The following is a 144179-nucleotide window of genomic DNA, read 5'->3' on the forward strand; positions in this document are numbered from 1 at the left end:
GTCCGTGGGCCCCACAGCCACTAATGGAAATCTATCAGCACAGTTTATGTCAGCCATCTAAGTTCTTATCCCTAATCATCAGTGCTGGTACGTTTTGCTGGAGCAGTTGGCACAATGCCCTGGCTTGGTGCTCATTCTCTGCTCTAAGTCCTGGTGACTGTGGGGGCAGTGGTGGTGGGGTGTCTACACATCTTTTCTCCTGGATTGTGATCAGGTGCCTCTGGCCCCAAGATGAGCTTTAACTGTTCCCTCCACCGAGGAAAACTGCAAATGGAGGCCTGCAACATCCCACCCTGGGTCTGAGGGCATTATCCATCACCCCAAAACCAGAACACTCACTCCTGCCCCAGCCTGTCCTCATGTGTGTGCTGCAAACTCACTCCAAAGAGGGAGAGTCCAGAAAGACCCATCAGGTAACTCGCTCAGCCTGGTCAAAATAACAGACCAGCTCTGCTGCAAAGGCATGGGATTAGGCAACCTTCAGAGAGCTATTTTGGGATGGGTGGTTTCTTTTTTTTCCCTCTGATGGTTTGTTTTCAGACTCATTCACAGAATGCCACAGAGGTCACGGGAGCCGAGGACTGAGTGGCACTTTCTCCACAGTGCCTCTGGTGGGGTGGGGAGGGGGGTACAGGGCTCAGCATGCCTCCACCACTTCTCAGGAAAGAACTGCTGGTTGTTTGCAACTTCTCAGAAACCCCATAATGTGCCCAATCACCTCTCTGGTGGCCCAGTGCTTGGGAGACTCAGGCTGGAATAAGGAAAAGGCCAGGGTGGGGCCTGGATGAGCCTGGACAGAGTCAAGAAAGCTGGAAGGGAACTCCAGAGGGTGTGCAGCCACCCTATTGCCCAGATAAGGAACCCAGTGCTGGGTCCCAGGGGTCAGTTAGTTCAGTTCAGTCGCTCAGTCATGTCTGACTCTTTGCAACCCCATGGACTTCAGCCAGGCTTCCCTGTCCATCACCAACTCCCAGAGCTTGCTCAAACTCATGTCCATCACGTCAGTCATGCCATCCAACCATCTCATCCTCTGTCATCCCCTTCTCCTGCCTTCAATCTTTCCTAGCATTGGGGTCTTTTCCAATGAGTCAGTTCTTCACATCAGGTGGCCAAAGTATTGGAATTTCAGCTTCAGCATCAGTCCTTCCAATGAATTTTCAGGACTGATTTCCTTTAGGATTGACAGATTGGATCTCCTTGCAGTCCAAGGGACTCTCAAGAGTCTTCTCCAACACCACAGTTCAAAAGCATCAATTCTTCGGTGCTCAGCTTTCTTTACAGTCCAACTCTCACATCCATACATGACTACTTGAAAAACCATAGCTTTGACTAGATGGACCTTTGTTAGCAAAGTAATGTCTCTACATTTTAATATGCTGTCTAGGTTTGTCATAGTTTTTCTTCCAAGGAGCAAGTGTCTTTTGATTTCATGGCTGCAATCACTATGTGCAGTAATTTTGGAGCCTAGGAGTCAGGGGCTGAGACAACAAGAGCAGCTCTCATCCTCTTTCCTTGGGCCCGACCTGGTCTGAGCCTCATGTGGATCTTGCCCTTGAGGTCTCAGCGACCCCAGCTGTGCAGTAGCTCCTGCCACAGAGTCTCTAAACATTGGGGCCAGAGACCTCCTGCCTGCAGGCTCCCCTGCCGAGTTAGAGTGATGCTGCTTCCTGCCTTGGTGCTGGAGGTGCGCCCCATCCCTGCCCCAGCACCACCCAGAGCTGGTGGCACTTCCAGTGGTGACTTTGCCCTGGGGCTCCGTGGGTTGGCGTGTGCTGAATGGACCAGCATGGGCCCCTCCAGCTTTGTTTTCCATACCTGAACAGATCATACAGATCCTTGCTTCAGTCTCTCGTATGAGATGACCCCTTCAACCCTCTGCTGTGGGCCACCTGCAGATGTCTGCATATCTGCTCTCTGCTTCTTGCTTGAGTGAGTGAATGAGTGAGTGAGTAAGTGAAAGTCGGTCAGTTGTGTCTGACACTTTGCCACCATGGAATTCTCCAGGCCAGAATACTGGAGTGGGTGGCCTTTCCCTTCTCCAGGGGATCCTCCCAACCCAGGGATCGAACCCAGGTTTCCCTCACTGCAGGTGGATTCTTTACCAGCTGAGCCACAGGAGAAGCCCACTTCTTCCTTGAAGACACAGACAAACGGCTCATCCTGACCCAGCCTGGCAGGTACCTCCTTCTCCCCAGCCCTTTCCAGGCTCCTTCAGATTCTGCATGTTCTTGTTGACCTGGGATAAACAGTAAGGAAAATTTCTCTCAATTTCCCCCAGCCTCTAGGACAAGGCCAACTCTGATGACCAATGCCAGCGCACACCCTCCCATGGTGAGGCCTAAAACCTCCAGCCTGGACCACGCACACAAGTTCTGCAGGCCCACAGCCATGTGGTGCACAAGGGGGGATGGTGTGGGGGTTCTTGACTCCCTGTCTGTGGCAGCCCCAAACCCCACCTCCAGGGCTTTGGAGGCTTCACACCTTTCCTCCCCTGGCCTATGATATTCTTTCCCATGAAAGGATTGAAGCTCCTTCATCCTTCATCCAAGGCAGACTTGACCAGCTCAGCTGGAGCCCTCACTGCTCTGGAAGATGCCCAGAGATCTGAACCTGAAGCTAGAAGAGGCCAGCCCCCACCTCAAGGAGTGGGGAGGAAGTTCAGAGCCACAGACTCACTGGATGATACAGGAGGGGTGCTGGCCCCCAAAGTAAGGCCTCCCACACTGAGCCATGAGGGCAGCTGGTTGGTGCCCCATACTCAAGCCTTGTGTAGCCCCTTGTTCAAACCAGGAAGCCCAGTGGCTTCACAGGGCAGTTAGTGAAAGCTTTGTGGGGTGGTGGGACAACGGGTGAATGAAACCTGGATGATCAGACCCTCTGACTGTGGCCCGGGCCTACTGCTTCCTTCACCCTGGAGAGGTGGAGGCCCAAGAGAGCCCCTCTGTTTTTATGCAGTTTGAGGTGCCTCCTTCCCAGCCCTCTGGTCCCTTTTGTCCCCTTGTGCTGAAGATGCAGGGAGCAAAGAGCACTCCAAGTGGGCCTGAGATGGGAGAGCCACACAGGCATGGCTGTCCACACACTCTCCCCACCTGGAATCTTCATCACTCACCTCCTGCCCAGCGCCCACCTTCTCTCTCACCATTCCCTCCCATCCCCTCCTGAGTTCCAGCCAGAACCGCCCAGTGACCACATCTGAACATGCCAGGCTCCTGCAGACCTCACAGATGTGGCCTAGCCACCCCAGGCCCAGGTGAGACACCTGGTCTACAGAGCTCCCTCTGTGAGGGCGGGACCACATCTTGCTCTTTGAACCCCCTCAGTGCCGGCCACAAAGTTCTGGGTTCAGAGTACATGTTCACAAAATACGGAACAACTTTATTAGCACCAGCTGTGTAACCCGCAGTCTGCACCGTCCAAGGCACAATGCTGTTAGTCTTTGGCAACTTAACAAGCCAGGAGGAGAAACTCAGAGACCAACCCCACCGGACAAGAGAGGAGCTCACTGAATTGGACACACAAATAAACAAGATTTAAGAAAATAGAAGAGTAACAAAATGCAACTAGAGTTTCTACTACCTCCAGAGTGAGGCATGCCCACCGATTTATTTGTCTGAATGCAGGATAAAAATGTTCTGTTTATATATATTTTTAGCTTTTAACTATGCTATGCTTATATTTCTGAAAGTTCTAATGAGCATGATATATTTGGGTAGCAATTCATGCCACATAATTTAAAATATGTATTTATTGGAGGGCGTGCTGAAAGACATTTTACTAATCAGAATATTGGATTAAAATGGGCTTAAACTGTGTTGGGTGAGAGCCTGCTGGTGGAGGGAGGATCAGGAGGGCTTTCTAGGGGTCTGGACCCCCTATCCCCTGCCCTCCATAAAGGACACAACCCCCCAGAGCTCTCATTCCTTCCCAGAAGATGGGGCCTGCCTGTCTGCTCCGACTAGCCACCTGCTGCTCCAGCTCCTGTGATCCAGAGCCATGACCCCCCGGGCCTAGGCAGTGAGCATGGACCTGGCTCTCAGAGTGTCCTGCCCCCTTTGCTGAGGGCTTCACCCCTGACTCTAGGAAGATGTGCTCCATTACTGGAAGGGGCCTCAGCCCCGCCCACCTGGGAGAGTAGTTCCAGTGTGGGGAATGCAGATGGAATGGTTTTCTGTTCTGCTTTCCTAACAAAAACCCCTTGGAATTTATGTCCCTGCACATACCGTTCCACGTTTCTGCTCACATTCTTCCTCCTGCTGCCTAGAAACCTTTAAATTTGCAAACAGCCCTGCCACGGCATTTGGGAGGTCAGAGCCATTCATCACCCCCATGTTTTATTTCCACAGGGATTCTTAAAGTCCCCACGGAGAGTCAGCCTGGGGACAGGCACCTTAGATTCCAGAGAAATATGATGGGGTGGGGGCAAAGAGTGCTTTTTCAGGACCTCATTTTAAACTTTGTGCCAGGTACAAGGCAGAGTATTTTGTAATGTAACTGGTCCTCCCAGCAGACTTGGGAGGTGCAGATTAGCATCCTCAGTTTACAAATGAGGAAAGTGAGGTGTGGTAGGCTGAGTAATGTTCCCCATCCCTGCCTGAGATGGCCATGCCCTAATCCACAAAACCTGTGACTAGGTTCCCATAAATGGCAAAGGGGCTTGGCATGTGATTAAGGATTCGGGGATGGGGAGACTGCCCTGGATTATCTAAAGGGACACTCTGTTATCACAAGGATCCTTGTAAGAGTGAAGGAGGAGGGTTAGAGTCAGAGAGCGATGTAGTGATGGATGCAGTGGTCCAAGTGATGCAGGGCCATGAGCCAAGGAATGCAGGAAACTTCTAGAAGCTGGTAAAGGCAAGGAATTGGATTCTCCCTCGGAGCCAGAAGGAGAACAGCCCTGCAGACACCTTGATTTTAACCCAGTGAGACTGATTTTGGCACCTTTCTTCAGAACTGTAAGATTGTTTAAGGCATTAAGTTTGTGGACTTTTGTTTCAGCAGCAATAAGAAACTAATAAATAAGGCATTACTTTTCCCAAGGCCACAGAGCTGGGGAGTGGCAGAGGGGGGATTTCAATCCAGGTTGGTCTGACTCCACAGGTCCAAAAGATGTTAAGAAACTTTTTTACTGGAGCTCAGAGCTGGCCTAAGGTGCTGTTGGTTGGCCAGGTAAGAGAGGTGTCCCAGGCCTACGGCAGAGGTAGACCAACAGATACTTGAGGCACTGGACAGTGAGGGGTCCAGGCTGAGGAGGAGGTGAGGGGAGTGTTAGGTAGTGAGAAGCTCACAACTGCAAAATGGCTCTATCCTTCCTCCTCGAAGACCCACGACAACCCTCTGTTCCCACAGGGCTTAGGATGCTGGTGCAGCCCCTTCAGTGACCCAACTGCTGAGGCTTCTGCTGATGGGCCAGGCTGATGGCCTGGGGGCCAGTAGAGCTTCTACCCTTCAGTACATGGTGGCAGGGTGGCCTCCCTGACACTCTCAGAAGAGATGGTGCCCAGCTGTGCCATGACCTGCCACAGGACCCTGGATCAATCACTGAATCACTCCTGTCCTCAGTCTCCCCATCTGAAAAATGGGATGATGATGCCTCCTTCATAGGGCTGCTGGAAGGACTGATTCCCTGTGCCCCTAAGAGGGGCTGATTCTCAGCTGGCATGCAATGCTAGGATGACTGTACCTCCCCTCTGGCAATGTCCATTCTGGCCGGTAGGTGTCTCTGCTTTGCTGGTGGCCAAATGGTTCTAATGGTGCCCTTGAGTCCAAGTCACAGGTCCTTAGTTCCAGCCACCATGCTTGGTAAATACGTCTTTGTGGGGCTGCCCTCCTATTCTGTCACGGGGAGAAGTGGTCTCTCAAACTCTTCCCCATGGTGGTAAGGAGACATCTGGTGACCGAACCCCTCTGACCAGCAGCCCCTGAAGGAGCATCATTGCTCCTGCTACCCCTCCCCGTGGCCAGAATGCTGGGGGGAACCAGGCACAGACCTCCCTCCTCGCTCTCCCTCCTGATTGCTGTGGGGAGTGTGGGGTCGGGAGATGGGGGACAGAGGAACCGCAGGACAGAGCCAGCAGTGGCAGCCTCTTCAAGTGATTCTTCCCGGATTTGTTTTGAGAGTTTTATTCGGTGACACATCTACCCATGTCGCTATATTTATCTGTGAGAGAGGCAGGATATTTTTGAACGGATGTAATTTCTGGCTCTTTCCCTCCAGGGGAAAAAATAAAGAGTTTCTCATTCCTATTCATTTCTTCCTGCCTCTTCCACACTTCTGTATAAACACACCCATGCACACACACACACGCACACACACAGAAACATCCACACACATGCACGCACACACAGAAAGGCAGACCCTTGGTTCAACAACTACAATTCTGAGACTCTGTGGTTAACTCAGGCCTAATTAACATGATGGATAAACAGACAGACAGACAGAGGGAATAAACAGAAACTGAATAAATGACCAAACCCACAGTGAAGAAATTGTGGGTTTGGGCGTTTATTATTTTTTCTCTTCCAACTTCACTGAGCACATACTGAGTAGGAAGAAAATTGACTGAGGGCAGGAGAAAAGGCCCAAGGGACACCTGCTAGGGTGGGGGGCTGGAATGAGCAGTTTGCTCTCTGGCTTCAGTGGAGTTGGCGAACCAGGCTCACAGCTGACCCAAGCTGAGTGGGTGGTGAGAAAGCTGAAGCCAGGTTCAGGATGGCAGGGCAAGTTAGAGAACGGTGAGATGAACTGTTCCAAGGATGAACACCCACCTTTAGTTCTGCATTTACTTGGAAATAACCAACAACCTGCAAACGTCTCTAGGAAGTGAATGTCGCCAGGAAAATCAGGAAGGTAGGAGATGGGGAAACACAACTTAGGCCTCTGCAGCTGTGTCATGCACAGATTCCAGGTGTAAGGTCCAGGTGGCTGAAGTCACAGAGTTTTCCTTCTACTTTCCTTCCAGAAGTTTTACAATCTTAGGTACTACGTTTACGTACATTTAGATCCACTTTGAGGACTTCCCAGGTGGTGCAGTGGTAAAGAATCCACCTGCCAATACAGGAGACAAGAGATGTGGATTCGGTCCCTGGGTCAGGAAGATCCCCTGGAGGAGGAAATGGCAACCCATCCCAGTATTCTCGCCTGGGAAATTCCATGGACACAGGAGCTTGGTGGGCTGCAGTCCTTGGGGTCGCCAAGAGTCCAGCATGACTGAGCACATGCACAGATTCACCTTGAGGTAATTTTCATATAGGGTGGGACATGTGGCTTAAAGTTTGTTTCTTAATTTTTTGTGTGTTTTGGATATTTAATTCTTTTCTAATCATTTATTAAAAAGAGCATTCTTTCTCCAGTGAAGTGCCTTTGTACTTTTGCAAAAAATCAGTTGACTAAATATGTGGATCTATTTTTGGGTTATTTCTTCTGTACCATTGATGGATATTTATTTATAAAACATATAAAATATATTTTCATATTACATAAATATACATTACATAAAATACATTTCTACAGAAGTAAACATATATATAAAATATATACCATATATTTGTTTGCATATATTATATATACACTTATATACATTAATATAAATATATTGTTATTATATAGTAGTATTATTAATATTTATTTGTATATATTTCCCTCTAAAACCATACCACCTTCATGACTGTAGCTTTATAGAAAGTCTAGTAAGTCTTGAAGTCAGATACTGTGGTTCCTCCAATTTTGCTCTTCTTTGAAATTGGTTTGGCTCTTCAAGGTCCTTTGCCTTTGCATATAAATGTTGCCTTTAGTGTATCAATTTCTATTAACAACTTTTGCCTAGAGTTTTCTTGAAATGGTACTAAAGATACAGATCAACATGGGCTTACCCTCCCTTTAAGGCTTCCCTTTGCATCTATCTCTTAGGGAAAATTTCCCTTCACCCTCTTGATCCTCCCCCGCAATGTATTGCTGTTGTTACTCAATATTTGTTAGGATAGGGTGGGGGTCGGGGGGCAGCCTCTGCTGTTCTCCTTTGGTTTCGGCTTGGGCAGGTGCTATGTCTGGGAGGGGGGACAGTTCAGTGATTCTGTCCCTTCCCCATCGGTAGGGGACTTCTGGTCTGCATGTAGTTTTACCCCTCTCCCCCAGGACTGAGCGTTTTACTCTTCTCCCAACTGCCATGGATCCTGTGCCTTAAGGACTATGCGGTTTGCTCTCCTTTCCCCAATGGTTATATATGTATTTTTCCATAAAGGATATACGGAGAAGGGTCTGCATGGAACTTTGTGCTTCTCTGAAAGCACTGTTCCCTTTCCCCAGACCTGAAGCAAGAGATAGGTCTGCCCAGGTCACTCATCCTCTCGCCATCTTTCTTGCGAGCATCCAGTGTTTCCCATGGAGAAGGGCCTGTAAGCGGGTGTGGATTTCCCTGAAGTCTGCAGCTCTCAAGGGGGCTATACATCCACACAGGCCCCACACGTAGCTTTTAACATCTCATTAAAAAGTTTGGTTGGATTCTTCCTTCCAGCCTATATGGTGTACAATTCCATAACAGGTAATTGAGGAACTGTGTCCCATCTCTCCTTGGTGGTGCCTGCTTTTCCTTAGATTTCAGCTTAGTTTATTGCCTTCCATCACAGTTCTCTGATGAGTTCATGAAAATGTGTCATTTTGTAAATTATTTGGCACTTTTTTGGGGTAAGGGTTAGAGCAATGCACTTTGCAGAGCTCTGTACTCTAAGTGGGAACCAGAAATCTGACCGATCTTTTGCATTTAAAAGTCCAGATGCTTACTTTATTGAGCAATGTTAGAAAATCTCTATAAATAGAATTTGTATTTTCACTTTGGAATCTTTGAGAGTATGAATCACTCTATGCAAAGCTAAAGGAAGAGACTAATATGTCTTTGTTTCTGCCTCCTGCAACTGGTTTCTTTTTGTTCTTTTTCTTATGTGTATTTTTAAATTTAAGTTTTGCTACAGAGAGGTACCACCACACACCAGTCAGAATGGCCATCATTAAAAACTCTACAAGTAACAAATGCCGGAGAGGGTGTGGAGAAAAGGGAACCCTCCTACACTGTTGGTGGGAGTGTAAATTGCTACAACCACTACAGAGAACAGTTGGGAGTTTCCTTAGAAAACTAAACTTAGAATCACCATATGATCCAGCAATCCCACTCCTGGGAATATATCCAGACAAAACTAATCCAAAAAGATACTTGCACCCCTATGTTCATAGCAGCAATAGTCACAATAGCCAAGACATGGAAACCCATAAATGTCCCTTGACAGATGAACAGATAAAGAAGATATGGTATTTATACACAATGGATTACTACTCAGCAATAAAAAGAATGAAATAATGCCATTTGCAGCAAGATGGATGCAACTAGAGGTTATCATACTAAGTGAAGTAAGTCAGAAAGAGAAAGACAAATACCATATGATATCACTTATATGTGGAATTTAAAATATGACACAAAGGATCCTATCTATGAACCAGAAACAGACTCACGGATGTAGAGAACAGACTTAATGGTTGCCAAGGGGGAAGGAGATAGGGGAGGGATGGAGTGGGAGGTTGAGGTTTGCAGATGTAAGCTATTATATATAGAATGGATAAGCACCAAGATCCTACTGTATAGCACAGGAAACTATATTCAGTATCCTATGATAAACCACAATGGAAAGGAATATAGGAAGAGAGGATGTATATACGTGTATAACTGAGTCACTCTGCAGTACAGCAGAAGTTAGCACAAAGTTGTAACTCAACTATACTTCAATTAAAACCATTTTAAGTTTTGGCTAGGATATATTTCACATGGTTCAAAATTCAAAAGACTCTACAATAAAAAAATCTGCCTCTCCTTTTTATTTCCCTACCACCTTGTTCTGTCTACAGAAAGCCAGTGAGACAAGTTTCTTGTTATCTTATTAGAAATATTTTATGCAATTATAAGGAAATACTTCTATTCTTTTTCCACTTATTTTTACACAAATGGTAATATACTTTATTGGGCTTTCCCGGTGGCTCAGTGGTAGAGGGTCCACCTGCAATGCAGGAGACAAGGCAGTAGTTGCCAGTTTGACCCCTGGGTTGGGAAGATCCCCTGGAGCAGGAAATGGCAACTCACTCCAGTATTCTTGCCTGGGAAATCCCATGGACAGAGGAGCCTGGCAGGCTATGGTCCATGGGGTTGCAAAGAGTCAGGCACGACTGAGCACACACGCAGTCACAGTCATTGTATTCCTTGCCTTCTTATGTGCCAGGCTCCTTGGAGGAACTCAAGTGAACAGAGGTGAGGACTTCTAGGCTGAGACACTGTCAGTAAGACACACTCCTGGGAACACGTATCTAACACATGGAAGCTAACATTGCAAGTAGCTGGACTAGGGTGGGCAGGAGTCTCTCTGGCAGGAGGTAGCTCCTGGCTGGGCCAAGGGCAAGCTTCTGTGCTTTGGGTTAAGCAGGCAGGACCCCAGGAAAGGTCTGGAACTCTCTATCCCGAGGAGTGTGAGAGAACTTAGTTTTTATTTTTCAGTAGAGTATGGACAGAGGGAAGGGAAACAAGATTACATGATGAGGCCCATACCTGGGAGAGACAAGGACATAACTGTGAGCCCAGAGTGGTGGTGGAAAGTGCAGAGATGGGGGTCAGGACAGAGCTAACATCTCTGGGATGGAGCTAAACCCCCACAGAGAGTCTGAGCCAATCTCATCTCCTTCTTAGGGGCAGATCCACCTGCTGACTTGCTGGTTACGAAGTACTGCAACTGCATCTCAAAGATTCAGTCATTTAGGGACTTCCCTGGAAGTCCAGTGATGAAGACTTTGCCTTCCAATGAGGAGGGAGTGCAGGTTCCACCTCTAGTTGGAGAGCTAAGTTCTCACATGCTACGTGGCCAAAAAAAAAAAAAAAAAAACCAACCAGAAACAATGTCATAACAAATTGAATAAAGACTTTTAAAAAATGAATCACATTTTTTAAAAAAAAATCTAAAAATATAAGATGAATTTATTCAGTTCATGGAGCTGCCCCTGAAGCATCCCTCTGTAACTCCCCCTGCCTGGGCAGTGTCTGGAACCAGCCTGTCTGTCCAGTGGGCTAGTCCACCCCTGTCAGGGATGCAGGGCTGCCCCACTGCAGCCTGCCGGCCTCCCCGGCCCTGGGCTCCTTCACCCCGCAAGAGCTGGAGTCCCCGAGCCTGGCCGTGGCTGCACCGGGCAACTCTCCTGCTCTGGGTGCACCTTCTCAGAGCTGCAGGCCCTTGGTCTCCCCCAGCACCGAAACTGTGGCCATTCCCGGAGCCCCCAGGCCCCACACAGCCCACAGTGGCTCTCCCACCACTGCCCTGCTAAACCTGTGTGAGGAGCTGATGTTTTGGGGTCCACGTCTCTAGAGGTGGGAGACGGGAGAGCTGTGGCTGTCACTGAGGGGTGGGGGTGGCAGGGAGACTCAGTAGGTTAACTGCAGCTAGCCAGCTCTGATGGCGTGTTCATTTCCAGGCTCTGCCTTAAGGTTGTTAAATATGTTACCTTCATAAATCCTCATCCCTATGAGGCAAGACTAATTTTACCCCCATTTAGGAGAGGAAGAAACTGAAGCCCTGACTTCAGACAAGAACATCCCTCTGAGAATCACTCAGTGTGGAGACCGGGGACCCAGCTCCTCGGCTGCCAGCCAGCTGCCCTGTCCAGGTACCGCTGCACGCAGACCCAGACTTTCCCTGACCTGCTGCCCAGTGAGACTCGAAGGAGGGAGAAACAGAGGCTGACTCAGGAACAAGCTGGTGTTCCAGGTGTGCCCAGCTCACATCCGCTGGGCCCCAGCAGGACACAGGGCTGCCTATGTGCCTTCCCAGGAATATTTGGTGCCCAAGGGATTAGAGGCCACCGGCTGCAAATGCAATCACTAAAGGGTTCAGTCAAGGGAGGATTAGCCAAGGGAGATTTGGAGGAAGTTATCCACAAATCACTGTGGCTCCTGGAGGCAAAGATTACTTGGGGATCAGAAGAGGTCCTGTTGGATGAGCAGAAGCCGACAGCAGGACGTCGGGTGCTTGCTTTCCCAGCACCCCCTCAGAGAGGCCAGGCTGAGTCTCAGGGTGGTGGGGGCCCTGGCCAATGGGACCCTCCCCGGAGACTGAGCCCTGCAGGAATGGGTGCCTGCCTGGGGTCAGGCCTCTGGCTTTGGGTCACTCCCTCCCTCCTGGGGCCCCACTGTTCTCATCCACCACGTGAGCCTCCTGCAACCCACCAGGAGGCCACCAACCACAGCGGGCAAGTGCCCCAGGTGCCAGCAGGGGATTATTTGATTCTAGGCTCTGCACCCTTATGGATCCTGCCTGCCAGAGTCCATCATCCCTCCCCCGTACAAGGCAGTAACTGAACCTCCCCCCCATATGAACCTACACGGGTTAAAGGAAGGGTTTGTGACATGCGCCCGGCATGGTAAGAGTGCCATAAACAATCTGTGGTTATTGTCAACCAAGGGGCCTTGCCAGCACTCCCATTCTGCGAGTGAGAAAGAGGGCTCCATATACGGCCCCATGCTGCCACCTGGCAGTCACAGGGAGGGAAATGAAACTGAAGAGTGTGAGGAAAAGAAGGGCCTGAGTTCTCACCAAGCAAAAAACGCTTTACATGAATTATCTCATGCAAGGACAAGATACCTAATAACTCATATTATATAGAGTGGCATTGCTATTTCTGTGGCCAGAAACATTACTTGTGTCATTTGACTTAATCTTACAACAGGTGGAGATTTATTTTCTCCATTAAATAGATAGAGGGCAGCAATGTTCAGAGAAGTTAAGTAACTTCCCAAGGTCACACAGCAAGCAAACTCAGAGCGAGAATTGGAACCCGATCCGTTTGGAAGCTGAGCTCCTAATCGTCTGAGCATCATGTGCCTCCCCCAGAGAAGCTCTGGATCCTCTCACAGGGGACGGGGTTTGGCAGGGAGGACAGGTGTGAACATGGAGGGGGGACTCAAAGAGAATCAAGCACTTTGGTCAGGAAGCATCCACTTTCATTTTGGATCAGATACTGAGGGCAAGGTCACAGCCCAGCAGTCTTCAAAGTTATCAAAGCACTTTGCAAACATGTGTTCCATTCCCTCAAATGTGGGCACAGAAATGGAGATTCAAAAGGCAGAGCCTGGGAAGAAATACCGTAAGTAAGGGAACCTCTTCATTTTCACCTTTATCCTTTGGGTGTTTTATATTTCTCCCGGTGCATTTGAACCACTTTGAGTAAAACATAACATCACAACGGGGAGGACCTTAGAGACTGTCACGCTCATAGTGGGCACTCAATAGTGTATTCAGTGAAAGAAAGAAGAAAGGAATCCAGTCTGGGGAAACTGAAGCACAGAGCCGGGGAGAGATGTCCTAAGGGCACACAGCTACCACAGATTTGGGCCTAACTTTGGGTCTCTGGTCACCACCTGTTTTCTCTCTACTCCACTAACAGTTCCCAGAGTGGCTGCACCGCAGAGGCGGCGGACGGAAGGCCTACCTGCCAGGTGAAGGTTCTGGGGAGTAAGTGGGAGCTTCAGAGCAGGGGAGTGGCCCGCCAGATCCATGATGTTTTCCAAATAACTAGTCTCTTCTGGTTCCTTCCACTGGCTATGAGAAGGTTCATCTGGAGAGAGGGAGGGACCGATCTTACAAATCCTAGACCTGGGCCTGTTATCATATCCAGTCCTGGGCCAAAACAGCTGTTCTGTCTTCTGACTGATTAGCACTTGGCCCAGACTGGTCCTTAATTCTTACATCTCCAGTCCCCCCACCCCCACCCCTGAGGGCTCCTTGAGGGAGACGAGCATCACCCTTCCTCCACCGTCAGGCTCCTCCTGGACCTGCACTGAGCTTACGGGGTGATATCTCCCCTCATTCAGCTACTAGGGACCCTGAAGCACGCCAAAGCCTGGATTAGGCCCTTTCGCAACATTATTTTACTTAATAATTCTCACAACCACATTAAGAGGCAGTAATTTTTTCTCTTTTCACTAGACCTGTTTTTAGGTTCACAGAAAAACTGAGCAGAAAGTATAGAGAGTTCCCGCATACCCACTGCCCCACCACCTTCCCCACCATCAACATCCCCCGCCAGAGCGCTACACGCTACAGTCAATGAACCTATGCTGACATGTCCTTATCAGAGCCCACAGTTCATCCTAGGGTTCACTCTTGGTGCTATAGTTCTATGGGTTTGTGGAACAGAGCAGAGCCCTATGAGGCCTTCCCAGGACAGACCTCTCCCCCATACCCTCTGCTTTAGCTCCTCTCTGAAGGACCAAGATAAGAGCAAATGATGCCCATTTCCTGAGTTGTATTATAGATGCTAAAACCTCCCACCAAATGAAAGACATTAACTTCTTGATGACCATGAGCACATAACCCCCAGCCTACTAGGGTTTGGCTGCCCCCCAAGCAGGGGCTCTGAGGCAGGAGCCAGTTCCTCTCCCAAGCCATGCACACAGCTTTGGAGTAAGTTTCATGTGTGCCTGAATTTCAGCTCTGCCCCATGAGGCAGACCCCCAGTTTCCTTGTTGTGGTCTTAATCCTTGCCAGCAGGTTCCAGGGTTGGAGACAAAGGGGCACACCTCCTAGCACCTGGTGGCTGGCTCTTATTCTTGACCCAGGTGGGATTCCCCAGCTAGCTCTAGCTTGGAAATACCTCCTGTCCAGAAAATGTGTCTAAAGGGGGCCAGGGGTCCTGGAGCCCACCTTCCAATTTTCTGGCTGGTAAATAGGAATTAATTAGGCCTCCATTAGAGCCATTACAACTTTATCACCCATGAAGCAGATCCATGTGCCCCATCTGATTTTCATTTCCGAAGTCAGGTAGCAGCATTGACCTTTCTGCGGGGTGCTGGGGCTGAGAGGAGCTTGTTAGTGTGAAGTCCCTTCCCCCCCAGCAAAGGCCAGGCAGCTTCTCACTTGCTCTTCTAGCCCAGTGGAGCAGTTGGCGCTCCTTTATGGGCACATCAGGATTTCTGGGGAGTTTGTTAAATGCAGACTCCAGCCCTACTCCTGTTCCCAGCTATTAAATTGGGGTCTGCAGAGAAGGCCAGGAGCCTCTGTTTGCACCAAGCTGTTCCCGGTGATTTTGGTTTAGAAACCACTGCCTTAGGGCACCCCAAGGCATCTGCCTCACCACTGGCCTCTCCAAGGAGGAGAGCCCAAGAAGCAATGCTGGGAAGGTTCCTGTGAGTTCATAGAGGAGGAAGGATCTCACTGTCCTTCATCCTTCACAGAGAGAGGCACTGTTAGCTTGGGGTAGGAACCCAGGCTCTAGAATCACAAACACAGCACTTTAAACACCAGCTTAGCCACGAATATTAGCTGTGTATCCTTCTCGGATTACTTCTAACTTTCAGAATCTACTCAACATTAAAATGAGGATTCTAATAACTATTTCAAAGAATTGTGCTTCTTGAGATTATATGAGATTCATTAGGGAAATGCATAACACCAGGCCTGGTAGGTGGACCTATTATCAATTTGTTGCCTTTCAACTCCAAATTCACCTTTCTTTGCTCTGCTTTGTAATACTCAATTGGACCCTGGTTTCTTCTCTACCAGCTGGTGTTCAGTTCAGTTCAGTTGCTCAGTCGTGTTGAACTCTTTGTGACCCCATGGACTGCAGTACGCCAAGCTTCCTGTCCATCACCAACTCCTGGGCTTACTCAAACTCATGTCCATCGAGTCAATAATGCCATCCAACAATTTTTTCCTCTTTCATCCCCTTCTCCTCTTGCTTTCAATTTTTCCCAGCATCAGGGTCTTTTCAAATGAGTCAGTTCTTCCCATCAGGTGACCAAAGTATTGGAGTTTCAGCTTCAGCATCAGTCTTTCCAATGAATATTCAGGATTGATTTCCTTTAGGATGAACTGGTTGGATCTCCTTGCTGTCCAAGGGACTCGCAAGAGTCTTCTCCAACACTACAGTTCAAAAGCATCAATTCTTTGGCATTCAGCTTTTTTATAATCCAACTCTCACATCCACACATGACTACTGGAAAAACCATAGCTTTGACTAGATGGACCTTTGTCGGCAAAGTAATGTCTCTGAGTTTTAATATGCTGTCTAGGTTTGTCATAGCTTTTCTTCCAAGGAGCAAGTGTCTTTTGATTTCATGGCTGCAGTCACCATCTGCAGTGATTTTGGAGCCCAAGAAAGTGAAGCCCGCTGGTGTAATGTTAGGCTTTGTCAGTGGAGGGTGCTAGAGGGACACTGTAAGACACACAGAGGCAGAGTGCCCCTGCTGGCTGCAGGGTGCCTTTTTTCTTCCTACAAGGTGACTGCCAGCAGCATCTGGGCCCTCTCACCCAGCAAGGCCCCCCTGCAGGTGTCCTCCAGTCAGCAGGAGCCCTGTGAACATCTTCACCATCCAGCGGGCGGCAGGCACACTCTTTCCAAAGTGAACTGGATCTCACCCAAGTTATTTCTTTCATTGTTGGGTAATCTCCTTCATCCTTAGAGGCATCAGCTGCTTCCTGCATTTTCTATTCCTCTATTCCCTAGAATCCTCTATTGCCCTTTATAATGGTTGATTACATTTCACTAGTTAATAATTCTTTGTATTAAAATTTCCCTATTCAAACAGCTGGTATGATCTTTTCTCCTGAATGGACCCTGGCGAATATAGAATAGGTATTTTAAAATGATACTTTGTGTGCTCTCTATGTATGTGAAAGTATTTTTACATACACTATTTAACAGGCAGGGGAAAATGACCACATACCACCAGAAGCTGTGAGGACTCTGGAAATCGTATCCCTAAGCTGAACGACTCAATTCCTTCTTCAAGGAGTTCTTGGGTGTTACTACTATATGCTTCTCAGGGACAGTCTAGGGGAAGCTGTAGGGAGTGATGGTGACATGAACATAGCCATGAAGAAAAGTACCACAGTCCTCTGCAGAAATCATGTAGCACTCAAAGATTACACTAGGAGAGACTCATAAAAAAGGACCAGAAACTAGTGATGAGGAACATGGCTCAAGAAGAAGGGAGCACAGTTCTTCGAGGGTAAGAAGAATGTGTGATTCAGGAAAGACCCTGAAAGCTCAGCCTGTGTGTCCTCAGCCATGCCGAAATACTATGAGTGACTGCAGGGAGGTTTGGAAGCTTCAGTACACAGCCCTCTTTCTCCTCTTTGCAGCGTATGCAGGTGTCAGTAAAGGGAGGAATGTGTTAAAAAGAACCCATTTACATTGTTCTTTAATTTAATTCTGTATACGTGAACCCCACAGATCCCATCAATAGGGCAAGATTCTGGTACCCAAGTTGGGGAAGAGCAGGTGAAGTTCCCCTCCCTACCCAACCCATAGGAAGCTGGCTCAATGAGGCTTCCATCTGACTGGTTCTGTTACTTTTTCCCACCTCAGCAGCTGGTAGCCAGGATGGAGGCAAGCCTTGGATGGAATATCTGTGGTCAATTGTCCGGCCATGTGCTCTTGTCTCAAGGCTATGTTGGAGGTGGGTGTGGCAGGACCATGCATGATCACGTTGGTGGGACCCCAGGGTCCCAGTGGTGAGCTCTGGGCAGTGTCTTCCCAGTAGGGACATTCTGCCCCCTGCATGGACCTAAGATCCCTGACTACATGCCCTAAGCCGTGGTGGTCCAGACAGCAAGGCAGTTGGAAGGGAAGCATGTAAGGACCAAAATCCCATTTGAAGAAACTGAAGTTGACCAGACAGAGAGGCATTTGCAAGACTGAGATTACAACCCAGGGCCCTACATTACTTGCATTCACTGAGAGTTAATGCAGCCCTTTCAGCCACGGAAAGGATGGGACTTTTCAAGTACAGAGAAGCTGAGCTGGGCTGTGATTAGTGGAAGTGGCCACTAGGTGTCACTGCACCACCACCAGCCCTGGCTGCACTGTGGCCGGGATTCCACCTTTCCAGAGCAAGGTCAAAGCTAAAGACCAACTCTGGCTGAATGGAGAAGCACTGTTTTTTCATCCCATGCATACAGTTTAAAAAACTTTTTAAAAATTGAAATATAGTTGATGTTCAATATTTTATTATTTTCAGGCGAGTTACAAATGATTTGACATTTGCATACATTATGAAATGATCACAGTAAGTCTAGTAACTATCTGTCCCCATACAAAATTATTACAATATTATTGACCATATTCCTTATGCTATAATATACAGTGAAGGGGATTGAACTTCTTTCATTGAAAACATCGTAAAAGGAACAGCAACTCCCAGGTCAAAGGAAAAGAGTCCTGTTTATTTCCCTAGAGAGTGGGTCTCTCTCTACAGACAGGACAGCTTAGATGGCAGCAACGGCCAGGCTGGCTGGAGACTCCCACTGAACCCACACTGGAGAGCTGTTGCTGCCACATTGCTAGGGGCTTGTTTTTCCTGACTAATTGCTTCCCCTTAATGATGACTGTGACTCAGAATCCTTAGGCTTTGGCTCCCCAAGTGTATGCCATGGAAGGGACCTTAGACAGCTCCAAGTTCAGCCCCTTCGTTCTAAAGAAGGAAGTCCAGAGAGGGAAGTCCAGCACCAAGACTTGAACCTGAGACTCCAGAGGACTTGCCCAGTGCTCTGTCCACTCAACCAGGCTTCCTGTATTCATACTATACAAGCTCAGCCATTCATTCTTTTAACACTACTGGCACTCACTCTATGCTATTTTCTCTTCTTTGTGCCTGAACAGAATTGGAAACATCTAAAGACAAAGGATGACACGGCATGTCAGTGATCCCATCAGAGCTGCACAGCTGGGGGGTGGGGGGAATCAGTTCCCTTCCCCTTGGTCAAGAGTATTTACCAATGTCATCCAATCTTTATGCAAAAAGGGGAGGGGGAAGAAATGAGATGGAGTCGGGTAGGTGATAGGGCAATTGTGCACACAGGGCAGCCTAGATGGCGGCAATGGCCAGGCTGGCTGGGGACTGCCACTGAGCCCACACTGGAGACTTGAGTTCGAAGGAACCTTTGGGAGGCGGATGCTTTGAAGCTGGAACAACTGTGAGCTCCAGGGGGCAGTGTTCTGCCACATCCTGCTCGGTCCAAGGCACTTCCAACACACAGAAGAAAACAAATCTTTTAAGGGAACAGAGGGGTTGTTTAAAACAAGAGTCTAACTGTGGGGAAAAAAAGAAAGACATAACAGTCTGGACTTGAAATTGATCTCAGGAAGGCAGTCATTTTATCGTTTTGCCTGTCTCTTCTCTTACTCAGGCAATTAGATAGTTGCAGATCTGTAAGGTTGGGGAATTATGTCTCTGTGTCCAGCCCCTTTCAAGTGGTCCTTCTCCTGTCCGTTGTCCAGAGTTGTTCATATCTTTATATACCCTCTGGGGGCATGCAGTGGTCTCAGAAAGAATGGTCTAGAATCTGGCTAGAAGGGTCTAGAACCTGCTGCAGCCTGGGCAGCCTGGAGACTGTCCACCTTCCTCTCCACTGACCTCCACCAGGCTGCAAAGTTGGCCCAACTGCCCATCTCGCATCCATCTGCTCAGAACCAGGCCAGTGCTGCTGTTCGACTCATTACTGACCACTCCGCTGGGATATTAAGCACTTTAGACTCGGCTGGGGGATGGTTAATCAACAACCTTGTCAGAGTGATGGATTCTTCTAGGATTATTGCTTAATGAGCTTGTTTAGAGGTAAAAATCAACGAGGACATCAGTTCTAGGGGAGCAGGAAGGAGAGCAGTGAGCTGGGAGGTGGAGGGGAGGGATCTCAGATATTCTAGGCAGTAGTGAGGAGCTGGGGGTGGGGAAACATGACGAGAGGCCGCTGACCAGAACAGAACTTAAGCTTGGATTCATCAGGCATTTCATAGCTGCCCTGGTTGCTGCAGCCCAGAGCACCTCACCACTCAGTGGAGCTGCAAAAGCAGTGATTCCTTAGTGATTCCTAAGTCATCCAAGGACCACGGGCATCATTTGCTGCGCTTAGTCACTCAGTTGTCTCCAACTCTTTGTGACCCCGTGGACTGTAGCCCACCAGGCTCCTCTCTCCATGGAGATTCTCCAGGCAAGAATACTAGAGTGGGTTGCCATGCCCTCCTCCAGGGAATCTTTCCAATCCAGGGACTGAACCCAGGTCTCCCATGTTGCAGGTGGATTCTTTACCATCTGAGCCACAAGGGAAGCTCTTGAGCTTTAAAAAAAAAAAAAAAAGAAAGAAAGCAGATTCCCAGCTCTAGCATCAGACTTTCTGGATCAGAATTTCTAAAGCTTGTTATAAAAGTTATTCCAGGTGACTTTAATGCCCAGTGAAGTCTGAGAGCCACAACCTGATTGGCATCGTAAGTCAGCATTTCCACTGGCAACAGATTTTGAATGATTAGGCTCTATGGCCTCCACTCCCATCAACACCCATAGACCTCAGCCTTCCTCCTTCTGTTTTAATCTCTTGTCACTGTCTCTCCCATCTTATTTGTCTGTATTGCTCCCTGCCATGCCTCATCTGTCCTCCCTGTCTGTCTGAATCATCCTTCCCACCACCGCCCCAGTTCTCCATCCCCATCTGCTGTCATTCCCTCTCCCCACATTTTTCTCTTTCCTCTGCACTTATGATTTGGAAGGCAGAAGAGAGGCAGAAGCCTTATTCTACCTCTGGGCAGGGTGGGCAGACACATGGGCTTCAGAAGTTGTGAAATTTTGTCCAGAAATTCACCTGCTTAGGGCTACAGGCAGCCATGACCATTTCTGGCCACTCCCTATAATGTCTGGTGAGGGTGGCAGCAGCAGCTTCATCGTTCTTTCTTGGTGGTGACCTGGGACTGGGTGGCGATCTTCTCTGGCCTAGGGCTTCCCTGGTGGCTCAGATGGTAAAGCATCTGCGTGCAATGTGGGATACCCAGGTTCGATCCCTGGGTCAGGAAGATCCCCTGGAGAAGGAAATGGCAACACATTCCGGTACTCTTGCCTGGAATATTCCCTGGATAGAGGAGTCTGGGGGACTGTAGTCCGTGGGGTCGCAAAGAGTCGGCGACTTCACTTTCTTTGTTTCTCTGGCCTGTGCTCCTCCAGCTAATCCAACAGCTTTGGAGCAACTTGCTTCCTGTGTTAAATTCCTCCTTCTTAAAATACCTTGAGCGGTTCCTGTTTTACACTTGCTTGGTGCTGCCTGCTACACTCTGTTCCTCCCTCCCACCTAACCTTTACTTCTATTCCACAGTCTCTCCCCTTTCCCTGTTCCCAGCCCCTCCTCCTAATTGGCTATTATATGAAACTTAAGGCTTTAAATGTTTAGATTGGATAAGTTATAGCATCTCTGTTCTTAATTTAAAACACAAGTGAATTGAATGTGAGGTTCATGTTTTTGAGATTGGAAAACCCATCACTGGACTGAGTTGGTTATCATCTAAAGTCCTTGTGGACTCTGTCCTGGGGGTCAGGGCCCTGATGGAGCACAGAGGTTAGGGCGGGAAGGGGCATACACGTGCTGTGCTGCTCCACTGCAATCCTGCCTCTGCCTGGAGGTGGTGAGAAGCAAGTTGTTCAAAGGGAACTATTTCTGTTCTAGAGAGAAGCAAGACTGATGTCATCCCTGATCAGTGGGCTTGCATGTGGAACTGTTCTCTGGGGCTGGGCTTCCCTGGTATGTGTGTGCACATGCACTTTCAGATGTCCACCCTCACTAGGGTCACCCCCAGCTCTGGGGAAGCAAGACTGTTCTTTCTGCTCCTCCACTTGAGGGCTCCCCAGGCCAAGTTGGGTTTCAGTCCAGGTGTTTGGATCAGCAAAGTGTGCAGGCGTGTTGGACTTTCTACTTGAAAGTACAGGTAGGTGAAGGTCATCTCTGAGTCCTGCCAAAACAGCTATTCATTTTTTTGAACTTTCTCCTTTTATTTTAAAACAGTCTATCTTGATCGGTCAGGACTCACTGTTTTGCGTAACAGCCTCGGACTTGGGGTCTTCAGGCATTAGCTCTGTCTACCTCTGAAGCCCACGCTGATAACCATGGCCAGCTATCCTGGCTAGCCAAGCACAGGGCAAGGACGCACAATGATGTGGCCCAGGCTATGCCGTGTCTCACCCTGCTGTGCTACTGAAATGATTGCAAACCCTTAGCAGCAGCCCCTGTGAGAGGCAGTTAGTTGGCTATGTGTTTGTTCCTTGTACCAGGACACATCCGCCTCCAAATGCTAACCTAGTTCCTGAGTGTGGGTATTTGCATGATGGCATACCCTTGCCCATACCACCAACATTTTTATTTTTTCTTCTTAGAAAAGTCACACTCTGGAAGGTTCCTGCCCTCCTATTCTTGACACATACATTTGCAAGTATTCCCTCACTGGAGAAATGAATCCAGGAATAAGTTCTCAAATGCCAGTTCTCCTGAGTGAGGTCTGGCCTGGTCACTCTGGAATCTCTTCTGTACTCTAGTGGGTCATGATCTTTTGGAACTATCTTATGACTTTACAGATTAGGAGGGAGGGAGGTGCTTGCCTTGCTGGTTGGATTTCCCCTTCCCCAAAGGTATTTTTCATCCAGAACTAAGATCTTACTTGTCATGAAATTGAAGACCTTTATGGAAACCATGTTTTATTTTGCCATCTGGTTGTGAAACAGTCAGGATTCAGATATCAGAGAGTATGATTAATTCTACAAACACCCAGTGAACCACTCCCATGTCACGCACAGCATCCTGTGGGTGGTCAGACTGAGAAATGACTAGGTTGGTGGGAGGGGACTGAGATGTGCCTTCTCCCCTGCTTTCCCACAAGGGAACATCTTCTGCTTCTTTCTCCTGGGATTCCAGGCTGGTGTCCCGAGATACTCAGATAACCTGTTTTATGACCTTGGGCAAACCAGAACTTGACCCAGCTGAGGACCCGGCCCATGCTCCTTGAAGGCAGCTTTGACTACATCCAGGCAGGGCAGGCTTTGATGTATATCACCCGTGGGGGCAGCACAGCCCAATGGAACAAGAGCCAGATTCTTGAGTGATCACTGAGAACTCATCCTAGGAAAAGACACAGACACTCAAACACAGAAGGCCCAGGAGGAGTAAAGAAGCTTTTCCTTTCTTTGAGTGACTGCAGAGGCAGGCCCCTTCCCACAGATGCTACTCTCAGGACCACAGGCAACAGAGTGTACCACGCGCTGGCGAGGCTGGCTGAGCTCCATCACACCCGTGGCTCCAGTGGATGGCAGTGACTCTACTTCATTCTTCAAAACTCTCCAGACCCACCCTACCACCCCTACTCTGCCCTGTCTGAGTGCAAACCACTGTCCCTTTAGCTCCAGAGTACCTGCAGCAGAGTGGAAGGAAAGTTGGGAACAGATGTTCCTATGACTCCACGGACAGGACCAAAAGGCTGAGAACACGGGCAACTCCGTCCTCTGTCCAGAGGACTCCCAGGGAAGAGTGGCTTTTCTCAAGGGCTTATCTCCTGGATTCAAGTGATGTTCTTGCATGGACATTTTTTCTACAACTCTAACAACCTACTTTCCTGTCCATGTGGTAAAGAAATAGTCTCAACTCTGCTCTCCATCTCCCTCCTCTTCTCTTGAGTCTTAAACTCCGTTTCTCAGATTATTTGCTAGTTTTCTTATTTACTTTCATAAAAGTCCAGCCCAAGATACATTTAAAAATTCAAGACATTCATACAAAGCATGAAGAAAGAACTGCAGTCCCCTGCCCCACTCCTATATGGAATTCCTCTCTCCTACCTCTTTCTTCTGAACTCCTTACTTCTAAATAATATTTTATATGGTTATCCCCTTGACTTACCAATTTTAAATGCATACTGACGTCTTGTGAGGGAAGATGAAGCTGGGGTGTTCTTAACCCACTTTTGTGCCTGTGTCTTCTCTCCTTCTTTTCTCTAATATATTTGTGTCACATATTTTATTAAATCAATACTCCACTTTTATTTTATTACAATTATGTATGTACAGTTCTCTGCTGAGTGAAGAAAAACTCCATTTGCTTTCTTCTAGAAGTCTTTGTTCTTCTAGGAATTAATAATTACCTCATTTTTAAAATCTGCTTGGTCTATGTCATTATCCTAATAATTCTTCCAAAACCCTCCAGCAGAAATTCAAAATCCTTCTGAACACTATTTTACCCATGATTAAGTGATTAGACTGGGGCTTCCCTGGTGTCTCAGATGGTAAAGAATCCGCCTGCAATGTGGGAGACCTAGGTTTGATCCCTGGGTTGGGAAGATCCCCTGAAGAGGGGCATGGCAACCCACTCCAGTACTCTTGCCTGGAGAATCCCCATGGACAGAAGAGCCTGGCAGGCTACACTCCATGAGGTTGCAAAGAGTCGGACTAGATAAAACTTTCCTTTGCTAGGCTGAAAACTTCCGTTTTCAATCCCGACTCAGGGATTGAACCTGGGTCTCCTGCATTGCAGGTGGATCCTTTTTCCCCAAAGATCGCTCTTCCTGATTTCCGCTGGGCTTCTGGCTCTCCCATTTAGCTGTACAGCCCTGCACTCTGGAGTTCCCTAGCCAGTGATGGATCTAGTGTTGAGCCTCCTGTTTCCTGAATTCCAGCTTTCTCCTGCTTGGTTTATGCCCTTGGAGTGTTCATGTTATCATCCCAGTTTGATACATTTCTCTTTAAAGGTCAGCTCTGGAAAGGTGGACACCCTAGGTGTGAAAGGTGCCTGGTAATCACCGGGTGCATGTTTGCTAAAGGAGGTGGGGAGATTTCTTATCAGTGGAGGCAAATGCAGATTCCTGCCTCTCAAAAAGAATTTCTCTGGTCTGAAGGCTGGAGAGACGGGATTTATTAGGATGGAAGTAGACCCACTCTTGTGAAAATGGCTGTTGGTAAATCAGCAGGACCTGGGCCTCTGCTGCTCATATTTCACCCTCATGCAGAGTAAGAGGAGGTGGCCCATCCCTCGAGACACATTATTTATGTGTAGTGGGAAGTTGTTCTAAATACTAACTTTGTTAGAGTAAGGCACTTTACTGCCATATTGACTGTAGATCAACATGAATGTAGATGACATCAGTTAGACAAACTGTTAGCGGGTGTGACTAGCATGTACGAAACCTCTAGACTCTGCAATCAGTTAAGATCAACATAGCCTCAGATATCAAAGGACCATATACCAAAGCATGAATATTTAAAACATTATTTAAAGTAAGAATCCAATATTTTGGGGGACTTCTCTGGTGGTCCAGTGACAGACTTCATGCTTCCAAAGTAGGGGGCCCAAGTTTTATCCCTGGTCAGGGAACTAGATTTTACATGCTGCAACTAAGACCTAGCAGAGCCAAATATTTAACATTTAAAAAAAGAATTCAATATTTCAGACAACTTTAAACCTTGCCCCCAGTGTGACAATGGAAGTGTGTGCTTTGTTCAAAAGAAACAGATGTGACAGGAGGGAGGGAAGAGGAGCTGTCTGATTGGTTTTAATATTGCAGTTTACTAAGTCAGAGGAGGGCAGATGGGTTGAAGACAAGTGAGAGGAACAGAAGTATTGTCACCATGGGAGCACATCCAGGCTTGCTTGGTGAAGCTTCTGGCAGGAAAGGAATGAAGATGGACCCACTACATCACACCGTACACAAAAACTACCTCAAAATGGGTCAAAGACCAAAATGTAAGAGCTAAACTATAAAACTCTTAGGGGAAAAACACAGGAGTAAATATTCATGATCTTAAGTTAGGCAATGATTTCTTAGACACAATACCGAAAGTGTAAGTGGCAAAAGAAAAACAGGTAAGTTAGACTTGATCAAATTCTGAAAATGATACCTTCAAGAAACTTGAAAGACAACCTACAGCATGGCAGAAAATTTTGCAAATCACATATATGATAAGGGACTGGTAACGAGAATATATGTATGTATATATGTGTGTGTGTGTGTATCTTACAACTCAGCAACAAAATGATAAATAACCAAATATTAAACAAAGGATTTGAATAGACATTTCTCAAAAGAAGATATACAAATGGCCAGTAGACAACAAAAAGATACTGAATACCACAAACTATCAGGAAACTGTAAGTCAAAACCTTAATGAGATATCACTTCATACCCTCCAGGATGGCTAAAGCAAAAAAGATAGACAATGAAAAATGTTGGTGAGATGAAGGAAATTAAAGATGATTCAAAGTAATGGAAAGATATTCCATGCTCTTGTATTAAAATAATTCACATTATTAAAATGACTGTACCACCCAAAACAATCTACAGGCTTAATGCAATTCCTATCAAACTACCAAGAACATTTTTCACAGAAGCATAACAAATAATCCTAAAACTTAAATGGAACCATGAAAGACTCTAAATTGCTAAAGCAATGCTGAGGAAAAAGAACAAAGCTAGAAGTATAACCTTTCCAGATTTTAGACAATAATACAAAGCTACAATAATCAAAACAGCATAGTACTGGCATGAGAACAGACACATAGATAACGGAATAGAACAGAGGGTCCAGAAATAAATACACATAACTATAGTTAATTAACCTATGACAAGGAGGCTAGAATATACAATGGAAAGAAGACAGACTCTTCAACAGGTAGCACTGGGAAAACTGGATAGTCACATGTAAAACAATGAGATTTGAACATTCCCTCATGTTAAACTCCAAGAAGAGAACATAGGCAGAATGCTCTTTGATATAAGTCATAGAAGTATTTTCTTGGATCAGTCTCCTAAGGCAAAGGAAATAAAAACAATAATAAGTGCTTTTGCACAGCAAAGGAAACCATCAACAAAATGAAAAGACAACCTGTGAATTGGGAAAAATGTTTGTAAATGCTGTGATTGACAAGGAGTTAATATCCAAAGTGAATAAACAGTTCATACAACTCTATATAAAGAACTCAGTCCCATCAAAAAAATAGGCAGAAGACTTGAATAGACATTTTTCCAAATAAGGCATACAGATGGCTAATAGGCACATGAACAGATGCTCAACATTTCTAATTATTACAGAAATGCAAATCAAAACCATAATGAGATATCACTTCACACCTGGTAGAATGACCACCTCACAACTACTATAAAAAAGACAAGTGTTGATGAGGACGTGGCGAAAAGGAACCCTTGTGCACTGTTGGTGGGATGTAAATTGGTACAGCCACTCTGGAAAACAGTATGGAGATTTCTTAAAAAGTGAGTAATAGGCTCTGGGTGTCTGCTCTCCACAGGACACTGAACTGACTCCTAGGACCATCAAAAAAACACCCATCACTTGAGTGGGGACCTCATGCCACCTTTTACTTGTGTCAAGGTAGACTGTAAACTGTGTATATTGCCCTCAGAAGAGAACCTCCCATGACCAGCTGCCTGCATATCATCTACTGGCTCCCCATCTGGTAATGTCTTTGTGCCTTGAAGCTTTGCTCAGTCTATCCAAAGAATTCCATGTGAGCGCTGACCTCAACAACTATCCACAACACTGGGTAACAACTCTGAATCATTCAAGACTCAGCTCCTGGGCTGTCTCCTAGAGAGACATCACAACTTGCAGGCCAAGTTAGTTGTATTGTCATCTTTGTGTGAACCTCTGTGTTAGCCTTCTCTACAGAGTATTGTAATTGATCTATTATATTTACATTTCTGTCTCTTTCATTTCACAGCAAGACCCTCCAAGGCAAGGATCAAGTTTGATTTCCCTAGAGACCTGTGTGTTCAGCTGTCCATGGGAGATCTTCATATGGGCATCCCACAAACATATCATCTTGTCCAAAGCAGAAATCATCTGAAGCATCTGCTCTTAGTATCCACATAGCACCCAAGCCTCGTTCACTGAACCTTGTATATTATAGCATAGTTTCCTATTTACAAGACTATCTCTCCCACTATAGTGAGCAACTGAGGGTGGAAACCATGTGAATTTTCTTAATCTTTGAATCCCTGGAGTCCAGCACATAGCCATATAGGAGCTGTTCTATAAACAGTCACTAAACTGAAAAAAATTAATAATAGAACTGCCAGAACTAGCACAAGATCCAGTGATTCCACTTCTAGGCATTTATCCAAAGAAAACAAAAACACTAACTTGAAAAGATATAGGCACCCTCATATTCACTGCAGCATTATTTACAATAGCCAAGACACAGAAACAATCTAAGTGTCCATCGGTGAATGAATGGATAAAGAAAATGTGGTATACATATTTACATATACATACAACACAATATTATTCAGCCCGTTGTGGTGTCTCTGCCATTTGTGACAACATGGATGAACCTTGAGGGTTATTATGCTAAGTGAAGTAAGTCAGAGAGAGACACACATTGTATAACTTCATTTGCATGTGGAAACTAATAAAAAACCCAAACTGAATAGATACAGGCAACAGAGTGGTGGTTACCACAAGTGGAAGGTGAGGGTGTGGTCAAAATGGGTGAAGGTGTCACAAGGTGCAGACTTCCAGTTATAAGTTTTGGGGATATAACATATGGCATGGTGACTATCATTAGCAATACTGTGTTGTATATTTGAAAGTTGTTAAGACAGTAAATTGCAAAAGTTTTTATCACAAGAAAAAATGTAACTATGTGAGGTGATAGATATTAACTGAACTTTTCATGGTAATCATTTCACAATACATACATATATCAAATGATTATGTTGTATGCCTATAATGAACACAGTGTTAAACATCAACTATATCTCAATAAAAATAAATGAAAAAAATTCTAAATTCCTCACTCATAACTTCCAGGCCACACCCTTTATGAATGTACATAAGACTTGGATGAAATCTGCAGTATTGGCTTGGAAACTCACAGGCCAAGCAGCTTGTAAGCCTTGACTCACGAAGATGAGGGCTCTGTAATCTCTGGGGAGGCTGCCCCCAGGGAGAGAGTCTTGTGTGTAGATCCTGGAGGGGAAGACACATTGTGCCCTTGGGAGGAAATGATTCCAAAGCTGCCATGTCTTACCTGGGCTCTGGTGCCTGTTCTCCTCCTGGCTTCAGTTGTACATCACCAGGTTCATCCACTGAAAAATAAACATCCCTATTACAACCAAACTTTAAACTTGTTAGCTTAACACAGAGTGGGGCAAATGGTTCCCTCTTCCTTTGAAAGATCTCAGTCTAGTTCCATCAGCTCTTTCCAGTTAATTCCCACCCAAGCAGGAGGTCTCAGCCCCTTGTTGCAACATTGTCGTCTGCTGCTCCCTGAAGAGCTGGGCAATGAGAGGGACAGCTGAGGTCGACCAGCTGGCTGGGCCAGGAGGCTCTCTCTAAAACTCACTGGGGGTCAGTCTGACGTACAGGGAGCCCAGCAGGTGTTCTTTAGTTCCCTCTTGGATTTATGACTCCCACATCATCCTCTGCTTTATTAAGCTATTGGAAAAAAATAAAATCTGTCTGCCAAGATCCTAAAGCAGCCTTGGCAGCTAGCGATATATAAAGGCAGTAATTGGAGGCACGGGGCCGGCAGCTTGGCTGGCCTTTGACAGACTGTTCAATAGCTTCAGGGAGGGAGATGCCCCCTGGAATCAGGTGAGGAGAGGTGGCCGGGGTTGTGTCCTGTCTCTGGGAGGGGAAGGCGCCTCACCTCCATTTCTGTCAGGTAGAGTCCTTTTCCATCCTTGGAGAGGTTCTGGAAAGCTTCTAGGGTAGAGAGGAGGGGAGGGATCAGGACGGGCCTGGGCCCACATGAGAGGAAACCCAGCGTTTTGATCCCATGAGAAGCCACAGGCTGTGCTTCGCCTCCTCTCCGCTTCTCTTCCCAGTTAAACTCCGCACCCATGAGACAGCTCAGGGCTCAGCTCTCAAAACAGCTCCCTGACTGCTCTGCCCACCTCGCCCCTCCCTTCTCTAGTTTCCCTGCACTTTAGACCCTCTATTCTTGGCCATGGAGATGCAGAGGTCTTGTCTTAGGCGGTATTTCAAGGGCAGAGCTCTTGTCCAACTGCGAATTCTCTGGAGCAAGATTAGACCTTTGGCTTCTCGTTTACCCTCCCAGGGCCCTGTTCTCTCTGTCCTGTTAACTGCCTAGTTCAGAGGTGTGGGGCTAGAGCTGTGGGGTTTAAGGACCACACGGTGGGGTGAGGAGGTTAGGGGGGAGGGGGTGGAATGATGTGAGCGGAGGCCAGACCCCACTTCAACTCAGCCACCATAGCTCCGTTTGCAGCTCTATTGTGGTTTGGGGTTTCATGTGAAATTTCATTTCAAACAAAGGGGTATGCTGCTAAAAAGTGTCAAAAACTCTGGCCTACATAGCTGGATTTCTGAGGCCTTGGGAGGACCTCCTGCCCCCACCAAGACACCATTTGTGAAATCCTTCAGCAGAGATCAAACCATTCACTGCATGACTAAAGAGTAGGTTTGAACCGTAAACAATCTGGAGCGGGGCCATGGTGACTTAACCTTGTTCTTGAGTGAGAGGTGCTGAGAAGGGTGAAGAGGAAATAAACCATCTGGGATGTGGAATGTCCTGGGGAGAAAAGGATGCAGAAGGGAGCCTGGGGTCTCAGGCCAGCACCACGGTCACCTAGGCTGATGTTGGCTCTGCCCCTCAGGATAAGGGCTCCTCTGCAGGACTCCAGCCCATCCCACTACTGAGCCCTTGCCCAGGCCTGGAACCAGAGTGCATTCCTGGTCCTCTGCTGTATTCTCTAGTCAGCGTGATGGTCTCCAGGTGACACTTACTTGCCATGGCTTCCAGCCGCATCAGTAAGCAGACCAGGCTGGGGAAGCTGACTCTCCCAGTGCTGTCGCTGTACCGGAGTTTCATGAGGTCCAGCAGCTCGCTGGTGATGGAGATCCCTGCAAGGAAGTCTGGGACACAGTGGGGCAGGTGGTGAACAGGGAGGAACGGGTATGATCCTACACCTCAGGAAATCAGAAACACCTGCGTGGAGACCTCGTGGCCTTTCACCACCATCCCCTCCTCCACCTGGCTCAGCGGCCAGTCCACTCCTCTTCTGTGTACTTGTGACTCTTTAGTATGTTAGCTTCCAGGCCCCAACAATACTGTTTTAGAGTTTGGCCAACTCAAAACACTGCTGACTCTTCACAATCATCTGATAATTCCTGTGGGGATGGGAGCTGTCAGGACACCTGAAAAGTTTGCTCCCAGCCCCACCTTGTCAGGCCTCCCTCTGCAGGTGACCCTCTCCAACAGCCCTCCTTGCCTAGTCCTGGACCATATGTGGTCTCATGTGCGGTTCCTGGAGAAGGGGCCCAGTCCTAGGCTGGTCATCCAGGGATGAGGCTGGTCCTCAGAGCAGAGACCTCAGGTGGGCAGGACAGAGCTGCCTTGCCCTCTTTGTGATCTTATGTGTCTAGCTATAAGCTCCAGGGAGGCACTGACTACAGAACCGACAAGGGGAGACTGAAAATCAGGGGGTCTATGCACCCCAGTGAGCTAGCAGAACCCTGTAAACTGGACCATCCATCATGGGGACAAGGCTGGTGGCCTTCGGGCCCCACATAGTCTGAGACATGTTGTTTTCTCCTGCAGAATTAGTAAAACATGAATTCGAACGCTTTTAAATAGGACATGCGTGCAGCTTGTACATTCTCAAACTGCCCCTCAAATCACATCAGTTCTATTGCCCTCTTCAGTTACCTGCTGGCCCCTGCAAGCTTTTCAGTTGAATTCCAGCTATTTTCTTTCTCCCTTTTATTAGTCTGGAGTCATGGGTGAGGGCTCCTTTAAAGGTTTCAACTTCCACTGGCCATTCAGTGGTTCTCAAAGTGTGATCCCCAGACCAGGAGCTTTGACCTCACTTGGGAACTTGTCAGAAATGCCGGTTCTCAAGTCCCACCCCAGTCCTCCTGAGCCAGTACCTTGGGGTGGGCGGTAAGGCTCAACAATCCTTGCTTCCATGAGCCCCCGGGGGCTTCTTCCTCAACCTCAAGTGTGAGAACCACAACCCTCTTCTGTGAAGACTTAAGGGAGGGGAGGGACTTCCCTGGTGGGCCAGTGGTTAAGACTCCCCCTTCCAATGCAGGGGATGTGGGTTTGATCCCTGGTCAAGGAACTAGGAGCCCACATGCTGTGGGGGCAACTAAGCCCATTTCCTGCAACTAAGGCTCGATGCAGCCAAATAAACAAGTATTTTTATAAGCGGAAGAGGGAGGATAGAGGCGGAAGTGGGGGTAGGGGCGGGGAGCAAGAGCTCTGGTTTCTACCTGCTCTCCAGGCCAGGAGCCCCAGGAGGGAGACCCATTGAGGCTGCCCTTTCAGCAGTGACCTGCGGGAGTCTGATTTTACATTTCATTAGGGAAGGTGGCAATTTCCTGACTTCACCTTTCTGTGGGCCATTTCCCTGCAGGGACAGTGGGGACAATGATTCCTGCCCTGCCCAGTTCAAGAGCTGTTTAGACAATCAAAGGAGGTGATGTGCGTGCAAGTTGTGGCTGAACTCTGATGCATCCACACCCTCCGGTATTAGGTATTATTATCATTCTCCCAGGACTGAAAGCTCTTGCCTCCTTGAAGCAAACAGATACCATGTGATTTCACTTAACCCCAGAACCTCTGCGAAGAGAGGGCACCAGCTGGCCTGTGGGTATTTAACCCTGATGGACTGGATGCTGGAGGTGGATGTGTCTTCAAGCAAGCTAGGTTTCTGGTAGGGTATCAATGATTCAGGGTCATTTTTCATGGTTAACGCTGTGCTGGGGAGAGAAGGCAATTAGGAGAGCTGACTGGCAGGTGAGAACTCAGGTGGGGGAGGGTGGAGTCGGAGTCTGCAGTCAGGAGGTCCACAGAGGGCGGGGGCGCACACACACGCCATTGCCACTCCCAGTCATCAAAGCTCAAAGGGTTGTCTGCTTTACCTGTGTCCTTTATGGCCTTCCACAAATCCGAGCTGAGAAAAACGTCAGCATTCTTTGGGGAGTTCTGGAAAACACTCTGATATGGAGGAAGAAGCAAGAAACCCATATGAGCCCCAGTGCCCATGTGGAAAGGGTGTCCTGGAAGATCTTATACCCGTCCCTGGAGGCTGCTTCACTAAAACATGATGGGCTCAGCTCAGAGGTCGAAGGGTCACAGCTGAGGATGGTGGTGGGGGGAGGAGGGTGTGGGGGAAGGGGAGGCAGCATGGGTTCCATTTGTTAAAGCCCACTGACCTTCTGGCTGCCAACTGCAGGGCTGCGGGCCCCTCTCTCAGGCCTGCACCTCCCCACTACCAACCTGCTCTCCTTGAGCCTCTACACCCCATAGACCGGGCTCCATCCACCCAGGGTGGCTTGTCACTTTCCAGGGACATGAAGAGTTTGCTAAAGAGCTTGCCCAGGTTGGGCATTAAGAGCACAGACTTCACAACCAAACTGCTGGGTATAAATCCCAGCCTAACTATTTACAGCAGCGTCACCTTGGGCAAGTGACCTAATCTTTCTGGGCCTCAGTCTACCCCCTCTGTAGCACAAGGCCAATGTACTACCCACCTCGTAGGTTTGCTACGAGGAAGAAATGAGCACATCTTATAAAGAGCTTAGAAGCGCACCTTGCACGCTAGTGAGAACTGCCTCTGGGACTGGGCGATTACTCGGGGTGGAGTCCCCTGAACACCTCAATTTCTTTACAGGGTAGTTCTCCATTTTCTGGGGACTTTTCTACCTCCCTCTAATTCTCATTCTAACCCTCAGCCTCCTCCTGTTTCCCAAGTGAGAACACGGGCTGGTGAGTCATGTGCCTTGATGAAACAGACAAGCACCAGAGGACTGAACCAGGGATGTTTCAAAGCAAAATACCCCCAGCAGGTGCTCAGTCCTGGCTTTTTGTAAGAGCCAATTACGGTGAAAGAGCAGCTTGAGAACTTTTTCCTGGCCTTATTTGGCTTGTGTGAGTTCAGAGTCCTAGATGTTCTCAGTTAGGTAGGGACTCGGTGTCATGCACTCGTTCAGTCATTTGTTCAGCACTTTTTAGCATCTGCTGTGTGCTGGACACTGTGAAAGACACTGGGGGAAAGGATGAACATGAGGGCTCCCTGCCCAGGAGGACAGGCCATCAGTCATTGCTGTATCCAATGGGAAACCCAATCACTCCAATCAAAGGTAGGTGATATAAATAAATAGTATTAAACAGGAAGCATCTGCATCTTATTGTTGTGAGTTCAAGTGTTGGGAGCTGAGTGGGAACGAACCCGATCTGGAGAGGGGAGGCAAGGCCCCCACGGAGCTTTGGGGTCTGGACTCTCAGGCTGGGTGGGCACCAGGCAGGCTCCCATTGCAGGGAGGGGAAAGTGAGGAATCTCACATTAGGGTCCAAAGGAGCAGGTGGGATGAATGAAAGGGCTTCTCCTAGACCCCAAAGTGGAGTCTTAACCCAGAGGGTCTTGGGTACAGCTGGTGGGTTTCGACTCTGTCCTGGGAACAATGGTGAGGCCACACTGAGGCCACAGACCACAACTGTGACTCTGATCTGTTTTCTGGCAGAGGCAGGGGAAGGGAACGAGGTGAACTAGCAGCTTGGGGGACGCTGCAGTGGGCCCACAGAGAAATGGGGAGGGCGGTGGCCGCTGGCAGTTTCAGCTAGAGTCCACTGTGACCCTTTCTCCTCTGGCCTCCTAGAGCGGTCCTCAGCCTGCCACCTGACTGAGCATTGCCTTGAGCCGTCCAGTGGTACACGCACATCTCCTCAAGCAAAACGGGGGGCTCTCCTTGAGGGTGGGGTGAGGTTCCCCTTCTTTCACAGCCCTCAATCCTGGGGTAGAATCGGGCACCCAGTAAATCTGTGCTAACCCAGTTGGAATGAACACTAGTCAAAAGAGAACATGCTGGTACCTGGCAGTGGACAAGACGGCTCCACAGCCTTGAAAACTCTTCTTGGTCAAGTCGCCCGTTCACCTTCAGCTGGTGGGGAGTTAAGAGTCGAGCAGTCTTGTGTGTAGTGAGCAGAGGGGCCTCAGGCCTGGAGAGGCTCCATCCATCAACTAGTAACACAGGTGGTCCAGAGTCACCTGGACGTGGCCCCATGCCAGCTGGCTCTGATGAGTCTAAAAGGGACCTGGGCTTCAACTCATTTCACAGGAGAAAACGGGCAATTGGAAGAAGGCAGCCCTGAGAAAGGGGTGCCAATGTCATTTGCACCCATGCAAAGAGGGTGAACCCCAAACACAGCCTTCACCAGTTGGGGTGGGGCCCCTTTGTAGAGGGGAGTGGGGAGCAGCGGTGGGGGGAGGTCACTGCAGCTCCTGAGGCGGGCTGAGAGATGAGCGCATGTGCTAAGTGTGCGGCCATGGATCGACCACATTCTGGGTACTAAGGCCAGCCCCGGTCCCTCCATGCTGTGTGCTGTGCTTAGTCGCTCAGTTGTGTCCGACTTTTTGTGACCCCATGAACTGTAGCCCGCCAGACTCCTCTGTCCATGGGGATTCTCCAGACAAGAATACTGGAGTGCGTTGCCATACCCTTCTCCAGGGGATCTTCCCAACCCGGGGATCAAACCAAGGTCTCCCACATTACAGGTGGATTCTTTACCGTCTGAGCCACCAGGGAAGCCTGGTCCTTCCATACAAAGAGTTTAATGAGAACTAATGGAAAAAATGGATCTCTGTGGCACTGGAAGGAACTGAGGGGTGAGCAGGAGGAAGGGTAGAAAAGATTGGTCTTCTGTGCAGGGGTCCAGCAGACAGGACCTCCCCTGGGGTTACCTACCCTAGGCTGCGGGGCTTCTGAGTGCCATTCTGATTTATCTGCAGGGATGAGCAGTGTCTCTGAGTGATTATAAACAACAGTCAAGAGACAGGGCCTGACTGATGAGTTCATCAAGATGGCTCTTATTCGACAATGCCCAGCTTCATGTCCCCAGTAGAGCCTTGTTAAGAGTGAAAGAGCTGGGGGATCTGTGTCCCCTCAGGGAGACAGTTCACACCAAGGGGAGAGTTGCAAGGTGACCCCTGGGGATATGCCCACCAGTGGGGAGATGGGGTGGCAGGGAAGAAATGGCTCCCAGGAGAGTGGAAGTCAGGACGGGAGGCAGGAGATCCTGGGTTTAGGTCCCGGTCCAGCCACTTGTGACCACGGAACTAGGGCAAGTCACTGCACGGCCCAGCCCAGCCTCATCTGTCAATGCAACAGAATAGTAATAACAGGGTGTAACTGCCATGCAGACCTAGGATTTCCTACATTAGTTGCATGGACTGTATAGTCCACGGGGTCACAAAGAGTTGGACGTGACTGAGCGACTTTCAGTTTGGTGGTTGTTACCTTTATTGAACTGGGGGTTTGTTGAGCAAGGGATTTAAATAGTGGTAAGGAGAGGGGTAGAAGGAAAGAAGTTAGGATACTATCCTTCACCAAGCAGTGAAGAATACTATTAGAACATGGGCTTCCAAGGCTGAAAACTTCAAGTTCAAATCCAGGCACAAATCCTGACTAGCTGTGCGATCTGGGTGAATGACTAAACCTCTCTGAACCCGTTTCTTCCATTGTACCATGGGAAAATACTTCTTATATCACAGAGATTCTTGCAAGAACTACAAGGGAAAAAATATCAGTACCATTCTGGGTATGCAGTAGACACTTGATAGATAGTGTTGTTGTTGTTGCATTGGTGGTTCTAGGGAGTTGGTGAGTTAGTGCAGAGTCCCCAGAAGCCCAGGCTCTTTGGCGAGCCCTTAGAACCAAGGAAGAAGAAAACAGTGACAGTGAAAAAAGATTCTCTACTGTCCCGGTTAGACTCCTGGGGAAGCTGATGGAGCAGACAGGCTCTCAGTGCTGGGGAGGCAGTGGGGGGGGCGGTGGGTGACTGCAAAGGATACATCCATCAGAGCCACGATGCTGCGGCACTCATCCAAGGAGAACGCGTCCCCTGGAGGTCCTGAGCGGGAGAGCAGAAAGGACTGAGAGATCAGAGAGGGTGGCGTTGGCCTGGCGTGGCCGTGGGGATGGGGCCAGACCAGCAGGTCCTTACCACTTAGGAATTCCCGGTTGAGAAGGCTCTGAAGCTGCGTAGCATCAATGTCCAGCCCCTGCTCCAAACGAGGAAGGGATGTAGGAATCACATCAGTGCCCAGGAACTGAGGGGCAATGCCTGCCTGACTGTGAAAACACTGGGATTTCTGAGCACTGAAGTTCCCATCTCACCTTTGTCATGAAGCCTCTCCTTTTTCTTTTTGGCCACGCAGCACAACTTGTGAGATCTCAGTTACCTCACCAGGGACTGAACCTGTGCCCTCAGCAACGAAAGCGTGGAATCCTAACCACCAGGGCTCCAGGGAATTCTCATGAAGCCTTTCCTGATTGCTCTAGACCATAACTCCCTCCCTGAACATCTGCAGGGCTGATTACTCCTGACACTTGATACCCGGTGAGGGTCACCTTGCATTTCCCTCTGTATTCATTATTGGGCTGAAAGCAGTGTTGGCTTCCTCCCCATCATACCAGGCACTTGGGAGCCCTCAGGAGAAGTATTATTGAATGAATCAATTCAGCCCTGCAGGTGTGTGTCCCCATCTGCTTCCAGAAAGATGGGAGTGAGAGAAAACATGGCTACTGTGTGTTGTGTGTGTGTGTGTGTGTGTGTGGTGAGGAGGATACACATGCCAGGAATCCAGGCTCAGAGAAGCTGTTCTAATTGAGCACATGACTTAGCATCATCTTCCCAGCCACAGAAGCCAGAAAGGGAGACATCATGGTTTCCCTTGGATAAAAACCAGGAAGCAACAGAGGTTGAGGGGAGAGAAGCTCCTCCTGGCTTAAATGCCTGAAGGTGTTAACTGCCTTCCCTTTTCTGTTGGGGACCCTGACCAGCTTTAAGGGCAGCAGTTTCCATGATGATTTTATGGAGAAGCGGAGCTGTTCCCCAGGCAGCCGTTTCTCACACCCAGCCTGGTAAAAGCGAGGGCATAATGAGATATCACCACCCTGGCAAAGCTTGTCCACGGGAAAAGGAGCTGGCGTGAGGGCTCCAGCAGTGGCTCTGCAGAGCACCATGAGGTCAGCGGGAAGGAGATGTCTCCTCGGGGGTCTTCCGGGAACCCACATTTCTGGGAAAGGAGGCCACCTGTCTGATACAGCGAGGGCCCAAGAACTGCCCACCTGTCTTCCCGAGGCCAGCTCGGTACGTATGGTCATCTGCATGGCTTTCTGTTTCCCACACCGACATGATGACTAATGGTAAGAGGCCCATCGTGTGGAGCCCTTGGCAGCTGTTTTTCTCCGACAAGTCAAGGATCTTTATAATGGCTTATTAAACCATTAAGAAAATCCCTTGTGCACATAGGTGGCTTGGCAGGAAGAAGGCTGGTGGTGCTTTCTGAAAGCTGGCCAGCTCCCAGGAGGAAGGGTGCCAAGGCCAGTGGGAGGCGGCAGAGCGAGAGAAGGGAAGATTTCCAGGGGTATTGCTGATGGCTTGTTTAAAGATTTATACATCTCACCCTCCTATAAGGAGCCCCTCCCTTTCAAAACTCTACACTTCACTCCAGATGTCACCCAGTGGGGGGTGTCCTGTCTCCCCGGATCAGTTCTAAAGGCATCCAGGGAGAGAAGCCAGTCATCTTCCTCTCTAGCCTGGTAAGGACCTGGGAGAGGCTTTCTTTCCTCTCACCTCTCCATCCCTGTCCTAGGCAGGGCCCCTCACCACCACGTTGCTAAGTACAGTACCTGCTGAGCGTACTTGTAGAAAATACTCTTCTGGGAGCCATTTCCTGGAAGACTTGCCTGGATGTAAGGAAGAAGAGCCAACATCAAATTTCTGGGGAAGGGAGTGTCCTGTCTGATACAGGGAGGGTCCCAGAACCTCCCACTTGAAAATCAGAGGCTTTATCCAGCAATTGGATCAAACCTTAGCGGGGAATAGGAAAATGGAAGTTTGTGGAAGGAAGATGGTTGGGTCCAGCCTGGCCTCTGAGGCCTGGGCTTCTCCCCTCGTCTCTGCCCCCGTGGAGCAGTCACTAGCCCCTTGTGGTGTCTCTGCATTCATTGGTCAGTGGTGAGGCAGAAGGAAGGAGACAGAAGCTCTTGGGGATGGGCCGTGACCTGTTGAAGGCTGCCAACCCAGCCTTGCGGCACACCTACCTGCAGGGCTCTCAGGTTGAGGCTGCCGTCCAGGTGCCTAGAAAACCAGGGGACAGTGTGACAAGGATGACCAGCTCACTATTCAAAGGAGGCTCATGCTTACATATGGTGGGCACCTCTGAAGGCATTGGGCACCTATGCCAAGGACACGCGTGGAGAGCCCTCAGCACAGCGGGCTGTGAAGTGGGCAGTCAGGAGACAGATGAACATCATGACCTCATGTCCAGTCTTCAGGGCGGGCCTCCCATGGCCTTCAAATCATTTAGTAAACTGTTCCTTTCACACCCAAATATAGGTGTGTGGTGACCCTCATTGCCAGGATGGCAAATAAGATTTGTCTTAGGTTCCAACTCTGAGTGGTGGCACAGTGACTGCATGGCGTGCTGGACTGAGAAAGCCTCGTCTGCACTCAACTGTGAAAACTGCCATGGCAGCAGTGATACCTGCCTCGGTGCCCCAGCAGCGGGTGTGCTGTTGGTCCCAGTCTTGACTGCCGACTTGGCAGTGACCCCACATTCTGGCCACATATCACATATCTACCATGTATGCCATGTACCACCTTCCTGCGCATTACAGACAACATTGCTTGTTCTTCAAAGAGCCCCATCCTCACCCACTTCCCTGTTTCTGCGCAAGCTTTTTTCCTCCACCAGAGTCCCTAGGACTACAAGGAGATCAAACCAGTCAGTCCTAAAGGAAATTAACCCTGAATATTCATTGGAAGGACTGATGCTGAACCTGAAGCTCCAATACTTTGGCCACCTGATGCAAAGAGCCAACTCATCAGAAAAGACTCTGATGCTGGGAAAGATTGAAGGCAGGAGAAGGAAATAACAGAGGATGAGATGGTTGGATGGCATCACCGACTCAATGGACATGAGTCTGGACAAGCTTTGGAAGATGGGGAAGGACAGGGAAGCCTGGTGTGCTGCAGCCCGTGGGGTCGCAAAGAGTCAGACATGATTGGGTAACTGAACAACAGCAGCACTGCCTTCCCCTTTGAAACACTGAGTTATGTTTTTTCTCAAGGACTAGCTTACATGCCATGCTCCCAAGAAGCCTTCCTCCAGCTCTCTTGCCAGAGATGGGTCCCTCCCTTCGGTCTCCCATGTGACCCTGCCTTCCATCAAGCAACATCCCCACCCTCTTTTTTGTCTTGGCATTGGGCTTGGCATTGAGTTTCTCCAGAGTGAGGGCCAAGCTGTGTCCCCCACTGACACAGTGCATTGCTGCACAGAATGATGTGATGTGTTTTTATAAAATTAAGTAGGATAAAAACATTTAGAATCTCAGAAGTTCTGTACCTGTCACTGTCTGGCATCTTCAGGAAGATTCGGAGCAAGAACTCAATAGCTTCTCTGCCCTCGGAGACGACCACCACGTAGGTCCCAGGGCTCAGACTGAAGCACTCTGTGAGGTTGCGTGTGGTTTCAGACACAATGCCCTTCTCAGCAATTCTGAATTTGGAGAAGAAGGTGGATGGCAATCTCTCTTGGAAGTGCTGGAACTGGAGAAGATGGGACGTTGGTGAGAAACCCCCCATGTTTATGGGCCCCAGCCACTGGGAGAGACCCCCAACCTCTCAGACCCCCACCATCCCTCAGAACAGCCGTACAGGCCCTGAAAAGGGAGAGACAGTTGCTTACCTGAAGTCTCAAGATGCAATAGAGTTCAGACTGTTATTTAATATAGATGCTAACACTGCAGTGAATGCGAGGAGATATGACACGTGGTTTTACCTCATTAAATCTCACAGCATCCTGGGCTTCTGGGTTCATGGCTCTACTTATATATAGAGACTAATCCCATGAAAACCAGTGAGATTCTTTCAGTACTAGATTACCTTTGGAGCCCCTAAAGTCCCTTCTCCCTGGGCTCATTTGCAAAGTGCTCTTGGACCCCTGTAGCACTGTGCAGCTGGGAGCCTTTCACTCCCTCTGTCTGGTCCTTCCAGTGAAGTCCTGAAATGCCTTCTCACTGGAGAATAATAGGCCCTGATCATTTTCCTTTTATTTCAATATTTGCTTAGCGACAAAACAATAAATATAATGCAGTTCCTATTACCGGATGTCACATACATATTACATAATAAAAACCCCTTACTAAATAAATTTTCCCCAATACGGTTGAGATTGAGATTCCATTTAGAATGATCACGCAGCGTGAAATGACTGCTTGTGAGCTCTGCCTTGGGGGGAAACAGGGAGACGGGAGAGGTTCTCTGCAGGGGCTGGGGACCAGGCTGGGCTGCACAAGGAGACCATGGTGGCTGTTGAGCCGCAGGGAGCTGGGCTGAGTCTCCACAGTGGTTCTGCTGACAGCAGCAGCAGCCCCAGTAGGTTTAGAGCCTACCTCGCTTGGGCCTTTCTGGCAAAAGCAGTGATGAGATCAGTTCTCCAGAGTCAGCACTGTTCTGCATGTGTGTGTGTGTGTGTGTGTGTGTGTGTGTGTGTGTGTATATGTGTGTGTATGTGCGCAAGTGCACATGGGGAGGCAGTGTGTAAAGAGATGTATGGGCTTTGAGCCTCATACAATCACAAGACCTGACCCTGTAATTCCAGGGAAGGGTCTCATGCCTTTTCTTCAATCAAGTCCTCATCTCATTCTCCAGCTCTGAGAACTAGAACCCTGAACCATTTCTTGCACTTGAGTGCTGCCCTTGAAGTCCTTCCAGAAGTTCGAATTTCATGACTGGTATGCTGAGAACCAGAGTCAGACTCTAAATGCAGCTCTGTGGCTGTGCCGCCACTGTGACAGACAGGCCTCCTTGCTGTCTGCAGTCTGCCTGGGCTTCTGTGTGTCCTCTGCTCAGAGACCCTTGTCCCAGCCACTGTCTCCCGATTGGGGTATCTCTGGGAGGTCTGGAGGAGGGTCCCTGGACCTGCCAGCAGGCTGCAGTCGCTATTCATTGACTGTGGCTCCATCCTGCTCCATCCCTTCTCCCTTCCATCCTCGGTCCGGTCACATGCATCTCCCTTTGGCAATAACAGCACCACAGAGCTCACATCTATGTAAGTGGTCTGAGTGCCTGTGAGGTTAGGTTTCCCAAACCCTGTCTTTCCTTCTCCATTCTTACCCATATTTTGGTCACCTTTCACCAATGCCAAGCCAGCATATTTACTGGGGTGGTGGGTGGCGGGTAGGGGTAGTAGTGGCGGAAGCAGCTAGCAGGAGGGTGGTGGCAGTGATGTGGTTGTGAGAGGGTTGGAGGACATGCCTTGAGCTTGCATTTGCATTGCACGCATCCTAGTTGTGGTGGGTTTGGGGGTTGAAAAAGAATACAGGAGGCTAAAGATACCCATTAGTCCTGTCTCTTGTCTTAGAAAGAATCAGCAGCATCAACCTTATCTAGCAGGAGCCAAATGTTGAGGATGGTTTCATGGTTGCAGCCTCTCTGGGACGTCAAGCCAGAGAACAACCCAAGGAATCCAGCTTTAGACGAGCACAGCTGAAATATTTCCTGTGTTGTTGACCTGTTTGGAAGTTCTAAGCTTGTGTCTGTTGCAGGACATAGCAAGACTGAACTGGCAGCCACCAAACGGTGAGAGACACATGGAGATCAAGGGTGTTGGAAGAGGCATAGCAATGGTGACAGATGGCAGTAGGGCGGTGGCCATACCTGATAGTCGACCTGTGGGAAGAGAAGAAAGGCAGGTTCAGGAACCCAAACAAAAACCCAAAGGTGAGTAGATCCAAGCAGCCTACCCCAGGGCCCTGTGTTCCTTTTTCTTGCACTTTCAGCCTGTTCCCTGGAATACCTGGGGGGTGAACAGGGACCATCACTCATTCCCCAAGTGAAGCTGCAAGAAAGGAAAGCCAGCTGCTGTAGAGACCTGAAGGGGAAGGAAATCAAGGGTGGAAAAGGTGTTTGAGGAGAGGAGAGTCTACCTTTATCATCTCAGCTTGGTTACTCTTCATAGCAATGATGATAAAATTGAGAGGAAAAGGTAAATGGTGATGGGGACTGGAGGGAAGACAGAACCTGGATCAAGTGTAAATTCTCCAGCTCTGGAGTGCCAATGAGAAGGAAACTTGTTCTGTCAGATTGCTGTAAAGCATGTTGGGAGTTTGTTCTCATGTCCCCCACCCCACTGTACCCCAGTGTTTGAAGGGATGTATGCGTGTGTCTGAATGGGGAAATGTCTATGTTCCAGTCTGCCCATGTTGTAGAAGGAAGCACTGAAGATGGAGTCCCATTTTTAAGCCACTTCAGGGTTTACAAAGTACTTCCATGTAATGTATTGGATTGTCACAGTAATCCCAAGCAGATGGTAGGTTCCTTATTCTATAAGTGTGGAAACTGAGGCTTTGCAGTCTCAGTAGCATAGGTAAGAATGGAGAAAACTGTGTTGCTTCCTTTTCAGTTAATACCCACCACCTCCAGGCACTGTATTTCATGTTGGCATGGGTTTCAGTTCTATTCTACTGCTGATCCTCAGCTCCACTTAGGTGTACAGACCATTTGACTTGCCTTCTTCAGACATCTCTGGAGCTCAGGGGTAAGCTGGAAGGGAGGTGGAAAGTCCCAGCCTCGGGGAGGATGAAGCTTGTCCACCCTTCCCTTTTTCCTTTCAGTCTTCTCCCTGCCTATTTGCATATCACCCATGTTTGGTTTGATACAAGGCAGAGCCATGCTCCCATAGCACTTGCCCATGCCAAGGTGGCAGCCCTGTACCCACAATACCATTGGAGCCCTGGAGACTTCAAAGCCTAGTTGCTGGCATTAACATAGCCTATTTCTCAGCAGAACCGTGGAAGGACCCCACAAGTGTCTCTTGAGTTGTCAAGGTCTGAACAGCTCTTTGGTGTTTAGAACCCTCTCAATCAGGATCCTACAAGATCCAATGGGATCTCCAGGGAGCCTGAGGAGCTCATGGGTCTGCACATTGTTGTTGTTTAGTCGCCAAGTCCTGTCTCTTTTTCGACCCCATGGACTGTAGCCCACCAGGCTCCTCTGTCCATGGGATTTCCCAGCCAAGAATACTGGAGTGGGTTGCCATTTCCTCCTCCAGGGGATCTTCCCAACCCAGGTATCAAACACATGTCTCCTGCAATGGCAGGCAGATTCTTTACCACTGAGCCACCTGGGAAGCTGAGGTCTACATGACCCTTCAGCAAGGTGGGCAGATGAAAAATAAGGCAGTTCTAGTTGAAAAGTAGTGCTCACTTTGGCAGCACATATACTAAAATTAGTTGAAAAGTAGACAAACAGGCTTGGCAACATTTAGAAAACAGATATGATTACAATCTTGCTCCTGAACCATAAAGACTTTGGGCAAATCAGTAAACACAAGGCTGCTACATTGGCTCTGGGGCAACCCAGAATCATAGATGACGATACAAAGCGCACACACAACTTCTGTGCACTGGGGGCAGCCCCCATATCCTCTCTGGACTTCTCACATTAGGAAACAGAAAAGTAGGCTGAAATACTTTTAGTAGCTCTGTCTGGTCCTGAACTGTAAAATTCTGACTGGGTATACCGGATGCCTCATTCCTTCCCAGTCTTTCCCAGCTCCTTTTGTTTTGTTTTTCTCAGAGGTGGGGAACTGGGGGACTTTGAGGTTGAGGGTCCACTTAGGAGGCACCTGAATCAGTTGGGATCCTTGGCCAAACACAATGGAAACCAATCTAGGGTGGAGTAAGCAAAAAGTCATTTATGGAAAGGAAAGTCACAGAGGCAATGGGAAATCTAAAGAATGCAGCTTGGACGGTGGGCAGGAATGAAAAGAGGTGGATACACGGCTGGACACCAGCACCAGGTCTGACTGCATTGCTGCTCGTGGGCCCAAAGATTTACTGCAAAGAATCCTTCAGCTGACCCCACATCCTTTAGTTACTTTCTCAATACTCGAGACCTAGAGTGACCAAGAACATCTGATAGGACAAGCCTGGCCCAACAGTCTACTCCTTTGTATCCAAGGGCTGGGAGAGGCAATATTTGACCTCTTTGCTGCAGTGGGAGACCAGGCCCTGCCTAGTCCCCGCCCACATGGAAAGGGTTCACATGTACCCAGTGATGATGAAAAGGAAAACTGTCCATGACAGCATCCTTAGATATTCTTTTGACAGCCTCTGCTGGTTTGAGGCACCTCAAAAGTATGGTCTTTTTCATTGATTTCATGCAACTAGAAGTGGAAATGTGCTCAGAGAGAGCAGGATCCAAAGGGTTCTCCTCCTTCTAGAACCAGAAGCATTGTTTCTCTTTGAGCTGTGAGCATTACCAGAAAGGCACATGCCTATGTCCTGCTGAGGCCTTTGGTCCTGGGGCCACAAGTTCTGGTCTCAGGCACACCCCTGTCACCATCTTGCTGCACCTTGGGCAGGATATTCATTCTCCCTGACCTGTGACTTCCACTTCTATAAAAGCAGGTGTACTAGGGTTTTTGAGACAATGAATGTGAACACACTCAGAACTCTAAAGTTCTCTATCAGTAAGGCCTTCCTATTAGAGTGAACCACAGCCAGTGCACAAGACTGTTTCAGGACCCAGGAGTTCTGCCTGTCCATGAGGGGGCTGAGGCCTTAGATGTGAATATTGCCTTAGTCTCAGGTAACATTCCTGGGCTCCTTCCTAAAGATGCCATAATCAGAGCTCCAGCCACACAGATGATGGGTATACTGAAGGCCTGAGAAACATCTGGTACCCAGTTCCCAGCTCTGCCATTAACTGTGACCATGTCACTTCACCTCTAACATGGGGACAGAGGATCCCAGCATTGGATGTTTGTGCACTTAGTTATCCATGTTTGTGCAGAGAGGCTGCAGGGTGTATGCTTTGAGGACCCTTCACTTGATCTTTGGGATGCATTAAATTATTTGGGAAAGGAGAAGGGATCAAGGGTGTCAGATTTTCTTTTGTAACTCCTTTATTTTACATGGTAGTTAAAAAAAAAAAAGAATTCCCTGATCATCTACTCACAGTTAGGGTGTGTGCAGGTGAGTATGAGTAGGCGATGGGAGGAGATGGCCCCTTCAGAACTGAAGGGCTGGCTGGGAGAACCATGAGAGGGGAGGGGAGGGAAGGTGGGTAGAGACAAAGACCTGACCTTGGATGAGTGGCCAAGCAGATGCTTGTAAGTCAATCATGGAACTTTCACCAGACTTTAGTTTCAGCATGAGAGAAAAGTATACCTACTGGATGTATACCCAGGACTATTTTTTTTTCCTTAAACTCCTCCCAGAGTGTAACCAATGATCCTCAAACATTCCTGGGTATATGCAGTCTCCAGACAGCTCATTATAATTGAAACTTTCAGGCTCTGTCCAGGGGGATTAACTGGGACTCAGCAGGTTGGAGGGTGGTCCTGGGAATATGTACTGTTGCAACAGCTGGCCTTGGACCAGATTACTTTTTGAGGAACAAGCGTTAGAGCCATCAGCATACCAGGAAACTGTGACAAGTGACAAGGACAGGAGGTGTGTCCCATTGTACTCTTCTCTCTGTCTCAGGTTTTCCTGCAGATTTATAGACTTGAACCAGGTGAACTCAATTGCCTTTTTGGTTTTATCTCTGTGTCTGTTGCCAAGTGAAATTTCCCAGGCTAGTCAGTTGCTTTCTCCACCCAAGGGGTATGGAAATTTCCCCAAAGGGCAAGCCCTGAAACACACTGCCTTACCTTGAACACCTTGTACTTCAGTGGAAATGTCCTGTCTTTTTCCTTTAAATTTTGTGGCCCAATGTTGAAGGACATGATGACATTGTTGTTTTCCACGCTGTCTGGCACAGAGAAGATGTATTGCATGTCCCTCTGGTATCCTGCATGAAAAACAGCAGTGATTGGACCTCAGCTTGTTTCTGGGTTTCCGGGATGGGACCATGACCACTTCAGAGAGCCAAGCCCAGTTCAGTGGGTTGTGGAAGAAACTCTGGATTTGAAGACCTAAGACCAGGGTTCCAGTCCCCAAAGTTACTAGTTGCGGCACAAGCTGCTTTATTTTGTGAGCCTTAGTCTCTTCTTATAAACAAGGAGGGAAAGTATAGTTCCTATGTGGTGAAAATGTTTCTTACACTGTAAAATGGAGGGCTATTTTTATAAAGGGCTTCCCTGGTGGCTCCATGGTAAAGAATTCGCCTGCCAATGCAGGAGATGTGGGTTTGATCCCTGGGTTTGGGAAGATCCCCTGGAGAAGAAAATGGCAATCTACTCCAGTATTCTTGGCTGGGAAATCTCATGGACAGAGAAGCCAGGTAGGCTATAGTCCATGGGGTCGCAAAGAGTCAGACATGACTTAGTGACTAAACATAAACAATTTTTGTAATAAGTAGAATTCCAGAGGCCTCAGGTATACATGAGCTTATGCACTGGTGACAACCATGGAGCCATGAAATGATGTCAAACCCCCAAGCACACATGGAGACAGAGGAAGAGAGGCTGAGAGATGTCAATTCATAGAACTCTGCCACCCTAGTGTCCTCACCAAAGCCAGAGGGAGACCATTAATATGAAAACTGTTAGATCCAAATGCATGGGAGATAACATATGAAGAATAAATGAAGATAAATCAAGATAGAGATGAACTAGTAAACATCAGAAGGTTAAGGCACAATTGGGAAGCTCTGAAAGGGAAGCAGGGAGACATATATGACCATCACAGTTGTCAGGTTTTTCGTGAGGATCAAAGAAGATGATACACTCAAGTGCACTTAGCAGCGCATAGCAGGTGCTGTTGGCTGCCTCCCTGCCCTCTCTCCCTTGTAAGGAATTACTAAAGATGGCACCAATGTATAATTCTGGCTAGTTCCTCGACCCGCATTATATCTAGGGAAGAGGGCTTTAGCCCCAGTCGGGTAGGCGGAGCTCAGGAAGATTAAATCAGTCAACCTGCTGCCCAAGAGTGACTCAGTGACTTCTCAGAATCTGCCCATGCCCTCCTGATGACTAGCTTCTGTGACCAGCAGAGTGAAAAGTCTGGGGGAGGGTGGGTGGTGAGATCATTCAAACACACCATTCTGGGCAGGCTGGTGCCAAGGACAGGGAATGCGCATGTCGAGGTGCAAACACACACACACACACAAATACATTGTTTGCATAGCCTTTCCTATCCAGGGTGTGTAAGCACACTCAGGTTCATCTTCAGAGGGTGATATTTCACTCATCCATGTCACAAATGGGGAGCCGAGGAGCAGTGAGAATATGTCACTCACTCCCTTAAAATCTCATCAATAAAATTCATCTTCTAGGAGCCCAAAGACAGGCTCTGAGGCGCCCACCTCTGGGCCCTCAGTACGGTGCTGCGGGCTGCAGGTACCAATCAACATCAACCAGCAGGAGCAGGATATGCTCCCTGGGGCCTGGATGGGGCTTTGTGGCTTCCAGGGGCAGACAGAGATGACTAATTCCACTGGGAACAGTTAGGGAGACCGAGGACAGACAGACCAGAGCCACAAAGCCAAAATGTGGCAAAGACAGTGGTTGAACCCAGACCCTGATGCTCTTCTCACAGCCCTCCCAAAGTCCCGGGCAATCACTGAAGTGCAGGTGGCCCTTGCTAGTCCTGGGAGGGTAGAGGTTAGCAGAAGGGCTGTGGGAAAGCAAGAAGCCAGGGGAGGCACATCTGAGAGCCTCCCACCCACCCGCTCCAGCAATCATTCTCCTGGAGAAACAGTTGTCCCTTTGGGCTGACGAAGTCCTCCCTTTCTCTAGGCTGATGGTCTAGAATCAAGGGCCACTGAGAGCTTAAGCCAGGATAGGGCAAGAGCTGGCAGCTTCTCACCTGGTAGAATAATTACTGTCATAGCTACCTTCAGTGTTTCCTGGAATTAAGTGGTCCTTGAACATCATTTGGGACCACCTTTCATGGAGCGTGCTTCCATGGTCCAAGCTGATTGGAACTTGGTTACATATAAACAGGCCGAAGAAGTTATCTCGGAAATCTTGACATGACATCCTGTTTATAAACAGAGACACATTGCTTTAGTGACCACTGGTTTGTCCTTTGGGTGGAGGTTCCCATCACTTTACTGTCCCTTTGCCTGTCAACTACAGTATCCATTGACTTACCACTGTCCTACCCAAAGACCAGAGCCCCATTCTGGTTCATTTGTGGGCAAATACCCTTCTGATTTCTCCAGTGGCTGGGACGACAAGTGAAAGTGAAAGTTGCTCAGTCATGTCTGACTCTTTGTGACCCCATGGAATAGTCCATGGAATTCTCCAGGTCAGAATACTGGAGTAGGTAGCTGTTCCCTTCTCCAAGGGATCTTCCCAACCTAGGGATCCAATCCAGGTCTCCAGCAGATTCTTTATCAGCTGAGCCACCAGGGAAACCCAAGGACACAGTCAAATTATGGGGATGACAAGGGCACAGTCAAATTATGGATTCTGCAGGTCCCTTTCCTGGCCAGCAAGATGACTGTCAGTCTCTTTCTGTCCTGGGCCCTACACACTGCTAATAAAATCACCTTTCCATAGGCCGTTTGCCAAATATACTATTGAAGTCTTGTGTATGTGTGTGCTCAATCTCTCCACTGTGTCCAACTCTTTGTGACCCCATGGACTGTAGCTCGCCAGGCTCCTCTGCCCATGGGATTTTCCAGGCAAGAATACCAGAATGGTTGTCATATCCTTCAGGGGATCTTCCTGACGCAGGGATGGAACCCACATCTCCTCTGTCTCCTGCATCACAGGTGGATTCTTTACCACTGAGCCATCTGGGAAGCCCTTATCAGAATACAATGGATTCAACACCTAAAATCATGCCTGTGACTAAAGTTGCAAGACTGGAAAAATTTTTCCTTCTAATTTATATTTGTCCCTCTGATTCTCAACTACTTAGACCTAGTCTCTTTTTCACACATGCTAAATTTTATTTAAATATGTCACTGAATAAACAAGACAACTCATCAGGGAAATGTCCGTCTTATCCTTTAAAATGTGAGTGTAGGGCTGAGGATGTTTTTTAAATTTTTAAAAATAAAAAAAATTTTAAATGTTGTATTAAGGTATAACTTATTAACGATTTTTCAATAGTTTCAGGTGGACAGCAAAGGGACTCAACCATATATATAGACATGTATGTATCCATTCTCCCCCAACTCCCTTCCAACACCCAGCCTGCCACAACTCTGAGCAGAGTTCCATGTGCTATACAGTAGGTCTTTGTTAGTTGTCCATTTTGAATACAGCAGTGTGTACATGACCTTCTCAAACTTCCTAACTATCCCTTGCCCCTGGCAACTGTAAAGTTCACTCTCTAAGTCTGTGAGTCTCTTTCTGTTTTGTAAGTTCACTGTATCAATTCTTTTTAGATTCCACATATAAGGGATGTCATATATTTCTCCTTCTCTGTCTGACTTAACTTCACTCAGTATGACACTCTCCAGGTCCATCCATGTTTCTGCAAATGGCATTATTTAATTCTTTTTAATGGCTGAGTCATATTCCATTGTATATATGTACCACATCTTCTTTATCTGACAATATGTTTTAAAGCATCTAGTCTTACATAGCTGCTGAGTGATGACACTGACATCTTACTCAGAACACTAGAGAGAGGGCTGGGAGGTTAAGCTCAAGTTGCTCTTTTACAATTCATGCCAGGAAAGACTGGCACTCCAGGGTTCCAAAAAGACAGCAAAGAATTTACATGCCTGATAACCATGCATCCTGGTTGCCAGGAAACTGCTGATTTCAAAGCTTTAGTGTCAATATTCCTTTTCACCATTAACACCTGCTGCAAGTTCTAATATTTCAGAGCTGAAAGGCCTTTCATGCAAAGAGAGAACACACAATATCTTTTTCAAAGCTTTGGTGTCTTGGTGGAGAAAATAAACTCCTTCTGCAAAGCTAATCCTCATTCTCACAAAAGTTTAGGGAAAGGGTGGGGATTGAGGGTTTGGGCAACAGTTAAAGATTTAAAATATAATAATAATTTTAAAAGTACCAAATAATAAAATAAAGTACCAAAACTCGCCATTGTCCTTATCCTCATACAGCTGGTTTTTCCGCAGGTCGTGGGTTTCCTGCCACTCCAGGGACCTGGGCATGGAAAGAGAGACCATGGGATGAGATCTCCTAGGATGTTTCATTTCAACTACACGTGCCCTGACAGGGGCCCTTTGCACAGGCCTCCAGAAGTTTCCAGGTGCGAGTGGACAGTGTCACTCTACCTGACGATTCTTTCTATGCTGATAGCTTCTACACTGTCCCCAGCCTTATCCTCTTTTCTGAGCTTTAGAAGGATACATGCTATGCTTCATCCCTTGTCTCCACCAGAGCCCCACCATGACCTTGAAATCAACCTATTCCAAACCGTACTCACCCGCTGCCTTCTCCTATTGCTCAAATGAGAACATGAAGAGTTATTTTCTCTTGTACCCTCCACATCCAAGCCATCACCAAATATTAATGATGCTACCTTCTAAACCCCTCTCAAAACCATCCAATTATTTCCATCCTTATTGCTGTGTTCAAGTTCAAGAACCCTCATCTCCCTTGTGGACTGGCCTTCCAGAACTCAGCCCTGCCCACTTTCCTATTCATTCTCCACACCTCCAATCAAAATGATCTTTCTAAAGCAGAAGTCTAATTATGGCAGTTCCATAAACACTGAAGCACTGCCCCACTACTCTCAGGACGAAGTTCAAACTCTGAAACAGAACTTGACCTCTGTGCACCTCTCCAGCTTTACCTGAGCAGTGACCTGTTCTCCCTGCCCTTGAACTATACACTCCAACAATAAAGAATATCTTTGTTTCTTAAAAATGCTGGTCTGTTTGGTGGCCGTGGCAGCACCCAACCTCCACCCCACCTTGGCCTTCACCATGATGCTCCCTCTGCCTGGAATACTCCTCCTCTTTTCAGTCCTAAAGCCCAATAACTTCTATTCATTTTTCCTCCTAAAAGGTACTTCTGCTGGGAAACCTTCCTTGTCCCCACTGTGGAGCCCCTCCTTTGAGCCCGCTGGACAGGAGTACCACTCCTGTCCCAGTACTTAGCACCCTCTGATACTAGTGCCTGTATATTTCTTGTTGTCCCTCATTAGCCTCCAAGGTCCATGAGATCAGTGACATTGCTCAGCATTGCATAATATCATCTGACATAGGGCTTGAACACATGCCTTGGCATATAGTAGAACGCCATAGTTTTTTGCTGGCTTAATAAACAATTAAAGCTGTCTGCTTCATTGGGATGATGTGTTCCAGAAGCTAGTCCTAGGGTCTACAGTGAAGGATACTCTTATAGGCAGAAGGGAGTAGCTGTCCCTTCCTTTCCAGCCTGCTCCTCAAAGCAAAGGCATGCTCATAGGCGATGGGCCCCACAGGCACAAAAGTGTAATGAGACCTTTCTCTGGGAGTAACTTGCAGGGTGGGGCTGGGTCACCTCTGAGCCAGGAGAGCAAGGTAGAGACCACTCAGGCTTCTGGCTGCAGGCTGAGCCAGTTAGATGTGTTATTGTAAAATGGTAATTTTATAATTAAGTGATAATTACATTTTCTGCAGTGTGTAAGGGAAAATAAATGTAGTGTAAATCAATACGCTATTGATTCATGCAAGTTTGCCTTTAAGTGTGTGTGACTGAAATTTCCATTATGTGTGAGATTAAACTATCAGCTCTCCCGATCTGTCTCCAGTTCTTAAAAACTAGGGAGGGAATTAACCAGCGCACGGGGAAAGTGAGGATGCAGCCATGCCACTTCCTTCCAGCCTGGTCATTGTTGGGGGATTGTGAACCTCAGCCCTCAGTCCTGTGATCCACCAGAGAAGGTGTGGCGGGGTCCACTGCCCATCCCTGCTCTGCACACTTCTCTGCCCTGTTCAAAGGCCTTCATGAACCCCAGGACTCTAGGGCACAAATCTAAACTTCTCAGCTGGCACCAGGCTCCCTGGCTCCAGGTTGTGACACGTCTTTCTCTCTTGTTCCATTGCCCCAGGCCAGCTTCCTGGCCCTTAACACATTACCAGTAAATGTGGCTAGGCACAGCAGCCGACACTTCCCTCCTACCTAGGGATTGCTTCCAAAGTGAGTTATACTTTTTTATTTTTCGGTTGAACACCATTCAACCCCATCCACCCACCCCTGAACAGACCTGCTGGTGGGAAGCTTCTCTTCCCTCACCTCTGGGGTCCCTAGTTGCCTTCACTGGCCATTTGATCTCTAGCGCAGGGACTGTGGCCAGAACATCAGCTCGTGTGAATTTCTTGCCTCTTTTACTCAAGGAGGATGTACTGCAGACACCTTCCCTTCCTCTACTCCTGCTGTTGTGGCCAGCCCCAATCAGGGATTCTGGTTAATCTGATCACTCTGGCCAAAGTGGGCAGCTTGGAGTGATGATTGGGAAGGTAGGGGGAGGGACTTGGTAGCACCATGGATACCCCTGGGGAAGAAGAAAAGAACAGAGGTACAGTAAAAGGAGGGAGGGGGTCAGGGAGCAAAAATACTGTCCAGTGGTTTGTGGTTTTGCAAGTTCATTTCCCTTCTGTCGGGGGAGAGGGGATTAGCTGCCCTTTTTTTAGAGGGTATCTGAGATCACAACAGGTTTACTCTAAATCAGGCTACCTATTTCCTCTCTCAAACTCTCTCGTGTTACTACCCTCCAGCCCCACTTATGTAGGCACCTCAGCTGTTGGGGCTCACAGAGCATCCCGGGACCCACACAGGATCACACACCACTCAGCCTGGGGCACAGGGGTCAGGACAGGGAGAGGAGCAATGCTGGCCTTTGCCTCCAGGACACACTTCTCCCTGCACTGATGCTCACTGCTTGTTGGGGCCTGTTCTCTTGTGTGCCTGAATGCTTTGCATTTCCTTTTGGATCATCTCTTCCTTGCGCTAAGCTGCCTTGGCCTCTGGACTCTTTCCATGGACTAACACAGGTCCTCAGCGGCCTGTGGATGTGCTGGGCCTCACTGGAGGAGAGGAGCCAAGAGGAGCCAGTCTGCTGTGGCTGGCCCTCCATCCCCGCTCAGGACTGCCATGTCATTCTTAGTCAGCAAAGGGGTGGGGACCAGGAATCAGTCCTCCTAGCAGCTGGGAAAGGCCAGCCCAGCTCCCCAGGAACCACAGACCACACAGCGGGGGCCACATAGGTCATCTGGGCCAGCGAGCAGCTGCCTGGAACATGGCCACAACTAAGACCCACTTCCCCTCATCACTCCCACCACCAGCAAGGTGAGTCTGGACCGATAGGGCAGGAGAGACAACACAGGTGGACTGAGTCAAAAACTCAGCCAGATCTTTGCCTCAGTTTGCCAACTCCCCCTCTGGAAGAAGGCTTTTCCATCCTGATGACATAGCAGCATCAGGACCCGAATCCCATGGGATGCTTTTATGGGCTGAGGCTCCTGCTCTCCATCTCTGTCTGCCAAGTAGAACCCAGCATCTGCCCTGCCCCACCCCCTTTTAATTTTTTACTTAATCTAGGTAGTATATGAGTTCACTACTCTGGTGTACCCACTGGAGGACAGACACTGTCTCTTGTCCCACAGCTCCCATCCCGCACAGTGTACTTAGTACAGAGTACACAGTAGGTGTCTAAACGATGCCTGGTGAATGGCATCATGGGAGTGTGTGATGGACGGACAGTCCCACACAGGTGTGAGCTGGATAGGCCTGCAGTGAGGTCCACCTGCTGCCCTCGTGGGCCAGGGTGCTCTTGGAACACCAGGTCTCCATGAAGGAGACAGAGAGAGGTTTTCAAGCCATACCGGTCGCTCCAGCGCCCACTCCATTCAATCTTGCCCCAGGGGTTCCACAGGCGGATAAGATACTCCCATCTCCTCCTGTACTCAATCTGCAAAGAACAGAAAAGGAAAACTGTCAGTGTTCTCCAGCAAAATTTGGCAGAAGGGATATGAATGCAGCTGCTTTTCACCTCCAAGGACTAATTTAACTTCTGACCTCATTTGGCTGCAGCCAGAAGAAAAAAATGAAAAGGGAAAAAATCAATGCTTCTGCCCGTGTGGAGTTGGAATGAGATCGAGAAGAAAATGGTCCTTTTTTTTTTCTGCGCAGCACCTTGAAGGCAGGTGCAGCTTCCTCATTCCGTAAGACTGCATCCTAAAACCTGCGCCAGCTGAGACTGCATGGCAGATAAACACTGAGGCTGGTGCTGCCACAGCTGCAGAGGGGAGATCTTTATGGGTCCCCAGCCTTCTCCACGTCCTGTTGCAGCCGGCATCTCTAGTCCACCAAAATAGCCGCTTCCTGGCTGGCGGCCCTTTGGGAGCTGTGCTGGGGTCTCCACAGCACTGTCCTGAGCAAGGCCAGGAGAGGAGGCTGATCTGAGCAGGAAGAGAACTGCCTAGGGGTTGAGCCCTCCCCCAGCCTGCAGTCGGGGGGCGGGGGCAGGGTGGTGGCCGCACCTGGCTCTGGCAGCCTGTCTCTGTAGGGGCATCTCCTGAGTGCCCTGAAATCTCCTTCTTTCCTGGGGGCGGGGGAGGTGGGGTGGAGCGGGAGGGGTCACATCATCACCCCTCCCAGATACGGAGGCCAGCACACCTATTCCTTCAGACCACTGAGGCCAGAGGGCAGGACTGTTTGTTGCAAAGTTAAAACAATCACAACCCTTTGAACTTATGTTCCTGGATCCAGGAGGCCTCCGCCTGGGGAGAGGAATTAAAGCATGATTGAATTGCAGCTGCGATATTGATCAGTGTTAATGTTGTTGGAAGAGACAGAGGGGTGAGGAAGGGGCGGATTTGTTCACTGATTCCAGGTCAGAGGAGAAAGTTCTGAGTGTAATATTCCCACGTGGAAAAGAAATCTGTGTGTGGAGGCAGGCCCAGAGCCATGCCTGACCAAGCGTATGATGTGCGCTATAGCCTTCAATCCTCCCAGGTAGATGTTCATGTAACCCCTGTCTTGCAGAGGTGGAGAATGAGCATCGGAGAAGTTAAGCAGCTTTCCCAAGGCCAGAGAGTGAATGGCAGAGGAGAAATTCTGATTCTCACCATGGTCAGTTTCCAAAGCCCAGGCTCTTAATTTTGGAATTGGGAGTGGATAAAGGATACAGCTGCTCCAGGGCCCAGCTCATTCTTGAATGTCGCTGAGACTTTGATCTTGCATGGAAACCCTGGGCTAGCATGTGATTACCAAAAGGATGGTGTCATGAAGGAGCAAAGGGGCTTCCCTGGTGGCTCAGATGGTAAAGAATCTGACTGCAAGGCAGGAGGCCCAAGTTCGATCCCTGAGTAGGGAAGAGCCCCTGGAGAAGGGTATGGCAACCCGCTCCAGTATTTTTGCCTGGAGAATTCCATGGACAGAGGAGCCTGGTGGGCTACAGTCTGCAGGACTGCAAAGAGTCGGACACGACTGAGCAGCTAACACATATACATGAGAGAGCAATGGGGTCAGACAAGGGCACACGAACCTAGCTTAGGTACAGTTCTTTTCTGTCTACTTCTGTGGCTGACACTGCAGTGGAAGGTACTCTGACTTTTAATGCCACATGAGATGGGGGTTCCCCTTCTATGCCCCATCCCCTGGGACCCCAGGCTTTGTATTATTAACCACCAGCATATGATGGAGCCCATGGAACAGGGATGTGAGAAACAGTCTTCCAGTGGTCCAAAAAGTTTAATAAGCCACCCTCGGTGCCCAAGGGACAGTCAGGGGCTCGGGCAGGCATGGGAGAAGAGCAGCCAGTGACTAGAAGGGGCTAAGGCAGCGCTAAATGATGCGTGCAGAGAAACACACATCCCTTTCCCCAGGGAGTCACCGACCCAGCTAGGTGCATAGTGAAAAATGCCAATTTCATTTATCTTCCTGTCTGTGTCCCGCCCAGAGGGAGGATGAACAGATTAAAAAGCATGCTGCATTTATGGGCTGGTTTAATCTTAGCACTTGTGGTCAGAGTTATAAGCCCCTCTTTCTGGAGGAAGAATCTTTAATCAAGTCCTTGGGTCCTTGTCTGACTGTGTTACTTCTTTCTGACAGGGTTCTGTTATCACATGGGCCTTAGCCAAGTGGCTCAGGGGTCACCTTCAAGGCCAAGGTCACAGCTGCATCTGAGAATGGGTGAGCTTTCTTGTGTCACTCTCCTGGCTACTGACTGTACCCTGACCCTGGTCAGATCTCTCAGAAAAGGGGCCAGTGGGAAGAGGTGATCCAGGTCATCTCTCCTAGGATAATAATTCCTTGAAAGTATCCTCTTGAATGTGAGTTCCATAGGTGGTTAATAGCGACTCCTAGAGAAAATTGTTTCATGGCTAACGGTAGATTAAAACCAAGCTGCACTTATGTTGTTAATACAGGCCTTCTCAGAGCCTTTAAAATGCTAACATCCAAATACTGCTTTCACAGAGCATCTCACCAGGTTGGCACTACTGAGAGCACATGTTGGGAAGTGTCAGTAGCCACAGAATGGCAGGAATGGCGGGAATGGACCGTGCAGAACACACGGTCTTCATCACCTACTGTCACAGGAGAATGTCCTGTTCAGACTGCTCAATGCATTGTAAGAACAACTCAAAGCATGTGCTGTGGGGGGAAAAACATCAGGGCTATGAGCAGCATCATCAGGATCCCAAACCCCAGCTAAATCCACACTTGGACTCCCCCAGTTCTCCTCCCTGACCTTGCCCTGGAAGTTTACTTGGCTACTCTGTCACTGCCATCCCCAGGCCCAGCCTTGGCAGGACTCACATTCCACAGCTGTCTGGACCTCTGGATACACAAAGTGCCTTCTCCCCTGGGTTCAGAGGAGAAACAGAGGCCATCTCAATGTGTGAAAAGGGCCTTGCTGAGAATGGCCGGCACATCACACTGGTACCACGGCTCTTTCCTTTCAGGTCCAGCACAGATGTCACTCATTGATCACAGCTCTCTTTTCCAAGTTTGGAAGCAGAGCCAAAGTCTTGTCAACACAGTTATCTAGGCAGCAGTGCCAGGATCAAGGCTGGCACATGAGAAAGCCAATTTGTTCTCCCTAGCCTAGACTTGTCCACACCTGGGATAGGGAGCTTTGGGGGAACAGAGCATCCATCCATGGTCAGATGTGATGATGGTACTGGCTGTCTCCACTGAGAATTCAGAGAAGGGCATGGCCAATTCCAGATGAAGTGCATTGAAGCCATTGGGACTGGGATCTCCTGTGGCCTGGGTTTGTCAGGGCCTCTTCCTTGCTTCTGAGAAATATTTGAGCTCCTCACATACGTTCTGTGATGGAGGATCCGTGAGGTCATTTTCACAGCCCAAGGACAAATGTGTTGATTCACTCGGGCAAGTGCCCACATTCATTGATCCAAGAGCATCTATTAGGTGCCTACTCTCCTCCAGGTGCTGTGCAGAGGAAGCATTTTGGTACTGATTTCCTTAGGGAGGCAGACAGGGGGACAGGAGACAGAAGATATTGCCTCTGTTTTGCAGATTGGAACATTCACCCAAACACAAAACATTGGAGCAACTGGCCTTTGGTCAATGGACAAGAGAGACAGATTGGCACAGGGAAGGGAGATATGAGAAACAAGCCAGAAATAGAAGCTGATGCTTTGCACTCCATGTGAAAAATGGACCCTGGGGTTTGTAACTCTGTCTCTTAGGGCCTAGAAAACACTATCAGACCTCAAGAGCTGTGAGAAATACAGGGATCATGGTGGGGGAGGCATTTGTGGGAAATCATCACAAGGCCAGGAAGGATGGTCCCTGCATGTCTGCGTGATGAGCATAGATGGCAAATGAGGAGACGTGGTGTCTGAGCCCAGCCACTGCAAGCAGCTATGCAACCCTGACCTTCCCCTCTCAGGCCGTGGCTTCTCATTTATGAATGGAGGAGGCTGGACTTAGCATGTTTTCCAGAATAAATGTTACTGCACACACTGGTGACATGCATTTTTGTCCACCCCAAGTTGGTTGTTGCACTGGGGAGAAAGACTGTCCCCCAAGAGGCACCCTCCACTCTTTTGTGGGAATAAAGTTCTAGCTGGGCATATGGCAGCCCTACCAGGTATGTTTTCCAGATACCCTTGGGCCTCCGGGTGGCCCGATTAGGTCCAGACTCGTGGGATCTGAGAGGACACAGTGTGTGCCTGTATTGACACGTGGCTTCCAGATGGGTGTGTAAGTGTCCCTGGCCTCTTTCTCCTCCCCAGGCTAGGAAATGAGGAGACCAGAGGCAGCTGCCCTGGGCTCACAGTTAGAAGCCCCATGTTACAGATGGCAGGGCCACCTACTAGCTCTGGAATTGCCTGCTCACCTGAGACGTGAACTTGATCTTGTTTGAGCCCCTATATTTTGGAGAGTCTTTGTCATAGTTAAGTTGGTATGTAGCAAATAAAACCCTTTTGGGGCAAACTCTCCTCCAAAGTCAATTGGGTAGCTATTCTGCTTTCTTTTGGGGCTAATCCCCCAACCTGGCTAAACACTCAGCCTCTCTGAGGATATTTAAGGAGAGTAAGATCTCTGGTTGGGGTTGGGGGGGGGGGTGTCCCTGAGGGATGGGGATACCAGACACCAGAACTTTTGGATGAATAGAGGGAATGAGGTTGTCCATGATGGGCCTGGACAAAGTGGAGGCAAGAGTGATCAGTACCTGTTCAGCTTTGCTGGGCTCAACTCGACATGAGATTTTGATTCCTGCTTAGGAGAGAAAGAACCCTGGGGCACTGTGTCCACAGGGAGCCTTACCTGCTCAGCGCCAGTCACCGTGTAGGCATGCCGGCTCACCAGTCCATTTGCCATCCTCATGGACTCGCTTGCGGGCTTCAAAGGAGGGAAGCAGACCAAGCATTAAACACTCATACGTTCTTCAAAAAAACCCCAGAAAAGCACAATTCACTCAGCAGCTGAGCTGGGGCTAGATGACAAGCCTCCCACTGACTCATGCTGGAACGCCATGTGTTCCTGGATCTCTTTCCTAGAGAGGTGGAGTTTGAAGGCTGTAGGGTGTCTGAGGCCCCAGCATTTCATACCTCAGGAGACCACCCTATGACAGACAGAAGCCCACTGGGTCCCGAGGACCTGGGCTGCTTGCTTTTCTCTAACGGCTTGTTATCAACGAGACATACCCCAACACGTATCTTCTGGGCATTTTGTGGGAGTCGGGAAGACCTGCCACCTCCAGGCTGTGAGGAATTGGGATTGAACGTGCATTTTGGTTTCAGGTGGTGTTTCAGACCAGGGGTGTGTGACTCAAAAGCCCACGTGGTTAAAGAGTGAAGGAAGGATCCACAGGGATAGGGCACTGGCTGCCTTGGAACAGAATCAGATAATTTGGAGGGTAGCCAAGCTTTTCAGAATGGGGCATGCTGCCTTTGGGGTGCTGCCTTTAGAGCCAGTGAGAATCAAAGGGCCTCCCCTGATCACTCTGAACCCCACTGCTCCTGATCACAGGAAGCAGTAGGCAAAGGCTTCAGCATCAGACAACAGCACTTGAAGCTCTGCTCAGCCACTTACTGGCTGCGTGATGGTGGGCATTTCACCTAGCCTCTCTGAGCCCATTTCTTCTTCTCTAAGTGAAGTCTGTGATCCCTGTTTCAGATGGAGGGCCCTTGCGAGGATTAAGTGAGGCAGTGTCAATAAAGCACAGCATCAGTGCTCCATGGTGGTCACTTAGCCATTCCCCTTACTAACTGAATGGGCCAGTGGCTGAACACTCTGGGGTGAGGAAAGGCTCGAACCAGTACAACAAGATCCCCGATCCACTCACCCCGGTCAGGGTGCCGCAGGTCATCAGAGAGCCTGCCTCTGCTGCCGTCTTCACCATCGTCATCAGGTCAGACGAGGACAAGTGCAGGCTGATGTTGGTGACCACCCCTCCCGTGAGGTCCACCAGGGCATCGGGGAGGTAGCCATAGTGCAGATTGGCATAGGACCCATGAAACCTGGGAAAGAGGAAGGCAGATCAACCCCAGTGGTGCCTTCAGGAAGGGAGATAGCACACTGGACCTCTGTGTATTTTCCAGGGGAAGGATTTACCAACCACCCCCTGGCTGTGGCCATCTGCCCAGCTTCTGTTCTCCTGGATAAAGATTCTAGCAATGTGCCACCCTTATCGCTTCCTTCTCCTGGTCCCCTGGGCAGTCTCACAGGTGGCAGCATTATATAGAGGTTAGGAATGCAGGTGCTGGGGCCACAGGCCAAGGGTCAAACCCCAATCTCCCCAGATATTTAACTGCTTGACCTTAGATAAGTTACTTAATCTCCTAAAACTGGGCTTCACATAGTGCCTGGCACATGGAAACCCTTTAACAAAGACCGGCTGTTAATACAATGAGGATCCACTGTTTCCTGTTTAACAACAGTGGTAAGTACTGGCTGTGTGCAGGGTACCTTGTATTCAAAGACGGGTGAGACCTCTGCCCTCCAAGAGACCACAGTCAACAACTCTGATGGCCTCTGTGACCATAAGCAGCCTTAGTACTTACTCTTGTGTGAAGCTTGATGCAGAATTCCCCTTTCCATTCTCAGAACTAGCCCTCCTCCCACTCCAAGAATCATCAGGAAGGTGATGTCACTGAAGGTAACACAGGTGAGGACGAGGCTTCCATACACATCCGCAAGGCAAACCACCTAAACTCTCAGACCTATGCTCCAAAGTGCCTTTTCCCACCTTCCCATGGGGTTTCCGCTTCAGGACCCACACCCCAAGAAAAGCCCAGCTTTATTGTCCCTATCTTGCCTTCCTCCCAATTTTCTCCCAACTGTGGCAGCCCCAGTCACCTACTGGTGAGGCAGACAGTCTCCAGACTCAAGAGCCCATCTGCTTGGGCCAACTCCTGGCCTCCCCTGTCATGATGAATCAGGCTCGGGCAGGAGGCTGAGCTTCTCAAGGCCCCCTCTGCTCATCCAGGGAATGGGCTCTTGCAGCGGAGCTGCCAGTAAAGCACACACAGTACGTGGAGAGGGTCTGGCTCATGGAGGTGTGCTTCCCATGAGCACAATCGGGACAGCAAGTCCCTACTTCTACTGTCCCCCTGAACAGCAGCACTCGCCACCGAGATGCTCTCCCCTTCAAAGGACACGTCAGGTTGCTTGGCCTTCCTCGGGTGTTTGTTAACTATGAGAGTGCGTGGATCAACTTGGAACAGAGAGGAAGTGACTGGGGGTTCTGGGAAAGTTTCTGAGAAGGGGCACAGCTCTGAACTAAGTTTTATCCAAATAAGGCTATGGTTTTTCCGGTAGTCATGTCTGGATGTGAGAGTTGGACCATAAAGAAGGCTGAGACTGAAGAATTGACGCCTTCAAATTGTGGTGTTGGAGAAGATTCTTTAGAGTCCCTTGGGCTACAGGAGATCAAACCAGTCGATCCTAGAGGAAATCAACCTTGAATATTCATTGGAAGGACTGATATCAAAGCTCCAATACTCTGACCACCTGAAGCAAAGAGCTGACTCATTGAGAAAGACCCTGACGCTGGGAAAGATTGAGAGTAAGAGAAGGGGACAGCAAAGGATGAGATGGTTGGATGGCATCACTGACTCAATGGACATGAGTTTGAGCAAGCTCCAGGAGTTGGTGATGGACAGGGAAGCCTGGCGTGCTACAGTCCGTGGGGTCACAAAGAGTCGGACATGACTGAGCAACTGAACAACAAGGACAGTGGAACAGATACTCTGGGGAGGAAGAACAAATCAGGAGGCTCTGGAGCCGGAAGAGCGTGGTGGAGTGGGGCCAATGATGGACTGACTGGTGCTCCTGGGAGAGGCAAGATTGATAGATCACAGGGAAAGCCTACAGCAGGGGCTGGACGGATGAGGTCACATTTGATTTGAGAACTCAAGTTCCTGTCAATGGGGTGACCTGGAAAAGTTACTGTGGGGTCCTAAAATACAGGCAGGACAAACCCACAGCAACATGGAGGTGAGCCTGGCCGGGTGGGAGACCCTGCCTCCCGTCGTCAAAGCTGTCTGGTGGGCATGTTCCCCACCACTGCCTGGTCACTTGGGCTCTGGCCAGGGACTTCAGCTCTCCTGTCCCTGATGGGCAAGCAGTGGCCAAGCCCCTCCCAGGGAAAGCCCTGACCTTGGCTTGCTTTCTGGTGATGACCACGTGGAGGTTAGGCATGGGTCCGTTCTGCTGCCACCTCTACTGGGGCCTATGGCCTCAGATAAGACCCCTTCCAGTCCTCAGCCTTTCACCCAGATCTGCTCTGGGGCCCCTCACACATCCTTCTCTCATCATACTTCCAACTCTGCCATTCTCTTCCCCTGAGACCCCCAAAATTCACATAAATCTACTCCAGCAAACACAGATCAAGCAGCTGCTCTCAGCAGGCCAGTGTCCCAGGTACAAACACCATGGATGCTGAGAAAGCCTTGTATTAATGAAAGTGAAGGACCCACAGAACCCAAGGGCCATTCTACAGGAACCAGATGACAGACAGATCTTGACCTGTTATTAAACTGGTTCTAAATCTTATCTCCCTCTCTCTGACCGGGGTTATGTTTGGTATTAGACTCTTATCTCTGTGATGTTTGCTGAGTCAACTGCAAAGCTTCCCTTTGGTCATGATTGTGCCCAGGTGGGTCTCAGCATATCTGACTCACTTGATTTTCCACATGTTTTCAGGCTCTGGGTCATAGATTAAGAGGTTGCTGAGAGTGCCAGAAGGTCACCAAGACCAGTGAACCAGTGAAGTTGCTCAGTTGTGTCTGACTCCTAGCGATCCCATGGACTGTAGCCTACCAGTCTTCTCCATCCATGGAATTTTCCAGGCAGGAGTACTGGAGTGGGTTGCCCTTTCCTTCTCCAGAGGATCTTCCCGATCCTGGGATTGAACCCAGGTATCCCGCATTGCAGGCAGATGGTTTACCGTCTGAGCTACCGGGGAAGCCCAAGACCAGGGTTCTAGAATCTATTCCAGAGCCCACCAGCATGACCCACCTCCCTTGCTGCCACACCCTCTTCTGGCTTCAAATAGAACTGCACCAGAGCTACACCAGGAAGGCCCTGCTGGCTCTGTCCCGCCACTCCAGGGCCACAGCCTCAGTGTCTACAGGCCTCGTCTTGTTTTCTGGGCTTCATTCTCAAATGCTAACGTCCAGCTCTTCCTGACACTGGAAATGAGCAACAGCGTCAGTTAGGTACAAGGTGACTCAAAAGAAACAATCTACAAAAACAGTACTTGCAATGCACCCTCCAGAAGGACAGGGACTGGTGGTGGTCTGTAGGGCTGTAACCATTTCTCAGAACCCAAGACTAGATGGTCCAGGGTCTTCAGCCTTGCCAAATAATGTCACCAGATCACATGATCAAAGACCTCAGTAGACTCAGGTTAATCACTTGTACCTGCCATCACATCACTATTTGGAGTCTTGGCTTCCCCATTCATCATATGAAGCGTTGGTTGGGAAGATCTTTGGGGAACTTGATTCCAGACCACTCTCCACTACTCATTTTCTCCTGAAATGTGTGGTCCCCTGGCCTTCTGTCTCCTAGTATTGATTTCTAGCTGTGATGAGTCCTTCACCTGTGTGGGTCTTGATGCTAGCAACCTCTTACACACACATGACTCTTGTATCTGTTGTCAGCACCCTACCCTCTGCAGCCACCACAGAGACACCAGATGAAAGGGGAAGGACCCGTGGCCAGCAGCCCCCTCTCTCGGGGTCGTCCACAGCCTCCTCTCGCTGTGTCTCCCTGATGCCTATGTAGCCTGTCCCAGCAGTGGCTGGGTGTTTAGACAAAGTGCTGTCTCTCTGCTTTACAGACACGAGCTCATGGATCCTGCTTGTGTTTCAGGGACATGGCAGCTCTTCTCAGCCTCCTTGGCTGACAGGAAATAGAAAGGGAGGGAAAGTCAGAGAGCGCTGCATTTGCCACACCTGTCACTACGCCTGTCACCTGGACCCAGGAATTCTGAGAGAGCCTTGTTCTCACCCCCTCAGCTTCAGCCTCATTTTGGGATAACATCTCTCTGCCTGACAATGATAGGAGAGAGGGAAGAATTCAGATGTCAAATCGGATCCAGGAAATATGCTGAAAGGCTATAATTCTGAGTCACAGAGATCCCAGAAAGGATGCTAGGCAGCCTACCAGATTTTGTCCCCCAGTCTCCTGTTTTGTGACCTCTGAGGAAAAAAGCCAGGCAAATATATATTTTTCCCTCTCCACATCCGACTCACTTGACCAGTTCATTTCCAGACTCCCCAGCTGCAACAGTGTTTCAAAGTCTGGAATCCAAGTGTTCATTCAGTATTGTCTACACCCTGGGAGGGAAAGAAGACCATCTCCACTCAGACATGTGGGTTCTCCATGCTTATTCTGCGATTCTTGTGGGCCAGACACTGAAGCAAAAGACAAATCCTTTTCCTCTAGGACTGGCAGTGTCAAGGGATGATGGACAGGCATGTGACTGGGGAGGACATATCTGATCCCAGCTTGGCCTCAAGCACTGTGTGACCCTGGGCAAGTCATTTCATCCCCACACCAGCCTTGGTTTCCTCATCTTTCAGAGAAGGTAGGGTTTGATGCTGACAAAGGCTCTGTCTAGCTCTGATGTACTCTATTTGATTTCCTCTACATTCTACAACCCCCTTCTTTGGATGGAGGGAAAAGCTTTTAAATAGCTTTGGAGTTTGCAACATTTTCTCCTGCTCTAGATTTCTTGAGGCAGTGCAGTGTGGATTCCGAGTCCAGTTTCCCATTTCTTTTCAAGCTGAACGACTGCTTTAGGTCAGCTGTTGACAAAATGGGGTCAAAGTCATCACATCATTTGCGAGCTCTCTAATTCTCCAAGTGAACCGCCTTGTTCCCCACTTTCAATAAAGAAAGAAAAAAAAAAAAATGAAGCCCTGGAGTGGTGAGCGCTGAATCCACCCGAGAAAGATAATGGCAGCATTTGCATAAGAAGCTTAGAAGTGAATTAACCTCCCAAAACATATGTATTGTTTCAACCACCTGGGTTGTTTTCTGGGCATCATTCTCAAATGTTAATGTCCAGCTCTTCCTGACACTGGAAATGAGCAACAGCTTTAGTTTTGAACAAGTTGACTCAAAAGAAATGATGTATAAAAAGAGTGCTAGCTATGTGCCCTTCAGAAGGACAGGGACTGGTGGTGGTCTGTAGGGTTGTAACCATTCCTCAGAACCCAAGACTGGACATGGTGGGGTCTTCAGTCTTGCCAAATAATGTCACCTGATCAAATGACCAAAGACCTCAGTAGACTCAGGTTAATCACTTGCACCTGCCATCACATCACTATTCAGAGTCTTGGCTTCCCCATTTATCATATGAAGGACTGGTTAGGAAGATCTTTGGGGAACTAGATTCCAGAACACTCTCCACTACTCATTTTCTCCCATAATGTGTGGTCCCCTGGCCTTCTGTCTCCTAGTATTGATTCCTAGTTGTAATGTGTCCCTCATCTGGATGGGTCTTGATGCTAGGAACCTCTTACACACACATGACACTTGCATACCCCACCTGGGCCAGCCTGAGCATCTCTATTACAGCATGCAGTGCAGTGCCTAGACTATGACTAAAGGCACAATAAACATCTGTTCAATAAAATCAACCCAAATTGTGCAAGTGAAGCACGCGACTTGTGGAGTTTATAGGTCCTTCAGCTTGTGAACCCCAGAAAATAGTCCTTGACACAGGGTGTTCAGACCATATAATAATAAGCAGCTCCTGCCCTGTCCCCCACACATAAATCCAATTTCATGGTATCCACACCAGGCCCCAGACTGTCCTGCCAGGGTTGCTGCTCATGTCATTCCCATTGTTGAGGATGTCCATGCCCCCATATCCCCTCTCCCCCTTCTGAAATCTCACCTATCCTTTAAGACCTCGCTCACCGCCACCTCCACTGTGCAGCCTCAGCTGACTCTCTGTGAGTCAGAAAGTCAGAACTACTGTCTCTCTTCTTTGCCCTCTCAGCAGACTTTGACCATAATATTGTATTTTATTTGGGCCTGAACACCAGCCCCTAAAATAATACCACTGTCAGTCCCTATCTCTGTCCAGCTTTGCCCTGCCCATCCCTCGCTATGCGCCTCTGGGTCCCTCCCAATGGTTTGTGTCTAACACAGCCTTGCACATGTGGTTATTTATATAGGATGTCCCATGAGGTGGCAAAGGCTCTGAGGCTCCCAGGGGCATTGCTTGAATTGAGCAGAGCTGCAAAAAGTCTCAGGACCGACTGGTGGGGAGCAGCTGTCAGGGCTAGTGGCTGGGCGGGCAGGGCCAGTATCCAGGCCCCAGGCATAGTGACAGGCCCATCCTTACTTGGCGTAGGCCTTCTCCAGCAGGCACGGCCAAAACTCTCGCTTGTTGCGAGGTTTGACGAAGATGTACTCGTTGTTCAGGACAGGTAGGCGATCGTCAATGACCACTTCCACCCACTGGCCACACCGCCAGAACTGGAGGAGAGAGAGCAAAATATATGCGTTAATAGAGCTGGGGCAGGAGGGAGGTGCTGACCCCCTAGCCCAGGCCAAAAGATTACCACCATTGCCACATTGCACCACAGTGCAATAAGAAGTCTATACAGATCAAAATCGCAGCCCAGGCTGGCAAATAGGGGACGTGTCTGTCATTTCCACTGACAGGTGAGTCACAGGTCAAGTTAATCAAGGAAAACACAGGCAGGGAGGAAGGCGTCTCGGGTCTAGCTGGACTTTGCTACTAATTCCTGCCTCACTTTGGCACGTCCTTTGTGAGCGTCAGACACGCTAGATGCTCCGGGTACATCTTGTGTACAAAATGGGAGCAGATGCTGATAGCAGAGGAGAATGGGTGACAGGGAGTGTCCTGATGGGGAAGGAGAGCCTTCAGGGAGCTGGAGGCTCAAGGGAAGACGGGCAGGGTTCCTGCAAGTGGTGAGGAGATGGGAAAGCATCCCAGATGGTAGCCACGGAGTGGGCAGGGCCCGGAGGCCGCCACACACGAGGCTGCTGGGGAGGACTGAGCAGTTTCAGCCTCGCCCTGGCCCTCCTCTCCTCATGTCCAGCTGGCCCTGCCATCAGAGCAGCAGCAATGAAGCGGGCTGGCACTGCTGCCGCCAAGAGCGCAAATGAACCAGATGTTCCACTCCAAAACAGACTGGTTTAATCTTCAGCATTCAACTCTTAATGGTTCACCCGGGGACACTGCCAAATGACAAAAATGCATAACAAAAGCCAGCTTTTTGGAGTTTGTTTGCTGGTCTCTGGATCAGCAACAGGGCGAAGGTCTTAGGCCTGAGTCTTAAGGCAGGCAGGCCTCCGACAGCGGGGCTCAGGGTAAGGCCGGGTGGATGTGATCCATCACCTGCTCATGGTGAGGGGGAGCCATCCACGTGGCCATGTCCAAAGCTGAATGTCCCCGGTGTTGGACTGTTGTACCCAAGTGAGGATGCATTATCGAAGCCGAGATGGAGACCAAGACAGGAATGTCAGGGGAGACAAAACAAAGAAAGTGTTCTTGCAGTCTTTAATGAACCAGTCCACTGGAGCTGGTGTTCTCACAGCTGTGGGTCTGCGTCCCCACTGAAGTCAGACGCACAGGCGGGTGAAGTGGGGAGCCAACAGAGATGCTATTATAGTGAGATCACTGAACATGTCTGAAGCTCCAAGGAAGCTAACCCTAGCTCCTGGATGGAGGGTACCAGAAGGACAGACCCATTTGAGTTTAACTGCACAGCAAAGTGTAGGAGCCAGTGTCCAGTCAGTGGAACCATGCTCCAGGCCTAGTTGTGTCCTGAGCAATAGCTATTGGATAAGATACTTGATTCTCTGTGACTCAGTTTCCTCATCTGTCAAATGGTGGTAAGAGTAACAACTACCTCACACTGTGACTGGGATCAGATGAGACTGTGAGAGTGGGATCACAATTTTGACAGAAGGAACTGTTCTTTCAAGAGCTTTTTTGTTCAGCACCTAGGATAGTGCCCAGCACACAGTAGGCCATCAAGAATGAGTGAGTCCTGGCTTGAATGAGTCCCTCTGGTTGATTCCACCCTCACTCGCACCTTCCCTTGCCAGTAGAGCTGACCAGACTTGCTCTCCCTAAACAAAGGGAACCTCAGATAAGATCATTGTTCCCAGAAAGGACGCAAATGGCCTGATGAAAATGTGGTGGTCAGGAATGAGGTCAGTGATCTGTGTTTCCTAGTTCCCTTCTCTGGATGAGGAGGGCTGGCCCCTAGATAATGTCTGCACCCTTTAACAAGCAGCCTGGGCCATCTGACCAGCACCCAAGTATCTGCAGGAAACCAGAAGGGTTTTGGGCAAAGAATCCGAGTTGCCCAGATACAGGGCTCTTTTCTGAGAACTGTGCCCAGACTCAGAAAGAACAGATGTACAGAGGTCAGCACTGCAGCTATTTCTGGAGAACCGTGGGACTTTCTTCACCTTCCAGAAGGGCAGAGCATACCCTGCCTAGACCTCAGTTTGTCCTAACCACCTGTCTCTCCACCCCTTGTAGCTTTGAGGTGAGCCTGGACACAGCTAAACCCCGCCCCCTCTGGCTAACTTCTCAGTGTGATCCTTGGACCAGTAATATCAGCATCATCTGTTAGAAGACCTAGCATGCAAATAATTGGACATCAGGAAGAGAAAACAGGATAAAGGAGGATGCCAAGAAAAAAACTGGAAGGAAACAGCTGAGCAGAAAAAGGAGGCAGGTCTTCAGAAGGAAAGGGCTCACTGAATTCCAGGCAAGATTATTCTTCAAAAGGACACAGACATAGAGAACAGACTTATGGCCACAGGGGGTGGGGGAGGAAGGAGAAGGTGGGATGTATGGAAAGAGTAACACAGAAACATATACATTATTACATGTAAAATAGATAGCCAATGGGAATTTGCTGTAGACTCAGGGAACTTAAACCAGGGTTCTGTAACAACCTAGAGGAGTGAGATGGGGAGGGAGGTGGGAGGGCGGTTCAAGAGGGAGGAGACATAAGTATACCTATGGCTGATTCATGTTGATGTTCAGCAGAAACCAACAGAATGCTGTAATTATCCTTCAATTAAAAATAAATACATTTAATTATAAAAAAGGCATATATCTGGTCATATTCTAAAGAAACTTCTGAACCAAGGAGAGACAGTGCCTCATAGAAATTTGCAATTTGAAAGAATGTATTGCATACAAGGTCAAGAAAATAGATTGGATATTTCTTCTGCAACATTGGAGGAGATATAAGACAATGGAAAAATGTTTACAGATTTTTGAGAAAAAGGAATGTAATCCAAAAATCCTAAACCCAACTGAAATACTGTTTTTAAGAAAGAGCAAGTGAAAAAATACTCAATCTGAGGAAACTATTCAAGGAATTACTCCTACCAAATGATAATGAAGTTAGAACAAAAATCTTAAGAGGAAATGAAGGTTGAAGGAAACAATGGTGAATAATGAGTTTTGAATATGCTTTGGACAAGAAACATACTTGTAACAGTGAAAGTAAAATTGATAGCGAAAGGATGAGCAAAAATATAACAAGGAAATGTAAGTAACAGGAATCTAGAATAGCAATGTGAAAATCAGGTGAGGAGGAAGTCAAGGTTAGAAGCTTCATACATAACAAAGAGGGATATTGTGTAAGTTTTATTCTAACAACTGAAGAGCAAAAACATAATTATTTGGGTACAAAGGAATAGAGCAAGAAAACAATAAAGTCAAAACATAAAAGGAACCCTCCAAACTATAACTTTGGGAAAGAACTTTAATTCAGTTCTTTTAGAATATGACAAATCAAACAGACAAAAAATAAGCCAAGACAAAAGAGATAATTGCAGATTATATAATCTATAAATCAGAGAACTTGATTGCATATATCAAACTTATGACCATTGGATAATATATTAAAATATATAGAGAGAAAAGAGATTGATAAAGTAGTCTTAACCACAAATTAGAGGAAATTAAATAAATTTCCAGAGACTTAAATAAGCAATTTTGGGGCAATGCACTTAGAACTATAGAAAAAATAGTTGATTCTCTCAGCAAAATATAAATTTCAAGAATTAACTCCAGAAGAAATAAGAGGCCCATGCAGATCCATAGCTATTGAACACATTGGAAGAGTTAAAGAAATCATATTTTAAAAGGAGATAGGTCCAGACAATTTAACAATTGTCTATTTCACTTGCAAAGAACAGATAATCAATGATTAACAACCATTATACAAATTATTTCAGATCAAAGTAAATCTCAATGTGCTCATATTAAAAAGCTAGTATAACTCCAAAGAAAAACAACAAAAATCTGGAATCCAATTGTACATGTGATATAGATGCAAAAATTCTAATAAATTTTTAGCACATTGAATCCAACAGTGGATTAAAAGAATGGCATACCAAGAAAGTATGCCACTAAAATCAAAAGAAGGCAGAATTTTGCTCTTGTCACCTCATTCAAAATTACAGTCTTCTAATTAATACAGCAAAACAAAATAACTCTATAAATATTAAGAGACAAAATTATCTTTATTTGTGGATAATATTAGATAACTAAAAAATATCTAGACATTAATAAAGAAGAAATTAGAATTTGATAAGGTGGCTAGATACAAATTAATATAAAAAAAGGACTAGCATTCTCTTTTCATCAACATATAGTTAGAAAAATCATTCATGTTAATTACAAAATTGTAAAATATCTGAGAATACATTTATCAAGAAGGGTATAGAAGGAATATCAAAACATAACTATAACATTTTATTGAAGGACATAAAACTGGTTCTAGATAAATGGAAAGATATACTGTGCTTTTGGAAAGGAATAATTACAATAATAAAAATGTGATTTTTTTCCAAATTAATACATAAATTTAATGCTGCTCTATTCTGCTTCATGGTGGCTTTTCTTTTTAATTAGATGCAATGATTTAAAAATTCTCACAGAAGAATAAATGTGCAAGAATCAACAAGATAAAATATTTTTGAGGGAAAGATACTGAATAATGAAGGAGAACTTATGTCACCAGCTGTTACAACTCACTCTGATGCTACTGTAATCAAAGCAACAGGGTGTGGCACAGGGACAGACAGACAAAATCTTAATGATGTACAGGGTCTTTGATCAATAATTCTTTTCTTTGGCTGATTGTTTCTGCCATACTTTTTATTGGGTTGCCCAAAATGTTCATTCAGATCTTTCCATAAGATGCTATGGAAAAACCCAAATGAACTTTTTGGCCAACCCAATATTTACACGAAAACATTTTAATTCTTATCTTCCCTATGTGTTGTCAGATCCTGAGTTCAAATCCTTTTGAGGAGCTAACACACATTAACTAACACTTAAGTGTCTCTCCCACATCTCAGGCTGCTAAACCAAGAGAACATTTAAGACAGTTGCCTCCCTAGGCTCACAGAGAATCCCATTTAAGGAGCATCCCAGCAGCATACTTACCCGAAAACAGAAAATCCCTGCATACTGGTATGAAAAACTTTGGTCTATTAGGATCTTCTGTAGATACTGTGGACTCTGTGTCAAGGCCCCCAGTGCTGCCAAGAACCAGCAGTCTCCTGGAGGGGAGGGGGACATAAGTCGTGAGATGCTGTTTGGACCCACCTGGAAGCCCCACCCCTTGCACTGCTCAGAGTTGGCGTGCCTCCTTCTGAATAATGCTTTTTTTTTTTTCTTCCCTGTCTGAGAGAGGAGAACTGGGGGAAAGATTCACCGGGGTCAGTTCCAAGCAAGATAGAGGTGATGGTGGTAGTTATGGAGACAGTGGTGGGGACAAGGGTGGAGTAGTGATAGGTATGGTGATGTTGGTGCTCCTATGATGCTGAGGGTAGTGCAGTCAGGAGAGCAACAGCCAAGCTGATGGGCCAACTTGCCTTCTGATTCTCGTTTGGCCCAAGGTGCCCAGAACCAAAGTTACAGCAAATTTTGTTGCCAGCATCGGTGGCAATGGTGCGCTCTAAAATTGGGGAGAACAGATTTCGGTTTTTCTTTACTAATATTTACTCAGTCCCTCTTGGTGTTGGGGCCTTTCCAGCCCAAATCGTTTCTCCCCTCTTCCCTCTTGAGGGAACATGGCTTTAAGTTTCTCCTTTAAGGTCGCTGTGAGCCCTTTTGAGCAAGCTCACCCCCTTCTCCTGAGTCTTCTCTCCACCTTCACACAATGGCCTGAATGCCCTTTCAAGTCAGGCATGCTGCTGGCTGCAGAAGCCACAGGGATGCCCTGGGAGAGATCCCTTCTCCCATCAGGAGGCTACTGGCTGGAGGGGACTTTCTCCAACACAGACAGCAAGCCAGTCAGGCTTCTATCAAATTCACCAGGTGAAGTCCAAGTGCCAGGGCACTAACTGGAAAGTGACATTCTAAGGACATAGAGCCTGCTCTCAGAAAGGTTGTGTCTTATTTATTTATTTGGCTGCACTGGGTCTTAAATCTGGCTTGTGGGATGTAGTTCGCTGTCCAGGAATTGAACCTGGGCCCCCTGCATGGAAACAAAGAGCCCTAGCCACTGAACCACCAGGGGAGTCCCAAGGGTTGTATCTTATTTTGCGATGTCTCTGGGCTCCATGCCTACTTGCCCACCCCAAGGAGTCTCGCCCCCCACTCCCAGGGTTCTTGCTCAGGGGTATTTCGTGGCCACACCTGCTACTGCCCATGGGCCTCCCTTCTCCTGCCACACTCCTCAGGTCTCAGCAACAACTCCAGTTGGGTCCAGTGGGTTGGAGGGAGTCACACAGCCCTAGATTCAAGCTCAACTCTGTCATGTATTGCTTTTATGACATGAAAGACATTATTGTGTCCCTTGGGCCCCTAGCTTCCGCATATATAAAATGAGGATGTTGCAGGGTTAATGAACTATTTCATGCAAAGTATCTAGCAAAGCCTTGCAAAAGTTCAGTAAACATTTACTTCCCTCTACTCAGGGCTCAGACTGAACTCTGTGTATATTTTCTCCTTTTCTTTGACAATTCCTCTCCCTAAAGGGCTCTGCACACCCACTGCTAAGCTGATTTGCAGGCTGAAGGTCTGAGCATGAGTAGTCCAACCACAGCAACACTGAGGGTGCCGGCCTCTGTGGGACTGGGTGGGGGCACTTCTCTCCACCCACTGCTGCTCAGAGGTGGACTTTGGGCAGCCTGCCTCCATCCAGGGCCAAGAAGAAAGAGGTTGAGTTCTTACCTGCCTCTCCTTGTTGGATATCGAATCTGCTCGCACCTTCCAGGATGAAGAGAGGCTCTGGTTTACCCTTCAATAAATCCTTAGAAAAGAGCAGGGGAAAGTCATGAGCATCTTTTATCCCTCTGCCCAGTGTGGTACCCAAGACATCACTCTCCTCATCTTTGAGGAGTAGAGGTTACTTTGTAAAGAGGTCTTTAGGATCTGAGTTAGGAAAGTTCTCCTCATCCTTCAGGTTTTATCGCTGACAGGGAGGCAGATGTCAGAGGGGTGTATGTGTAACTGCCCAGATAGGCAATAAATGCATGGGCAGACTGCACGAGGAGATAAGGACTAGGATCCTTACATCGACTGATCAGCCATCCTGGTCCCAACAGCAGTGTTTCATTAAAAGTCTATAAACAACCAAGAAAGAAAAGGATGCATTTGCTAGAGAAAACTTTCACAAGCATAATCACACTTTCCTTGTGAAATGTCATCTCTCAGAAGTCAGTATAGGCATTCAAAGCTCCAGGTCCAAGTCCAGCTACATGCTGTACAGAATGCAGGCTGTGTATTACTCAGGTCTTTGCCCACTCCCTGGCTAACACCCAGACTGATTCTGGAAGACCCCAGGCAGCTTCTAGGTTTTCCTGCAACCAGGAGCCCTCAGGATTTCCTCAGCATCCTCTCTGTGTCCTGGATCTCCATTGCATGGATTTGCATGATTTGGTATAATTGTTCCTGTGTCATTTCTTTTCACATTGACAAAACAGTTCCCAGAGAGCGGGGCTGCAAAGTGGAAATGGATTCATCTGCTCAACAGCCATGAACATGTGGAGTCCTGTATCTTGTGAGACCTGTCAGCCCTTTGTAAACTGCCCTCCAGTTTCCTGGTGGAGTCTCCGAGGGGCAAACAAAGGTGTGCATGCCTGCAAATAAGTCAGCCAGCCCACCGCACCAGCCCTCCTCTCACCATCTTCTCTGCATACAACTGGCCCTCTCTAATGACCACGAAGGGGCCCTCAGGCCCAGGTCCTTGCAGTGGAGGCCCGGAGCTGACCCTCTGCCCTACCGTTGGCTGCACAGAACTCAGGGTCTCTCTTAACACCAACAGGAAGGGCAGAGCTGTCACAGGGCCCTGGAGGGAGCAACTCTCCCAGTGTCAAAGCAACTTGGGGTGCTTCAGCGGCTCTAGTTGTCCTCTCCCTTTCTACTGGAAGAGGAAAGTCGAGGTCTTAGAGGCTGGCTGGAGATCCTCCACTCAAGGGAGTTAAAGAAGAGGGTGAAGGCGTTTGGGTTTTGGCTCAGCTTCTTTGTCATTTACTCCTGGTTTACCACCCTGCTGGGCAGAGCAGGGGTGGGTGTGCTGAGGGTCAGAAGAGCAGAACCTGGTGTGGAATCCTGTCTGCATTGTTCCTGTGGTGACCTTGAGCAACTTGTTTTACTTTGCCGAGGCTCGGTTTCTTCACGTGTAAGAAAATGGGCATCAAATGAGAAAGTCATGATGTCCCAGCTGCTGTGACCAAACCCTCGTGGAGGACGAGATGCTTCATTCACAGTGATCTCCTGATGGACTTGCCAAACAGGAGTCTTCATTATTTTACAAATGAGGAAGGATGTGCGTAGCATCAGACAAGGGGCCTGTTCAATAAATATTGATTCCCTGCTTCTGTAATATTTGCAAAATTAAAAAGACCACACTCATGGATAAACCTAGTGTCTCCAATGCATTCATTATTAAACAAGAGAGAATAAAAACAGGAATTACACAGTTGAATTATAGATATAAAAAAAAAAAAAAGAAAAATAGAGCCTCACAAATATAGGTGGAAGGAAATGATAAAGAGAACAATTGCTGAATTATAAAATAGAAACACAGCAAGATCAGCAAATACATTGTATTTGGGGAGACGGTTTACTTAGACCCAACCTTTGGCTAATATGGTAGAGAATCTTATTTCAAATAAAATTAGAAATCTTGTTTTAACAATATGAAAACATGATGTAAAATTCTATACTAATTGGTTTAAAACATACTGAAGATTGTTGAACAAAAACTAGCATGGCCAAAAATGATCCAAGTTGGTAAATCACCTGAAAATCAATAACCTTGATATAGTATTTTTTAATGATTAAAGAATATCTCCCTAATATCTCTGTCAAGGCTTCTACACACAAATTTGCTGCTGAGTTCTCTCAAATTTTCAGGGAATAAACAATTCCTGTGTCGCTTGTAGTTTCAGCATTAGGGAAAAAAAAAAAAAAAAAGAATCCTGTCACTGTTTTATTTTAAGAAGCCAGCACAGCCTGGATGCCCAACCTGAGACACACACGCACACACAGCCCCCCCACAGATTGATTTCACTTATGGAAAAACACTGAAATAAATACCTGGCAAGGGAATCAACAATAAACTATACAACTAACCCACCAGCATCAAGTAGGGTTTGCCACAGAAACGTAGGATGCCAGGATGGATTCCTATCAGGATATCTGATGATATCAAATGACATTTACATAGGCCAAAAGAGAAATAATTGCTCTCTTTTCAGTAAATGCCATGAAGGCATTTCATGAATGCACAACTTTTTCTGATTTACCAGAATAGTAAAATTAAAAAACTGAAATTTTTGCCAAGTAGGAACAGAAGGATACTTTAACGTTCTGAAGATTAAATGGCAATTATTTCAAACCAAAAATCAGTCATCAACATCAAGTTCATGGACAAACACTAGAAGTGTGTGCATCAAAGTTGGGCACAAAACTAGCGTTTTTTGTCTCTTTTCCTGAGCTACCCAATTCTTCCTCACCCTGGCTTAAGAAGGGTCCTGGGCAATCCCAAAAGAGCAAAAGTAGGAGGAGACAGAATATCCAAAAGCATTTCAGTCTGCCGGGCGGCCTTCTGAGACCAGGCCCTCAGAGAAAACAGGTCAGTATGCTTGGAAGATAAAAACCCCCTGGCTCTGGGCAGATGCCCTGTCACCAGGCGGGCCGGGAGCACCATGACGGCGAGGGAGTGTGACAGGACTGGTGATGGGCAGCCTCCAGCCCGGGAGTGACTCAGAATCACCCAGAAGTTTTGCAGACATGCAGGCTGCGGGATGCTGCCTTCCCACAACCTGTATTCTGTAGGTCAGTGGAGGTAGAGTTCAGGATCTACATAGCTCCTTCAGTGATTCTGAGGCTCAGCAGGGCAAGAAGCAGGTTCAGAGAGGTTGAGTGATTTATTCTAGGTCACACAGGAGGCAGGCTGTGCATTAGACACTCCACCCACATAGTGCCTTTGCCATGGACCACACCAGCAGGCAGGGTCTTCAGTGTTTTCTGATTCTGTGACATGGACTGGCCCTTTGAGGCCTCTGCAACATCATCCGTACAGAAGGAAGTTGTGATGGTTCATTTTACGTATCAATTTGACTGGCTCGTGGGGTACCTAGATATTTGGCTATACATTATTTCAAAGGAGTGCTTCCAGATGAAATTAGCATCTGAATCAGGGGATGCAGTAAAGAAGATTGCCCTCCCCAACGTGGATGGGCGCCATCCAATCTATTGAGGGCCTGAACAGAACAAAAGATAGAGGAAGGGAGAATTACCCCTTCTCTGCCTGACTGCTGCCCAGGGACTGGGGATGACATCATCAGCCCCCTTGGTTCTCAGGCCTTCCCTCGTGGGCTACACTATACCATCAGATCTCCCAGGTCTGCAGTTTGCAGATAGCAGACTGTGGGACGTCCTGCCTCCATAACTACGTGTGCCAATTCCCCATAATAGATGAAGCAACATGCTATATCTCTACAGTTACTATTGGCTATGTCCTATTGGAGATCTCAACCTCTCCCCTCTCCATCTCCCTCTTCCCCTCTGCATCCACACCCACACCCATATCTGAAGAGGTATGACATCAGGCACTCCCCTGCAGTCATCCTTGGAGGTGTCTTTCTAATGTGGCATCACTTCCTGTGTTCTGGACAGTGATTCCTGTGTTCTTTTCAAGAGCTCCTCATGCCCTACCCCAGACGATGTGCTGCTCTGGGATGGGGAAACACCAGGTTTAGCGTGCTGGCCTTTAGACACAGCCCCTTTCAGCCAGTGGCCAGAGTTCAGGCAGGATCAGGTGGCAGCGTCACTCCCTTTTCTATGTTTGGCTAGAGAACTTTGCTTTATTGGAATCAAAGTTCTTTGGCGCTGTGCTAATTGCCTGTTGCCCGTGTTCTCTCTCTGTTGCCTTCTGTTACTTTGTTAACCCCTTCCTTTCTGGGACAACTTATGTTGGAACCAAGGTGAGTCATTTCTAGCAAATGGTCCTTTCGGAAACTCTGCTCTGGTTACTTGGAAGATGAATGTTGTCATCTGGGTAAGTGACATTCTGGGCTTGCCACAGGCCAGAATCCACAGTGGGGCTGGGTGCTGAATCCTGAACCTGTTTTGGGCCCACAGCCCATTCTTCAGTTGTGTAATGAACATGTTTTTCACTAAAGGATGAAGACAAAGATGAAATTTCAATCTCTTACTCTGACATATTGGTGACTCTGCTGTAAAGATCTATATCTACAATTCTTTGCTTTCTAATATGGTAGCAACAAGCCATATTGGCTACTTACATTCAAATTAAATTAAATCCAGCTCAGCTGGTAAAGAACTTGCTTGCCAGTGCAAAAGACATAAGAGACATGAGTTCAATCCCTGGATCAGGGAGATCCTCTGGAGAAGGAAATGGCAACCCACTCCAGTATTCTTGCCTGGAAAATTCCATGGAGAGAGGAGCCTGGGGGCTACAGTCCATGGAGTCACAAAGAGTCAGACATGACTGAACACGCATACACAGCCTGATGTATTGGCAATTCTGCTGTGAAGATCTACATCTACAATTCTGTTCTTTCCAATATGGTAGCCACAAGCTATATTAGCTACTTACATTTAAATGAAATTTAATCTTCAACATCTCAGTCACACTGGCCACATTTCAATTGTTTGATATCAACATGTGACTAGTGGCTCCTATATTGGCAGAAAGGACGTTTCTATCCTCACAGAAAGTTCTTTTGGATGGTGCTGATCTATTGAATGAGGATAATATCATCTGGGCTTCCCTAGTAACTCAGATGGTAAAGAATCTGCCTGCAATGCATGAGACCGGGGTTTGATCCATGGGTTGGAAAGATCCCCTGGAAAAGGAAATGGCTACCCACTCCAGTATTCTTTCCTAGAGAATCCCATGGACAGAGCCTGGTGGGCTACAGTCCATGGCATTGTAAAGAGTCAGACATGACTAGCGACTAACATACACACACACAATATCATCTACCTCAGCGGCCTGTTATGGCAGCTAAATGAAATGTTGTATGTAAGGTGCTTAGATTAATACTCAGCTTAGAGACATGCTTGATAAATGGAATTTGATATTATTCATGAGATAAAATTTTTAGAAGAAAGTGACTCTACCAAATTTAGTTTGAGGAAATCTCATGTAGAGTCTCTGAGTACAGGTGTAATTCCCAGCATCATCTCTTCCTGAGGCTGGGGTTGCAGGAAGCATTGAGGAGGATGAGGAATCGGGTCCTTTCAGGGCCTTTTGCTCTGGGCACAGTCACAGGCATTTATGGAACCTGACTACCTGCTGGTCAGGGGAAGGGAGGGTCTGGGGAGCGGGTTACTGATTCCTTAAACCCAGAATAGCTGAAGGAAGCAATGGGAGGAGCTTCTACCATAGCAAAATGGATCAGGTTTAATTGTTAGAGGAGATAAGAAGAAGGAAGAGGTAGACAAAAGGAGAGAGAACATGAACTACGTGAGAAACAACTTTGCTTCTTCGTGTAGAAAGCCAAGCCTAGTTTCATGTCCCTGACTCTTGCCCTGTTGCTGAACCTACCAAGCCTGGATGAGTACTTGAGGTAGAAGGATATCCATGCTGGTTTAGCGGCTGCCTAGAGTATGATGCTTTTCCATTGTCTAGAAAACACAGAATGCAGAAATGGCCTAAGGAGCTTTGGTGCCACCTCAGCTGCTATGTAACTGAAGTTTAGGGGATGCCAGTCAGGTCTCTGGTCAGGCACTGAGCAAGCTTTAGATTGGGAGCCACCCTTCTAATAGAGATAGACAGCAGAATGTGAGAGGAAAAGCACCCTGCACACTCCCTGCCAGCCTCCTCTGGGCTCCCCAGATGGTTTCCTCTGACCCACATTTCTCCTTAAAAGTGTCTGCTGAAATTGCCTGAAGACTGAAGCTGAGATGACTGGACAGTGAAAGCCCAAGGAATCCTAGGGGATGGCCCCTGTGGCTGCTACTCTATGCCATCCCTCTCAAATTAATCAGAGTAACAATAACTAGTGCTTAGTAAGTTCTTACAATGTGCTAGACAATGTTCTATGTATTGTCTTCATTTATTCCTTAAAATAATCTTGTTAGGCACTGGTTCCATTTTTATCCTCACTGTTTTCACCTAAAAAAATGAAAAGAAGGGCAGAACGTAGACAGAGATTGATTCCTCGTTACTCAGACAAAGCAGGAGATTCTATTGATGTACCAGATATTATTAGTAGCAAACAGGAGCCTAAAATACAATATGAGGAAAAGTGCAGTATGTGGGGGGGGCTTCCCGGTTGGCTCAGTGGTAAAAAATCCACTTGCCAATGCAGGAGATGCAGGAGATGCAGTTTCGATCCCTGGGAAGATCCCCTGGAGAAGGAAACAGCAATCCACTTCAGTATTCTTGCCTGGAGAATCCCATGGACAGAGGAGCCTGGTGGGCTACATACAGTACATGGGGTCACAAGGAGTAGGACATGACAGCAACTGAAGATGCATGCACATAGTATGTGAAGTCAGAAATTCTAGTTTAAATCCTGCTCTTTCCCTAACTATGTCACATTGTGCAAGTCACATCACCTGTCTGAACCTGTTCCCTCATAAAACTGGGAAACAACAAAAGACAGAGAAAGAGAAGACATATGGAAACCTCTGAAAAATACAAGTGTTAAGAGCTGCCAGTTGCGACAAGGGATACAAAGAAATATCCACATGCACATTTTAAAAGAAATGTGGGAATGAAAAATGATCCCCTGGTAGAGTTTTTGGATGGATAAACTTTTGGGTGAGAAGAATGGGAGTAAAATGTACTTGGCCCCTGGCTGCCTCTACTTTGGGTTCCTGGAATGATTCTGTGCAAGTCATTTCATTTCTGTTTGCCTCAGTTTCTCCTTGACCCCAAAAGACATCAGAAGTTGAGATGTTGTTGAAATTAGATAATAACAAACTCAATCCTTTCTAAATAAAAATGTTATAAATTCTTCAACACTATAAATATAGCCTCACATCTATTGCTCAGTACCTTGTGAAAAAAAAAAAAAACATTCTAAAAGAATCTCATCTGAAAATAACAAAGGGAGGAAAAATATAATCCTTCCAAGCTTTAAATAGAGTTCTCTGCTAAGTTCTCCTTAGGAGTGAAGTCCAGAAGGGAGTCATTGTTGGGGACTTACTGCTTCTGGCTGGTAAGATGGATCCTAGAAGTTTGAAGCACCCTCATCTTAACTAAGTAGCATCCTAAACCCCATCAGATCCCCACTCACCCTCGCCTTCCCCAAAGCTACAAATTGGTCCTGAATTAGGACAAGGGGTGGTTACTCCAGGGTTTATTTCTTGTTCTGTCATCAGAAAACACCTATTCTGTATAACCTAACCTGGCTTCATTGAGTGTGTTCCACAGAGTGCGTGGTGTTTCATTCACGTTCAGTAACCCTGGTGATATTATAACCATTAGCTTACTAGACATTATACTCTGTCTTCTTGTTCTAGGTTCTGCTGTCTACTATTGGAAGCATGAACAGGATGTTTGAGCATCAGCGCCCTCAGAGTGGCCCTTAGCTAGGTCCTTTGTATCATTGAAAATGACAGCACGCGAATGTTTAGTGGACTGAGAAATTTCCCTTGGCGCTTCATGTCCTGAAACTGAAATAGTTCTAGAAAAACCAAGAGGGCTCACTTGGCTGCAAGGTGGAGTTAGTGGTCATCTATTGGGGTGGGGGAGTCAGGGGGTTTCAACGTTGTCACGAAATATCTCTTTAATTTTACAACTGATGTCTAAAACTCTTTTATAGGTGATCAGCCTTTACAAGACTAAAAATACAAATACATGTGAGAGAGGCAAGGCAATTATTGAAATCCATCCTATTGTACAAGTGATTGACATGTTATCTTCCCTTTGAGTAAATTCTAACAAGGGAAGAAAAAAGAAAAAGACAGTGATACCTGAACAGAATAAAGAGTGATGAACACCGACAGAGGGGTTCGTTTATGGAGATGGAAGAGACCCTACAGCTGCTACTACAATCCTCATACCCTTGCTTCCCCATTTTTTATGTGGGAATCCTGAGGCATGTAACCTCGTGACATGCTGTGTTAGAACTGTGTTAAAACCCAGGGGTCCTGTTTCCTGGTATAGAGTCTTTCCATCCCACTCTGGATGCAACACTGTAGCTGAGGGGATCAGATGAATTTCAGTCTCCTTCCAGTTTGGTTTGGGCAAGCCCTGAAAACCAGGTTTCAAGCCCATCCTTTCAGTGGGAAGTACCATGGGAGATAGTCAGAGGGCCCAGAAGCTGGGCATGTCCCTGGTGGGGAGTTTCACTCACCTTTGGCCGCATCCAGCTTAGGTTGGAGAGGTCTTTTCCCTTGAGGAGCTGCAGACCTATGGAATAAGTCTCGGCAGGAAACGTCTCATCCTCAAACAGCAGCCCTCTGTTTAGGCAATGATCCCGCAAGGAGTAAAAGTCCTGCTCCTTGAATTTGATGATGGGGGTCTTGGCTGGAAACTGCTGGTTGTGTGCCATGATTCTTCCTAGAAGAGGTATCAGATCTTTCCTTTTGGGTGAGAAAAAGAGGTATTTTTAGGGATAAGCTGTCAAGTACTTTGCATCACTGGCTGTGAGCCCTGGAAGGCATTCAGATGTCTGCAACCTTCACAGGTGAGACTGGAACCATGTAAGTTCTGTTCCTGTGAACCCAGCCAGTTGGTGGGAGGCAAGCCCAGACTAGAATCCAAGAAAATTTCCTTCCAGGTCAGTTTTCAATCTGTTTACCGAACAGCTTCTCAGGATGCTCTTACATGCATGAGAGACTATGTGTACCTTAATGAACATTTATTGAGTACTGACCTTGTGCCAGGCACTTTTCTGAATGTTGGTAATTCAAAGATAAATATGACATGATCTTTATCCCCTAGAGGCTCATTATCAAGTGGGAAAATATATTAGACATTTCAACAACTAGCTATCGTTCAACAGAAATGGTCTACTTAAAAATGTGTAAAAAGTCCTGTGGACATAAAGAAGAGGAGCTAGGAACTGCCAAGGGATGTTTCTCCCACAAGTTCTCACCTTGCAATTGGCCTTGAGGGAAAAGAATTTTCCAGGTGGAGAACTGGTAGGTAGATTTTTTTAAAAAGTCCTAGTTTCTGGTCTTACATTTAGATCTTTAATCCATTTTGAGTTTATTTTTGTGTATGGTGTTAGAAAGTGTTCTAGTTTCATTCTTTTACAAGTGGTTGACCAGTTTTCCCAGCACCACTTGTTAAAGAGGTTGTCTTTTTTCCATTGTATATCCTTGCCTCCTTTGTCAAAGATAAGGTGTCCACAGGTTCGTGGATTTATCTCTGGGCTTTCTATTCTGTTCCATTGATCTATAGTTCTGTCTTTGTGCCAGTACCATACTGTCTTGATGACTGTGGCTTTGTAGTAGAGTCTGAAGTCAGGCAGGTTGATTCCTCCAGTTCCATTCTTCTTTCTCAAGATTGCTTTGGCTATTCGAGGTTTTTTGTATTTCCATACAAATTGTGAAATTCTTTGGTCTAGTTCTGTGAAAAATACCGTTGGTAGCTTGATAGGGATTGCATTGAATCTATAAACTCCTAGAGGAGAACATAGGCAAAACACTCTCCGACATAAATCACAGCAAGATCCTCTATGACCCACCTCCCAGAATATTGGAAATAAAAGCAAAACTAAACAAATGGGACCTAATGAAACTTAAAAGCTTTTGCACTACAAAGGAAACTATAAGTAAGGTGAAAAGACAGCCCTCAGATTGGGAGAAAATAATAGCAAACGAAGCAACAGACAGAGGATTAATCTCAAAAATATACAAGCAACTCCTGAAGCTCAATTCCAGAAAAATAAATGACCCAATCAAAAAATGGGCCAAAGAACTAAACAGACATTTCTCCAAAGAAGACATACAGATGGCTAACAAACACATGAAAAGATGCTCAACATCGCTCATTATTAGAGAAATGCAAATCAAAACCACAATGAGGTACCATTACACGCCAGTCAGGATGGCTGCTATCCAAAAGTCTACAAGCAATAAATGCTGGAGAGGGTGTGGAGAAAAGGGAACCCTCTTACACTGTTGGTGGGAATGCAAACTAGTACAGCCGCTATGGAAAACAGTGTGGAGACTTCTTAAAAAACTGGAAATAGAATTGCCATATGACCCAGCAATCCCACTTCTGGGCATACACACTGAGGAAACCAGATCTGAAAGAGACACGTGCACCCCAATGTTCATCGCAGCACTGTTTATAATAGCCAGGACATGGAAGCAACCTAGATGCCCATCAGCAGATGAACGGATAAGGAAGCTGTGGTACATATACACCATAGAATATTACTCAGCGGTTAAAAAGAATTCATTTGAACCAGTCCTAATGAGATGGATGAAACTGGAGCCCCTTATACAGAGTGAAGTAAGCCAGAAAGATAAAGAACATTACAGCATACTAACACATATATATGGAATTTAGAAAGATGGTAACGATAACCCTATATGCAAAACAGAAAAAGAGACACAGAAATACAGAACAGACTTTTGAACTCTGTGGGAGAATGTGAGGGTGGGATATTTCAAAAGAACAGCATGTATACTATCTATAGTGAAACAGATCACCAGCCCAGGTGGGATGCATGAGACAAGTGCTCGGGCCTGATGCACTGGGAAGACCCAGAGGAATCGGGTGGAGAGGGAGGTGGGAGGGGGGATCGGGATGGGGAATACGTGTAAATCTATGGCTGATTCATATCAATGTATGACAAAACCCACTGAAATGTTGTGAAGTAATTAGCCTCCAACTAATAAAAAAAAAAAATAAAATAAAATAATAAAAAAAATAAATAAATAAAAAAAGTCCTAGGACTTCCCTGGTGGTCCAATGGCTGAGACTTTGTGTTCCCAATACAGGGGGCACGGGTTTGATCCCTGAGGAGAACTAGATCCCCATGCCACAACTAAGACCCAGGACAGCAAAATAAATAAACATTTTTTTAAAAGTCTCTCCAGAAGATGGTGGAGGAATAGGACGGGGAGACCACTTTCTCCCCTACAAATTCATCGAAAGAACATTTGAATGCTGAGCAAACTTCACAAAACAACTTCTGACTGCTAGCAGAAGACATCAGGCACCCAGAAAAGCAGCCCATCATCTTCGAAAGGAGGTAGGACAAAATATAAAAGATAAAAAGAGACAAAAGAGCTAGGAACGGAGACCCGTCCCAGGAAGGGAGTCCTAATAGAGGAAGTTTCCAAACACCAGGAACCCTCTCACGGGCGGGTCTGGGGGAAGTTTTTGAATATCAGAGGGCAACCTAACTGGGAGGAAAAATAAATAAAACTCACAGATTACATGCCTAAAAGCAACTCCCAGCAGAAAAGTACCCCAGACGCCCGCATCCACCACCAGCAAGTCGGGGCGGAACGGAGAGGAGCAGGCGGGCGGCATTGCTTAGGGGAAGGACCGGGCCGAGTGCCCTGAGGGCAATCGGAGGGAACTAAAGTGAGATAGCAACTTAAACTGTGGGATAGCAAGAGAGAGAGAAAATTAACCGGCCCGAACACACTGCCGGCCGTTTGTAGAACAAAGGGACTGAGCAATTCCAGAGAAGAGCTAGCCGGCGGCGGAGCGGCCCATCCCCGGAGGCAGGAGGCAGGGGGGAGGGGAAAGGGGCAAACTCGGCCCCAGAGACGGCATCCCCTACCAAACTGCAAACAGGCCTCCAGTTTCTAACCAAAGACTTCCTGAGATTCTGGATGGTCCACATCCGCAGGGAGGGTCGCGGCTAGAGGCCAACTCCCAAGAACAGACACAAGGCCCACGCATCTGACTGGCGCGCGCGGAAACTGAGGCTAGGACCGCGGAGGGGAGAAGGCGCACCTCACCGGGGAGAGTGCACCCGTCAAGCTCCTGGCTGCCTGAGCTGCTCGCGTGGGGAAGGCACAAAACGCAGGCCCAACTGAGTCCGCACTTTTGTGGAACACCCGAAAACTGGAACCGCACACAACGCAGGGCCCGCTCCATATAGAGCAGCCGGGAGCCTAAGCAGTGTAGACAGGGAGAGCATACACCCGTGAGCGGGGGCAACCCAGTGTGGCCAGAACACTTCGAGTGCTCCCCACACACAGCGCTGTCTGCAGCGCACCTCCCTCCCCGCAGCAGGACTGAACTAGCGAACCTGAACAAGAGACCACCTCCGCCCGCCTGTGTCAGGGCAGAAATTAGACACTGAAGAGACGGGCAAACAGAAGCCAAATAAACAAAAGGAACCGCTTCAGAAGGGACAAGTGCAACAGATTAAAATCCCTGTAGATAACACCGACTACACCGGAAGGGGCCTATAGATATCAAGAAGTGTAAGCTGGAACAAGGAGCTATCTGAAACTGAACCGAACCCACACTGACTGCAACAGCTCCAGAGAAATTCCTAGATATATTTTAACTTTTTTTTTTTTTAATTAAAAAAATTTTTTTTCTTTTCTTTTTTTAAAATTTTTTCTCTTTTATTTTCTTTTAAAATTCCCTATTACTTCCCCATTACTCAGAGGGAGGTGGGAGAGGGGATCAGGATGGGTAATACATGTAAATCCATGGCTGATTCATGTCAATGTATGACAAAAACCACTATAATATTGTAAAGTAATTAGCCTCCAACTAATAAAAATAAATGAAAAAATAAAAAATAAAAAAATTAAAGTCCCTCCAGTGTCCCAAGTAGCAAGTACATGGAGGACCAGGAGTTGGATTGGAAAGGTCATGGGTATTAGAGGGAATGGGCGGGGCTGGAGGGTCAGTGGAGTGGGGGTTGGGGATAAAGAGTATTGCCAGACAAGGCCAGGAAGGCAGGTTGGAAAGCTGGATTGTTTTGCTTTATACCCTTCAAGCTGCAGGGCCATTGAAGACCCGTGTGTGGGATTACAGAGCAAGTTGGAGGCCACGTGGTGGAATGGAGAGGGTCTGAGACAGGATGGAGGTTGGGAGGCTGCTGCATTTGTCCTTGGGAGGGTCAGTGTTATGGCAGTGGTCGTGAAGATGGTGGAGAGATGTATTCCAGAGTCATTTTATATGTAGAATATATAGGGCTTGATGATGAATATGGGGATGTGGGGTAGGAAAAAGAAAAGGCGGTGTGATGAACAATCAAATAAGTTTTGAAGTTTGCTTTCTGCTCTCACCACCTACATATCCAGTTCTGCAATTGTGAGTTAGTATTCAACCCTGTGAACCTATTTCTCCACCTGTATGGATTAATGATACCAATCTTGGAGTGTTTATTGCTGTATTAAATGAGTTTGGACCTAACAGACTGAATAATGCTCAGTCACTTCAGTCATGTCCAACTCTTTGCAACCCTATGGACTGTAACCTCTGTCCATGGGATTCTCCAGGCAAGAATACTGGAGTGGGTTGCCATGCCCTCCTCCAGAGGATCTTCCCTACCGGGAATCAAACTCACGTCTGCCTGCATCTCCTGCATTGCAGATGGATTCTTTACCCACTGAGCCACCTGGCAACAGTAGGCAGACAATAAATGTCAGTGTCCTAATTTCTGTAAAGAGAAGTCAAGGAAGTCTGGGTTTTCTTGTTCAGGAAGCTACAGGGGTGTAACTGATGCCATTTAACAAAATATGTATCACATCCTCCATCTGCTAGACAAGCTGGCTTGGATCTGAATCCACACTTACTAGCTGCGGGACTTGAAAAGTCTATTTAGCACTTAAACTAGTACTTTTCAAGCTTCTTTGACCAGAGTCTGTTAAGGTGACACAAAAGACCCCAAGGTTCATACATCCTATTCATACCTACTTCACAGTGAAAAAGCAATCAAATGGTGACAGAACTAGAGAGGAACATGAACGAACAACTCATAAAGAAAGAATATGAGCTTATAATCAAGATTTTGGATCACATAAAAATAATTTATAATTTTCTTACAGTTAATATATAATAGTATATTGCAAATTATTTAGATAACACAAATAAATCCACAGAATAGCACCACTGAAGTATCACTGCACACACACATTTAGAGAGAATTATATATACAATTGCCTAATAAATGAAGTAAGAATAATTTATATGTGAACTACTAGGTTGGACCATATAAAAGTAAATATGGGCAATTTTATTTGGTTTAGTCCTCTATGATATACATATTTCTTCATTCTAGTTCTTGGAAAATAACAGGTGAAAATATGTCAGTGTACCTCACCACTCACTATAGGGTTAAGAGGAAAACCTACAACAAATTATGTAAGAGTGATAAAGCTGAAATAACAGTCAGGTACAATTCAAGAACAAGAAAACAATAATAGAATTTGGTTGCCAAGTAAAGACAAGGCAATGACACCTGATAAGGGAGAGTTGTGTAAATTGTGGGTCTGCCAACTCTGCACATGCTTAGGGATAGTGGAACCAATACAGCACTGCCAAGCCATTGACCTATGATTATGCGACTGTTCTTAAGCAGCTCTTAATTACAGCTAAAAAATGAGTCAGAAGAGTTTGGCTTGACTTCTCCACAAGAATCTTAAAAAAAAGGCCTTATGTTTGGGGATCAGATCCAGGCTCATCTCCAGGGCCCTTACTACTGGGCAGTGGACTGGGTAGCTTTAGGAATCCCCCTTCTAAGACTCTCTTTCCTCTTTTGTGAAATGGAGATGATACTAATACACAAGCTATAGAGTTGTGGTGAGACTCAGATGAAACCATGCTTGCTGAATGTTTAGCACGGACTGATCAACAGAAACTGGTCACTGAACAGTGGTTATTAGCATAATTAACATTATTATCATTTTGGCCATGAAAGGACATGCAGAAGTCATACACCCTCTAAGAGGAGGACTTGCTCTTATGAATGGTGGGCCAGGCCCAGAAGGGCCAGCATGGGAAAGGGTCAGGAGTGGTACATCAGACCCATGTCCTTGGCTTTGCCCCTGCTCTGTACCCACTAACCAAGAGTGCAGTGAGGAAGGAGAAGGCTCTGGGGGCCAGGCGGCAGGCCTGGTTCTGTTGCTGGAGGAGGTGGTCTGCTGCTCTGGGAGGGAGGGGAATACTGATGGGAAAAGAGAGTAGGCTGGAAGGGAGCCTCCACAGGCACAGATATCACACCTACTGGGTTCACCTTCTTGCTCTCTGAATTGGTAATGGCTTTGCCAGGGAACAGCCTGTAGACTCGCTTTCTTGGACATAAAGGGTTTACAGAACTTGACAACATCTCCCTTTTGCATGCAGCAGAAAAGGCCAAACAATATTCCCACCTGTCACTTTGGCAAGGACTCTTTGGCTTATTCCTTTTCTTCTATATCATACTTGCTTCACTTCGCAAAATACTTGCAAAATAAACAAAGCAAAATAAACAAAATACTTGCAAAATAAACAAAGGCAGGAGAAGACTCAACTATCTTAGAAAGAGAAAGAAAAAAAGAAAGATGGAAGGCCTACCCGATAGTCAGAATCATACCTAGTCTTGCTGCTGCGGTTGGATCTAAAAATGAAAATGGCACAGGAGAAGCTAGAAAAATGGCAAAAAGAGTTGAAATCGAGTTCTTTTTTAAAACTGAAGTATAGTTGATTTACAATATTGTGTTAGATTCACGTGTACAGCAAAGTTTTTTTCAGATATATATGTGTATGTATATATATATATATACACATATATGTATCAGGTTATTTTCCAATATAGGTTATTATAAGATATTGAATATAGTTCCCTGTGCTCTACAGTAAATCCTCTGTGTTTATCTATTTTACATATAGTAGTTTGTATCTGTTAATCTCATACTCTTAATTTATCCTTCCCCCTCTGGTAATCATAGGTTTGTTTTCCATGTCTGTGAATCTTTTATGTTTTGTAAATATTCACTTGTATTAATTTTTAGATTCCACATATAAGTGTTAACCATATTTTTCTTTGTCGGACTTACTTTATTTAGTATGATATTCTCTAGGTCCATCCATATTGCTGCAAATGGCAATATTTTGCTGGCTGAGCAATATTCTATTGTATATTTATATATCTTCTTACACCATCTGTTGATGGGCACTTGGGTTGTTTCCGTTTCTTGGCTATTATAAACAGCACTGCTATGAACAGTAGAGTACATGTATATTTTTGAATTAGAACTTTCATCTTTTCCAGATATAGGCTCAAGAGTGGGATTGCTGGATCATATGGTAGCTTTATTTTTAGTTTTTTACTGGTTTTCATAGTGACTGTACCAATTTACATTGCTACCAACAGTTTACAAGGATTTCCTTTTCTCTGCACCCTATCTAGCATTTATTATTTGTAGACTGTTTAATGATAGCCATTCTAACATAAAGAGAAGATGGACGAAAATTAAAAGACTTCAGAAGAAAAAAAAAGTCCCAAAGTTAAATGACTACAGAAGATTCCAACTCAAGTTTTGATTCTGCCCCTTATTAGTCATATGAGCCTGAAGATGTTTTCTAAGCACTTAGAGCTTCAGTTTTCTTTTCTGTCATAGGGGTACAATGATACTTTTTGAATAATAAAATGAAAAAATAGGTGGGATGAGATATAAATCATGAAGCATTACACAAAGATATTAATTTCTTATTTCTCTGACTCCAATAATCTTGTCCTAAACTTTCATGCATTTCTACCACTCAGAGATGGATAGCTGTAAGAATACATGGGCTTCTGTAGTGGCTCAGACGGTAAAGAATCTGCCTGCAGTGCAGGAGACGTGGGTTCGATCCCTGGGTTGGGAAGATCCCCTGGAGGAAGGCACGGCAACCCACTCCAGTATTCCTTCCTGGAGAATCCCATGGATGGAGGAGCCTACAATCCATGTAGCCCATGGACAGTGGGCTTCAGTTCATGGAGTAGCAGAGTCAGACCCGACTGAACAACAAAACACAACACAGCACAGCCAAAGTCTTTAAACTTTACAAACAATTGCATTTGTTAGTTTTTAAATTAGGCCACTTTGATATATATAAGAGAATGTATTAGCTATGTCAGTTCAGTTCAGTCACTCAGTCATGTCCAACTCTTTGCAATCCCATGGACTGCAGCACGCCAGTCTTCCCTGTCCATCACCAACTCCCTCTTACTCAAACTCATGTCCATTGAGTCGGTGATGTCATCCAACCATCTCATCCTCTGCCATCCCCTTCTCCCACTTTCAATCTTTCCCAGCAACAGGGTCTTTTCAAGTGAGTCAGTTCTTCACATCAGGTGGCCAAAGTATTGGAGTTGCAGCTTCAGCATCAATCCTTCCAATGAATATTTCAGGACTGATCTCCTGTAGGATGGACTGGTTGGATCTCCTTGCAGTCCAAGGGACTCTCAAGAGTCTTCTCCAATGCCACAGTTCAAAAGCATCAATTTTTCTGTGCTCAGCTTCCTTTATAGTCCAACTCTCACATACATGACTACTGGAAAAACCATAGCTTTGACTAGATGGACCTTTGTTGACAAAGTAATGTCTCTGCTTTTTTTAATATGCTGTCTAGGTTGGTCATAGCTTTTATTCCAAGGAGCAAGCATCTTTTGCTTTCATGGCTGAAGTCACCATCTGCAGTGATTTTGGAGCCCCCAAAGATAAAGTCTCTCACTCTTTCCATTGTTCCCCCATCTATTTGTCATGAAGTGATGGGGCCAGTTGCCATGATCTGAATATTTTCTGAATGTTGAGTTTTAAGACAACTTTTTCACTCTTACTTTCATCAAGAGGCTCTTTAGTTCTTCTTCACTTTCTGCCATAAGGATGGTGTCATTTGCATATCTGAGGTTATTGATATTTCTCCCAGCAATTTGACTCCAGTTTGTGCTTCATCCACCCTGGCATTTCTCATGATGTACTCTGCATATAAGTTAAATTAGCAGGGTGATGATATACAGCCTTGATGTACTCCTTTCCTGATTTGGAACCAGTCTGTTGTTTCATGTCCAGTTTTAACTGTTGCTTCTTGACCTGCATACAGATTTCTCAAGAGGTAGGTCAGGTGGTCAGGTATTCCCATCTCTTGAAGAATTTTCAAAAGTTTGTTGTGATCCACACAGTCAAAGGCTTTGGCGTAGCCAATACAGCATAAGTAGATGTTCTTCTGGAACTCTCTTGCTTTTTTGATGATCCAGTGGATGTTGGCAATTTGACCTCTGGTTCCTCTGCCTTTTCTAAATCCAACTTGAACATCTGGAAGTTCTCGGTTCACATATTGTTGATGCCTGGCTTGGAGAATTTTAAGCATTACTTTGCTAGCATGTGAGATGAGTATAATTGTGCAGTAGTTTGAGCATTCTTTGTCATTGCCTTTCTTTGGGATTGGAATGAAAACTGACCTTTTCCAGTCTTGTAGTACTGCTGAGTTTTCAAATATGCTGGCATATTGAATACTGTACTTTCACAGCATCATCTTTTAGGATTTGAAATAGCTCAACTGGAATTCCATCACCTCCACTAGCTTTGTTTATAGTGATGCTTCCTAAGGCCCACTTGACTTCACATTCCAGAATGTCTGGCTCTAGGTGAGTGATCACACCATCATGGTTATCTGGGTCAGGAAGATCTTATTTTTATAGTTCTTCTGTGTATTCTTGCCATCTCGTCTTACTATCTTCTGTTTCTGTTAGGTTCATAACATTTTTGTTCTTTATTGTGCCCATCTTTGCGTGTTCCCTTGGTATCTCTAATTTTCTTGAAGAGGTCTCTAGCCTTTCCCATTCCATTGTTTTCCTCTATTTCTTTGCATTGATCACTGAGGAAGGCTTTCTTATCTCTCCTTGCTATTCTTTGGAACTCTGCATTCAAATGGGTATATATTTCCCTTTCTCCTTTGCCTTTAGCATCTCTTCTTTCTTCAGCTATTTGTAAGGCCTCCTCAGACAACCATTTTGCCTTTTTGCATTTCTTTTTCTTGGTCATGGTTTTGATCACAGCCTCCTGTACAATGTTATGAAGCTCCATCGGTAGTTCTTTAGGCTCTAGTCTATCAGATCTAATTCCTTGAATCTATGTCACTTCTACTGTATAACAGTAAGGGATTTGATTTAGGTCATACCTAAATAGTTTTCCCTACTTTCTTCAATTTAAGTCTGAATTTGGCTATAAGGAGTTCATGATCTGAGCCACAGTCAGCTCCTGGTCTTGTTTTTGCTGACTGTATAGAGCTTCTCCATCTTTGGCTGCAAAGAATATGATCACTCTGATTTCGGTATTGACCATCTGGTGATGTCCATGTGTAGAATCTTCTCTTGTGCTATTGGAAGAGAGTGTTTGCTATGACCAGCACGTTCTCTTGGCAAAACTGTTAGCCTTTGACCTATATAAGCTATGTAGACTATGAAATATCATAATCTCACAAACACTCATGAACCTACCACCAAGGTTATGAACATACCAATACTTATGAAGGTACTCGTGCTTTCCTCCCCCAGAGGAGGCCAAAACCAGAATGTTGTATTTATCATTCTCTTGCTTTTATTGAAAAACAGGTTTATCACATACTTACGCATTTCTATATTGAATTATTTTACTTTTCCTTGTTTTTCAGTTTTTAAAAATTATAGAGAGACATTCCAGTTCCTTTATGGCAATGTAAGAAGCCCCCTATGGTATCCACCTGTCCTCCTGATTATAACTATAACCTCTGGAAACAATAAAAACTGGGAATCTGAAAACAAAAGCTGGCAAATTGTACAGGGGAGTCAAAACTTGGAGAAGAAACAAGCAGGAGGGTGAATTTCCAGGTCTTTAATTTTTCCCTCTCATACTTTTGCCATGAGGATGGGGCTCAGTCATCAAGTGTCCCAGTGCAGATAGCTGAAGCTTTGATGGACACCCTGCTGTTTTTCTGAGAAAGAAATTCCTACAGACCTGGGGGAAGACACTTGGGGAAAGAAACCGAGAAGAGAGGGCGCCAGAGAATGAGAGTGTCTAATTATGTTAGCAAGCTTGCACTTGTTTTAGCCTAACCTATCTGCATTATAAATGTGTGGTCCAGAGCCGAATCAGTACAGCAGAGGTTTAAAGAAATAAATTGAGATTTGAATCACTTTCCACAGAAGGTGAGCTAGAATGTATACTCTGAACTTAATCAAATTGAATCCTGCTTCTAAAAATAATCAACATTCCCCAGAAGATTATAACAGAACACAAAATCTACCCAACATAACTTCTACTTTGTCCAGAATATAATCTCAAACTTCTCAAAATAAAAGAACTAAGAAAAGGTGACTCATTTTCAAGAGAAAACACAACTGACAAATGAGAATGTTGCAATGATCTAGATGTGGAAATTACAAAGAAAAGGTTTTAAAGCAGCTACTAAACTATGCTCCATGAAATAAAGGAAAACACACTAGAAATGAATGATAAGGTAGGCAATCTCAATAGAGAAACAGAAGTTATTTAAAAAAAAAAAAGGAAACAAATAGAAGCTAAATTTTGAGTTGAAAAATATAAAATTTGAAATAAAAAATTAATTGGATGGGCTGAAGAACAGAATGAAGGTTACCAAGGAAAGAATAAGTGGAATGAGGGAAAAGATCAATAAAAAGTATTCATCTCAAGAACAGACTGAATAAAACATTGAAAATAAAGTAGACTATAACCACAGGGAGACACATGATGTAATATCAAAATGTCTGATGTATATGTAGTTGAAAATCCAGAAGGAGAGGATCAAGATAGGGCAGAAAAAGTACCTGAAGAAATAATGACCCCAAACTCCCCAAATTTGATGATAAATTTATGAACTAGAGGAGCATGCAAAGTCAAGAAAACCATAACTAGACACATCATAATCAAGCTGTTGAAAACCAAAGATAAAGAAAGAAGATAAAGAAAATAAAGAAAACTTCTTGAATGAAGTTAGAGAAAAATAACACATTAAACAGAAAGGAAAAATGGAGACAATACTGACAAATTTCCTATCCAAAGCCATGGAAGACAGAAACCAGTGGAATAACTTTAAAAGGTTGAAAGAAAGAAATGTCAACCTAGAATTTCATATCCAGTGAAAATTTCAAGAATAAAAATAAAGACATTTCAGATAAACAAAAATTAAGAGACATCATGCAGAGACATGTCTCAGAAGAAATAATAAGGAAAGTAATGAATAAATAATAAAGAACAGTAACAAATCATAAAAGGGAGTAAAAATAGGGAAAACTGAATTTTCAGAAGTGGTATATAGTAAATATCTTAATAAATACATAAGACTATTTTTCCTCTTAAATTCTTTAAAGTACATATGTGTTTAAAGCAAAAAGTATAACATTATCAGGAGAGATTTCAAATATATGCAGGTATAATTCATATGATAACTATACCATAAGGAATAGTGGAAGGGAATTAAAGGGATGCATATGATTGCAAATATTCTGCATTTTAGAATGTGGTGGTACAATAGAATGAGAAAGGTTAAGTATGTACACTATAATTCCCAGACAACCACTAACAAAAAGAGATATACCCAAAATCCAATAGGTAGGTTAAAATGGAATACAAACACATATTCAAGTAATCAACAGAAATCAATTAAAATGGAACAAATAAAATAGACCTAAATCCAACCAGATTAATAATTAAATGTTAATTTAATTCCAGTAACAGTCAGAGATTGACAGTAAGACTAAACTATTTTCTGCCTATTAAAGACATACTTTAAATGCAAAGCCACAAATAATTTGAAAAAAAACAGTGGACAAAAAGAAATATACCATGCAAACAGTAATCATAAGAAGGCTGGTGTGAATGTTTTTAGTAGATTGATTAGTCAGACTTCATAACAAAGAGTGTTACCAGGGATAAAATTACCAGGGACATTTAATGTTGGTAAAAATACATCAGGAAGAAATAAAATCATAAATGTGACCTAATAATAGAAACCAAAATATATAAATCAAAACTTAACAGAAGTAAAGGAAGACAGGAACAATACCACAATTATAGTGAAATTTCAGCATGCATTTTTCATCATCTAGTAGACAAACTAGACAAAAATGTTAGTGAAACAGAAATCTGAATAACACAATCCATCACCTCAGTCTAGTTGACATATATACTACTTTATACATATAAACTGTAGTATATACTTTCTTTGCAAACATGTGATACATAATCACCAAAATAGATAACATGCTAAGCCATAAAACAGTATTATTTCCAAGGATCGAATCTCATAGAGTATTCTTTAACCACAACAGAATTAAAATTAGAAATTAATAACAATGTTCAAGAAGACCTTAAATATCCAGAATTAAACACATTTCTAAATAATCATGAGTCAAAGGTGATATCATAAGGGAATTAAGAAAACCCAAAAGAAGTAGAAGGCAGTAAATAAAGATAAGAGCAGAAATGAATGAAGGAGAAAAACAGTAGAGAAAAATGAACAAAGCAAAAGCTGCTTCTTTGAAAATATCAACAGAATTGACAAACCCAAAGTCAAATGAGGAAGGAACAAAAGAGTGAGAACACAAATCACCAATATCATCACTGATAAGAGTTCTTCCTCATCACAGATCTTATAAACATTAGAGATCTAATATGAGATACTATGAGCAAGTTAATGCCAACAAATTTATAAGTTATATGACATGGATAAATTTCTTGAAAAATATAAATATAAAGTAAAAATATAAATTTACCAAAGTTGACAGGAGAAGAACCTAAATAACCTTATATCTAATCAAGAAACCGAATATGTTATCAAAAGCTTTTCCCCAAAGAAACTCCCAGACTTAGGTGGGTTCACCAGTGAATTCTATTATACCATCAATGGAAAAATAGCACTAAGATTATAGACTTCTTTAGAAATGAGAGGAGAAGGGAAACAGTGCTGAATGTATTTTATCAGGACAGCATAACACTGACAACCAAGCCTTGTAAGGAATCCACCCCTACCCTGCCCCTCATCAAATTATGAATCGGCATCCCTCATGACCAGAGATGGCAAAGATCCTTAAAAAATTTTAGCAAACCAAATCCAACAATGTAAAAAAGAAAAAAGCGTAACACATCAAGACTAAGTTGAATTTATTTCAGGAATGTAAGGCTGGATTAACACTTTAAAAAATCAGTGTAATTAACCATATTAAAAGGCTAAAAAGAAAACCAATAATTGAATTAGAATTATTTCACAAAATTCAACATATACCTACGATAGAAACTTTCAAAGGAAAGTTACCTAGAAAAAGTAGGTAACATCCTCAAACTGATGAAGGACATCTATGAAAAACCTACAGCTAAAATAATACTTAATGATGGAAGAGTGTATTTTTCCCTTTTGATCACAATTAAGGCAAAGATGCCTGCTGTCACCACTTTTAGTTAACATTGTACCAGAGGTCCTTACCAGTTCAATAAGAAAATAAAAAGCAAAAAGATTGGAAAGAAAAAAAAAGATCAGAAAGAAGAAAAAAATGATCCCTATTTGATATTTGGATTTCAAAAACAAAATCTATAAAATAACTAGTAGAATTAATAATTGAATTTGAGGTCACAAGATACAAGCTGAAAACAATAGGAAGATAGTAGCATTTTATTATATATGCTTGGGGAAAAATTTAACTAAAGACATCCAAGCTCTCCATATCAAAACTACAAAACATCGTGACAAGACATTAAATAAGACCTAAATAAACAGAAAGGTAGATCAGGTTCACTGATTACATGGCTAAGTATTACAGTTCTTCCAAAAGACTGAATAAAATCTCAACCAAATTCTAGCATTCTCTTTTTTTAGATGTTAATAAGCCTATTCTAAAATTTGTATCTAAACACAAAAGGCCTAGAATAACCAAAGAATTTTTTAAAAGGAAAACATTGGAGGATTTAGCCAACCTAACTTCAAAACTTGTTATAAAGATACAGTATTGGCAGAAAGACAGATGAATAGATCAGTGTGGCAGAGTAGAGAATCCAGAAATAGACCAAAACATATGTGGTCAATTAATTTTTGTCCAGGTTCCAAAGCAATTCAACAGGGACAGAAATGCATTTCAAAAACTGATGCTGGAGCAACAAGATATTCACTTGGAAAAAAAAGTAAACACAAACCCTTCCTTCATACAATACACACAAAATCCAATCAAAAGGATCACAAACCTAAAGATAAAACTTAAAATTACAGCATTTTGGAAGAAAATATAGAAAATATTTGCAACCTTGGGGTCTTTTATACACAAAAATATGAGCCTTACAAGAAAAAAATAGATAAATAAAACTTCATCAGAAGTATAAAAGACACCATTAGCAAAAATGCAAACCATGACCAGGAGAAAAATATTCATATGAAGCACATATATTAGGCAAAGGACTTGTATTAGTTCAGTTCAGTCGTTCAGTCGTGTCCGACTCTTTGCGACCCCGTGAACCACAGCGCGCCAGGCCTCCCTGTCCATCACCAACTCCTAGAGTTTGCCCAAACTCATGTCCAGAGTCGGTGATACCATCTAATCATCTCATCCTCTGTCATTCCCTTCTCCTCCTGCCTTCAATCTTTCCCAGCATCAGGGTCTTCTCAAATGAGTCAGCTCTTCGCATCAGGTGGCCAAAGTATTGGAATTTCAGCTTCAGCATCAGTCTTTCCAATGAACACCCAAGACTGATTTCCTTTAGGATGGACTGGTTGGATCACCTTGCAGTCCAAGGGATTCTAACACCACAGTTTAAAAGCATCAATTCTTCAGCATTCAGCTTTCTTTATAGTCTAACTCTCACATCCATACATGACTACTGGAAAAACCATAGCCTTGACTAGACGGACCTTTGTTGACAAAGTAATGTCTCTGCTTTTTAATATGCTGTCTAGGTTGGTCATAACTTTCCTTCCAAGGAGTAAGCATCTTTTAATTTCATGGCTGCAATCACCATCTGCAGTGATTTTGGAGCCCCCCAAAATAAAGTCAGCCACTGTTTCCCCATCTATTTGCCATGAAGTGATGGAACCAGATGCCATGATCTTAGTTTTCTGAATGTTGAGCTTTAAGCCAACTTTTTCAGTCTCCTCTTTCACTTTCATCAAGAGGCTCTTTAGTTCTTAACTTTCTGCCATAAGGATGGTGTCATCTGCATATCTGGGGTTATTGATATTTCTCCCAGCAATCTTGATTCCAGCTTGTGCTTCATCCAGCCCAGCGTTTCTCATGATGTACTCTGCATAGAAGTTAAATAAGCAGGGTGACAATATACAGCCTTGACGTACTCCTTTTCCTATTTGGAACCAGTCTGTTGTTCCATGTCCAGTTCTAACTGTTGCTTCCTGACCTGCATACAAGAGGCTGGTCAGGTAGTCTGGTATTCTCATCTCTTTCAGAATTTTCCAGTTTATTGTGATCCACACAGTCAAAGGCTTTGGCATAGTCAATAAAGCAGAAATAGATGTTTTTCTGGAATTCTCTTGCTTTTTCAATGATTCAGCGGATGTTGGCGATTTGATCTCTGGTTCCTCTGCCTTTTTTAAAACCAGCTTGAACATCTGGAAGTTCACGGTTCATGTACTGTTGAAGCCTGGCTTGGAGAATTTTGAGCATTACTTTACTAGCATGTGAGATGAGTGCAATTGTGCAATAGTTTGAGCATTCTTTGGCATTGCCTTTCTTTGGGATTGGAATGAAAACTGACCTTTTCCAGTCTTGTAGTACTGCTGAGTTTTCCAAATTTGCTGGCATATTGAGTGCAGCACTTTCATAGCACCATCTTTTAGAATTTGAAATAGCTCAACTGGAATTCCATCACCTCCACTAGCTTTGTTCGTAGTGATACTTCCTAAGGCCCACTTGACTTCACATTCCAGGATGTCTGGCTCTAGGTGAGTGATCACACCGTGATTATCTGGGTCGTGAAGATCTTTTTTGTATAGTTCTTCTGTGTATTCTTGCCACCTCTTCTTAATATTTTCTGCTTCTATTAGGTCCATACCATTTCTGTCCTTTATTGAGCCCATCTTTGCATGAAATGTTCCCTTGGTATCTCTAATTTTCTTGACGAGATCTCTAGTCTTTCCCATTCTATTGTTTTCCTCTATTTCTTTGCACTGATCACTGAGGAAGGCTTTCTTATCCCTCCTTGCTATTCTTTGGAACTCTGCATTCAAATGGGTATATCTTTTCTTTTCTCCTTTGCTTTTCACTTCTCTTATTTTCACAGTTATTTGTAAGACCTCCTCAGACAGCCATTTTGCTTTTTTGCATTTCTTTTTCTTGGGGATGGTCTTGATCCCTGTCTCCTATACCATGTCATGAACCTCCGTCCATAGTTCATCAGGCACTCTGAATATATAAAGAACTGATAAATCAAACAATAAGAGGAAGATAATCCATTCAAAATGATCCAAAGATTTGATCAGACATTTTACCAAGAAGTATACAAAAACAGGCAATAACCAATATGAAAAATGTCCCACATCTTAAGTTGTCAGTTAAATGAACATTAACACCACAATGAGGTACCACCATACATGCAGTAGAAAGACTAAAATTAAAAATATTGACTATACTAAGTATTGGTGAGGCAAAATGGAATGGCTGGAACTTTAACACACTATTGGTGCGTATGTGAAATGATATATCTACTGAGTGTGATTTCTGGGTTTCACTTGTGCATATATTCAACTTCACTACATATGCCTCAGTATTTTCCAAGGTTGTTAACAATTTATAATCTCACCAGTGATGTAAAAGAGTTCCTGTTGCTCTATCTCCTCATTAATGCTGCATATTGGCAGGATTCTTATTTGTATCCATCTGGTGGAAGTAAAATGGCAACCCTCTGCAGTCTTAATTTATGTCTCCTTGAAATTACTGGTAAGACTGAGCATCTTTCAATATTTTTATTCTTGTATTCTCTCTTGTATGAGATGAATATTCACATCTATGCCTATTTGTCTGTAAGTTATATTTTTCTTATGGACTTGGAGGAATTCTTTATTTACTCTGGATATTTCTATTTTGTTGGTCACATGTGTTGTAAACCTCTTCTCCCAGTTGGCGGTTTATTTTTTTACCTCCTTTAAAATGTCTTTGGATGAACAGAGATATTCATTGTATACAAATATAAACATGTTATGAATCTTTGCTTAGAAGTTTAATTTTTATAAATTGAGCCATATGTTAATTCTTATGGGAACTTAATTTAAGAAATTTTGTGAGAGTTTCTCTCTTTAAAAACAGGAAGTTCATTTGTAATTTACACATTCATTCCCCAAAGTATTGATTAAAATTTTTTATGGCCCTATAATAATGTTTTTAAGAAGTATGATATTCACAGCAAAATTCTGAAATGAACTTGTAAAGAAACACTTTTGAGTACTTAGGAAATGGTACATGTTTTTCTAGAGGCAAATAGCACCTTACCAAAATCAATCATTTAACTTTCTCACTCTTTTTCTTCTTTTTCTTTTTTTCTATTCTAACAATAGACTTCCAACTTTAGGATAATAGGAGAATGCCATATATATGGTCATATGTATATGACTGATTTATATACATATAGATAGATAAAATATATGATTTTTAAAAATTGTTCAATAAAAATCACCCTTTACTCCTTATATATAAGATGGTAAAATCAAGCTAGACTGAGTAGGTTGTATGTATCCTATGGTATTATATAGAAGTACAGTGCAGTATAGCACAGTAAAGTAAAATATAATAAATATAATCCACAGTTTGAACCAGAAATCACAGATGAATGATTTCAGATTACCTTGAACTCATCATACTGTAATAGTCACAAAATTCTGTCCCTTGCACTAACATTTTTATCTTGGTCCTGGATGAAGATGTTGAAGTGAAAAGGAAAATACTTTTCAACACTTTCATCATTTGTAATGATAGAAAGAAAACATTACAATTAACTAAGCAGATGGCAGAAACAAAATTCTAAAGGACCTCAAAATCGAGAAGATGGAATTTAACCAATGAAACTACAAAGCTGTCTTCACATTTTAAAGTTCAGTTCAGTCGCTCAGTCATGTCCGACTCTTTGCGACCCCATGAACCACAGCACGCCAGGCCTCCCTGTCCATCACAAACTCCCAGAGTTTACTTAAACTCATGTCCCCTTTCTCGCCTCTGCGCTTCAAAGATGACCAAGAAAAGAAGGAACAACGGTCGTGCCAAAAAGGGCTGTGGCCATGTGCAGCCTATTCGCTGCACCAACTGTGCCCGATGTGTGCCCAAGGATAAGGCCATTAAGAAGTTCGTCATTCGGAACATCCTAGAGGCCGCAGCCATCAGGGACATTTCTGAAGCGAGTGTTTTCGACACCTATGTGCTTCCCAAGCTGTATGTGAAACTACATTACTGCGTGAGTTGTGCCATTCACAGCAAGGTAGTCAGGAATCGCTCTCGGGAAGCCCGGAAGGACCGAACACCTCTACCCTCATTTAGACCTGTGGGTGCTGCCCCATGTCCTCCACCAAAGCCCATGTAAGGATCCAAGTCCTTAAAGACTGAAGAAATATTGGTTTCTCTGAAAAGACAATAAAATGGAAATTATATTTAAAAAAAAAAAAAAAAAACTCATGTCTATTGAGTTGGTGATGCCATCCAGCCATCTCATCCTCTGCCGTCCCCTCCTCCTCCTGCCCTCAATCCCTCCCAGCATCAGGGTCTTTTCAAATGAGTCAACTCTTCGCATGACGTGGCCAAAGTACTGGAGTTTCAGCTCCAGCATCAGTCCTTCCAATGAACACCTAGGACTGATCTCCTCTAGGATGGACTGGTTGGATCTCCCTGCAGTCCAAGGGACTCTCAAGAGTCTTCTCCAATACCACAGTTCAAAAGCATCAATTCTTTGGTGCTCAGCTTTCTTTATAGTCCAACTCTCACATCCATACATGAGCACTGGAAGTAAATAGTGAGTGGGCTCTGCCTTGGTTAAATTTCATTGCGGAATTATTCTGTGTGCCTTGCTTGACTTCCTGTTTTAAATGAGGCGATGTGGTGAAAGACTGGACACAGTCTGAACTGCTGTCACAGTAATAAGGGGTTGCTTTGGAAGGGACACCTCCAGCCCCCTAATCAAAGCTGCTCTTGACCCCACGTGGCCATCTAACCCACTGTGTTCAGTTCTGGGGGCCACACATTAGGAGAACCATCAACATATTCAATGGTATCCAAAGAGAGTAGCAGAGGGTACCTGGCCAGGGAGGAAGCAGTCTGCTTGCAAGGATGGTTTCCTAGTATGCAGTTATATCCACTTAGAAATGGTGATGACTTTTTCTAGTTGGCACAAACTTGCCATCAGCTAAGTACACAAGGAATCTAGAGATTAATTCCTGGGAAGTTAGAAATCTAGGAATATCTATTGGGAGAAAGACTGAAGGAGTTACAGTGACTGTCAGATCCAGCCCTGTACTCCTAATACCCAGCCCTCTAGAATAATCCTGGTCTTAGAGAGCACAGATTTAACAATCTCTGGTCCCACAGGTAGGATCCCCTTTGCTGCTTCTCTAACTCCCAAGATAATACTCCCTTTCAGAAAACTGGGCTTTGCCCTATCTCTTTAAAAAAAAAAAAAAAAAAAAGACATCATGGAATAGTGGTCAAGAGCATGTGAAATCAGATTGAAACTTAGGTTTGAATCCAGATATTGCTTAGTGACTAAGCAGTGCCCTTAATATCGCTGAGCCTCCTTTTCTTACATATAAAATGGACTGGAGGTGGTGGCAATAAAACCAGTCTTTTAACAGTAGGCGGGTATTAAATGAGAAGTTTCTTGTAAAGGGCTTGGCATGGAACATAACAACTAGGTAAGTAGATCTTGTGACCATCACTGCCAGGATCTCCTCGTACCCACTGCCTTGCCCTGTGACAGGAAGGGGCACCCCAGACATTGGCCAGTTACTCCTGGACTTCCAACAGTAGGCCCTCCCAACTCCACAGAGTTGAGTCCAACAGAGTAGCCACTAGATACGTGTGGCTTTTGAACACTTAACATATGGCAAATGCAACTAAGGAACTGAATTTTGTTTAATTTAATTTAATTAATTAAAGGAAATCAGTCCTGAATATTCATTGGAAGGACTGATGCTAAAGCTGAAGCTCCAATATTTCGGCCACTTGATGCAAAGAACTGACTCATTATAGAAGACCCTGATGCTGGGAAAGACTGAAGGCAGGAGGAAAAGGGGATGACATGGTTGGATGGCATCACTGACTTGATGGACATGAGTTTGAGAAAGTTCCGGGAGTTGGTGATGGACAGGGAAGCCTGGTGTGCCACGGTCCATGGGGTCGCAAAGAATCGGACATGACTGAGCTACTGAACTGAACTGAATTTATATTTAAATACCCACACACGTGGCTAGCAGCTGTCTTATTGGACAGAGTCAAGGCTAAGAGGCTAATGGCAGCGATGACCACAGAACCAGGAGGGCCTGAGCACCCATAAGTGGAGACAGTCAAGATGAGGTTGGGTGATTATAAAAGAGGGGTGCAGAAGTAGCCCTGAATTGGGCAGATCCTTTCACTTTGACCTGCAGAAGTTCTCTGCACTCAACTGCTTGTCTTCAACACTGTATTTTTGCCACTAAACCACCCAGTTCCCTTCTGTCAGTGATAGGACAGGACAGACCTCATAGTGACAGGTGCAGGGCTGGCCCTGGTGCCCCGGCCTCTGGGCGGAGCTTAGCACATCCCAGCTACCAAGAGGGATGCTGTTTGCTTTTTGTTCTCAATCTGCTAAGAAACTGGAAGCAGCATTCAGCTGTTCCCTGCCGGGAGGGCTACACATAGCTCTCTCCTAGCTCATGTTTTTTTCCAGAACAGTGGAAATATATCTGATGTAATGTAGCAGAACACAACAAGGGACGGTTTTTCCCTTAACAAATACTCATTTGAAATAGTGCCCACACCCCGCACGAGGAGCGATCTATTTCCCACAACAGTGTTCTGGCAAAACCCATTACTAATTCCACAACTCAAATTAAAACTAACAGAGCTTGAAGGCTGGGGCTGACTGTGCTCTCTGCTGACAAGGAGCAAGGAAGGGTGGGGGGAGGGGCCCGGCGCACTCACGTGTGTATGTGTTTAATTACACTGTTTAACACATCGAGAATAATTTAGCCACCCGAGTGGGGAAAATAAGGCACTTAACTGCTCTCCGGTGGAAAAGAGCTCCGTGCAAACCACTCTCAGCTATGTGCCCCGTCGTACACCTCAGGGCTTTGCAGGGAGAGAGGGTGGGGAGAAGGGTGGAGAGAAAGAGCAAAGATGGGGGAGAGAGGAGAGAGAGTGGCTTTGGGGCAGATGAAAATCCACTGTGAGTGAGTGGGGAGGGCACGTGACTATTTCTCAAGGAGAGTGGATATGAAACGGTGTGAAGGTGGGAACGAACATAAATTTCGAGCTTTAAAATGAAACTTAACACCTAGACCAGGGCTTTCCCTGGGTGTTTCCCCGGCTTCAGAATCGTCTCAGCAGTGTTCCCTGCCTTGGTGGCCTGGAAGCTATGAATGGAGGCTTGTGGACCGTGGAAAGGCAAGCCTCAGAGGAAGACTACCCAGGGCTCTCTCTGCAGAAGGGGAAACTGAGGCTTAAGATCAGATAAGAGGTGTCTGGGCAGCACGGGGAGTAGATGGCTGTCCGTCTCCCAGCTTCAAGACTGGTGCTCTGGCCTGGAAGCAAAGCTTGTCATGGGCCCTGCTGAGGGGTATCTTACTTTCTGTTTTGTTGGGGCTGAGAGGGGTCTGAGATAATCTCTAATCCAAGGACCTCAGAAGAGGAAGTGATGAGAGAAGTCTTTTACATGGCTTCAGATTTACAGAGCACTGCAGCGCCCCATATGGGAACCAGGTGCCAGAGAAGTGAGTACTCAGAATAGAACTATCCATCGTCTGCCAGTGACTCTGGGTTCAATGCCGGGCTGACTGCCAAGGAGATGAACAGCCTGGCACAAGAGTGGCAGGAAGCAGAAGCCATTTGGGGTGGCCCATGGATGGGGCAACCCCACTCTGCTCTCCAGCAGGTGGCCTCTCCATGTGGACCCAGCCTCTGTGGGGACTCGTGGCTGATGGGTCCCTCTCAGGGCACCCTGTGGGGTAACAAGGAGAGCCCTTGCCAGGCAGCAAGGAGTCTGAGCCACTCCATTAAGTCCATGAGCCGCACCTCTTCTCTGGCCTCTGTTTCACCGTTTGGAACACTGAGCAAGTTGGACTTACTCTCTGAAGCGCTTTTCAGCTGTAACGTTCTGTGTTTCTGGAACTGAGAATGTTCTATGCACACTCCATGGTACTGTTGGGCAGGCAGTGAAACTGGAATACAGTATTCCTTTCAGTTAAGCTCATCACGTGCAAATACAGAAAATCCAAACATCTTTGCATGAAACGCTTCTCCTTCCCATCTCCCAAATGCTTTGCCATGTTACTCCATACAGAAAAGGGTTAGAGAGTTCCCAAGTAGCTTGTCGATGTATTCTGAGGACATGGCAGAGCATTCTTCCTGGGTTCTATAATTACATGTGTCCCAGAAACACTGTGCAATATTCAGTATGATCACGGATTTCTGGGCATGGCTCTTCCCCCATCTATAAAGAGAGGATAAACTTCCCGCTTACTAATTTAAACTTCTTCTAAAGCACATTAGGGGGATTTAGGAAGTTGGGGCCCATCGTGTATCAAATGATAATCTGATTTTAAGAGTTACTGTCTCCAACCCATCCTCCCCAGGTCACTCCAGACAGCTCGCTTCCCAGTGGGCAGGAACCTTATGTGTAGTTTCAGGTCCTCTTGGTCTTACCTGTCTCTGGGACTCTTACCTTTCTTTTGAGGGTTTTCTTTGACTCTGGGTAAAGAAGAGGCTCTTCTCACTTCTTCCGGACTGAGGAGAGGTGCCAAACCTCAAGGAGTAGGATCTGGATTTCCCAGTGACTGCCAAGGGGCCAGATGCACAAGCCAGAGGTTCAGAAGCATTAATTCCCCATGGGGCAAACTTTGAGCAATGAAAGATGGAAGACAGAAGGGAGCCCACATGTAAATTTCCTCTCCAACATCTCTCTTGCAGATTATTCCAAGACCCAGCATTTCTGCAAAGCTAGTTGTAGGTGTTCTGCGTTAGCCAAGTAGCTGACTATTTCTCTTTGTGAAGAGACGTGGGTGACACATCCCCTTGTATTGCTTCCCAACCTGCTCTCCTCATTTCTTATTTCCCTCACTTTTGCTGCCCTGGGATTGCACCTCCCAGTGAGGCATTAGCATTCAAGCTTTGCCTCAAGCTTTGTTTTGTAGAGAATCTAGGATAGAATAATATCAACTGTAATAACTAGAATATTTTGAGCACTTATCATGTGCCAGGTACTTTACATATTTTATCTGCTAAGTACTTTACATATATTATCTCATTTAATCTTTTCAATAATTATGTGAAGCATACACTACTGTTACATGTTAGTGATGAGGAAACTGGGACCCAGAGAGGTTATATAACATGCCCAAATGATGGCATTAGAGATCACACATGGGAGGATCAAGTGCAGAGCTAGACACAGAGTACACCCTTAGGGTCAGTAGGTGGATCATTAATCTATGTATTTCTCACTAGCACCTTTTCTTCTAAAGCATTCTTTCCAGTGAATCACTCACTGAATACTACCAATGAAGACATCAAAGAGGAAATCAAAAAATACCTCCAGACAAAACGAAAATGAAAGTACAACTCTTCAAAAAATCTGCAAGATGTAGCAAAATCACTTCTAAGAGGAAAGTTCATAGTGATACAGGCCTCCTCACGAAACAAGAACATCTGAAACAACCTAACTTACCACCTAAAAGAATTAGGCAAAGCACAAACAAAACCCAAAGTCAGCAGAGGGAAGGAAATGATTGGAGAGGAAATTAAATAAAACAGATCAAAAAGATGATAGAAGGCATCAATGAAACCAAGAGCTTTTTTTTTTTTTTTTTTTAAAGATAAAGTAATTTTGCTTATCCTGTATGTCAGAAAGGATGCAATGGTAAACAAAGACATGGTTCCTGCCATCAGGGTATCCCTGACGATAATGTGGCCCTCCTCCAGGTTGTCACTGAATGAGCAGAAAGCAAAGGTGACTCGCTGATTAAGAGAACCTCTCACTGTATGAAACGGGCAAAGTTGAGGTTATCTTCGTTTAGGGAGTCAACTCACCCTTTGCCCTAGTTTTTCTTAAAACTTGTACTTGGACCCTTTGCATCACAGACACCTGCTTTTTTGAGCTACTGAATCCATATCTCTGGGGGTGGAGATTTCGAAGCTACAGAATTAAGACAGTCTCTGAGACATTTATACGCTTACTAAAGTTTGGAGCGCTTTCTTGGTCCAAAGCCCTGAGAGGTCACCCCTCACACCCTACCTGTTTCGAAGACAGGTGTATTGATGCAGCCTGGTCAGCAGGACCCCCCGACAGGGAGCCGAGCTGGGACTAGGCGGTCCCACAGGCTCGGCTGCAGCCGCTCTGCGGGATGGAGGGTAATGGAGGGTACTGGTGGTGGAGCACAGTGAAAGTTCCTTTGCAGAAATGGCTGGCTGACAGCCGGCTGCCCTGCTGTCTGCTTGCTTCTGCCCCTTGGGCTCGTCCTTATATGGGCACGGCAGATACCGCCCCACCTTAGTTAAACAATGACTCCATCCTGGGGCCTGGAGAGAGGATATTGGATTTAACTGCAGATCTTCTCTCAAGCCGGTCTCCACCTGATGCCAATTCACTTCCTGGAGTCATGAGCTTTCGCTTTCTTGCCTGCCCGATTTGTGGTCATCGGTGGTTTCCAGATAATTCAGTTGCTTTGTTTTAACTTCAGGGACTTTTCCTTCAGAGGAAGGGGTGAGAGAAGAGGGAAGTGCCTTTCCTTAGTGTCTCCTTCTCACATCCCAAGTGCCTTCGCCAGGTGTCGCACATCAAGAGCAGATACTCAGAGTAAGTCACACCACATGGGCTTTGTGCTGGAAGAGCATTTCCTTTTGGCAAATATAAATGGCAGACCCGATGAACCCCTGGGCGTGGAGAGACCCGGGGAAGGTCTCTGCATCATTCATGCTTAATGGATGGTGGAGAAAGGGATGAAGTGTGTAAGGCAGGCACTTCCTGACTCCAGACCCTGATAGCATGGTCCACTCGTGTTGTAGGTCTTGACTGAAAAAAAATGCACAGCCTAGAAGTTGAGAATTCTTAGGGCTTCAGGCCTGAGAGGCAGCCTCTCAGATAGCTCTGAGGGACTACTCCAAAGAGGTAAGGGAGGAACCAGGATTTATAGGAGTTTTTGTAACAAAGACCAGGTCATTGGAACATCAAAAGGTTACATGAAAGAAAATCAGTTATCTCAAGTTAAGGAATTTAGCACTTTTTTGTTTATGGGAAGAGGCAAGAGTCCAGGTTCATTGGAATCACTCCTTTGATATGCACCTCGGCTATCTATGGCCAGTATCCTGTTCTTTCTCAGCCTGAGTCCCCTCAGGGTGCACTGTTGGGGGTGGCCGCAGTGTCCGAGGTACTTGGCAGTGGGCAGTCCTGTTCCTGTCCATCCATCCAGGGCTTTTGTAGTGGCTGATGACTGCAACACCCTTTGTCTACTGACATGGCTGGCAGTATTTTTCACTCACAACATAAAAGAGGGAAAACTCATCTCCACTGATGAGACATGGGAGGCCCTGCTAAGGAGTGATGGGTAGTGGAGCATTTGCCTAGAGAAGAAGGTGGTGAAGTGGTCCAGGCAGGGGTGAGCATGGTGAGAAAGTACAAATCCCAAGTGGACAGCTTGAGGAACTTGAATGAAGTGAAACCCAAATCACCCAAAGACACATTAAGGGCAAACATTAGCAGCACCCCAAAGCCCCCTTGGGGATCCCCTTCCCATCATTATCCTCTAGGACAGCCTCAAGGTAAACTATTCCCAGTCCTGTGCATTTTGATAAATTCTATCCTCTTCCTCTTTTAAGAAAACTAATTCAATGTTGATTTAGGGGACTAAATCAAAAGCCCCTACAAAATATGACAAAGGAGACTATTGTGGTAGGGCAAACAGGTATACAGAGTATTTGCCATGTAATCAAATGGCTCATCTAACAGATTTCCTGGGTTTTTACATTCCTCTGTGGGTGGAAAAAGTCAACAAAGTGAGACGATTTTTCTTAGTTCTGAGAAGTGTAAAGTGCAAGCTCACCCAGCTTTAGTGCTGTGCTATGGGCTGCCCTCTGTATCAATCAGGCAAGTCATATTCTTAGACTCAGAGCAATAGGTGACAAATCTAACAATATCTTCAAGAGAAGAGTTATAAATGAAACTGGTTGGTTGGTATCTCCTGGGGAGGGGGAGTTCTAAAGAGCTCTGGTACCATAGTTCTTTATGTTTCAGTGCAGAAAAGAATTCAGCAAGAGGAAAAGTGATGGGTAAGAAGTGATTTATTAGAATAGGATGCTTGTGAGTTTTACAAATGGGCAGGTGAGAGATGCCACATCCTGGGAACTTACTGGGCTATAGTTTTGTAATCAAAGGAAAAGTAGAGAGGGCAGGAAGAACTTCCTTGTCTTCCTTGAGTAGACGTCATGCTTCGATCATCAGCTCCTCCTCCAAGTTGAGTAGGGGAGTTTTCTTGTCCCTTCATGGTCAAGTGTGTGTGTGTACTCAGTAATGTCTGACTCTTGGCAACCTCATGGACTGTAGCCCACCAGGCTTATGTGTTTATGGAATTTTCCAGGCAAGAATACTGGAGTGGGTTGTCATTTCCTCCTCCAGGGGATCTTCCTGACCCAGGGATAGAACCCATGTCTCTTGTGTCTCCTGCAATAGCAGTGGGTTCTTTACCACTGTACCACCTGGGACATGGTCAAGCTAGGTCCATAAATTACTATTTTTTATGTGTGCAGAGAGTATGTCCTAAGGATCATTAACTTATTTATCTCACTGGGCAGGATATGGGTCTCCTGCCACCATTGTTTTATTGTTTGGGGGCATGTCTCATGCTTCTGTCACATGGTTTTGTTGCTAAGCAAGCATGCTTGGCTTTGTGGTTAAGCCATCCTGCTTTCTTGAGTAATCATTAACTTAAAGGGGTTTCCCATATTTTTTGTACTTATAATCCCCTAGTGGGATAAACTATTTAATCACCTATTTCGTCCCTTTACTCTGTCCCTATCATAACCATTCAAGTTTTCAAACTGAAATGTCCTGGCGCAATCACTTACTTATCATGGAATTTTGGACAAGCTACTTAATGCTAGGAGAGGGAAATGGCAACCACTTCAGTATTCTTGCCTGGAGAATCCCATGGACAGAGGACCCTGGCAGGCTATAGTCCGTGGGGTTGCAGAGAATCAGACATGAATGATCCGCATACACTCACACACACTTAATGCTAAGCCTGTTTCTTTAACTCCAAAATGGAGATGATAATAGAATTTAACTCATTAGCCATCATGAGAATAAAAAAAAAAAAAAAAAATGCAAAGGCAGGTGAATTGCTTACTACCATGCCTGACACACAGTAACTGTGTAACAATGAGAGGCTATTATAGTGGCTATCTGGTGAGGCCAGACATAGTACCTGGCTGGTGGGAGTTCAGAGAACTACTGTTAGGAGAGGCTGGGACCTCCAAGGGAGAAACCATGGACTTTTGGGGGAAGGATAAAGGTGATGCCTCAGGCAAGGGAAGGAGAGCTTGACACTGATGAAGAGAAAGTCCAGAAAGGGAAAGGAAACTTGTCTTCATTCATTTCATAAAATTCTGTTTCCATAACAAGTAAGTCTACATAAGTATTGCCTGAAGAAACCAGCTGAGACCAGCATGGTGTGCTTCTATCTGGTGTTGCCACATGTTGCTGACCTGAGACAGACAGAGGCATCTGGCTAAGCAGAAAGGAGCTGAGCTACCAGTGTGGAAACCTTCATAATGAGGGGGCTGAAAGGAGATGGACCCCTTTCCTGCCTTCTGATGTGGTGGCCATGGTGGAGAGGGACAGGGTTAACCCATGTCCTGCTTGTGCTAACGAAGCAGGAAGCCAGCACCCTGAGAGACGTGTGTATGTGTAAGGGCAGGGTCCCTGGGCACTGCTCTGGCCCTCAACACTCCAACAGCCTTCAGGGTAAGCTCCATCACTGAACACCCAAGTCCATGAAAGCACAGTCCAAGAGTGGTCACTGTCATTGCAGACCGAGAAGGATGTGGGTACCAGCACTGTCCTGAGGCTACAATGTGGGTGAGATGACAGGATATAGGACTGTGATTGCTGTTTCCTTCTTGGGTTGCATCCTCAGGATAGAAGTTCTCAGAAACTGGAGGCAAGAAGGCCTAAGTCAGCCCACACACATGAGGGTGGCTTGGGGAGGATTAGAGTCAGGTTACTTCCCAAACTTTCATTTTTGAGATCCCCCAGGGGATTGTGGAAAATTCTCCCTTCTTTCTGAAAGGGGACAAACAGGGTGGGGTAGGGACGAATACAGATTAGAAGGATTCAAAGATGGTTCAGAGTGGCCTGCAGAGAGAGGAAGGGCATTTGGTAATCAGGTGGGGAAAGGCTGCGCTTGCCCAGAAAGGTCAGTGATTGTCCTTGGAGGTGAGCAGACCTTGGGGAGGAAGAGGCAGTGTGCCCAGGACAAAGGATGACAAGCAAGTTCTTGCAGGGACCTGGAATCCACCAAGCCTCATGGCAGTGTGATGACCCCAAGATGAAAGAGCAGATAAAACCAAGAGGGGTCTTGGAATTCAGGAACAGAAAAACCAGACCCTTGTCGTCCTTCCCTCCCCCATGTTGTAACAATTAATGGACTTCAGATCCTCCTGAGCAGTATAACCTGTCTCCCCTCCTATCCCATAGGGAAAAGATATTTGCCTTACTCTCCCCGACCCTGCCACCCCGTATATGTGCCTCATCCAATCAACAAATGACCTGCAAGACCCCTATCCCACTCCTTGAACCCTGGGTATAAAAGTGGACTAAGGACCCTTGTTCAGTGTCAGTTCTCCCTTGAGCTGGCCCACTGTTCTAACACTGTCTCCCCCTCTAATAAACTTTCCCTCTCTCTCATTCTGTCTCACGTCTGGAAAATCTTTTCCAAACTGCGCCCGGACCATGACGGGCAGCACCAACCCAAATTCATGTGGGGCTATGGCAGGATTGCTTAATTTTGAGTGATTCACCTGGAAAGAGGCTGGTCCAGGGACCCAGGGACCCTCTCAGAACACAATTTCGGACAGCCCCATTAGGCCAGTGCAGCTTCTGCCTGGGGATCTGTGGGCTCCCCCATCTGTCCCCTAAGGTAATGAGCAAGAAAACTAATTAAAAATGACACCTATGCTCATTTGGCTTCCCTGGTGGCTCAGAGGTTAAAGCGTCTGCCTGCAATGCAGGAGACCTGGGTTCGATCCCTGGGTCGGGAAGATCCCCTGGTGAAGGAAATGGCAACCCACTCCAGTATTCCTGCCTGGAGAATCCCATGGACGGGGGAGCCTGGTGAGCTATAGTCCACGGGGTTGCAAAGAGTCAGACACAACTGAGCGACTTCACTTTCACTTCATGCTCATTTGGGGTAGAGAAAGAAAGGGATGTTCTGAAGAGGTTAACAGAGCAGGTAAATTAATCCCCAGGAAAACAAAAGGGAGAGAAGGTGGAGAGATTTGGAGATAAAAGGGGAAAACCTAAGTATAAACTGGTAGAAAATCTGCACTGTGCTCCTTACGGCGCTGCTAACTGCCCACGGACACACTACAGAAGATAATCAAAATAATTTCATTGTTATGGATGCTGGCACCCTCACAAAGTAACTAAATGAGGATGTTAAGACTGCCCAATAGGCACTTCCCTGGTGGTCCAGTGGTAAAGAATCTGCCTAGCAGGGATGGACATGAGTTTGACCCCTGGTGCGGGAAGATTCCACAAGCGGTGAGGCAGCTAAGCCCATGAGCCACAGTCACTGAGCCTGTGAACCCTAGAGCCTGTGCTCTGCAACAAGAGACGCCACTGCAGTAAGAAGCCCGCACACTGCAATGAGAGAGTAGCCCCTGCTGCCGGGACTAGAGAAAGCCTGCCCCCTGGCAGCAATGAAGACCCAGCACAGTCAAACAAACTGCCATTTGTTTACCGCGTCCAAGGAATACACAGAGGTGCCTCATAAAGATTAGATTTCAGTCCAGCTCAGATATGCCAGTTATGATTCCCAAAAGCCAATATGGGAGGTCAAAGAAATAATCGTGCCTCCTTGACGAGATGATGCTGCTGGGAGGGGTACACATCCAAACCTGTGAATATTTTTATCCACCTCAGAGCCACACTTAATCTGGAGAGGGCAATCATCAGACAATGGGCAGAGTCTGGAGAGAAGTACAGAGTGCTCAGTGGCAAATCTTAATCTGAACAATCAAGCTTTATTCATTTTCTGAGCGCTCATCATGTTAACCTTTTATTATGCAAAACTGTTGATTCAATTGCACAATGTAAAAAAAAAAAAAAAAAAGAGTATTTGGGACAATTCACAAGCCATATTTACAAGAGCAGCTAAAAAGAAGAAAAAAAAAAGAACCGGAAAGAATTTGCTGAAGAGGATTCTCAGGCTGTGCTCAGATCCTCAGTGGAAAGCTGAGCTGGTCATCCAGGAAACTGACCGCCTACTCCAGTGTGCATTAGAAAACTAGGAGCAGGCCAGGACTCCCCTGATGCAGAGAAAGCAAAACTTTCCTATCAGCAAACTGGGGCATAAAAGGGTTTCCTGGAAGTGAACTCTCCCTTGCTGTTGTTCAGTCACTAAGATGTGTCCGACTCTTTGCGACCCCATGGACTGCAGCACGCCAGACTTCCCTGTTCTTCACTACCTCCTGGAGTTTGCTCAGACTCAAGTCCACTGAGTCGGTGATGCCATCGGAGATGTTGTCAGTAGCAGTTCTCAAACTTAGGTGCACAAGATTCATTGGAGCGGGTAGGGGTGTGTTGAAAATGAGGATTTTTAGGCCTCACCCCAGAAATTCGTATTCGGTAGGTCTGGGGTGGGGCCAGAGAATCCACAGGTTTGATAAGCATCTCAGGAAATCGGATATTGAGATTGAATATCTGGAGTAGCCTGGTTGGGGCTGGTCCACTACTTAGAAATGCCACCCCTCCTCATCACATGCACACATGGTCCCTGCTGAGACACTGGTGCTTAAGAGGGGTCCTCTAGCCTTCACAGGGTCAAGAGGTGGGGTTGCCCTCCCTGAGTTCAGCCTGGGGCCCAATGAGTAGTAAAGTCAGGATTGGTCCAGCAGGGGGCAGAGTAAACTTGTAGAGGGCATTTCAGGGAAAGTCATCAGCCTTTCCTGTCGGTGCACCTCTGTTAGCCAAATGATTCTCCACTCTTCCTAAGCACTAGAATTACCTGGGAACATTTTTCAAATGTTTGTTCCTGGGCCCCACCCCTGATCAGTCAAGTCAGAATCTTGATGGAGTAAGGGTGCTCCTGGCAGTAATGTATTTGAAATGATTCTCAGGCGATTCTAGTGTGACTGAGAACCGCAGGTGTCTTTCTCACCTCCTGGGTCCCTTCTCTCCTATCTTCCTTCTGGGTGGGGAAACTTCCAGTGTAGTGCTCAGACCACACGCTCTGGTTGCCTGGAGGCCCCCCTCTGCCACCCCATCCAGGCCTGCTCTTTCTTGGAGACCCCTACACATGCCTCTCCTACACATACTCCTCTCTTTGATCTGGGTGGTGCCAGGGGCAGATGCCAGCCTTCAGGAGTCCTAGAGGGAAGTTGTGCAGTTCTGTATCCCCTTTGTTCGCAGTGTGTGTATGACTAATGGTCTAATGGTCTTAGGGCAAGTTCCAGAGAGACAGACTCTGAGATTTACATGCACAAGGTTTATTGAGGAGTGTTGTTGGGATCAGTGCTTTCAAGGTGAGGGGATGAAGGAAAAAGGACAGGATAGAGGGAGGTTATGGACAGAAGTAAGTGGATAGAGGTCATCACAGCAAAGGTCTCAGCAGACCTCATAGAGGGCAGGTCTAGACTCTGGGTGGCCCAGTGAGGGCAAGCCTTTTATATATACCCTATATGGACCAAGGATGCTGCCCTTGAGGAGGGAGCATGACCTTGGATAAGGTGTTTCTTTTCAGCCAAGGGCAATTCAGGGAAACGCCTGGAGAGGGACTCAACTGAGAGTCATTAATTGTTAACCTGTCGAGCAGAAGGGGAAAGCCATTCAGGACCAGATGTCTCAGTCTGCCACACCCCTGTGTGTGGTACCTGCCACACCACAGCATCCACCACACCAACTGTGTTTGTGTATATGTGCACTCAGTCACGTCTCACTCTTTGTGACCCCATGGACTGTAGTCCGCCAGGCTCCTGTGCCCGTAGGATTTCCCAGGGAAGAATACTGGAGTGAGTTACCACAATTTAAAACATAAGAGCTTCTCTGACTGATTTGTTAAATCAGTTTTTTTTTTATGCATCTGGGCTTCGAAATAACATTCCCCTGCCTTGTCTCCCATCCTTGATTCAAGGTCCCTGAAGTGCCTCCTGGGAATTGGACAGGACTCAGGAGCACAGCCTAGAAACCCTTGGATCCAGGATCCAGAAGTTCATTCCAACACTCACCTCACGGGAGTTGAAAATGCTCAGTAGAGCTTTCTCCTCCTGGGGCATTTTGCCCTCTAGGAGTATCATCAAAACTGGAACCAGAACCTTCCCTTCTGCACCTTGTTTTCCTCTTCCTTCTTTTTCCAGCTAATAAACACAAAGTATTATCTTTCAAGCTGTAAATCAATATAAAGGACTACAGAGAGAGAATAGCCTCACTCTTGAGAAATTTACTAAGGGGAAAAGTTCACCACTAGACAATCCTTACTATGCCAAAGATATTTGGTTCAGATGGTAAAGAGACTATTTTCAGTGCAGGAGACCTGGGTTCGATCCCTGGGTTGGGAAGATCCACTGAGAAGGAAATGGCAACCCACTCTGTATTCTTACCTGGAGAATTCCATGGACAGAGGAGACTGGCGGGCTACAGTCCGTGGGGTTGCAAAGAGTCAGACATGACTGAGCAACTAACACTTTCATTTTCATGCAAAGGTTTGAGATTTTAAAGCAGAGACACCCTATTCCTAAGAAATGCTTATGTATTAGCAGATATAGAAAATAATGAGTCTGGTTCACTGTTTAGATAAATGTTCCCTCCTCAGATAACCATACTGATCACAGTAGCGCCTGCCAGCAGTTTAATCTTGACCCTGCAGGGACTTGTATAATTTGAAGGTGTGCTTTTTCCTGGCTGAACCTGAGATACAATTGGCTATGACATGGGCCCAAGAGAATTTCTCTTAGTTTCAAATTTTTATGTGAGACTATACCTTCTAGGGGCTTCTCTGGTAGCTCAGTGATAAAGAATCTGCCTGCAATGCAGGAGCCCCAGGAGACACAGTTTTGATTCCTGGATCAGGAAGATCCTCCAGGAACCCACTCCAGTATTCTTGCCTGGAGAACACCATGGACAGAGGAGCCAGATGGGCTATAATTCAAGAGTTGCAAAGAGTTGGACATGACTGAAGTGACTTATCATGCACACACGTACCTTTTAGAAAATTTCATATCAAGGATTTTTTAAAGAGTTGTTATCTAAATCCTTCTGAAGGACTGAAGGAAACATTTTATTTTACTTTGTTATTTTATTTTATTTGAAAGAATTAAGTAAGATTTTGCTAGACTGAATTTGGATGTGGTTTGGAATCCTGCCTATTATGATAGGGATAGAGTAGGTAGATTTCCCAACAGGCAACATTTCATTTCTGAAACTTGTTTTGAAATGTGTTTTTAATCTAGTTGTTTCCTCGGGAGAATAATATGCAGACAGTAAGAATAGCCCTGGTTAACTTGCAGACAATCTCCTTCTAAATGTCAGACTATCTGTTTTCATGATCATCCCATGTGTTTGGGATTGTCCGCATGTCTAACCCCTTACACAGACAGTCAAAGCACACTTTGTTTTGGAGAACACCGATTTGAAGGGAGTTTGTAATTCAGAAGAGTAGACTCGGTATTATTTGTAAAATATATCCAGAAATTTCTTTCTCTCAGTTTATCATTAGCTCTCAGTGTTTGTATGTATATTGAAGTGCTAAGCGGATCAGAAAGTCTTTAGGCAAGTCGTGTCAAATGGGGTCAGTCAGGGAATGCTTACAGAACATATGGGCTGTAATTTTAGGAGCAGAGTCACACGTTTCAGCAGGGAAGAAAAAGGAAAACTTTCTAGAGAAGACAGAAAGTTCATGGGTGGTGAGGAGAAAGTTGGTTTGTCTGAATCGAACAGAGTCCAAATGCAGCAGGAATAAAGGGCGTAGTCTAAAATCATGAACACCGGGAGTTGAACCAAGATGGTAATATAGCACTTCTTAGACTCACCTCCTCCTATTGCCGCACTGAATGTACTGCCACACACAGAGCCATTACCTCTGAAAGAAATCTAGAAACTAGCTGAGCAACTTCTACACATAAGGAAAAAGAGATAATGCCTATATTGAGATGAATAGGAAAGGCTGAGACACATGCTTGTCATAAACCCTACACCTGAAGTAACATCATACAATTGAGAGGGAACTCCCCACCCCCAGCTTTTTGGTGACGTGTGCAGGTTTGGGACCCCACAGTTACTGTTCCAATTCTTAAACCTTCCACCTGAGCAATAGGCTCCCAAAACATCTGGCTCTGAAAGTTAAGGAGGCAGTAGCCAGGAGACCCACAAGACTATAACAGAGGAGCAGATGTTAATGGGTATGCAAGCACTCACCAGGACCAGTTTCCCAGGGTCAGTTCAGAGGGAGCTGAGAAAATCACCAACGTCCCAGTCTTTCCTTGAAAGTTTTCCATCTGAAAACTTTCAAAGCTGCTGCCTGAGGGTCAGGTTGCTAATTTAGAACACATCCAGGGGCTGTTATGATCTTCCCCAGGGGCTGGGTAGCTGGCAGACACCTTCCCTACTGTCTCTCATAACTTGCTCCAAATCACCAGTTTCTCTCAGAAAGGAGCTTGTGCACACATCTGCACCCACGCTTTTGTAGCTGTTGCCCAAGATACATATCCCCAGATTTCCTAGGTCTGATAGCCAATGGGGCTTCCACTCATGAATACCTCAAGACTATACCAAACAAAGGAGTTTTTAACTGACTGTCCCCTCAGCACTCAGCCTGGAGGAGACAGACAAAACGTTCATTTCCCAGTCTTCTCCTGAAAAGACCTCATCTCACGAGTTGCTGCCAAAGTGTCAGCCTTCTAATTTATCACATATCTAGGGGCTGGCTTTGATCCTCTGAAAGGATCAGGGAAGCTGGTGGACATCTCTGCTGTCTTCCTGTGGTCTGACCCAGATTGCCAGTATCTCCCTGAAAAGAGTGTGTACATACCTCCAGGCTCTACTTTTTGCAGCTGCTACCCAATGGATGGGTTCCTGCATTGCATGACTCTGATAGCCAAAGAGGCTTTCATTCAGGAGCCCCATAGAGCTGTAGCAATCAAAGAAGCAGTGGTGAATGGAGCACCTGCACCACAGCTACACACATGGGCCCAGTACAGAGGGAGCAGACAAAACTGCCTGTCTTCCAGTTTCTCCCTGGAAGGGACTTAAGTTCATACTCTCCCAGCTGCCGCCTGAGAATCTAACTTCTCACCAGCCTGCATCGAGGCATTAAATGCAGTCCTCTCCTTTGGGACACAGACAGGTCTTAGCACAGCCATTCTACTACTGGGAGAACAAAGATGGTGGCCTGGACAATCACAGAGGTCTGAGAGACAAGCATGAACTCAGCCCAGGCTAACTGATGGAATTATCTCCTATAGGAGACCACTCTTTCAAGACTGGGAGAGGTGGCTGTTTTATCCTATGTGCAGAAACCAATACAGAGAGGCAAAGAAAATGAAGAATACAGGATATGTTCCAAACAGAATAAGACAAATCTCCAAAAATAGATCTTAATGAAATGGAGATAAGAGCTTTTATCCTATGTGCAGAAACCAATACAGAGAGGCAAAGAAGATGAAGAATACAGGATATGTTCCAAACAAAATAAGACAAATCTCCAGAAATAGATCTTAATGAAATGGAGATAAGAGATAAGAACCTGATAGTTCAAAATAGTGGTCATAAAGATGTTCACTGTGGTCAGAAAAGCAAAGTGGGAATTAAAAAAAAGTGTGAAAATGAAAGTCACTCAGTTGTGTTCAACACTTTGTGACCCCATGGACTATACAGTCCATGGAATTCTCTGGGCCAGAATGCTGGAGTGGGTAGCCGTTCCCTTCTCCAGGGGAATCTTCCTAACCCAGGGATTGAATTCAGGTCTCCCTCATTGCAGGCAGATTCTTACCAGCTGAACCACCACGGAAGCCCAAGAGAGTATAAAAAAGTATAGAGCATACATCACACAGCTGAAGAAAATAATATCCAAATGAAAAATTCAATAGAGATGGTTCAACAGTAGACTAGATCAAGTGGAAAAAAAGATCAATGGAATTTATCCCATCAGAGGAGCAAAGAGGAAGAATGAAAAGAGTGATAATAGCTTAAAGAACTTGTAAGACACATCATCAAGTGGACCAATTTATATATTATAGAGGTCCCAGAAGAAGAGAGAGAGAAAGGGGCAGAAAGCTTACTAAAAGATATAATGACTGCAAGCTTCTCTCATCTGGGGAAAGAGACATTAAGACTCAGGAATACCATAAAGTATGAAAAAAGATGAATCTAAGGAGACTCACACCACATTTAATTATCACTATATAATCAAAAGTTAAAGACAAGAAGAGAATCTTATAAGCAACAAGAGAAAAGCAACTTGTTATGTACTAGGGAATCCTCATAAAGCTATCAGCGGATTTTTAGAGAAACTTTGTAGGACAGAAGATAATGGGAAAATATAATCAAGGTGCTGATAGGAAAAAAAAAAAAAAACACCCTGGTAACCAAGAATATTCTATCTGGCAAAACTGTCCTTCAAAATTGAAGGCAAGATAGAGTTTTCCACATAGTCAAAAGCTATTAATCACAACCAGACCAATTTTGCAAGAAATGCTAAGCTGAAATAAAAGAGCACTAGCTACTAACATGAAAGCATATGAAAGTATAAAACTCACTGATAAGAGAAAACATATAGTTAAATTTAGAATATTCTAATGTTGCTGTTCAGTTGCTAAGTCATGTCCAACTCTTTGCGACCCCATGGACTGCAGCACGCCAAGCTTCCCTGTCCTTCACTATCTTCCAGAGTTTGCTCAAACTCATGTTCATTGAGTAAATGATGCTAGTGTTGTAATGGGGTGGGTAAATCATACTAACTCTAATGTGAAGACTAAAATGCAAAAGTGTTAAATAACTATTACTACAATAATTTGTTATTAAATACAATAAAAAGATGCAATTGTGACATCAAAAACACAGAATGGGAGAGGGTTAAAAATGTAGAGCTTTTATACGTTAAGTTGTTATCAGCTTAAAATAGACTTTATAAATACAAGATGTTTTATGTAAACCTCTGTGTAATTACAAAGCAAAAACTCGTATTGGATACACAAAAATATAAAGAAAAAGGAATCAAAGCATACTACAGCAGCAAATCATCAATTCGCAAAAGAAGAGAAAAGAGAAAAAAAGGAACAAAGGAATTACAAAACACCAGAAAGCAATGAACAATTTGGCAATAGTAAGTCAATGTATATCAATAAACAATTTAAATGTAAATAGACTAAATTCTCCTATCAAAAGACACAGAGTGGCCAAGCAGAGAAAATAATAAGACCAAATCACACGCTGCTTACAAGACACTCATTTTAGCTTACGAGACACAGTGGACTGAACATGACAACAATATTCCATGCAAATGGAGACCAAAAGAAAGCAGAATTAGGTATACTTATATTGGACAAAACAGACTTTAAACCAAAGACAGTAAAAAAAAATAAAGAAGTCCATTATATAATAATAAAGGGGTTAATTCACCAAGAAGATGTAACATTAGTAAATATTTATGCACTCAACAGAGGAGCACTTACATATATAAATATTAAACGATCCAAAAAAAGAAATAAAAATAGAATAATAATAGGAAACTTCAATACCTCACTTTCATCAATAAATAGATCATCTGACAGAAAATTAATAAGGAAATATTTGACTTAAACAACATGTTAGATCAGATGAACTTAAGAAACATTTACGGGACATCCCATCCAAATGCAACAGAATGCACATTTGTCTCATGCACACACAGAACATTCTCCAGGATAAATCACATATTAGAGCACAAAAAGGCTTAATAAATTTAAGAAGATTGAAATCATATCAAGCATCTTTTCTGACCACAATGGTATGAAACTAGAAACCAATTATAAGAACAAAACTGAAAAATTCACAAGTATGTGGAGATTAAACAACATGCTCCTCAATACCCAATGCATCAAAGATGAAAGCAAAAGAGAAGTGAAAAATCTTGGTGTTAGCTGAAACTATTGTGATAATCATTTCATGATACATATAAAGCAAATCACCAAGCTGTAATCCTTAAACAAATAGAGTGGTATATGTTAATTACTCTTTAAGAAAACTGGAAAAAAAGAAAAGCAACTGTAAAACAAATTAAAATGGAAACACAACATACCAAAAGTAGTGAGATACAGAAAGAGCAGTTCTAAGAGGGAAGTATATAGTGACAAATATCTACATTAAGAAGGAAGAAAGATCTCAAATAAGCAAACCAAGTTTGTACCTCAAGGAACTAGAAAAGGAAGAACAAACTAAGCCTAAAGTTAGGAGAAGGAAGAAAAGAAAAAAAGACCAGAGTGGAAATAAATGAAAAAGAGAGTAAAAAGACAATAGAAAAGATCATTGAAACTAAAATCTATTGTTTTGAAAAGATAAACAAAATTGACAAAACTTCAAGTGGACTTACCAAGAAATAAAAGACAACTAGAATAAAATTTTAAATGAAAGAGGAGATATTACAACTGATACCACAGAAATACAAAGGAGTATAAGAGACAACTATGAATAATTATATACCAACAAATTGAAAAACCTAGGCGAAATTGATAAATTCCAGAAGCATAAACCTTTCTAAGGTTTAATCATGAATAAATAGGACATATGAACAGAAAAATTACAAGTAAGGAGATTGAATCGGTAATCAAAACCTCCCAACAAACAAAAGTCCAGGGCCAAATGGCTTCACCAGTTAATTCTACCATTTAAAGAATACCAATCCTTCCCATAATCTTTCAAAAAACAGAAGAGAAGGGAATATTTTCCAAACTCATTTTACAAGGCCAGCATTAAAATGTAAACATAGATTATCTAGGAATGGTGATGTTATGAATAACTTTCATTTTCTTTTACAGTCATTTCCAAATCATTCATAAAGCATGTATATTAGTCTTAAAATTAAGGAAGATATTTTAAAACCTTTTTTGCCACTATAAAAAACAATATAGTAGACCCTCAAAAATTTAAATATAAAATTACCATACGATCCAGTAATTTCGTTCTAGGTACCTGCCCAAAAGAATTGAAAGCAAGGCCTCAAGTAGAAGTTAGCACACCCATATTCACAGCATTATTTGACAACAGTCAAAAGTGGAAGAAACCCAAGTATCTATTGATGGAAGAATGGATAAACAGAATGTAGTATAAACATGCAACTGAATAGAATTCATCCTTAAAAAGAAGGAAATCTGTCACTTGTTACAACATGAATGAACCTTGAGGACATTGTGCTAAGTGAAATAAGCCAGTCACAGAAGGACAAATACTGTACATTTCCACTGAAATGAGGAAACTCGACTAGTGAAATTCATAGAAACAGAAAACAAAATGCTGGTTACCTGGAACTAGGGCAGAGGGCTATGGGGAATTGCTCTTTAATGGGCACAGAGTCGCAATTTTGCAAGATGAAAAGAGTTCTGGAGTTGGACGGTGGCGATGGTTGCACAGTCGTGTGAATGTATGTAACATCAGTGAATTGCATACTTAAAGTTAAAATGGTAAATTTCATGTTATATTTTGTTGGTTAGTCACTAAGTCGTGTCTGACTCTTTTGCAACCCCATGGGTTGCAACCCCATGGGTTGCTATTCTGTCTGTGGGATTTCCCCGGTAAGAATACTGGAGTGGATTGCCATTTCCATCTCCAGGGCATCTTCTCAACCCAGGGATCTAACCTGTGTCTTCTGCATTGGTAGGCAGATTCTTTACTACTGAGCCACCAGGGAAGCCCCCATAGTTTATAAAATATATATAACTATATTTTAACCACAATTTTTAAAAGTTTATTTTCATCTGACTTGAATTAAAATCCAGATAATGCCAGGTCCAAGATAAAGTGATAAAGTTGGTGATAAAGTTGGAAGGCAGTGGGCCACATGGGCCTCGATATCCCAGCTGAGCTGTGATGTCAGAGGAGTCCTGGAAAAGAGACATGGAGAGGAGGGGACTGCAGGAGAGCCAGTCTGGCAGTCACGCTCAGGATGAACTAAGCGGGAGGAGGAGGAGGAGGAGAGAAGTAAGCCAAAAGTCATCCAAAGCCTCATGTTCTGGATGCTCTGCATATGCCTCCGCATTGATCTAAGGAGAGAAAGGCTAAGAGAGACTCACCCAGGATCCCAAAGGCAGCAGGTGGCAGATCCTTGCCTTGAGCTCTGATGTCATGGATTCTACATCTCAACTTTTTTCTTTACACCATGCTACTTCTTACATATATTATAAGTGAAAGAAACAATAAGGAATGGTGGGAGAGGAGAAGAGGACATGGGGAATAAGAAGAAAGTAGGGAAAAAGAGAGAAAAGAAAAGAAATGCCAGGAGAAAGGAAGAGGAACGTCAAAGCTGCAAACAAGAACAAACTTTTAAATAAGGCCCTGAGTCTGCATTGAACTTTTGACAATTATGGTTTGTCAGCGTGGTGACTGATTTGTAATTATTTTATGGGATTTTAGCAACTCTCTGTGTAACTGTCTCAGAGCAGTTGCAGAGCTGTTAATCCCGAATGTTTATTACCCACCATTCAATAAATAGCTTAATAAATCTAAAGAAGTCCAATTTATGGGGATGGTTATAGCAAGCTATTCAAATTCCAAGCAGTTACAATAAAACCACATCTATTGATGGTAATGCACTTTTTAAAATTTGATATTGGAGGATGCTGGAGCTTGACATCCCTTTAAGCTATTCCTTGCTCTGTGTTTGAGCCATGAGGGTCAGAGCAGCACGGAGGTCAGAGGCCGTCTCTGGGTTGCTGTCTGCCAAGGCGATGGAGTGAGATGGGTCATAGGCTTATCAATGTCCATAATGTCTAGGGATCTGGGTTCTGAGTTACAGTGACATGTCCAGGCTGTGTGGCTATGTGAGTCATTCAGGGCTCACCTCTGACCCTGCTGTGGTAGAGTACCAGAGCCCAGGTTGGGTGGGCTTTGGGTATCTTCTAGAAGGTGAGTGATTTGGGAAGAGCCAGGAGTGATGACTTCTCTCCTCACAGATCCTGTCAAGATCAGAGCCTTCTCCGCTCATTTCCAGGAGCCCAGTGCAGCCACACAGAGGGCTGTACATAGAGAAGAAAGGAGGGAGACACTTGCGCGCACACACACACTCTCACACACACACACACGATGGGCCCCTTGGCCTGTGGGTTTCCTTTCACTCCCTGACACTTTCCCTTACATGCTCCCATTAGGCAGGCATCTGAAAGAAGGTGGTATAAAGAGGGAGCAGACAGAGAGAGTCAAGTGGGAAAGATACTGTCCTTAAGAAAGTGGATCTAGCCCTGACCTTGGCTCTTTGCCATATGGCCTTAGACAAGTCACTTCAACTGTGGGGCCTCAGTTTCCCCTTCAAGTTTGGACATTCTGTGGCTCTGTACTTCAATAAAAGGGAATGGCAGGTGAACTAAAGAGACAGAAGACGTGCTCCACAGAGGAGGAGCCCTGTGTGAATGGGGACAAGATTTTATATCATTTATAACCTCAAGCCTGTTAGAATAGCTATCATCAAGGAAGACAAGGAATAACAGATACTGGCAAGGACGTGGAGAAAAGGAAACTCTTGTGTGCCATGGGTGGGATTGTAAACTGGTACAGCCACTGTGGAAAACAACATGGATGAGCCTCAAAAAATTTCCCATCTGTCCCTGTAGGAATGCATGAAGCCATTCAGAAAAGAATGAAGACGACGACTAACCTACACAGATGAAGCTTGTTTAGAAGCAGCTAAGTGAAGCAATTTAAAATATATGCTTAGGGAGAATGCTGCCCTACAATCAAAGGAGGGAAGCAAAATGATGAAGGGGTTTTACAGGAGAAATATTACTTGAAGGCCAAACAAAACCTGGGGAAATGGAGGGTCACTGAATAATTCAGTAGCAAGAAGGCTGTTGGAGATTTGGGTTAAGCCATTTTATTGAAATGATGGGAGCAGAATGTATTATGTAAAAGATTATGAGGAATCAAACATACAGAAAGTAGAAAAAGCAAATATACAAAACACTGTGATAGAGTCCAGCAAACAAGGACTTTGAATGATTGGATATTACAGTCATGGCTTTCATTGACTCATTCAATAAATAGTTTTCAAGCTGATAATACATTCCAGGTACTGAACTGGGAGTCATTAGATAAACCAGTAAAATATAATTACTGCCTTCAAGGTGCTCATAGTCTTATAAGAGTGGCAGATGCAAACACTGCACAAAATTAACAGTGAAGATATATACAGGTAGAGGTGTAGCTCAGAAGAAGAAAAACTTTTTTTCTATCTGGTGGAGAAGCTGGGGATACTTCCTACCGAGATGCCAGAAAGCTGGATTTTGAAAGATTAAAAGGAGCTTGCCAGGTAGAAGAAGATGGGAAGTTCATTCCACAGAACTGGGATAAAACGCAATAAAATAAAGACAAGAAAGAGAATGTATCTTGGGAATTCAAGCAACTAGGTATTGTTGAAGCATGAATTGTGTTGGAGAGTGCCAACTGATGGGGCTAAGAGGTAAATAGGTACTAGATGATAAGTGACTTTAGGTGTCATGCTTTGTGCTAAGAAGCTGGTCTTATCTCTTACCCCTTGTAGGTAGAGATAAAACATATAAGCAAGGAAGAACCAGAATTGAAAAATCTCTTTGATTTTTAACTTTTCTCTTTATTGATTCCCTGATTGCTTGGTTTGTTTCACTGTTATAGTTTAAAGTGAGCCCTTGGTTCCTTTATTTTCCAGTGTTCTTTAATAACTAAATACTGCTTTTATAGGGTCTTCTATTATTTTGTATGAAGTGTTATATTTTTCACTGGTATATAGCTAGGAAGTGATTTCTTTTTAAATTTCCTCTTTGAAATCAGTGAAATTGAAATTTTAAAATAGAAAGGTTAAATAAATCCAAAATCTGATTTTTTTTTTAAGAAAAACAATAAAACAGATATACCTCTTGTAAGTCTCATTAACGGGGAAAAAAGGAAGCATAAACATAGACCAAATTGGAAATAAAAAGGAGACATGGCACTGCTACATCCTTGAACTTTATACCAGCAATATTTAAGACAGAGTAAATGTATTCTAGGTAAAACATTCGCTATTAGAATTGATTTAAGAGGAAGTGAAAATCTTGATTTGATCAATTACTAGAGAAGAAATAGACAAACTGATTAGTGAATTATATTTTAAAAAATCACTAGGCCTATACACTGAGATTTTATGTAACTTAAGAAAGGTAATTTCCATTTAACTGTTTCAGATGATAAAAAGAAACTTGAGAAAGACAACAGGGAATACAAACTATATCCCAATATCGCTTATAAGTATAGGTACAAAATTCAAATTGAAATATTAGCAAAGAGAATCTGGCAATGATCTAAAGAAAAATACATCATGATTAAGCAGATTTTATACTAAAGGTAGTCCAATATGAGAGTATCTATTAAAACAATCCAATATTAATATATACAATTATATAAATAAATTGAACATGTATGTGGTTTGCACACAACCATGATGCATATCTTTGAATGTATTATGTACATGCATAATATATACACATTTATATTATATATGGTATTTATCTATCTACAGGTCTCCTGGCTTGCAGGCAGATTCTTTACCATCTGAGCCACCAGGGAAGCCCCATATATTAACCTAGAAGACTACAGTCTAAGGTTGAGGAGACTTTGCTAATGAACAGTGGATACCTAGAATAAATAAAATAAAGTATAGACATTTAACTGCATACAAATTAAAAAAGCAAATCTTTACAGAAAATACAAATTAAAATGACTTTTTATGGGGAAAAAAGATATTACAAAGACATCAGTGAAAAATGACAGAGTAAGAACCTTCAAAAATTCACTCCTCCATAAAGGCAATAATAACACTAGCAAAAATGTTTGGAATCAACTTTTTCAGAACTCTGAAAATTAACCAAAGGGTTGAAGAAATCCAAGGGGCATTTATACAAGAAAAGTGGCTGAATTTTGGTAAGAACAGTGGACATATGACTTTTTAGTTTGTCCTATTTTCATTTCCCTCTCACCAGCTCTGCAGTAGCCCTGAAGATCAATAGCTCACAATCTCTGTGAAAACCAGCAGCCTGAAAGCCACCAGGGCAGCTACTTTCAAAATAACTAAAAAATATAGATAGTAAAAGAAGTTACAAGGACTTAATTAAGGTATACTACTAGGAAATATTTAACACAAATGACACAGTAATGGAGGACTGGAGTAACAAAAAAGATATAAGATATGTAAAAACAAATAACATAAAGGCAAATGTAAATAATACCTCTTTAGTAATTGCATTAAATGCAAACAGATTTAGTATTAAATATAATTATTAAAGTCCAATCAAAAGGCAGAGATTGGCAGAATCCATAAAATATAATCCCACCATATGCTGCCTACAACAGACTCACTTTAGATTCAAAGACATACATAGCTTGAAAGTGTAAGGATGGAAAAGATATATCATCACACAAACAGTAATCAAAAGAGAGCTGGAGTAGTTATACAGATATACCTGTCTTATTGTGCTTCACTTTATTGCACTTTGCAGATGCTGCATTTTTTACAAATCAAAGGTTAGTGGCAACCTTGCATTGAGTATGTCTATTGGCATCAGTTTTCCAATAGCATTTGCTCACTTTGTGTATGTTTTACATTTTGGCAATTCTTGCAGCACTTCAAATTTCTATTGTTATATTTGTTATGGTGACCTGTGATCAGTGATCTTTGATGTTACCATTGTAATTGTTTTCGGGTGCCATGAACTGTTTCCATATAAAATGGCAAACTTAATCGATTGCTGAAATGACAGCAAAGGATTTAGAATATTACCTAAACTTAGTTGATAAAGCAGCGGCAGGGTTTCAGAGGATTGACTCCAATTTTGAAAGAAGTCCTACAGTAAGTAAAATGCTGTTAAACAGCATTGCATGCTACAGAGAAATCATTCATGAAAGGAGAAGGCATTCATGAAAGCAAAAAGTCAATCAATACAGCAAACCTCACTGTTGTCTTAGTATTTTAAGAAATTGCCACAGTCACCCAACCTTTAGCAAACACCACCCTGATCAGCCAGTAGCCTTCAACACTGAAGCAAAACCTTCCATCAGCAAAAAGATTATGCTTTACTGAAGGCTCAGATGATGTTTAGCATTTTTTAGTAATAAAGTATTTTTAAATTAAGATATGTACATTTTTAGACATAAATCTGTCACACAACAGACTACAGTATATTATAAAAATAACTTTTATATGCAGTGGAAAACCAAAAAAATTGTGTGACTCATGTTACTGGAATATTTGCTTTATTGTGGTAGTCTGGAACCAATCCTGAAATATCTCTGAGATGTACCTATACCTTTTTATTTTTTTAAAACTTCAGTCAGTCAGTTCAGTTGCTCAGTCATGTCCGACTCTTTGTAACTTGAAGGACCACAGCATGCCAGGCTTCCCTTAAAACTTTATTTTATTCTTTTTGGCCACACCACACAGCTTGTGGCATCTTTCCTGACCAGGGATTGAACCCGGGCCACCACAGTGAAAGCCCCAAATTCTAACCACTATGCCCCAAGGGAAGTCTGGGGTATGTCTGTACCAATATCAGAAAATAGACTTTAAAAAAAAAATTGTTACAAGAGACAATGAAGGACATTGACGTATAAACACATATGCACCTAACAACAGAGTTCCCAAATGCATGAAGCAAAATATATGACAAATTGAAGGGAAAAATAGACACTTTAACAATAACAGTTGGAGTCTTCAAAATCCTACTTCTAATAATGGATAGAACAACTAGACAGGAAATTAATTAAAAAATAGAATACTTCCCTACATAGAACAGTACTACAAGCCAACTAGACCCAACGGACATCTACAGAACTTTCTACCCAACAAGAGTTGAATAGACATTCTCAAGTACATACAGACATTCTCCAGGATAGACCATATGTTAGGCCACAATACAAGCCTTAACAAATTTAAAAGGATTAACATCACACAGAGTTTGTTCTTCATCCTTGTAGAATGAAATTAGAAATCAATACAGAAGGAAATTTGATAAATTAACAAATGCATGAAAATTAAACAATGAACTCCTAAATAACCAATGAGTCTAAGAAGAGGTCATGAGGAAAATTAGAAAACTGGGAAGAATGAAAATGAAGATATAATTTTCTAAAGCCTATGTGATACAGCAAAAATGATGCTTGATAGAAAATTTATAGCTGTAAATTACTATATGAAAAAATAAGAAAGATTTCAAAACAAAATCCTGTCTACCCTAATTAAGAAACTAGACAGATAAGAGTAAACTAAACTTCAAGAAAGGAGAAGGTAGGAAATAATATTAGAATGGAAACAAATAAAATATAGAATAGAAAATACTAAAGTCAATACAATAAACATTTTTTTCTTTGAAAAAAATCAACAAATTGATTAATTTTTAACCAGACTGGTAAAAAAGAAAGAAGACTCAGATTACTAATATTAGGAGGCATTGCTATTGATCTTATAATAAAGTGAATTATAAGAGAATACTATGAATAAGTGTGGGCCAACAAACTAAAAGACAGAAAAAATGAACATGTTTCTAGAAAGATACACATTAATTAAGGAGAAACAGAAAATCTGAATGACTTATAACGAGTAAACAGACTGAGTTAGTAACAAAAATTTCCCACAAAGAAAAGCGTAGAACCAAGTGGTTTCACTTTTGAATTCTAAAAATTTTGAGAGAAGAATTAGCACTAATCCTTTTGTAAGTTCTTCCACATAATAAGAGGGGAAATTGGAAGCTTTATACATTACTGGTGGAAATGTAAAATGATGCTGCTTCTTTGGAAAATAACTAGTCTGGCAGTTTCTCAGAGGTTAAACATTGGGTCACCATGTGACTCAGCAGTTATACTCTTAAGTATAGACTGAAGAGAAACGAAAACATCTTTGCACAAAAATTTGTATACGAATGCTCACACCGTTCTCAATAGGCCACAGGTAGAAGCAATCCAAATGTCCATCAGCCAATGAATGATTAACAAAATATGGTGTATCCATACGAAGAATATTGAGCCATGACAGGGAATGAAGTTCTGATGCATACTACAACGTGGACGGACCTTGAGAACATTATGCTAAGAGAATGAAGCAGACCCAAAAGACCACATGTTGCATGATTCCATGCAATTTATAGAAAATGTCAAAATAGGCAAATTCATAAAGACAGAAATCAGATTTGTGGTTGTCAGGGACTTAGGAAAGAGGGAAATGAGGAGTGACTGCTAACGGGTACAGGGCCTCTTCAGGGTGATGAATATGTCCCAGAATTAGATAAGACTAATGGTTGTACAACCTGTGAATACACTGAAAACCAATGAATTGTACACTTTAAAAGGTATATTTTATGATATGTAAATTTTACCTCAATAAAAAATTTAGTTTATGCATTCTGACAAAAAAAAGACAGAACAAAGATAATACACAGACAATACAGTTTTTGTAATTCAGATGGTAAAGTGTCAATTCTTCTCCCACACAAAGAGAAATTAAAAACTGAAAAATAACTAAATCACAATAAACAGAAAAATTATATCAAAATACAATTCATAGAAGGGCATATGCAGATGGCACAAAATGTACTCAGGTCACTGATAGTCATAAATTAACATAACAATGAAGTATCTTTTTGTACCCGCCAGACTGGTGAAAATTAAAAAGAACTATCATATCTATTGCTGGCAGGGGTGCAGAGAATAAAGAGTGTCCTCAGACATTGCTGGTTAGGATAGTGATATACTTACAGCTTTTTGGAAGCTAGAAAGCAACAATCATTAGTATACAAAGTACATATATTCTTTGACCTAGCAGTGTAACTTCTGTGAACCTAGCTTATATAAATAAAAAGAAAAGTTTCTAAGGATACAGACACAGGAGGAATATATATATATATATATATATATATATATATATACATGTATTCACTGAATTGGTTATTGATGTTTACAGTGGTCCCAAGCTGAATAGGCTGGTACATCTATACTGTGGATTATTATGTAACCACAAAAATTATGAATTGCAGAACTACTAGAAAACTTAGAGGAAATTCCATGTGTTTGGCCGAATGAGAAAGGAAAGATACAGAAGGATGTGTATAATATAATCAATCTCCTTTTAATAAAATAATTACAAAGAACAATATATGTACATATGCACATATTAAATACATAAATCTATATATGATTATACTTTTAACATACCTATAATGCAGAGCAGAAGAGATCACTTTGGTGGTACTAGCGGGGAACATAACTTGAAGTGGATGTTACACAGACTCATTAGGAGGCTCCCCTCAATAGTCCAGGAGTCACATGATGAAGTAGTTTAGTAGTTTAGTCGCTAGGTTGTGTCCAACTCTTGCAACCCCACAGACTGTAGCCTATGGGGTTCCTCTGTCCATGGGATTCTCCAGGCAAGAATACTAGAGTGGGAAAGCCTTGACTAAATCAAGGTCAGAGCCCAGAGTTACAGAGCGCATCTCAAAAGCTCTGCTGGGACATCCTCTCTGGGGCTGCCTTTTGGATATTATGGCCCCTGCTTGCCTTTCTCCTGCAGACCAGGTAGCAAGCCTTTTTGGTTCCTGCTCCACAGCCACCGCCTACTCCGTCTTAGATTTTCTTTTTTCCACAAGGCCAGTGGGAATGAAAGCATTTTCCTAGCTTCTCGCTGCCCCACATCCTGCATCCTCGTGGCCCTGAGCATGCCCTCACATACTCCTAATGCACTCCATGAATTTGGACCATGGAATTCCCCCAAAACACACAGGGTCAACAATAAGACACCCAAGATAATAGCCTCGGGTTTCTCTCTACATTTATCCTCAGTCTATGTGGATAATAAAACATCCAACGGTGACTTTCCTTTACCTCTTCCCTGCCCTCTGCATGTTTTCTGTCTTCATTCTCCCGGGAGTCAGCTTCACTCCTTTTTTAAAAAATTATCTAGAACTTCTGAGTTCTCCCAGAACACCATATACTCCTCCATTCGAACTCAATTCTCTTGTGTTAAGACCTAGACTAGAGAGCCTCATGTTGGGGGTGGGTGAGAATATCAGAATCTCATGGATTTTCAAGACATGCTTACCAATCACAACTCTGCTTCCCTCCTCCATGTGTCATAGGTTCTTGAAAAATGAGCTTTTCTTTTTTGTTATTGTTAAGTGATAGTATTAAGATGCTACCATCTGCTGTTTTCATTTTGCAGATTAGGAAACTAAAGGCCTATGAGAGTGAGTGATCTTCCTAATACCTTACTTAGTAGTAATAGCACATACTATTTCTATCGCACTCCTAGCTTTATAGGGGAATTCGTCAAAGGCTCTGAGGAGGTACCTTTACTTCTCAGAGGAACTCTTGGGAATCTAATGCCCAATAGCTTGTTTGGGTTTTCACTTTTTTGCAAACAATTGTTGGGTTTCTAATATATGTCAGGCATTATAGAAGGTGCCTGCTGTTGGAGGTGAGGGAATTCCAGGAGAGATACAGAAATAGAAAGATGAACAAAACAGGGCAGTTGCCTTTGATGAGCTTTCAGCATGTGGAAGAGTAGATCAGAGTTTAAGAGAGGCAGTTAAAATCAGTGTGATTAGTGTCTTTACAGGCTAGAGGAATTTGGAATTTATCCCACCTATGAGTGCCTGAGAAGGTGCCCAGTGAGCAGGTGTCAATTCACTTTGTGAAAATGGACCTGTTTAGATTTAGCTGTTTGTGAAAGGCAGAAATCCTGTCCTCCCTCAGGTAAGGGTTACCTCCTTGGGACCCATCATGTTTCACCCCCAACTAGGGAGCAAGACAAGGTAGAACGAAGTTTGCCATTTCCCATGACTTTTGAGGGCTCTTCATGAACCAGGCTGCCATGAGGTTTTGACAACAAGGTCTTAGGATGCTTCCCAGGCTTGGGCAGACAGAATCAGTGCATGAACACACAAATAGAGTGAGTGGGTCTTTAAAGTATTTATGAAGTGAGTGTGATCTTATACGAAAGAATAGAGGTTCACCAGGTGAAGGAAAAGAAGAGATGGGAATTCTGAACAGAGGAGGAGTGTGCGCAGAGGCAAAAGCTCAGAATGCTTTCAGAGTCACAGATAACGGACTCTGGAGCTAGCCTGCCTGACTTTGAACCCCACCTCTGCCACTCCTTAGCTGTGTGGTCTTGGGCCACTTATCCAGGAAGAGAAGGATGTTTCCGATTCTGAAACAGAGAGGCATTTGTGGGGAGGGTGTGGAGGAAGTAGTGATGCTCAAACTGTAGGTTGGTCCAGACTATAAAGGATCTTACATCAGTCTGGGCCTTAGCTGGGAGCTAGAGTAGATTTTTAAAGTGAGCACCACAAGGTCAAAAAAATTATTCTTGATCATTTCTTCATAACTCCCCGGTGATTTCCCTACCTGGCAGGGACTTGTGTGAAGCGTTTGAAGAACACCTGTGCATGAATCAGCCACAGAGAGACAGCAAGAGAAACACACATCTGACATGGGCTGAATCACATATCTCTCCAAAGCCGAATGGAACCCAGAGAAGGAGGGAGGTATTCCAGGTTGTTGGGGTGGGGGGTGGGTACGGTGGTCCACAAAGCCAATGCTTGCACAGTTTCTGCCTTTTGGGCCCAAGAACTTCTGAAACCTCTGCTCTCCCTCTGCGTTTTCAACCTATAAAAACTGTCCCTTTGATCTAAAAGGAAAAAATGGATTCAGCCTCTAGGTTAATGCTGTTGGCTAAGTACTTTAGGGAGGCTGTATGACTTAAGCACAAACAGAGAACCAGGCATCAGAAGAAGCAGCTGTGGAATAAAGGCAATCCACTTAAACTCTATGAATCACAGCGTTCTCATCTATCAAATGGGAGCTATAACCCCTGTCCCACACTCCTTCCCAAAGAGGGGACACAGAAGGTCATACAAGGCAAGTCTCTCCATCACTTATCTGTTGCCATATTAGCGAGGTTGAACAAAACCCTCAGAAACCACAGCGGCATACAACAGTAAACACTAAATTAGCTCAGGAGCCTGTGGAGTTCAGCTGATCTGGGCTTGGCTACTCCCACTGTGCTTGCTCATGTGACTGTGGTCACCTTCAGGTCACAGCTAAATGACTCTGCTGATATGAATGGGCTGGGCTCATTCATATTCCTGGGAATTGGCTAGCCAGTGCTGACCTCTGATGGTCTTGGAACAACTTGGCTCTGTTCCACAGGCATATTCTTCTAAAGGCGATGGCAGAGGGTAGGGCCAGATGAATGGAAACGAGCCTCTGCTTTATGTCACGTCTTCTGACAACCCATTAGCCAAAGCAAATCACATGGTTAAGTCCAACATGCAAAGTACAAAGGCATAAGGTGAAGATTCAGGAAGTGGTGAAGAATTGTGGCCATTTCTTGCCATCTACTATAGCCTCTATAAACCATAAGCTATGCAAATAAATGTAAGGTAATATTACTATCCAAACACAATTTAATCAGTGTGTGCTTGTTGAATTGATTTATATGGCCATTGGCCTGTCTCAGACCTGATTACTTCCACAAGTTTTTCCAATTGCCTCATAGTTTTTGTAGCTAGAATAAAACTCCATTTAAAAACTATCTGTAAATTTTTCTTGGACAGCTGAAGCTCTCTGCTTTCTCTCTGTCTGATATTACAGTGCGGGTATGTGTATGTGCGGGGGTGGTGGGTGTTAGTGGTGATTTTCTGTTTCCATTTAGCTTAAGTCATCAGCGATAACTTTAACTTGGCAGTTTCATCAGGGCTCTTTCTAAATGTGCTGACATTTCAATTAAATGTCAGTGGCATCATTCTGTTTACCAGCTGGAAAGATTTGTAATGGGGACTATTGGTAGTGCCAGAGACTAGAGATTTCCATTTGGTGAAATGCCAGCCAATGTCTGCCTCTGCTGTACCCTGAGGGTCTTCTCCACATGTGTTTGACAGACTGATTGCTCCTTCAATACGTCCCTGGTGCTCTGGGTCAGGAATTTCAAACTATTCCCCAAATCCTAATGGGAGTGCTTTAGGGGCTTGGTTACTTATTATTTTTTGTTAGAACAGGGAAGAAGACTTCTCTGCCCTCCCAATTTAAGGAATAGCCCAAGTCTGCAGAGAAGGCAATTAAAATTTATTCTCTATAACTACATATATATATATGGCTTTTCATTGGGAGCTGCAGAAAAAAACTAGTTATTCCAATCCTGGATTATGGATCTAGATTGTCCGTGACTCAAAACCGAGCTCTGGCCACTCCCCAGCTATGTGATCTTGGGCCACTTAACCAAGTCTCTGAGTCTCGATTTCCTCCCCTGGGAATGATAATATGATCTGTTAAGAGTTCCGAGGCTTAAATGAGTTAAAATGTTTGAAGTACTCACGGCCGTGCTGAAGTATTAGTTGTTATGCATTATTAATACAACTTGAATAAAATACAGATATAAATCAGATACTGAAGTTGATATAAAAATGCAACTGTCATCTGTGGTTCCTGATTTAATCTTATTTGTTAATCAAAACAATCTCAGTGTTGTCACTGATTGACTTTGAAAAAAAGTATTATTAATTAGAAACTATAAAATAAACACATACGGTCCAGACGTGATTTCATTTGGGGGAAAAAAATCCTCTGCTGCTCAGAAATTTTGAAAGCCCTGTTCTTCACCATCTCACATGATTCTGAGTTAGAGGCTTAAAAAGCAAATCAGATAAGAAGTCAGCTTTCAACCTATGTGGCCTTGGAGGACAGATTCCAGGTCAGTGCTGAAGTATAACAGTACAGGGCTGAAGTCATTCTACCACGGCTTCTACTAGCACACCCAGTTGAACCAAACAATTTGTAAGAACATTTGGTGACAATAATCTTCTATGGAAATACATAGTAGTAATTGCCTTGTGCTCTGACCAGGGTCTGGAAATAGTCCTCTAAATGGTTGCTAAAGCATGAGAAGCCCCGAAGGTATGTGCAACTATTACCATCATTGCTAGGCCCAGTTTTAATATTCTGGTTCAGCAGAAACCACAAATACAGCAGGACTCCAGGGGGAGCCATGGCGGGTTCCTGCCTCCCCATGCCTGCCACCTTGTGGACAAACTGCCGCATAACAACTTGATTCCTCGGGTTAAGGCCGAACCTGGTGGGTGGGCAAATCCAAGCGGTAGTGGTTGGCCCCCTTTTCTGCCTGGGAGCCATGTGGAAGCTGCCCTAACTCTCCCTGTGCTTGGAGAAAGCCCTGAACAATGGAACAGCAGGGAGACACACTCCCGGGAATGCTAATAGCTACCGTTTTGCTCAAGGCAGCTCCTCAGTAGATGGAATACCCCCCCATTTAACAGATAGGCACCCTGAAGTCTCAATGACCCAGCTGGGCCTTGAACTAATGGTTTCTGACTCTAAGCCCATTGCGGTTTTTTATCCTCCCAGCTACCCTGAGGGACCGCTTCAAGGAGAAGCTGGCAAGTACTGGAAACTTTAACTTAAAAATGAATGCAAAGCTTGATTAGCTCACATTTTCACTGCTTTTGTTGTTATTATTATCCTGGGGTCCATTTCAGCCATTTCTGGTTATGCTCAATGCTGTATATGCCCACGATGCCTCAGGGAAATAGACTCTCTCCTCTTTTAGCTGTGCCCATTGTGGGAAGCCACATGCTCCCCTGTCATGGGCTCTTATTTGCCTTTCAGTGGTTTTATATTAATCTACAGAATAGAAATACCTTATTCTTAACATTTCTGTTATGGTGACCATGTATGTTGGTTTTACTTTTTTCTGTAATGTATATTGCTGTAATAAGCATCTTTGTGTTTAATGCCAAAACACCTTTGTCAGTATACAGGTATGTAATTTTTTTGTGTGTATGCATATGTATATATTCACTGTGGCAAGAAAAACAGCTCAATTCTGAGAGTACAGAAGGAATGCAAGCACTGAACTTGCTCAGACACCTCCTTTGACTGAGTGGGGATGAGGGATGGTGCACGGAAGGTTGGTACCAGACTGGGTCAGTGGGGCTTGGATGGCAAATGAAGGTATTGTTACTCTTTATGGGAGAAGGGGTGACACGTGCAAGCTGAGTGTGGGTGGGACTGTAAATCTGAGGCCAGACGGTGGAGCTGAGTGGAGCACCAAAATAAAGGGTCAGGCCCTCACTGCTGGAGCTCTAACAACTCTCTGGGACTCCGTGTCCTTGTCCAAGAAATGATCGGAAAGGTTTAGGTACAGAGGAAGAGTCCCAGTCTCGGAGACAGGTAGACCTTGATAGAAATGCTAGCTCAGCTCCTTACCCATCTGTAAAATGGGGAGAATTTTATGTATCCGTACAATTATGATGGAGAGAACACAGTCCAGTAGTTGTATAAACCTGGATAAGTAGTAACTCTCATCCTGTCAATTTTATGGACTGGAGGTTGCCTAAGCTGTTTTCTAGGTCAGATGTGCCTTGGTTCTATTATGTGATGAGAAAATAATTTAAAAGAATAAGGGCTTAGAAATTAAATTACTGGTTAATGGATTCATGGTTTAATCTATTTTTTAAAAAATCCTCTCCTGGCAAGAACTCAGAGAATAAGAATAGTTAGTAAAGGTCCAAACATTTCACTGAGGAAAAACTAATGTTGACTAGACAGGTTTTCTTTAAAGTGTGTTTAATTCATATCACTTGCCATCCAGGCCTTACAGGTCAGTTCTCAGTTTCCAGGAGAGGAATGCCATGACATGAGGAATACACCTTGAACTTGTTAGATGATAAAAAAAAAAAAAAAAGGATTAAAAATCAATAGGCTTTCTGCTTCAAGTCTTCCAATTTTGTTTTCATCTCCCTGCTGTAGAAAGAAGCATAGCCACTGAAGAATAACTGATGCATCTGGGGGTACCTGGTATGTTTTGCCAAAATTATAAGAAAGTTTCTCTGAGCATCACCAACAGCATCCCTATTTGGCAGAGGCTGTGATGTTGTACCCTGGGGAAGAGAACATGCCAGAGCTGTGCTGTCTGACATGGTCGCCACTAGCCACGTGAATTAAAATCTCTGCTCCTCAGTCACACTAGCACATAGCCACATGTGTCTAGTGGCTATTGTATATTACAGAGCGGGTATAGAGCATTTCCACTATTGCAGAATGTCCTGATGCCCCATAGACTAATTTGCTGGTCCAGAATCCAAGTGTCCAGCTACTGGGGAGCCCAGAGGGCTGGTAGAGATGGTCCAGCCCTGCCCCAGACCAGAGCAGGAGGCAGAAGACCGAGTTCCGGTCCCAGCTGTGCTGTTAACTCATAGGTAGTCTTGGTCTTCAATTAGGGATCACCTAGCCTGGTTTACTCATCTATAAAATGGGTTTAAGCACTCATTGAGTCTTTCAGTGAATTACTTTTAGCATCTACTAAGATGAGACCCTGTGATACCTATCTGTTGGATTTCTCGCAGCGCCTCTCAGAGCTGATTGAAACACTGAGGTGTTACAGCTCTGTGAGTGAGAACCGCCCAGATAAAGTGCGTGAAGTGCCTTCCCCTGGCCTAGCACAGAAGAGGGCTCAGGGTCCTGGCTGTGCTGCCAGAAACCACTGAAATCAAGTGGTCTTTTCAGAGAGAACTTTTCAGTCCCCCCTTCACGTTGTGCAGGTCTTCTCACCTATTTCACAAGCTAAAAAAGGCTTAAGAGAAGAGACAGCAGGGCTACAGAAGCTGTGTGTCTGGTCAAGGTATGGCTTTCATCTCAGACTACCTCCCCACCTTCCCACCCCCATCTAGCCAGGTTACAGGCTCCAGGAGCCCATGGTAAGTAGCAGTCATTCAGGCTCCCACTCAGTTCAGATGAACCTGGAGGATCTGATGTAGAGGGAGAAGCTGGAGGAAGTGTCTTCACTTTTCATCTTGGCCCAACAGCATCCTAGTCATTCCAGCATCTCCTGTTTGTAGGCTGTAGGAGGTGGAAGGAAGAAGTGAAACCCAGGCAGGAGAGATGACCCACAACATTCAGAGTCCTTGGACTCGCTGGCACTCAAGCGTCCTATGGTACCCAGCATGACAACGCTTCAGGTGTCTGACCCTCATGCCCATCTCAGTACGTCTGTCTCCATCACATGTATGCCCAGATGAGGACACCTGAGCCCCACAGCCCTGTGCTTCCAGAGGAACATTCTCGGCTACAAGTCAGGAGACCCAAGGTCCCATCTCCGTCCTACCATCACCCTAACTGTGTGATCTTGGGTAAGTCAACCAACCTCTCAGGTATGTGTATCAGTAAAATGATGATGCCCGTCTCACTTGTGTGTTTTAATGAGAACCAGAGTTTGGAAGCTAAAAGAAAAGACTGTGCACAAATTAAAGCCACAGGCAAAGGTATAGATACTTCATGTGTAGGATGGGTACACTGGAGAAGGACTCGGGATGCCTGCAGTAAGATCCCAAGTAAGGAATCTGCAGCTTCAGGGCCACGGAGTGAAAGCCAAGAACTAGGATAAGGCTCTCAAACCTTTCCCCTATTGCTAATCTGCAGCTTGCGTGAGTGCCCCAGCTTTCTTCCCAAGCCCTCTCAGGGACAGTGGATCCCAACCTTCACCTGTAGTCGAATATCCAGGATAGCATCTCTGCAGGTCACATAGCCTGTGCTTGGATACCACCAGTGACCGAGAGCTCACTACCTTACACTTCTGCCCATTTCAACTCTGGGCAGTCCTAGCTGATAAAACAGCAGGACAAAAGGGGTTCTTTTTGAGAGCTGTCTCTCATTTATTGTTAGTGACTTCCTGGACAGTCAAGTTAAGAAGGATGCTGAGGCTGTCCAGGTTCGGGGGTGGTGTGATTAATTAACATTGTCTGCCATGGGTATCAAAGAGGGCAGCTATGGAATGGATGCAACACATCTGCACCAGTCCTAAAAGCTCTTCTTTCTATGAGTCATTTCTTCCTCTACTTATTGGTCCTTGTTTTTCTCTACAGCAAACAGTGTCTGTGGTCTTGAGTTTTGTTGTTGTTTGGTTGCTAAGTCATGTCCAACTCTTTTGAGACCCTATGGACTATAGCCCTCCAGGCTCCTCTGTCCATGGGATTCTCCAGGCAAGAATACTGGAGTGGCTTGCCGTTTCCTTCTCCAGGGGATCTTCCTGACCATGGGATTGAACCTGAGTCTCCTGCATTGGCAGGTGGATTCCTTACTGTCTGTGGCCTTGCCAAATGTCAATCCTCTTCCTTCCTTCCCTGTCCTGCCATGAATTTCTCCCCAATATCTCAGAAGAAGCTGACCTCTCAGCAGCTCCAGGTGGACCATGATTCGCTTTAACTAACCAGAGTAATCCCACCCTCCCTACACAATGAGTAGTTTACAAATAAGCACGTGGCCCCGTTCCAGTCAATGAGATCAGAGATATTTGCTGAAGGCTTCTAAGAGCTTTCCTCATTTTCATGAGAGTTACAGAAAGTCAGCTCTTGCTTTCCTACTGGAAGAGAATAAGAGAGCATTCAGCCCATAATGCTGCTGGCATCTGTCATAAACATTCTGGAGTCACCAATTTAGGGCAAGGCTGCTAAAGAGTGGAGCAAAGCAATGGAAAGAACCTGAGGCCTAGATTATATCACTGAGCCCATGAATCAACCACCCTCGAAGGCCATCTATCTCTGCACCTCCAGTGATGCAAACTACTATATGCCCTAGCTATGGAAAACTGTTAGAGTTGGGTGTTCTGTTGCCTGCACCAAACTCATCTCCCTTGGACCATGGAGATGTAACACATCGAATTCATCTTGGAATGTCCTTGCAATGGCCACTCTGCTCCCATCTTTAGTTCCTTCATCCACTCCTCACATGGAATGAATGAGAGAGTGATAGTTGCTCAGTCACGTCTGACTCTATGAACCCATAGACTGTAGCCTGCCAGGCTCCTTTGTCTCCAGGCAAGAACACTGGAGTGGGTTGCCATTTCATATGGAATGGCTGAGAGTATTTCAGCATTTTGGAGACTCTCTTCTGAGTATATTCATATTATTTTAAGTAATTCTTCTCTGGTGGTGCCAGTGGTAAAGAATCTGCCTGCAATGTAGGAGATGAGGCAGGAGACTGGGATTCGACCCCTGGGTAGGGAAGTTCCACTGGAGAAGGGAATGGCAACCCACTCCAGTATTCTTGCCTGAGAAATCCCATGGACAGAGGAGCCTGGAGGGCTACAGCCCATGGGGTCGCAAAGAGTCAGACACGACTGAGCACACAGCACACATTAATGTACACTTGATACTAGTTTCTGTTTTCCATACCTAGGCATCTGTGAGGCCAGTAGAAAAGTGAGCACCAGCTGTATACTCTGCCACTCTGCCTCCTGCCACAGTCCCAGGAACCTGTGCGCTGCTAGTTGTCACATGGGGTTTCTCTTTGCTTGGCTTGGCTGAGGCAGCCAAGTTCTTCCTGGCTTCTGGGTAAATAACTCATGTTCTCGTCACTGCGCATCATAGATAGAGAGTTTTCAGTGGGGTTCAATGTAATTGCTACCATCTATCACTTTAATAGCCTAATGAAGGTGAGATGTAATTAGAAAGGGTGTCAGCGGAATATGGAGTTTGTTTTACAATTATCTATACAGCCAGGGGGACCATCGGCACAGAACATTGCCTTTTAAAAGCCCAAGAAACATGTGGCATAAATGTTCATTGTTGAGTGACTTAAAGGGACCTGTGGTTTTTCTTGTAGCTCCTCTGAATACTGATGCAGGTTTGTTTGCTTTGGACAATAGACGGGCTCAGAAGAAAGTTGCATAAAAAGTGAAAGTGAGTTTTACTGAATCAAATCTTCATTTCCTATTGAGTTACATTAACACTGCAAAGTTGTTTCACTTGCTCTGTCATCTCTTGAGTGTCTTGGCTGCCCCTTCTTTGATGAGCAGTTAATGATTTCTAAACAAACATGCTGACAAACCTAGACAACATATTAAAAAGCAGAGACATTACTTTGCCAACAAAGGTCCATCTAGTCAAAGCTATGGTTTTTCCAGTAGGCGTGTATGAATGTGAGAGTTATAAAGAAAGCTGAGCACCAAGGAATTGATGCTTTTGAATTGTGGGGTTGGAGAAGACTCTTGAGAGTCCCTTTGACAGCAAAGAGATCAAACCAGTCAATCCTAAAGGAAATCAGTCCTGAATATTCATTGGAAGGACTCATGCTGAAGCTGAAGTTCCAGTACTTTGGCCACTTGATGTGCAGAACTGACTCATTGGGAACGATCCTGATGCTGGGAAAGACTGAAGGCAGGAGAAGTGGATGACAGAGGATGAGATGGTTGGATGGCATCACCGACTCAATGTACATGAGTTTGAGCAAGCTCCGGGAGTTGGGATGGATAGGGAAGCCTGGCATGCTGTGGTCCATGGGGTCATAAAGAATTGGACATGACTGAGCAACTGAACTGAAACAATTATTATTATCACCTGGACTCACAAGTGAAAGGAACTCTGGTAGCATAAATTCCTTTTCTTCAAGTGAAGCATTTCTCCCTGAGGGCTTTTTTAAAATTGTCATTAAAATATACATTTTATTATTATACATTTATAGTAGTAAATATACATTTACTACTATAGGGAGGCCTGG

The 144179-nt window shown here is 45.0% G+C and overlaps 2 protein-coding genes and 1 long non-coding RNA gene across 12 annotated transcripts; 2 read left to right on the forward strand and 1 right to left on the reverse strand.

Moving 5' to 3' along the window:
* The first annotated feature begins 370 nt into the window (after positions 1-370).
* On the forward strand, positions 371-4310 carry LOC133064693 (uncharacterized). The gene is made up of 3 exons (XR_009694675.1): positions 371-413; positions 2090-2177; positions 2279-4310. It is a non-coding gene; the product is annotated as an uncharacterized LOC133064693 (long non-coding RNA).
* A 2527-nt stretch (positions 4311-6837) lies between these two features.
* Positions 6838-108661, reverse strand: CAPN13 (calpain 13). Of its 10 annotated transcripts, none has more exons than XM_061155100.1 (25): positions 108468-108661; positions 106899-107010; positions 106303-106395; positions 82469-82697; positions 73857-73935; positions 72123-72238; positions 67011-67144; positions 60489-60663; positions 59468-59542; positions 54550-54635; positions 50807-50881; positions 48646-48791; positions 46520-46659; positions 42520-42531; positions 40205-40407; positions 38901-38937; positions 38487-38543; positions 36796-36853; positions 36644-36702; positions 34665-34733; positions 32715-32790; positions 30576-30704; positions 29479-29534; positions 28858-28915; positions 22537-22947 (listed from the first exon to the last, which is right to left on the reverse strand). In XM_061155100.1, the coding sequence occupies exons 4-24, from the start codon at positions 82664-82666 to the stop codon at positions 28889-28891; spliced, it is 2007 nt and encodes a 668-aa protein (XP_061011083.1). In that variant the 5' UTR covers positions 82667-82697; positions 106303-106395; positions 106899-107010; positions 108468-108661; the 3' UTR covers positions 22537-22947; positions 28858-28888. The 10 variants fall into 10 exon arrangements, with proteins under 10 accessions (XP_061011085.1, XP_061011083.1, XP_061011082.1 ...); XM_061155099.1 differs by having other exon boundaries at positions 106899-107071; XM_061155102.1 differs by lacking the exons at positions 22537-22947; positions 106303-106395 and adding an exon at positions 6838-7045 and having other exon boundaries at positions 106899-107071.
* On the forward strand, positions 102220-102589 carry LOC133065496 (small ribosomal subunit protein eS26-like). Its single transcript, XM_061156238.1, has one exon. The coding sequence runs from the start codon at positions 102225-102227 to the stop codon at positions 102570-102572; it is 348 nt and encodes a 115-aa protein (XP_061012221.1). The 5' UTR covers positions 102220-102224; the 3' UTR covers positions 102573-102589.
* Positions 108662-144179: the final 35518 nt, after the last annotated feature.

The sequence above is a fragment of the Dama dama genome, chromosome 11, assembly GCF_033118175.1.
Source record: "Dama dama isolate Ldn47 chromosome 11, ASM3311817v1, whole genome shotgun sequence".
NCBI classification, from domain to species: Eukaryota; Metazoa; Chordata; class Mammalia; order Artiodactyla; family Cervidae; genus Dama; species Dama dama.

Coding starts and splice junctions, on each gene's coding strand:
- LOC133065496 (XM_061156238.1), top strand. CDS start 102,225: ATGACCAAGAAAAGAAGGAACAACGGTCGTGCCAAAAAGGGCTGTGGC.
- CAPN13 (XM_061155102.1), bottom strand. CDS start 82,666: ATGGCACACAACCAGCAGTTTCCAGCCAAGACCCCCATCATCAAATTC. Junction 73,936..82,468: donor TAAGCTGGATGCGGCCAAAG/GTGAGTGAAACT, acceptor CTCTTTTCTAAG/GATTTATTGAAGGGTAAACC. Junction 30,705..32,714: donor GAAGGCCATAAAGGACACAG/GTAAAGCAGACA, acceptor ACTGTGTCCCAG/ACTTCCTTGCAGGGATCTCC.